General features: G+C 37.9%; 8 protein-coding genes across 12 annotated transcripts in view; 6 read left to right on the top strand and 2 right to left on the bottom strand.

The window, feature by feature from the left end:
- LOC139137285 (uncharacterized) overlaps positions 1-6112 on the top strand; it is an 8936-nt gene extending 2824 nt beyond the window's left edge. The window contains exons 2-4 of one of the 3 annotated variants that reach the window (XM_070705291.1): positions 1339-1755; positions 2058-2466; positions 5653-6112. In XM_070705291.1, coding sequence (XP_070561392.1) covers positions 1339-1755; positions 2058-2466; positions 5653-5660 — 834 coding nt within the window. In that variant the 3' untranslated portion in view covers positions 5661-6112. Of the gene's footprint in view, positions 1-1338; positions 1756-2057; positions 3049-5652 lie in introns of those variants that run through there. The other 2 variants (XM_070705289.1, XM_070705290.1) reach the window with 2 other exon arrangements.
- A 69437-nt stretch (positions 6113-75549) lies between these two features.
- Positions 75550-87456, bottom strand: LOC139137282 (zinc finger protein ZFP2-like). Of its 2 annotated transcripts, none has more exons than XM_070705285.1 (4): positions 87375-87456; positions 85451-85564; positions 84371-84428; positions 75550-81893 (listed from the first exon to the last, which is right to left on the bottom strand). In XM_070705285.1, exons 2-4 carry the CDS (start codon positions 85520-85522, stop codon positions 80353-80355), a joined length of 1671 nt encoding a protein of 556 aa, XP_070561386.1. In that variant the 5' UTR covers positions 85523-85564; positions 87375-87456; the 3' UTR covers positions 75550-80352. The 2 variants fall into 2 exon arrangements, with proteins under 2 accessions (XP_070561386.1, XP_070561387.1); XM_070705286.1 differs by lacking the exon at positions 85451-85564 and adding an exon at positions 85295-85389 and having other exon boundaries at positions 87375-87447.
- Positions 87457-87676: 220 nt separating this feature from the next.
- LOC139137283 (triadin-like) lies at positions 87677-92024 on the top strand. Its single transcript, XM_070705287.1, has 3 exons — positions 87677-87814; positions 89222-89291; positions 90363-92024. Exons 2-3 carry the CDS (start codon positions 89247-89249, stop codon positions 91431-91433), a joined length of 1116 nt encoding a protein of 371 aa, XP_070561388.1. The 5' UTR covers positions 87677-87814; positions 89222-89246; the 3' UTR covers positions 91434-92024.
- LOC139137284 (uncharacterized) lies at positions 91404-99729 on the top strand. Its single transcript, XM_070705288.1, has 5 exons — positions 91404-92254; positions 94794-94953; positions 96497-96630; positions 98294-98429; positions 99514-99729. The coding sequence occupies exons 1-5, from the start codon at positions 92038-92040 to the stop codon at positions 99644-99646; spliced, it is 780 nt and encodes a 259-aa protein (XP_070561389.1). The 5' UTR covers positions 91404-92037; the 3' UTR covers positions 99647-99729.
- A 1753-nt stretch (positions 99730-101482) lies between these two features.
- LOC139136447 (uncharacterized) lies at positions 101483-101980 on the top strand. The gene has a single exon (XM_070704172.1). The coding sequence runs from the start codon at positions 101483-101485 to the stop codon at positions 101978-101980; it is 498 nt and encodes a 165-aa protein (XP_070560273.1).
- A 5134-nt stretch (positions 101981-107114) lies between these two features.
- Positions 107115-121310, top strand: LOC139137281 (neuroblastoma suppressor of tumorigenicity 1-like). Its single transcript, XM_070705283.1, has 3 exons — positions 107115-107592; positions 119391-119702; positions 120498-121310. The coding sequence occupies exons 2-3, from the start codon at positions 119394-119396 to the stop codon at positions 120615-120617; spliced, it is 429 nt and encodes a 142-aa protein (XP_070561384.1). The 5' UTR covers positions 107115-107592; positions 119391-119393; the 3' UTR covers positions 120618-121310.
- LOC139137280 (D-2-hydroxyglutarate dehydrogenase, mitochondrial-like) lies at positions 121216-131521 on the bottom strand. Its single transcript, XM_070705282.1, has 8 exons — positions 131368-131521; positions 129583-130041; positions 128654-128851; positions 127512-127705; positions 125292-125460; positions 124498-124601; positions 123052-123237; positions 121216-122349 (listed from the first exon to the last, which is right to left on the bottom strand). Exons 2-8 carry the CDS (start codon positions 129959-129961, stop codon positions 121921-121923), a joined length of 1659 nt encoding a protein of 552 aa, XP_070561383.1. The 5' UTR covers positions 129962-130041; positions 131368-131521; the 3' UTR covers positions 121216-121920.
- Positions 131522-131539: 18 nt separating this feature from the next.
- LOC139137279 (DDB1- and CUL4-associated factor 17-like) lies at positions 131540-142736 on the top strand. Of its 2 annotated transcripts, XM_070705280.1 has the most exons (14): positions 131540-131845; positions 132340-132401; positions 132590-132631; positions 132872-132968; positions 133403-133539; positions 134084-134162; positions 137455-137544; positions 137912-138019; positions 138483-138582; positions 139175-139311; positions 140161-140270; positions 140715-140895; positions 141217-141372; positions 141876-142736. In XM_070705280.1, exons 1-14 carry the CDS (start codon positions 131732-131734, stop codon positions 142170-142172), a joined length of 1710 nt encoding a protein of 569 aa, XP_070561381.1. In that variant the 5' UTR covers positions 131540-131731; the 3' UTR covers positions 142173-142736. The 2 variants fall into 2 exon arrangements, with proteins under 2 accessions (XP_070561381.1, XP_070561382.1); XM_070705281.1 differs by lacking the exon at positions 132590-132631 and having other exon boundaries at positions 131555-131845.
- Positions 142737-144179: the final 1443 nt, after the last annotated feature.

Raw genomic sequence — 144179 nt, 5'->3', positions numbered from 1 at the left:
AAAAATGACTTGATTCTGTCTTGGCATGACAGGGCATTGGTTACTGTATGGCCTACATACATAAATTCATTATATGAAAATGAACAAAACACGATACATCACGCTCATCAAACTTAGAGTATAATGTACTTTCGGTATTACCAATTTACCACAGAATTGCAATAAATTTTAGTATAACAGAAAGTCATTAAATATGCAAAAGATCTATATCTATATCTAAGGATAGAAATAAGCAATGCACTGAAGAAGTTTTATAAAATTCAACGGTATTCAGCTTTGATAAATTTTATGGCACAATTAAAGCACTTCATCAGACAAGCAAAGAAGTTAATATGCTATGCTAACAAAGTTGTAGCACAGGTAGACCTAAGTATGATCGATGACATCAGATGTTTGGTAGACATCAGTGCAGTCAGTAACGACATGTGGCGTGATTAGAGAAATTCATTAAATATCCAAATGCACTATTTATCAGAGGCTTATGCTTACAAACTTACAGCACAAGTAGACTTATGTATGATCGACATTTAGGGAGGCTGTCAAAATGAGTGCATCCAGTATATATATATATATATATATATATAGAGAGAGAGAGAGAGAGAGAGAGAGAGAGAGAGAGAGAGAGAGAGAGAGAGAGAGAGAGAGAGAGAGAGAGAGACAGACAGAGAGACAGAGACACAGACAGACAGACAGACAGACAGAGACAGAGAGAGACAGAGACAGAGAGAGACAGAGCGCGCATTTAGAGAAATTATAAAAATATGCAAATGTGCTAATAATCAGAATGCCACGCTTGTTAAATTTGCCCTATAGGTTGGCCAAAAAAGATTAATGAATGACATACGTTTAATCATACAATGCCTTCATGATTGATATTTGGCCTAATTACATAAATTGATTAAATATTCAAATGAGCTACTAATACGAAAATCAAACTTACAGCACAAGTAGAGCTAGGTATGATCGATGAATAGCAGAGGTTTGGTTACGATCAGTGCATTCAATATTGATACATGGCCTAATCAGAAAATTTATTAAATGTACAAATGAGCAGTATGTCGTGCTTATCAAACGTTCAGCTTGACCTAACCTATGTATGACCAGCTTACATCAGAAGTCTGAAGTGTTGAAATTCAGAGTTTTCGATTTTGAAGTATATAAAATAATTAATTATCTATGTATTTTATATCGAATGTGGTCGTCATATTTGACATATAACCAGTTGCACACATTAATTAATATTTGCCATTGACCGTTAATTATGCAGACCACACCCTGCAAAATCAAATAAGATCTTTTTCTCCTATCATATCCTTGCTTTGTGTCTTTCCTAAACAGGATGCTTGTTACGAATGGACAGAGTGGATGCACGATGAAGCGGGTGCCAATGTCGAACTGTCAGAAAAAGGAGAATTCCAACAGGTAGACCAGCTTCGAGGCCGGTACGACTTCTGTGAAGACCCGATAGACATTGAGTGCGGACTTGCCGCCCATCCGCACACCCCTTACGACCAGACAGGGCAAGTGAATCTGACGTGCAACTTGGAGAATGGTTTCATGTGCTTCCACTCCGATCAACCTGGGGACAGTAACTGCCTGAATTATGCAATCCGCGTACAGTGTCCGGTATCATGTCCGACTGACGCACCAGCTACAGTCTCTCAATGTGAGGAACCAACATGGTCAGACTCTGACGAGATCGCTGACAAAATAAACAGTCCCTATAGCAGCAGTGTAAGCGACACCGTTAAAATGGTAAACATTATTTGCATTCTGTAGCGGTATAGCAATTGTCACACTTTTTAACCCTTTTAATTTGTATGTATGTATGTATGTATGTATGTATGTATGTATGTATGTATGTATGTATGTATGTATGTATGTATGTATGTGTGTATGTATGTATGTATGAAATTATGTATGTATAATACTTTCATATTATTTTTGAGTGTCTACGTATGCTTTTATATATTTCTATTTATTATTTCACGCAAACACTAGTCAATAGCAGTAATTATTATAAGGTTTTGATTTTGCCCTATTTATTTTGTTCACAGAACTCGTGTGCAACGTTTAGCAGTGTGAGCAATTGTACAACACAAATGATGTCGATTGTTGATAAACTGGATGAAGTTTCTTTCGAGCTGCACTTTCACAGCCGTGCTCATTATGTCAGTGCTGATTACTATGCAGAGTTAGACATTCACTTAAAGAACATCCACGCTATCTCTAAAGCAGTGGTTACTACCTTAGGCGGGGCAGCGCTAATGTTACCAGTTGTTCGCAAGCAGTCTAAAAACACCATTATACAGGCATTTTTCTTTTTCATCATTTTGGTGGGAAACAACGCCATCGAGGAATTGCTGGGTACCGAGGAGAATGCCTTGGAAAAGACACGTCTTCATAATGAGGCAGCTTTAGAAACAAAACAACTTGAAAAAGAAGTAGCTCTATGGATTCCGCCAGGTAATTGCTCTAATGTAACAGTCAGCATTCTTTGTGAGAAATACAGAGAAATAATCTTGAACCATTCTAATATTGAGAAGAAGATTAGGAGTGAAGACTGGACTTTCAGTTGTGTTCATTTTGAGCTGTCAGAACGTATGAAAGAGAAGGCAAAGCGTCACAAAAAATATATACCTGAAAATCCTAGTGCTTGCTCCTCATTCATATGGATTATGATATGCGCAATAATTAAATATGTTTTTTGCTATGGTATACTATTGTATTGTTTACCATTACTTCCTATTTACTTTGTTTTAAGAAGTAATGATGATACCGAAAATGAGCAAATACCTGCACAGAATGATCAGAATGAAGGAGGGGGAAATGCTGTTGAGTGATAAACTAGATAGCAAGGAAGCTCATGATGACCAACAATCCCAATAAGATTCCAAGGATAGTAAAAAAGATTGAAAAGAGAAACATTTAGAAAGCCAAGAGATCGTACAGCTCTGTTTAATTTGATACAGATAATTCTAGTTAAACTTAAGGTTCCAAGACAAGTATTGAGCTCTTCCAATTAATGAACTCTCTGAAGAAAATTAAGCTCGTTACCCAAACAAAGTGTATATTTTCTGAACGTCTAGATATTGGGAAATACTGTTTTGTATTATTTGACAATTGTTTACATAAAGACCACATAGTAGTCAATTTGAATAACCTCTTTAAAGTCGTTTTTTCGTTTCCCTGCATTAACGCTGCAGTATTTCCGGCCGAAATTAGCATTATCAAAAGGTGCCATGTCAATCTTTAAAAGTGTGTCTGCCATTTTTATCGTAGGCTCTAAAACATGTTTATGACGCGACAATTATGTGACCGTTAACTGATCTCTGGTCTAACAGATTTCAAAGTATGTAATATAAAAAGTAGGCTAGATTTAAAAAATCTCAGACACCATTTGGAAGATTGACCCGACAACTTTTTTATCATGTTAATTTTGACTCGAAATACTGCAGCATTTGGCAGAGAAACAAAAAAAAATCCCCGATTTATAAGAGGTTATTCAAATTGACTGTCATTTGGTCCTTATGTTAACAACTGTCAAGTAATACAAAACACAGTTTTTGCCAATATCTTGGCTTTCAGAAAATATATACTTTGAGCGGGTTACGAGCTTAATTTTCTGAAGAGAGTTCATTAATCGGAAGGCTTCAATACTTGTCTTTGAACCCTAAAGAAGAGAAGTAGACGATTTCCTGGTGGCACGGTAGGCGTAATAAAAATAGTGTAAGTGAAACGTGCTCCAATTTAGATCACACTATAACGAAGTAGATATGACATGTTTATATTAAGTGTATTTATTCTCATATTTTTCATACTTTTTGGCATAATTTTTTGTTTTGTTAGGATATACGCTTAGGATACTTTAAGGGTATGGTCAAACTATATATAGTACTGTTATAATTAAGGACAGACTACATTTTTGAGAAATCAGAGATTTAGCTTTCAGAGATATTATGGAGATGCAAATTTTTTGAGAAATTTTTTTCCTTACTTTTGATTACCAGTGGTCTTACATTTTTCAGGAGAAATATGTAGCTTGTTAGGCCTGCCCACATTAAGCTAGGTCACACGAGCATAAGAATGGAATATTTCAGTATCGTTTACCAATGTTTGCTCAATATTCTTAAAAAACATTTTCTCTTCAACAATGTGTCCCACGGTAGTCAAATCTTGCTCATAAGTTTAAAGTGATGACCTCATTCGGTTAAATTCAAATTATGTCAAATTTTCTTATGCAATTCATTAAGTCTATAATTTTCTCAGTTTTTGTCAAAACATCATTTCCAATGATACCATTTGAGTTACTCCTTACAAAATTCAATATTTAGCTTATCAGAGATACCCTCATTATTATTCATTATTCCTTATCTTAGTATTTTGTATTAGAAATGTGAAATTTGTGAATTTTCTCAATGCAAAGATCCATAATTATCCTGTTATATTCAATAATATACCGTAGTTTTACATATTTTCAATCTGGAGTAATAGATTTCCTAACTGTATGCATTGTGGTTTTTTGCTGAATTCATTGATAAAATGAAAATAATCTGAACTTATCTTTACCTTTGAAATCGTACTTTACATAAAAAAGAAGAGTGTACAATATTAATAATTTAGTGAATACAATGAAAGGTGCATTGCAAAGCATATCAATTTTGCTGTAGCATATTTTCCAACTCGCCAACAAATTTTAGCATAGAAATATTTTTACAAGATGGCAAAAGTTGGTTCTCACTACTGGGAAATATGCTCATAAGATCATCACAACTTGTAAAGACAACGTTCATCCTTTATTGCACTATTATATAAAGCTCTCTTTCTGTATGACAGAGTCGATGATCTAGAATGGTACACAGAGGCTTATTAACCTTCATCAAAATGTCTGTATAACCTTATATAGTAGGTTACATATCAGAATTGTAATGTTATGTAGTTTGTTTCTTTGTATTTTAATATTACAGATAAAAAATTATCAACTGTGTCATGATAATAGTTTGCAGTGGTCATAAGACCAAACTATTTTTGCTTATTTTGTGTGAAATTCAAAATGGCCGCCATCCCCTATGTTATCCTTAGGGAAAACTTTATTTACTGATTACCTTCAAAATGAGTCCCATTGGCCAAAAGAATATTGTAAATTTTTAGAATCCGATTATCTGTCTCTGCATTCTACCTTAAAATCAGTATCGTATATGCAGACTGTACTGATGGTGTATCTCGAGAGTTGATTACGACGACAACCTGGTGATGAGTTTGGAATTCGCTGTATCAACCAAACTGTCAAGTTTGGTGGTGTATTTTAATGATTTGGTGGTGTTTAACGGCGGCTGGCCGTAAGCTTGCCCGTTCGTGTTGAGAACACAATAAACCTGTGGAAATATTCAGACATCCTTGAAAACGTAATGCTTCCATCGGCGTTGACACTTGTTGATTTTTCCCCAAAGATTTATTCTCGGGTCAAAGTTTTTGTGTCTTTTGTGTTTTATTTCACGCAAATTTACTGAATATATGCGATTTTATCTTAAAAACCATTCACACCGAATGTTATTTCATGGTTTCAAAACATTTTCATGGCTGAAACGAGGTGCGCAAATACTTTTTGGCGGATAATATATATATATATATTATTCCTTTTTCTCTCCACAGATTTCTGAAGGGCTGAACATAATTAATAACCGATTATAGCTCGCGGAATTCACCTCCAGGGAGCGTAACAACACATTGAACGATGCTTTTTCAGGCAAAACAACTGGTCAGGAAAATTTGATATACGAGCATAGAATTGACAAACCTTTGATGTCAATCATATCAAATTAATTTACTTTAATCTGATCATGTCATTACCCCTACACAATTTGCAATTCATAAAAGTCCAACAAAGCAACTCATCTAGAATCATTCATGTCACAACACAATACCAAGTTTACACTTCACAAGTTTTAATTTCTCTAACTTTATTGTTGTTGTGTAAATCCCCGAGTTTGTTCTGTCTATGTCATTGTATAGTGTTACTTGAAAAATATTGTTTGTTCATTTTAAAACTAATTTGTCTTGCTTCATTTACTCTTATAAAAGAGTGATTGGTATCCTTGTGTCATGTAATCATTGTCAATAAAAATATTTTGGTCTTCCATTGGGCCCATGTAACTTCACTGATCCCATGCTTGTCTTTATATCATACGTCTACAAATCCTTTTCTTTTGGTAAATGTTTATTGTGACAAATTAACTGTTTTACTTTGATTATAGATGCCCCGCACAGTACAATAAATTACCCACAATTCTCTTTGATTTGTATCCTTGAAGGTTACTTTTCTTATACCTTTTTCAGTTCTGTATGCAAGCAATAATGTGCAGCATCAGAATAATTGATAAATAATATCAAGTAAAAGTACGGCTATAAATTTCAGTGAAAGTTTCCAAATTACCATTGAACAACCATGGAAGTCACATTCTGTAGGTACTACAAATGCCATACTTTTAGGCAGCAAGTTATGACGAACTGAAGGGATGATTCTCTGAGAAAACTTAGAATGCAAATTTCTTTTGTAATTTCTATTGGAAAAAATCAATATCCCTTTGTTTCAAAAAACAGGTGCAACTAGTCTCCCTACATTCCATCACATTATTCTGTATGGCTGAAGACACAATCAATGGAAAACTTTACAAAAATGCTATCTCCTCTCTCAATCGTGCATAACTTTCCAAATCATTTAAAGAGAGAATTGAGAAGAATGGTGTCCTTAAAAGTACGGTTTTTACACCTAGTCTATGAATTTGTCTACACATGGGAGACCTGGTAGACCTTTCTGGCAAATCTCTGAGGATACAAATCATAATGAATTTTGGGAAATCTACAGTACTGTGCCCCGGCTCAATGATTGGAAACAAATGAATATATTAGAAACGTCATATGACGTTGATATGACGCGCTCTGACGTCTCATGTTGTCTGGGCAAAGTTAGTCTCTTTAATGATGGGTTGTTTACTTTGAACCACATTCTGGCACATTTGAAGTAAAATCGGAGTCAAATAAAATAAGATAGAATCCCATTCACACAAGTTAAGCAAATGCACTGGACTCCGATTCACGTATGATTTCTTCGACTTAAAAGTGCCTTCATTTAAATCGAATGCAGCATGCAGTGGAACCAATTCAAAACTGGTTCGGCCCTTCCAAGTCCGCCCCCCCCCCCACACACACACACACACGGACTGTGCCCCGACACTAATGCGTTCATGAGTTTCAAGCAAGACGAAAGCAGTTTAGTTCAAATGAGTTGAGCTTTCAAGGTAATCTAGGGAGTCCGATTCAAATGAGAGGCAACACTAAGCAAAATGTATAGAGGCACTTCTTGATTCCGGAAAAAGTTACAGATACGAGGGTTGGATGTAAAGTTTTGAGTCCAACTATGAAGTCCTACTGGAATGAGTTTCTATGTTATTTATTTTTCAAGATAGTCCCCCTTGCGGTAAACACACGTCTGCCAGCGGTGCTGAAGCGCTCGAATCCCTGCTTTGTAGAAGGTTTCATCTTGGTCGTAAAAAAGTCCTAAACGGCGGATGTGACGTCATCATCATCGTCAAAATGCTTTCCAGCTAACTGTTACTCCATGTTAGGTAAGAGATGAAAGTCTGAGGATGCTAGGTCAGGAGAGTATGGTGGGTGTGGAATAAGTTTGAAGCCGCAGTCATGCACTGTTGCCATGGCAATGACTGAGCAATGTATTGGTGGAACAAGACACCTTTTTTCTCGACTTCCCTGTTGTTTTTTAGCCTCACGTAAGTCTTGTATCAGCAGTTAAATACACGGCGAACGGAAAATATACCAATCAGTCATCTAAAGAGTTGAAATAAATAAATACATAAATGCAAACCAAGCTTCATTGATCTGGCATCGCTCCTCCATAGTTAGGCTCAAAACTTTTCATTTGTTTGGACATGAAGACTTTTTTTTATTTGTTTAGTCCATTATCGGGTGCAAACCCATGAGGTATCCATAAACCCACTACCCCAATGGAGCACTGAGGAGTAAAGTGCCTCGCTCAAGGGCACAACACCGACCTAGAGTCTCGAAATCACCGTCCTCCAACAGTGAATCCGCTACTCTGGATCTACAGGGACTTGAACCGGGTCTCGAAGTCACCATCCTCCAATAGTGAGTCCGTTCCCCTAACCACTGGTCCACGGTGCCGCCACTTGACATTCGTATCAAATTACGATATGACAAGATTAGGTGCAAAATGCGATAACTTGGACATGAAGACTTGACATTCTTACATGTAGAATGACAGAATTTGACCGTAAGAATATTCAATGCGAAATTACATTTGATCATGCGCAATGAAGACGCGCGACACAACATGCAGACATGCCGTTATGCGATGCAGAATGCGGACATGGCATTGTGCCATGCAGAATGCGGACATGAGGTTATGCGATGCAGGATGAGGAGTCGAAGCTTTGATTTAGGCTACCTTTTCCAGTAAACTAGGGAGTCACCTTATATTTAAAGTGCCGTAGTGTATTTGGAAACATGGCCTCGAATGAGAGTAACCCGGTACTAATAGCTGCAGTACTGCAGCTCGAGGTTTTGGCTGGGTATTTGGGTCAGACGGCAAAACCAGAGCTACAGGTCTTACCGTACAGAAAGTGCACATGGTGGCAGAACGGGATTCTGTTCGGGCGTTCGAGAAGGTTATTCGGCAAATCTGGCCTTCCTTTAAATTTCCTTGCCGGTTTACCATTTGGCATCTACCCGATGCCTTGCTATTCAGCCTAATTACTACTGTTTAAATGTTTGATTTAACTTTCCAAACTTCAAGCAAAAAAAACCCCGATAAAACACAATTCCGCACCTTAATGGCGTTACACGAGGCAACTCGTTGAGCAACCCGATGAACAACTCGAATTGCTCGCCGCGTTGCCTCGTTTGTATGATAGGTCACGGATAGGTGTTGAATGCGTATATTTTGGTGTCAATGTCTTTTATCTCCAACTCAACAATGTCGGCACCAATATTTTTTGTGTATATTGTCTAACTCTTGTAATGCAGTTTTTTAAGCAGTGTAAGCCCGCTGTCTTTTGACAATATTGTAAGAGGGGGATAATGTAATAAACGTGGTGAGTTTTTCGTGGGTACACAGTACCCTCATGGGGTTGACGACCACCGCGCATACCGCACATATTCTCTGATGTGTACATTTCTCGAAGTTAAGTATAGTTATACCACTCTCCGCCTCGTGGCCATTGTTCTAACCATGCTCTCTAATTTCCATAACCGAATATTTTATTATATACCACCTGGCTTTCTTTTGTTTAAAAGTGTCCGATTTACTATATACCACCTGGCTTTCTTTTGTTTAAAAAGTGTCCGATTTACAAGTTCTTTTGTTTAAAAGTGTCCGATTTACTAGTAAATCGGACAGTTCTTTTGTTAAAAACTGTCCGATTTACTAGTAAATCGGACACTTTTAAACAAAAGAACTTGTAAAATGGACACTTTTTAAACAAAAGAAAGTCACGTGGCGACGAGTAAAAAAACCCAAATGCGAGACATTATACCAGAAGAAATTTATTTCACCATTAAGTACAGAGTAAAGACACTTTAAAAGAATCGCTGAATTAATTTTGCACGTCTGTACATCTCAAAATCAATTACAGGTCACCGTGAAATAACGGCATTGATTGCAAATATCACTTCAGTGTTAAGGTTATTGTTATCACGGTCATTCGAAAGCTGAAATTTAAGACTTCAAAGTCAGTTATCAACACTGAATGTAGAGGTTTCAGTCGCCTTTGGTAAAGTTAAATCTAGCTACAGGCAAACACACACGCAGTACCACAGTCATTGTGGATCTACACGTATTTTTTTTGTACTTGCAGTTTCTGTTGCGCCTTTCTCTGACGTGGCTGTGTAGCTTGGTCTTCCGATTGTGGCCGTTAGCACTGGCGTGACAGGGGGACTTTTCTTTTCCATCTTTGGCTTTGGTAGTTGAAGTGCACCGGATACAGCTTTCATTTGTACTTCATCCGCCATATCGATATACGTAGAGCGACTCGGCAATTGCGTGTATGCTGCTCAAAGTTTTCGACCCAAATGAGCAAAGCGTGGCTCTAACGTCGATCCGCAAACACCTTTTCACTTCATTCAACTAACCAATCAATCAAACTTAATTCATACAATTCAAATCAAACCAGGTGCTCAACCACGTCATCGCACTACAATAGCAACACATGTCAACTTTGTTTTATCCTATCATGGGTTATTTTTTTATACTTTCGTTCAACAAGGTGTCAAAACGCGTCAATGTTTTCCTGCCAAAGTTTCAACTTGCACTGCACTAAAATTACAAATAAAACTTTCGGCGTGCAAACAAGGCTCTAAAACTCGGCAAATTCGTGGTATAACACGGTCAGCGAACTTGTAGTCGGCGGTTTACGGAATTTAACGGTACAGTTTTTACTGGCAAACTGTACCGTTAAATTCCGTAAACCGCCTCCTACTCGTCCGCTTACCTATAGGTACCTTTAACCTCTGCTCATGCTCAGAACAGTGATTCTGTTTACGCTCAAGGGTCGTAGCTTGTTAGTACAAGTAGTTCACAAAACTCGAACAGGAACGATACTTGCCATAAACTGCCAAAATTCCCCAATCAATCAATAACTTAAAAGGTGACTCAATCTATAAATAAATCTCAACAATATCGACCTCATATTAATTCTACTTCTTTCAAAAATCGGCGAATTTCCTACTGTTATGTTACTTCCCACATCAAGCAAAGTACATATGGATATATTATCAAACATATGTAATGTACAGATATAGCTTGTTTTGTTAGGGGAAATCGTCAATAATTTGCCTGATAGACTCTGTATTATAAATTTTATTATTATAAATTGATATTTTGGAGTGAAGAACTATATCAGCCACATCGCTTGCCTTCTTATTGTTGCACAAATTATGGTGACCTCAAATTATTAAATATCATGTCCCTCCCAAAACGCCAGCCCTCCCCTCCGTAATTTGTCGCTAACTTACATAACAATTAAACCCATCGTTATGTAAATTAGCTGACAATGTTTCAGTAATTCCTGGGGTAGAATACTGCTGTGGTTTGGGAGGGTCAAGTTTTAGAATGTGTGACAAGGGGGGGGGTCACATTTTAGACAGAAGGATAGGGGAGGGTCACACTTTACAGTACAGTTGTACTCGGAATTCCCCTGGCTCACACCCTGTAATTACTAAAGCCTCCCTAATACGAAGGAACGAGAACGTGCAAAAGTGTGACGTCTCACAAACATGGCGTCGACTGTAGTGAGAAACCAGCTCTCGGCACACAAAAACCCGTTAAACAGTAGTAATTCGGCTAAATAGCGGGACATCAGGTAGATGCCAAATGGTATTAACCGGCAAGGAAATTTAAAGGAAGGCCAGATTCTCCATATAACCTTCTGAAACGCCCGAACGGAATCCCGTCCGCCCACCATGTGCACTTTCTGTACCGTACGGTTAGACCACGGAAACTCTGTCGTTCTGAAGTGATAATCTGAATAAACTATGAAAATTCGAGCTTTGATGTTAACAGATAATTGTGTAAGACAATTTATGACAGAATGCCGTTCAGATTGAAATGCCGAATTAGCTACATCAACAGATCAAGGGATCGTGGCTACATGAACGTCACAAGCGACCACATCGACCGCATTCTTTCGATGCTAAACGACGAGGCGGAACGACGCATGATACGTGCACGTACGCTCGCGCGACATGTCTTTTGTCGTTTCACATAACGATATATATATTTACATAAGGGTGTGCAATCATTTCTTGACATTTCCGTCACGAAAACGACGTATGAAATTTGAAATGGCATCGTAGCACACATCAAGTTATGAAAATGATAGACATGTAGTAGATATTCGAAATATGACCGAGAATAAATGCATCGCTAATCCTGACTATGTGCGTTACAAATTGCCGTTATCCGGTAGCGACTTTGGATGTTCGAACGTCGCAAAATACGCTAATATAGCAAATGCCGTTCTGTGGTTTCGTTATGCGCAGAAGAAAGGACATATTGTTCTGAAGTTTTATTTCACTTTGTAGTAAAAATCTTCCAATATAATATTCCAAAGAATAACATTGTTAAGTTTTTTTTCAAGTTTTAGTGAAAGCCTTTCAATAGAACCCTAAATATTTTTTCAACTGTGCATTTATTATGTACTCTGTTTTGACTGTACTGAACGTGAACAAGCCTGGCAGGTCAGGGGTTACTGTACTTTTCACATTTTTTTTTCTTTGTTTTCATTCTATATTTTACGTTCTATCGTCAGTGAGTTACATTGCAAATATATAAAAAAACCGTCTTCCTTTTGCGGTCTTTTTAGAGGGTAACAGTATCTGCTCCCCCGTCCCCTTTTTTGTAACTCACATCGTCAGATTCCATGTTCACATGAGTACACCCTTCTATACTTTAATATTTCTGAGGCCAGGACAACAGACGTCAGTTCAGAGGCGCTCTTGAGCACATTCCATTCCAGCCACCGTGCTCATGTACACGACAGCGTAGTACCATCGTCATTCTCCGCCGCACTTCCAACTCTGCCGTGCTGCGGTAGAGAATGGCCGTGTGTGAGAAAGAATAATCGATTGGATGAACCAGAGGAATTCGACTGTTTCTTTTACCTTTTGTATTAATGATACCTCATTTCTGTCGAGGCTATTATTTTTTAAAATCACGATGTAGGCTCTCCAGCGGCAACTAAAACAAAAATACGACAACGCGTTTATATCAACAGCATGATTATTTTACGTTTATACGTAAGATAAGATGGGCACGAAATTAGCGGTAGTCCCGCGTCCACAGACTACCAGCTTTTCTCTTGGGCTACCAAAATCCATGAAATGGTAGCCCACGCGGACTACCAAAGCCCGGGACCTGAAATTCAGTCAGTAGTTGGCATGCCCATCACGTTGGGACGAGCTAAACGCACTCAAACCTAGCTGAACTCAGAAAGGCCGTACTATGACTTTGTTATGCAAATTTCGAAGACAACCCGTCTTGCTGTGGAACATTGAAACAAAGTTTCAATATTTGAACTGACGTACTTGAATGACAGGAACAGGAAATGATGGTCAATGAAAACGCATTGTCGTTGCATTTTGATCAAAATGTACGAATCACAATTACACGGAATGCCTCCTGCCAACAGAATGGCCATAGTCTATTTTTAGCCCTGCTACAGTATGTCACAGTGCCGAGAAGGTCGTGTTGTTGTCATGACGACTATCAAAATTTACATACAACTCTAAGAGTGAAACGGTTTTTCAATAGGTCACCAAACTTTTGAGTATCACTATCTTCCATTATACCTGTATCCTTGAGTATAAAGGTGTGCAAGTACACAGTAAGTGAGGCTACCCACAATTCCCCTTGATTTGTTCACTCAGACATTTTTTGCTAAAGGCTTTTTCAATTTTATCAGTTTCTTACCAATTTTTAAATTACAATTTAATTTCAGGATTATTTGTTAAAACTATGTTCCAAAATTATTGATTATGTTTAAATTTCAAGAGTAAATTGAATGAGAAGTCGATGGTTGGAGGTGCTAAAAATTTCACATTTGTTAAGATAAAGTTATCAGCAACTGAGATGGTCTCATCATACCACCTGTCAGACATGCAAATTTCCTTTGTTACGAACATTAAAAAAAATCAATACCCTTTCTCTTGCCAACACAGATGCAACTTATTCCCTTAGTTTCCTTGAAAATATTGTGTATGGCTGTCAAAAATCTATGTTGACAAAATTACAAAATTGCTATCTCCTCCGCGGAAAAAGGGTTGATCTTCTCATTATTCACAGTGAGAAATCAGAAAATTATGATTATCAAAACTATGTTGCCAGAATTTTGAAATATGGACCGAGTTGTTCTCTGTACAGAAGAAATTTGCTTCAGTTTAGTGAGTGACCTCCGTGTGTACAGATCATGGAGAATTGTGGGTAGCCTCACTTACTGTGAAGTATTCACATAACAGTCTGAACGCTAGGGGTGCAATTTGCATATGCAAATACCATTTCCTTTCGAACGGCACTCAGCAACTCAGGCTACACTGTGACCGTTGGCTGGCTAACACAGTTTTTCAGTCGCTCCCAAATCCTCATTTTTCGCCGATAATTATCATTGGAGACCAACTTAATCTCTTCAATTGGATTTTCTGAGAAGGTAAGTGACTTTTCGGGGCTCTGTTTGAAAAATTAAAGTGAATTTTGCGATTTCAGCGATTTTTCATAGTACGATGTTATATGTCGAGCGCGGACTTGTGTTGCTGTACCAACTACGGTAGCATGAAATTAAGGCCCAAAATCAAGCATAGTTCGTGGAATTATACTATAAATTAGCTTTTTACCGCAGAATTTTGTCTGTTCATGCCAGGAATTTGATGTTGGGCGGCAAAGTTCGCCGCTGTGTTTTGCCGCTAAAATCCAATATGGCGCCAAATCAACATTTATACTGTACGTTTACACGTACACTGTGTACTCGCATACGCTCATAGTGAAATAAATCCCCAAATGTGCGTATTTTTAGGTCAAATGTTACTTTTTGGGGGGAAACTATCATCAAGTGACACTTTTAGGTTGTAATACGTAAAATTCGTGTCACAGTTGTTTTTAATTATTTTCCTCTTTTTTTTTTCAGGGTCATCACAGTCCGAGGATGGCTTCGAAGCTTCCAGCCGGGGCTTCCCATAGAAAAACTCGTGCATGTGACCTCATGGTTGTTCACTTTTAACTTTTTTGACGTAATTTTCGTGTCTGATTTGTCTCAGTTTGTTGAAGTCAAGTCTCTGAGGCTAAAGTATTGATCAAACTTTAGGTTTATTTAGAATAAAGCTGTTGTCTTTGCAGTATATTGAATTCAGCACTTATTAATTTTCTTTTTAATTTAACCAACACAAAACCAACCGACACGTTCCAATATTTATTGAGAAATTCGTGTCACCCGAGCGGCACTTTCAAAGGCTTCATTAAAGGTGAACTTCTCCGATATGCTTGCACATGCAACAACGACATGGACTTCATTGAAAAGGTCAACTTTCTCACACGCAAACTTCAACAACAAGATTATAGAAAAAAAAGATATATCTCGTATAAAGAAAGATGTTAATCTCACCAACCATCGACGATACCTCACCGATAAAGATAAGAGGAATATGACATAAGAACAAAACTGGTTTACACAACGACCTTCAGTCCATTCATCAAAACCAGGCAAATCAAACAATGTCTAACAAAAAATTGGAAAATAATAGAAGCCGATCAAACACTGATCAAAGTTTTTCCAGAAAAACCTATCATAGCATACAAAAGGAATAAAAACTTAAGAGACATCCTCGTTCAGGCACAAATCAAGCACAAGGATAAAATAAACACGACGACGGTCTGACCAACAAAACACTCAAAGTTCAGACCACAACATATCCATACTAGCATCTCTAGTTGATGAACAATCGCTACTATCAAATTAACATGTGGGATAAATAGCTCCAACACATAACCGGTTCTTTCCCGGGGACCCAGATCACATGACCAGGGTCAAAGCACTATCGATTCACCGGTGTCTCGCCATGTTTCTCCATATCATTAAACCACATTGATCGAATCAATATACCGCATCACTATCAAAGGTAGAAAACGATGTGTAAATGTGCTCTCATTTTCCTATATATAGAAACAGACTTCAAGATACATAAAACAATTTATAAATTCTAAAATTCTGAGAAAAAAATATACTAAAGAACTGTAGTTGTAGTTAACATAAAATTATTCTCGTTTGTAGAGGCCATCTAATCTGTGGTGAATGTATAATGCCCACTGTAACAAGTACTAGAAAACGGCATTCATAGGTGAAATTTTTAGACGAAGTTTCGCCAAGGGTCTATTGAAAAGTGTACCATTTCCAGTAAAATAGCTCTGTGAAGTTAAAAATTGGTATACACAATCAATTGTTACTGAAAAAGACACTGCTGAAATTTGATCGGTGTTCAAGACCCGGAAGACCATTTACTGGCCCCGTTTCTCCTTCATAGTCAGACCCAAATCGTGTTATGCAACAGAAACTACTCAGTATACACATCGACAATCTTTTGAAGGTAGGTTTATTTTTACATGACAAACTGTTTATATCAGAAACAAATTCCTAAAAAACACATATTACCTATAACATTCACTCAGGTCCGCGGTATAGCGTGAATGTAGGCATGTTTAGGCGACCCATGCTTGTGTGACCCCTGCGTACTACTGCGACCTTTGTTTTGAAATGAAAACGAGGCTATTTTTTGAGGGCGCTGTTCAAATTACACCCCCAGCATTCATTGGCAGAATCTTAAAAAAACTTTTCTTGTCTAGTTAACGAAAAAAAAGATGTACCCTTGAACTAAAATATACATAGGCTACTAGCCATTGTTACAGGGCTATCAACTTCAGCAAATGGTAGCCCAAGTAGACTACCAGGGGGGAAAAGTTAATTTCGAGCCCGGCAACAGAATGCCCAGGCAAAACCTCGAGCTACAGTACAGCAAAGTTATGGGCTACTCTCATTCGAGGCCATGTTTCACCAGGGCATTGTAGATATAAGGTGACTCCCTAGTTTACTGGAAAAGGTAGCCTAATTCAAAGCTTCGACTCCTCATCCTGCATCGCATAACCTCATGTCCGTATTCTGCATGGCACAATGCCATGTCCGCATTCAGCATCGCATAATGGCATGTCTGCATGTTGTATCGCGCGTCTTCATTGCGCATGATCAAATGTAATTTCGCATTGAATATTCTTATGGTCAAATTCTGTCATTCTTCATGTAAGAATGTCAAGTCTTCATGTCCAAATGATCGCATTTTGCATCTCGTCATGTCATGCTGTAATTACGATAGGCATGTCGTAATTACAAATGGCATAGCTTAATTTTGGAAGGGATTCAACGCCATGTCCTGTTTTTATCCCAACGCACCAGGCTTGTCAGAGCGCAGCCTGAGAAGATACTGCTCTAAGCATGGTAATTGTTGTGCATCTGGCCCTGAACTCACGGAGGTCTCTTCCTACCTCTAAGCTGTACTTGATTTTCATGTTTCCAATGCAGTACGCAAACTTGGTCAAGCTAATGGAAAAAAAAACAATGCATGGATACTAAAGATTTCAAAGAAGTGAGGTCAAGGTCAACACCACAATAAAAAATAAACAAATTAAACTTCCTGTTCTACACCAAAATTCGATATTCGATTTATTCCAAGAATATTGGAAAGCGATGGTCTTTGCATCTCCTCACTTGTTTCATGGGAACAATATATATTGTGCTTGATTTCAAGCCAATACGCGTTTAGTTCTCTGATATCATCATCAAATATACACTGGCCGCATAAAGCACGGCGTTACATGTAATATCCAAAGTTGGATATGCCGACCCTAAGAAAACGAAAGCCAAGGGAAGAAATTTGACGATATTTCAGTATCGCTTCTTCGATTTGGACATGAAAATTCCGTTGGCCGGAAAATGCCACGGATTAATAGCCTACAGCCAGTCTAGTATCAGTCGAGACTTGCTTGATCGGTTTCCGTCATTTGTTACTGTGCGATCCGGTTTTAAGGTTAGTGTTACGTAGTGTGCACCGTTCTTATTTAATAAGCTTACAACTCAGTTCTGCAGATAGCGCCAAAAACTTTCAGCAGTACTATTTGGGGGTTGGGGACGAATTAAGCCGGTAGCAGCACTGAGATAACTACTTTTAAACAAAAACCCCGAATATAAATGCAACAACTATCAACTTTCGATGGATTTTTGTAGGCAAGATAACGAAAACTCAAAAAGTATATGCGCATTAAATCCCAGTGTTTGTCGATCACACGGGCCAATCGCTAAGAAAAGTCTGTTCTAAATAGTTCCAGTCGCTACCCGCCAGATTCAAACAATACTGTGATATTTCAACAAATTTGTTTGCTATTTACATCTAGCTGAAAACGGAAACCTTCATAAAACTGGCTAATCCAGTTCAAACTTGCTGAGATCGATGTTTCAATCGACACTTTCAAAAGGACGATTTCCAGAAACGGTCTGGCGGGCTTGGCACCTCACTAACGGGAATATTCACTACGCACTTATAGGCGAGCGGCAGACACACCCATTTTTCACACTTAATGTACCCACCTTACATACGGCCACATCATACATCATTTGAAAGCTTATTATCTCTACTTCAAGAAAATTGACGATGTGGAGCTGCCAAGTAGGGCCATAACCCCCTAATTTGCATAATTCATATGGGTACCCAATTTGCATAAATGTGATATAAAATTAGGAAATTCATTGTTAACTACTCTAAACATACTTTTAAACTATTAAGTGATATATCAAATGAAAGGTATTTGCATGTAGAATACAAAATTGATATCCAAAAAGATATTTAAAATGGTTTTACTGAAATATTTTCATATTAATACTGAAAAAAATATTTAACCCTTTTGAATAACAATATCTTAAATATTTGAACACATTCAGCCACATCATACAGCCACATTATACATCATTTGAAAGCTTACTATCTCTACTTGAAGAAAATAGACAACATTTAGTTGTCAAGTACGGCCGTAACCCCTAATTTGCATAAGTCCCACGGGTACCCAATTTGCATAAATGCGATTAATATTAGATATTTATTATTCACTACTCGAAAAATACTTTAAACTATCGAGTGATATATCAAATGAAAGGTATTTGCATGTAGAATACTAAAAAGACATCCAAAAATATATTTAAATTCATTTTACTGAAATATTGTCATATTTATATTGAAAAGATATTTTCCCCTTTTCAATAACAATATTTAAAAAAAATTAATACAAAAAGCCAAATCTTACAGCATCATCATACGTCATTTAAAAGCTTACTATCTCTACTTCAAGAAAATTGACAATGTGGAGCTGTCAGGTACGGACGTGGCCCTTAATTTGCATAATTTACATGGGTACCCTATTTGCATAAATGCGATATAAAATTAGAAATTTATTAACTACTATAAACATACTTTAAACTATCGAGTGATATATCAAATGAAAGGTATTTGCACGGAGAATACAAAATGGATATCCAAAGAGATATTAAAATGATTTTACTAAAATATTTCGTACTAATGTAGAACAATATACTTTCCCCTTTTTAATAACGATATTATAATAATTTTAACACATAGAACCGCATCACACAACCACATCAAACGTTATTTGAAAGCCTATTATCTCTGCCTCATGAAAAAAGACGATATGCAGCTGACAAATAGGGCTGTAATGATTAATTTGCATAATGCAAACGGGTACCTAATTTTCATGAATACAATATAAAATTACAAAAATCAATTGTAAAGTACTCTAAACTTACTTTTCAACTATCAAGTGATACATCAAATGATAGGTATTTGCATGTAGAATAGAATCAAGAACTCCAAACGTGTATTCAAAATATTCTTTTGAATATTTTCAATTAAATCGTAAACGTTTTGACTAGTTTAATGCTAAAGTTTTGGGGATAAATATCTGAATTTGTTTTGCAATTGATTTTTTGTTTATTAAGGATACGAAAACTGGAACATTTTCCTGTCTAATTCCCATATAGCTGAACAACAAGAATACATAAAACCAATTGGAACTATTTTGGGATAATTGGGTCTTCATATTTTGCAAATTTTCTAAAGCGTGTTTTGTGCTCTATAGTTGAGTGTTGAAATATAACAAGTTACTCTTAAAAACATTACAAGTAAAAAGAAAAGCAGATGAGCTTAAATTTGCAAATTAAACCGACATTACTTCACCATCCAATTATCCCAAATTAGTTCCAATCTTGTTATAAATAGCTGTGTGTTGAATGACCCTTTTGTATTATTGATGTCATTTTTGTTTCAATTCTCTAGAAATCTTGTTTGATGGAGACATCATTGGTTACTACATCTGTGTTACATCTGTATTTTCAGTTCAGTTATGTGGAATATGTAGACGGAAGGCACCATATTTCATTTATCGTATTTATTGTCATATAATGAAGGAAAAGCAACTCAACACACCGTTCATATCTTCGTTGTTTGCATTTTGTGTATGATATTGTGCATATTGTCAGTGTATATTATGTTTGGCTGTTTTATATAAAGTGTTAATTAGCCATGGCGATTATTCTAGTTAAGAGTAAAACACTAGCACCACTTACAAGTTGGTACCTTATGCTAAAAATACAAGTGAACAAAATGACGCCCACGAGGAAAGTTCGTGGGCCGCCCAATTATAAGTGGATGATGCAGTCCAACCTTTCACAGATCAAAATTCATTACTATTTTCTCAAACAAATCGTGAAGAAATAAACAACATACATCAAAGATACGACTGATTTTACACGTAAAATTGAGACAATAAAAGTTCCGGCCAATGCGACATTGGTAACACTAGACATTGTTTCAATGTACACTAATACAACGCACAATGAACCAATGGAATCAGTCGACAGAGCATTAAATCAGGAAAGATCGTCAAATGATTGCATAATCAAACAAGCAACAACAAAGTACATGATAGCTATGCTGAAAATAATCTTGAAAAACAACACTTTCAAGTCAACAGTGAATTTTACCGTCATGTATTTGGGTGCGGTACGAGATCTCCAGTTTTACCAGAAATTCCCGACATTACATTTCACAAGACAAAATGAGAATAATTCAGCAACACACTGAACAAATATCGCTCTGACTGAGATTCAGAAACGATGTATGATTCTCATTGGAACTCAACACGAGCTTAATGAATTCATATCAAACATGAAAAAATGCATCATACTTTCAAATTTTCGAAAGCTCTTCTCAAGAAATCATATCGTTAGACCTCATTATCTATAAAGGTCATCGGTGGAACAAAGAGAACATTCTCACTGCAATACACACACAAAACCAACAGATACATTGCGGTTCATGAAACCAAACGGCAACATTCAAGGGCCTTGTTAAACGCGAAACATTACGATACATTAGGACAATCATGCAACAACAAGGCAATAGAGAATACAAGATATTTCGAGATAAAAGTAATGAAATGCGACCAAACGATTCTAAATCTTGTTAAATTATTACTTACTCTGGACAATCGGATGACATTTAAATGTTGTTCAATTTTCATTAAATTAATTTCAAATGTCCTTGGAATCGTAAATAGTAAAAGGGAACCAAAACATTTTCAGGTCCCCTATATGCTGATCAAAATCTCCAAGTACCCCTCTACAATCTCCCAAAATTTTCGATTCCAACCCGAATTCCTCTGCCTCTCACCGTTATTTGTGAGCGTAGCCTAATCACATACATAAGAAACGGTAATATAAGCGTTACGATGATGCCAAACTTCACTAAACCTACAACAGTCCGATCTCCGATTCAAATGAGCTTACACAAATACAGCCTGAACGAACAGTAGACATCCTAGCTTCCGTACTTGAACAAACTGAACTTTCAGTGGAACAACTCGATTGGTAACAGCTACAATCATTCAATCAGTGCACATGTTTCACCAAAGAAAATGAAGGACTGATGAAGACAACTCAGTACTCTCGAAAGGTAGCATCAAAGGATATCGCAGTGTTACATTAGTCATGCTATCCCATAGGGCAGAACACGTAGATTAGGGTTGCGTCTCGCCATGGCAAATCAACACTATACATAAAACGGCCAAACATAACATAGTATACACTTACAATATACACATGTACCGTACACAAAATTCAAACAACTAAGATATGAACGATTTGCGGAGCTGCTTTCTCTTATTACATGTCACCAATTGTGTCTGCTGTCGAATTAATCTTCCCTGCACAGACCTTTGTTCCTGCCAAGGCAGCGATATACTGTGGCAACCCTTTTACCCTTTTACTCATGGCAATGCTGGTGAAGAAGAGGATGATGAATTCCTACAATTACTAGATTTACTGGAAATGACATGAATGATTTGGATCATAAATCATGCCATTACTTTGACTGTAGCTTACTCTGACACATTGTTTCAGCTACAAAGCTACATTTCAACAACTACAATAGTGTCTTTCGTGTGGATCTTTTGTTGCAGTGATACTTAAATTAATTTTTTAAATACCATTATTAAAAAGAGGAAATATTTATTTCGACAGAAATATGAAAATATTTCCGTAAATTAATTTAAATATCACTTTTGATATAAAGTTGTGTTTTACATGCAAATACCATCACCACAGACCGTATATCACTCGATAGTGTAAAAGTGTGTTTAGAATAGTTAACAATGAATTTTCTAATTTCATATCTCATTTCTGCAAATTGCTTACCAGTGTAATTTATGGACATAAAGGGGTACGGCCTTCCTTGATAGCTCCACATTGTCAATTTTCTTCAAGTAGAGATAATAAGCTTTCAAATGACTTATGATGTGGCTGTATGATAGGACTCTATGTGTTAACATTTTTAAAATATTGTTATTCTAAAGGGGAAAATATTTTTTCCATATAAATATGAATATATTTCAGTGAAATCCATTTCAATATCTCAATGAATATTCATTTTGTATTCTACATGTAACTACCTTTCATTTGATATATCACTCGATAGTTTAAACGTATGTTTAGAAAAGTTAACTATAAATTATAATACTATATCGCATTTATGCAAATTGGGTATGCGTGTTTATTATGCAAATTAGGGGGTTATGGCCCGATTTGGTAGCTCCAAATTGTCAATTTTCGTGAAGTATAGATAATAAGCTTTCAAATGACGTATGGTGTGGCTGTGTGTTGTTGCTGTATGTGTTCAAATTTTTAAAATATTGTTATTCAATACGGGAAAATATTGTTTTCCATATAAACATGAAAATATTTCAGTATAATCAATTTCAATATCTCTTTGAATATCCATTTTGTATTTTACATGGAAAGACCTTTCATATGATATATCACTCGATAGTTTAAAGGTATCGTTAGAGAAGTTAACAATAAATTTCAAATATTATATCGCATTTATGCAAATTGGGTACCCTTGTTAATTATGCAAATTAGGAGGTTATGGCCCTACTTGGCAGCTCCACATCGTCAATTTTCTTAAAGTAGAGATAATAAGCTTTCAAATGATGTATGATGTGGCCGTATGTAAGGTGGGTACATTAAACTCCTAAAATAAGGCCCTTTTTGTGGATTCGCCGCTCGCCTATTACGAGTTACTTTGGCTTGCTTTCATCTGTCAGCTTTATTTTGCTGACAAGTTATGCTGAGATTATGATTGGTTCAATTGAAAGTGATGTGACAGCACTAAAACTGCTTCTGATACTTGATTGCATTATTGTAAAATTTATCAATAATTCATGGGATATTTTGACAGATCAAGATCACCATAACATCAGCAGACACATTAGCTGTGGAAACGTAGCTATCCGTGGCGTGGTAGCATGCATCTATGCGGGTCATCATAAGGCGTGGCGGGATTAACCTGTTGATTACCCGCATAGACGCACGTTACCCCGCCAAAGATAGCTGCGTTTCCACAGCTACAGACACATTGGCAGCACTGTGCTCTTTAGCACAGACAAGGAGTCTTTTAAAATGTGTATTTTGGGGTCCGCGGCCTTTGGGGTCATTTCTTTGAGAGCACTGAGCAAGTACACGTTGGGTTTTATGGTCTATAGAGAAATGTCTTGAAAAAGATCAGTCGCAAAATGCGACTCACTTGAATCCTTCAGTCGCGATCTCATAAAATTTGGTCCCCTATGCGACTAAAATGGTCGCAACTTTGAGCCTTAGACCGCTGTACGAACCAATGATGTACAAAAATAGACATCCATGTACGAACAGTCACAGTCTTTCTCGGCAGTGAAATTTATATAATTATCTGACAATATTTTACACAAGAAGTTGCCTGTGCATTTCAATATGTCCATTGGGAAGCTTCTACATTCGATGGTGATAACTTGTCACGCCGTGACATGTCGCAGTTACGAACTTTACCATCTTTCGATACGAAAAACGCAATATATTATCAACTTGTTCAAGTTGTTTTTTTAGTCTGATATTGAATATGGCAGGAAAAAGCTAAATATTAGAGTGACGACAGAGACCATACCCGATACGGGAACTTGACACGAACGTTGCATTGAGCAGTGACCTGAAACCGTTAGATAAATGTCGTCAAAATAAAACAAGGATATGCCAGAGAGAGAGAGAGAGAGAGAGAGAGAGAGAGAGAGAGAGAGAGAGAGAGAGAGAGAGAGAGAGAGATTTACGATGTGGGAACTCAGTCTTTAGGGTATGGCTATATCAACTTACGCGTCGTCCATCGAGAGGCCAATGGCGAGAAGTCACAGACCGCTCCGTCTGTAATTACGGTCACTTTGATTTTGACATGATACCCATGGGAGTGCAATTTTTCTAGTTTTTTTGTAACATACAGCATAGAACTGCTGATCGGCGAATTTGTCGGCCTTTCAATATATCACCGTCAATGATTTGAGCAGTCGCCACATAACAAACATGTCTCGCGCGAATTTCATTGTTAATTTCCAATTCGACGTTATCAAATCTTATTTTTTTGTGGTCTAATTAATTGGTTGGTACTAACAACCAAATCTCAATTCTTTCGAAGTGTTGTGAAGACAGTCGAATGAATTTTGGACTCTGTACGTCTCCTTTCCCGGTTATTACATGCCTCGATGTGAGCATAGGGGGTTGTAGAAATATCCGTCCCCAGGGGAAGGGGAAGGGGTAGGGGTGTCTTGGTCTTACACAGGTTTCTTCTTGATATAGTTTATTTTTTTAAATACGTTTGACTATGATATGTATTGCCAATAAACATTTATACTGACAACCTTTGATGTCTGTTATGTTAGCACTGGTTTTGTAACTTTTTTGCTCCGTCCGCGTTCTCTGTGTCACGTTTTGTCCTTTGACAATCTTACGCGAAGTTTTGTCACTGTGCTATTGCTGCGCCTATTACCTGATGCGTTTGATTGCCTAATGCGCCAAAGCAAGCAAGGGTAAATTACTAATCTGTGGACGCTGTCACCAGATTATCATAGGATTAACTTTGGCAAAGTCAACAACGAACGCACCAGCAAGGTTTGTCAAAGTTAATCCGGTGATAATCTGGTGACAGCGTCCACAGATTAGTAATTTACCTTTGCTTGCTTTGGCGCATTACGCAATCAAACGCATCAGATAATAGACGCAGCACAGTGACAAAACTTCGCGTAAGATTGTCAAAGGACAAATACGTTACACAGCGAACGCGGACGGAGAAAAACGTTACAAAACCAGTGCTAACATAAGACCAAGACATCAAAGGTTGTCAGTATAAATGTTTATTGGCAATACATATCATAGTCAAACGTATTAAAATAAAATAAACTATATCAAGAAGAACCTGTGCTGAGACCAAGACACCCCTACCCCTTCCCCTTACCCTGGGGACGGACATTTCTACAACCCCCTATGATGTGAGTTGCAAATCAGGGCATTGATTTGAATAGGAACATCCGGGGAGTTAACGGTCCGGTGAACGATGTATTGACCAGTTTCTATGGTTACCCGGTCCAGTGAAGCTCTTCGACGTTTTCGACGTCAAAGTAGACGGTTAAAGCTAGATTTAAACTATCCATGCGTGCACTTCTATTTTGATTTCCATTAAAATTTGTTTGATGCTGGTCTATAATGATAAAATTGTTTGAAACTGTCCTGCACGTAACTAAATGTCATATAGCATTAACTGTAAGGATGCATGTAATAAAAATATTATTGCCTGAATACATGGGTTTATGTACCCTCGCAGCAGGAGACAATTTGCCCTCCTGGCGTCGGGCAGATTGTCACCTACTCTCGGGCACATAAACCCATGTATTCAGGCAATAATATATAATATTCCTGAACCAGATTTTCCATCTCTCTCAGTCTTAAGGAATCGGTAAAATGTGACATTGCTTTGCTTGGTATTGCTTTGTAACTGGATACAAAATAATTGCGCATGACAACAGTTCAACCCTGTGGATTAAAAATTGTCACGGCCGAATGTTACTCAAAGGCGAAAAAGAAATCGAGTAATCATACAGGCAAACACGCACCGAGCATTACATCACAGTCCCTGTATCCCGTGGATAGAGGGACTGTGATCATATGCATTGTTTATTCAACTGATACTTTGTACATGCAATCGATATGCAAATACGGACAGACTTTGCATTTACGTGGACGTGATGACTACGGCGCGCCAATGTTCCAAAAATATTTATCGTCTAAGTAGAAATAACTGACAAATTTTCTTCTAAAAAAAAGTCTTAAACGTGTATGAATAATAAAGAAAAAAGTTCTTTCGTCCATATCATTGCATTTTATTAATGTACCTTTTCATAAAATAGCATTCATTTGAAAATACTGTCATAATATTTGAATGTGTCTGTAGAGATAAAGATGACGTGCAACCGTCTTTCTTGATTGAAATAAAAATTCGATGGAATTACGGAAGAAAATAACGAGAAAAGTATTATTGCAAAAAGGGCAGAATATTATGTAATGCTTAATTGTAAAATATTCTTTAAACCGTAATGAGAAGATAAACTTTTCAAAAATTTTGGAAATACCACACTCCCATACTTATTGACGTACACATACACGTGTATTTGAAATAACGGTGCAATGAATGCTGATTATAAGGGAAAAAAAGAAAAAAATCAAGCACACACACAAAAAATATTGAAATGATTAAAAACAAAACCACAAATAGTACTTGCACTACTACCAAAAAACAAAACGAACCACCATCAGGTCTGACTAAAAAAGAAAGAGAATCACAATTGAAAAGTCGACCGAGATCGCGCCGGCGTTGAGGCTGTAAAGAAACCAAAACGAGGTCAGCTTGGGAAAAAAACCAAAGCGAGGTTACAAAAAAAAAAGAGGTTACCAAAAAAAAAAAAAAAAAAACTCAGTAGAAAAAAAAAGAGGCCCGTTCGAGAAAAGAAACAGAGTGGACACCCCGCAGAAAAAGCCCAACATGAAAATTGAATAATTGTCAACGTCATGATTGTTACAGTTTAATGCCAGAGGGTTTTGGATATCACACTCGATGTTGGACAAGATATTTGGGGTATTTCAGCGATAACTCTCAGCTTCTAGTCTTCAATATCATCTCATGGACGTCCAAGTTACCGACACGTCCCATTCTATATTAAACAGTTACCAGTTTTGGTTAAAAGTGGACAAAACACTCGTGGTGGTTCGTCGGCTGCCAGCGGTCCTCCCTTCTCGGCTGCCAGCGGTCCCCTCGCTCCAATGTACACTCGAGATGGTAAGCCAGCGCCGGCGGTCCCGTCGCTAGTACAGTAGGCCTACACGCAGGCAACCAGCGATCCCCTCGCTGTAAAGTGTAGGGCCGCCTCTCCCAAACCATAGACAGTCTGTGCCCAAACCCCAACAAAACGATGGCTAGCCGCTAGCCCACGGTTACATGTGGTTCGATACACAGCGGCCGCCCAGTGGGTATGCATAGTGAAATTGCATACAACGCAGAGCGCAGCGGCCTAGTTCTGCATGGCCGGGCTTTGTGTTACCGGCGTGACACGGCCTCCCGTATAACGCCGGTAACACACAGCCCTGCCATGCAGAGCTAGCAGCGGCCGCTATATATCGAACCACACACGTATCCCGTGGGTTTAGCCTCTAAACGGAGTGTGGCAAAGGCAAAAATACTCGGGCTGAAACACTCCGTTTAAATTCGAGGCAACGTTTTCACTAGTACATGTAGAACGCGAACGCGCCCGACTTGACAAACACTGATCAAGCAGCCGCTATTTCTCTGTATACTGTAGCTCTGGGTGGCAGGGCTAGGCGTTACCGGCGTTATACGGCCAGGCCGTATAACGCCGGTAACTCACAGCCCTGCCACCCAGAGCTATGTATAGGCTACTGCACAAATATTGTAGCTCCACATATTGGACTGTGTGGATATAAAGATTTCTGCAATTGGGATCGACATGTCGTGTATGTGCCGGCCTCGCCCTGCGAGTATAATAATGAGAGTGTCTAGCGTTTCGAAAGCCGGACACTCTCGCCATACTCGTAGTCGTTAAAGGCTTGTACAGTTGCGTTGCTCGTCTTGTCGAACACAGAAAACGATGGACGTTCTCTCAACACGCGGTAGATTTCTTCAAAAGTATCAATTTATCATGATTTGGGTGATCTTTCAGGATAGACGAGGAATTACCAAACAACGAGGTGGTTTATTATTATGGTATTTGAACGCGATGTATCGAACCACACGTATAAAACTGTGTAGAAATGTAGGCCAAACGGCGATGACAGTGCGGCTCGGTGGAAGGCCTGCAGTGGGCTCCCATGCCATACCGCGCCTAAGGCATCGATATGTTCGCAGTGTTGCTATAAGGGTCATGGGTTGTACGTCTCGCCCGTGATCTGACCTGTGGACTGCCTGAAATTGTCTCAGTTAACTTGACTCTCTGGAACTATTCACTGTTAACTTGGACGTTCTTTAGGTGATATTGCCCACTTCATTTCATCAAGTATGGTTTCAAGTAGAGCAGGGCCCAGCCAAACAGAGCTAGGTTTCAAGATGTCACGTTATCACTGAAATGCTCAATTAATATTTCGTCAAACATTGGAGTATGTGGTGATCGGATTCCCCGCTGTTGGGGATTCATCGATCGAAGGAAACGTGAACCATGAGTTTTTTGAATAAAATAATTGTAATTTCGGGCTTGTCGTTTTTTTTCTGTGGCGAGTGCTCGGTTTTTTTTTTTTTCGGTTTTTTTTTTCTTTTTTTTTCTTTTTTTTCTTTTTGCTGTGGCGAGTCCTCATTTGTTTTTTCTTTCCACAGGCCCACGCGTTTTTTTGTATTTTGTTCATGGCGTTTTTTATTTTTTTCGTTTTTATTTTATTTTATTTTATTTTTTGTAGATGAGATCCACTTTTGTCTAGAGCCATCACTGCCGAATTTTTTCTCCGATTTTCTCTCTTTACTGTCAAAGCGGCTGGTGATTCATATTATATTTTGATTATCTATAATACGTTTATTATGAGACGTAGTGCTTTTTAATTTTCTTAAGTACATAAATAATTTTATGTATGCATGACTTTTTTGTCTGATTCTTTTATAATGATTTTCTGTATGTAGTTCACATTTTTATTTTTTGTACTATTTTTTCCGAGTGGTAATAGTGATTTTTAGTGATTTTCTTGTGAATTTGTGGACGTACCACTGTAAAACATATTTTTTGGGGGTAAAATCAGCACTCATTGCACCTTTTACGCGAACTATCATACGTGTATGTATGTCGATAAGTATGGATGTTTGACTTTTTCAAATTGTTGAAAATTGTTTATTTCCTAATTACGCTTAAAAGATTTTTTCTCAAGTTAAAATGAAGTATTAAATGACATTTCTGTCTTTTTTTTTAAATTATACTTTTCTTACTTATTTCCTTCCTAATGAGACCGCATTGACAGTTTATTTTTGCACTGAATCGATAAATATTTTTGAAACATTTGGCGCGCCGTAGAATGGACAATGCCATATATCCATCGTGACATGGTCGTACAGGGAAAAAATTAAAACATGTGCGTTGTCCGACAAAAAAACGGAACATTTTTTCAGTTTACATGTATTTTCGACTCGAGTTCATTCGCTATATATATCACAGACATCATACGCAAGATTCAGTGACATGAACGCCTGAAACATGGCAAAATTATGGGTTCTGTGACCAAACACGGCACGTCCAATCAGTAGCATAGCTTTTTGACGTTTGTATAGTTTTATGATAATCCGACTTTTGTAGGGGTATTTCCTGTTTAAATATCTGACACTCGTAGCGTGGTTTCTGTATGTGAGATTTTCAGTACTAAGTCATTTTTATAGTCTTAAATTATAGAAGCCACATCCTGCACACAGAATGATTGGTATAAATTTCAAACGGAACTTTTATGAATGATTTATTTCAAATCTAATATGTGATTCTTACAAATTTCTTTAAACATGGTGAGGATTTTAGCTGACACTGCGCATGCTTGCTTTCTTTGTGATGTCATCGAAAACATGCAGCAAACTATGGTAATGGGTTAATGATTACAATTCTCACAAACGGTACAGTTTGATTTACTATATCAATTGGAAATTGATTTAACGGAAGCCATTTGGACTCTGGCATTGCAAGTGAATCGTACATAACTTCATGGTAAGTAAATTAAACTGATTTTTCTGAAGATGTTGGCTTGCTGTTAGACAAAGAGGTTTCTCCAAAGTTAGTGCACGTAGGTTATGTCAGCCAACTGAACAACGATCCTTTTGCATAAGTGGAAGCAGACATCCAATATGTTACAATAGCTATTTTGGATAAAGGCGTCATATTTTGTTATTTAAATCCCTAATGCATGATGGATGACATCGATATCATAAATGCAAAGGCATGTTTTAAAATTAGCCTTTTTTGTTGGAGTCATACTGAGAATCGGACAAACTTTCTAGATGCTCAACAACATTTTGAAGTTTTATCAGGAATATTAAAATATCCTGGCATTTGTTTTTCGGAAATAAGTTTTTAAAGACGCAGAAACAAAACACATACTTAGGTTCATGAGACTGTTTATATCAATTTACGTGCAATAAACTTATTGTAATCCTTCCTTGCTTTAACTTCTTAAACCGGCTAGTACATGATTCAGATTTTCCATTTTCTTTCATTTTGTTATAAAGTCAGGAAGTATTTGACGCTGTCAGTGAACAAAAGAAATGCAAGTTCGTAGAATCTCCCTGTGATACTCTGGTCGATGAGTGACATTCATTAATGCAAGGTTCAGGTGATACTATAACAATATATTTGTCCACACAAGTGTTGTTTGGCGTTACACTTAGGGAAAAATTGACATTTCACGCAATGAGGCATTACCTATCGTACTGCCATAAAATTCGAACATGTGACTGCGGGAAAACATCATTACATGGACAACAGAACATGATCTATCATGCTATCTGAAAAAAAAACCTAACACTTTAAGCAATCTAGTTTCGTCAATTCACTGTAATGTAAAAATTACGGAACATGTTGATTAAATTTTAGTGCGCATGTGCAAATACTTCATTTGCACTCAAACTTACCTCAGCATCATAAGTGGCGCCATTTTGATTTGTATGACGTCATTTAAATTTATTTCATTGTTCTCTATTCTCGCTGGATTCCCTTTCGATAGCTAAATAGAAAGGGCCAGGCATAGAACTGGTTTGCATGAATAATGGTTTATTCGGACCTCAGTCTTATGAGTTCAATAATATCGTAGATAAAACTGTTAATATATTATAAAGGTTACCCCACGTATTACCTCTTATTGTACTATTAGTTAATGAATGATATGGTGAGCCATTGTTTTGGGAGCATTGTTTCGATAGTTACTGCATGTAGGTTATGTCCGTCAATTGCGCTAACATTCCAATTGCATGAGTTTAAGCAGACTTCCATACGATAAAATCGTTATTTTTGAAAAGTGGCAAATTTTGTTACTTTAAATCTCTGACGGATGACATCGATATCATAAATTGAAAAGCACGTTTAAAAACAAGATGTATTTGTCCGAGTCATCCTGAGTATCAGACAGATTTTCTAGATGCTTAACATCATTTTCAAGCTTCACCAGGAATATTAAGGGTCTAGTTAAACACTCATGCTGAATATTGACAGAAATACCTTTGGTGGTCTGTAGAAAAGTTATATTTATTTCTGTTATCATTTAGCGCGCGATTATTAAATATGGCAAAGGGAAAATGCAATGTGGGTGTGTCCCCCAACTCTGTCCAGTCGACTTTTTTCGCCTTTCCGATGTTTGCCTGACGCCATATCTTATAACGGGAAGTATTTTACACCTTCGTAAGCTCCCCAGGGGGAGTAACCTCTGGTTTCCACTTATGTAATTAGTATCGTACAGAGAGTTCACGTTAACGCTCGCCACACTCGCAAAAAGCGATAAAAACTTGAATGTGGCAAAAATTGTATTAAAACGATTCCCCACGCGAGCGAATTATAATTTTGACGTGAAATTTCGGTTTCGCCAGCCAAAGCTACAAGTTTTGCCGATTGATTTACATGATCAACACTTCCGGTTGTTGACCGGTGTATGCATTGTGTATACCACACTGCGGCTGTCGTGTATCGAATCACAAGTGACCGTGGTGGTGACGCATTGTATATCCACGGATACTAGGAGGCGCCATGAGCACGATCTTCCCGGGGTACAAGTCCACAATGGATTCACTCTTTTGGTCAAGCAATATTCTCCAACGGACGTAACGCTAGCAGGAGAGTCTGCTGGTGTACGGCAACCGAAAAGTCTCATGATATCATTTTTGAAAGCCATTTTATTTTCATTTCGAGTTTGATTTTGCTTTTGAATTTATCTCTCGAATGAAAATTGACTTTAGGCTAAGGTTAAAAGGTTGGAAGGTTGAAAAACGAAAATGAAAATCAAAACGAAAAACGATTTTGATTTGCAAATCGAAATCGAAATCAAAATGAAAATCATTTTTTAATGGAGATAAAAATTATTTCAAAATAAAAACAAAGCTGCATATACATTCATATTGAGAAAAATGGAGCAGAAAATTACTTATTATATGTGAAAATCGGCTACTTTTGGTCATGACCTCTGCAGTTTTACCGCCCGAGGTCTTACTCCTATCAAAAAGAGGACCGTATGTGCCACCTGAATGGGTCATTTTTTCACGGTCGGTTTTTTATCGGAAGAAACCAGAAGTTTTTGTCGATCATACAGCAAATGTCCCATACTATAGGAAAACATTCACATGCAACAGAATAAAAGTTAAATTCCACAAATTTGTCGAGCAAATCCCTAATGACGGGTTATATTATGGGAATATACATGGTTAGATGTTTCGACTTGGGAGGCATTCCCCCGTAGTAAAATATAAAGAGTACTCCTCCCGGGGTTTTAGCGACCTTAGGGGTCGGGAAAAAGGGTGGAAATTTTTGAAACAAACATCAAAATGAATTCAGAACAGATCAAAGTTAAAATCTGAGTAAAGATCAAAATGAAAATCAAAAAACGGAAATTATTTCAATGTTTAAACGAAAAATCCAAATTATGTTAGTCAGAACGAGCTTAACTCTTTAAATTTAGCACAAAAAGTAACGAAAACTAAATTTGAAATGAATTTCATTTTGCAACGGAAAATCAAAACTAAACAGAAAAATAAACCAAAATTTAATTGCAGGGAAAAAAACAAAATCGAAATTTAACTTGGAATGAAAATGAATTTCATTTTACAGAATAAAAAATGATTCTAACTTTAAAAAGAAAATCAAAACGTAAAGGAAATCTAAAGTCAATTTTCATTCCAGAGAAAAAAATCAAAATGAAAATCAAACTCGAAATGAAAATTAATTTCATTTTCAAGAATGAAAATGAAAAATCAAAATGTAAAGGAAATCTAAAGTCAATTTTCATTCAAGCTATACAATCAAGATCAAAATTAAAACTCGAAATTAAAATTAATTTTATTTTCAAGAATGAAAATGATTCTTACTGTTAAAAAAATCAAAATGTAGTGAAAATCTAAAGTCAATTTTCATTCGATAGATAAATTCGAAAAGAAAATCAAACTGGAAATGAAAATTAATTTAATTTTCGAAAAGGAAAATTAAAACCTAAAGGAAATCTAAAGTCAATTTTCATTCGAGAGAAAAAAATCAAAAGCAAATTTAAAACTCGAAATTTAATTAATTTAATTTTCAAGAATGAAAATTATTCCGACTTTGAAACGAAAATCAAAACCTAAAGGAAATCTCAAGTCAATTTTCATTCAATAGATAAAATCAAAAGCAAAATTGAAACTCAAAATGAAAATTAATTTCATTTTCAAGAATAAAATGATTATTACTTTAAAACGAAAATCAAAACGTAAAGGAAATCTAAAGTCAATTTTCATTCGAGAGATAAAATCAAAAGAAAAATCTAAGTCGAAATGAAAATTAATTTCATTTTTAGAATGAAAATGAAAAATCAAAATGTAATGGAAATCCAAAGTCAATTTTCATCGAGAGAAAAAATCAAAATCAAAATCAAAATCGAAATAATGAAAATAAATATTATTTTCAAGAGTGAAAATGATTCTTACTTTAAAACAAAAACCAAAATGTAAGGAAATCTGAAGTCAATTTTAATTCGAGAGATAAAATCAAAATCAAGCTCGAAATGAAAATCAAATGGCTTTCAAAAGTGATATCGTGAGCCTCCTCGATTGCCGTACTGGTGAGAAACAGCAGGCTAGCGTGCGTAGGTTGCACTGATCACAGACAGGGCTTACTTTCTTGTGTTGGTAGATACGGAGCAGAGATAAGGCGGCGTTGGATTGCTTTACGATGTAAAAGAACAGCGTTGTGACGCCAGAGCGCACCAACCAAGACCCCTCTGAGGGCGTGGCCAAAGTGCTGCAAAATGGTCCCGACAGAAACCGCACATAGAAGTATCAAGAAAATTAACACTTGCGCGTACTTTTATGTTGCAATTCTGTTGCCAATGCAACAGTATTGCCCCGGCCCTGGAAGCTATTTTGTCTGCAGAACCAGGTTGATTTCACTAGACCTTTAAAATATTCTAGCGATTTGTTTTTCGAAAATCAGTTTTTAAAGATGCAGAAACAAAACACATAGTTAGACTCATGCGACTTTGTATATCAATTTACATTTGGGTATAAGTGGCGCCATTTGTATTAGAATGACGTCATTTAAATTTATTTCAGTGTTCTCAACCTCGCTCGAATTTCTTTCGACAGCAGAATAAAAAGGGCCAGGCATAGAACTGCAATAAGTTGGTTTGCAAGAATCACGGTTTATTGGACCTCAGTGTCATAAGTTTAATAATATCTCTGACTTGGTAAATTCATTGTACTTTAAGTTAATGAGTGATATGGTGAGCCATTGTGTCGGGAGGAGTGTATCGATTGTTACCGCATGTAGGGTATGTCAGCCAATCGCGCTAACATTCCAATTGCATGACATGAATCAAACATACCATATGTTAAAATCACTGTTTTTGAAAGGTGACAATTTTGTTACTTTAAATCTCTAACGCAAGATGGATGGTATCGATATGACAAGTGCCAAGGCATGTTTAAAAACTAGCTTTATTTGTTAGAGTCATTCTGAAAATCAGAAAATCTTGTGCTTAAAGATGCAGAAAGAAAACCCATAATTAGGCTAGTGCTACTGTTTATTTCAATTTACACGCAATAAACTTCTCGTAATCTGTCCTTGCCTTAACTTCTTAAACTGGCTTGTACATGATTCAGATTATCCATTTTCTTGCACTTTGTTATAAAGTCAGCAAGTAGTTGAAGCTGTCAGTGAACAAAAGAATTGCAAGTCCGTAGAATCTCCCTGTGATACTCTGGTCGATGAGTCGCATTCAATAATACTATAATAATATATCTGTTGACACTAGCGTTGTTTGGTGGTACACTGAGGGAAACAAATTTACATAACACACAATGAGGCATTACGCATGGTACTGCCATAAAATTACAACATTTGACTGCTTGAAAAACAATATTACATGGACAACAGAACATGCTCTATTATACAATCTGAAAAAAAAACCAACCAACGCTTTAAGCATCTAGTTTTGAAAATTCACTGTAATGTAAAAATTACGGAACATGTTGATTAAATTTTAGTGCGCATGTGCGAATACTTCATTTGCACTCAAATTGACTTTGCAGATAGTAAGTGGGGAGTCCTCGAATTTGCCTCAGTATAAGTGGCGCCATTTGTATTGGTACGTCGTCATTTCAATTTATCTCAATGTTCGCTATTCTCGCTCGATTCCCTTTCGAAAGCAGAATAAAAAAAGGGTCTCGTTTAGAACTGCAATATGTTGGTTTGCAAGAATCACTGTTTATTCGGACCTCAGTGTTATGAGTTCAATAATATCGTAGATAAAACTGTTAATATTTAATTGCGAGGTAACCCTTCGTATTACCTCTTATTGTACTTTTAGTTAATGAGTGATATGGTGAGCCATTGTGCTGGGAGCATTGTTTAGATAGTTACTGCATGTCAGTTGCAGTCAATTGCGCTAACATTCCAATTGCATGATTTGAAGTAGACTTCCTATATAATAAAATCGTTATTTGTGAAAGGTGACAATGTTTGTAATTTAAGGCGATACCGAAGGATTCAAATTGCTAAGCAACGGTTGCTAAGGGTAATTTCCAAAATCAATCAAAATACAAAGTTTTCATGGTTTTCTTTGCATAATAAAGATTTACAGAACCATACGATTCCAAAAGACGCAAGTTTGTCGCGCTATTGGTCAGTGACGTCACACATATACACATTTTCACAGCTCTATTTTTAAACGTTTCAGCCCCAATTTTCCAAAATTTCAGAATGTAACACATGGGATACCTCTTTAGACCCCTAGCATGGATTAGGTTATCTGTTCAGGTACAAACGATTTTTGAACAGGAAAATATCTACTGTGTCATTTTGTAAACTTTTGAAGGGTTTTACGGCGATATCTCATAAACGGGCCGGAACTTTTAGAAACGCATGCTTATCTATATTCTCATGTATGACTTTAATAATCCTACCAAAAGTCAGCTAAATTGGTTTACAATTGAGAGAGTTGAAAGATTTTGAGTATTTTCAAAATACCAGGAGTCTAAAATCCATCGAAAACAACGGAACGGTAAGATTTTGCACGTGCAAAAGTGCGCGTTTGGAACGTTGCCAGCGATAGCAACCAACGCGCTTTGAATCCTTCGGTATCGCCTTAAATCTCTAACGTTTGACGGATGACATCGATATCATAAATTGAAAAGCACGTTTTAAAAGCTATATTTATTTTTCCGAGTAATCTTGAGAATCAGACAAATTTTCTAGATGCTTAACAACATTTTCAAGTTTCACCAGGAACATTAGAATATTCTAGCATTTTGTTATTCGAAAACCAGTGCTTAAGGTAGTACGCTACCATTCTATATAAGAGGGCGCCCTCTTTTGTCCAGAAGATGTAAATGTTCCTTTTAGACTACCTAACCTGGTAAGCGTGAATAATCATGCCAGTGAAGGCTTATAATATTTCTTACAGAAGTTTTTATGAATCAAAACAACAGAAATTATATTTTTGCACTGAAAAATCGACAGTTATTTTTATTTTGAAAGATCAGCAGAGAATAATTAACAATTGTAGCTCTGACATAATATCAGTAAGCTAGAGGGTCAAATCTCAGGTCTAACAAAATTCACCTTTTTTCGTCACTTTTTGCTGTTTAGTAAGAAAATTTGCGTGGTGACCCCAACTTTTTTTGCTTCTAAATCAAAGAACACTGTCTGTTTGAAAGATATTGCTGTACTTTTTAACATTTTGAAAAATATTTTGTGCAGCATTTACATGAAGTTCATATTTGTAAAAAAGACTAATTTTACAGTTAAATGATAAATTTAGGGTCTAATATTTAATTTTTAAGACAAGGCATCACAAACTTTAGCTGATTGTCCTAATTCAGCTGTCCTGGCAATACGAAAATGTGGTATGCACACTGGGATCTGTTAATATTTTGCGATAGAATAAAGATTCTGCTGGTAAGTGCAAATTTCGCAAAATGGGAGATTTAGTAGTTTCTGTCAATTTTGGCATGTGTTTTTTCAAAAATTTTGCATGGGTACCCCATATTTTTTTCATATCTTTGCAATGTACACATAAAGATTATTTCAGAAAAGTCAACTTCAAGAATGTCCCAACATTTTTTGGAATGGTAGCGTACCTCCTTAAAGATGCAGAAACAAAACACATAGTTAGGCTCATACGACTGTTAATATAAATTTACACGCAATCAAAATCTTGTAATCTGTCCTTGCTTTAACTATTTAAACTGGTGTGTACATTATTCATATTATTCATATTTACTTGCACGTTGTTTTAATGTCAGCAAGTATTTATGTCTCCCTGTGTTACTTCGGTTGATGAGTAGCATGCAGTGACTAATTGAAGGTTCAGGTGATACAATATGTCTGTCCACACTAGTGTCGTTTGCATGGTGGTACACTCAGCCAAACAAATTGTCATAACACAAAATGAGGCATTACGCATGGTACAGCCATACAATTCGAACATTCGATAGCTGGAAAAATCAATATTACATGGACAACAGAACATGATCTATCGTGCAATATGATAAAAAAGCAACCTGCACATCAAGCAATCGAGTTTCGAAACTCACTGTAATCTCAGTCCCTCTGTAATGTAAAGAATACGGAATCTCATGATTAACATTAAGCGCGCATGCGCGAATACTCCATAGGCACTCAAATTGATTTCGCGGATAGTAAGTGGTGAGCCTTCAAACTTGCCTAAAAAAGTGGCGCCATCGGTATTAGTATGACGTCATTTAAAATTTATCTGAATGTTCTCTATTCTCGCTCGAATTCCTTTCGACAGCAAAATAAAACCGGTCAGGCATAGAAATGCGATAGGTTGGTTTGCCAGAATCATGGCTTGTATGGACCTTAGTGTCGTGAGTTCAATAATTTCATAGATAAAACTGTTAGTATGTTATTAAGGCTACTCTACATATTCCCTCTGACTCATTGGAGTCATTGCACATTTGGTTAATTAGTAATATGGTGAGCCATCGTGTTTGGAAGATTGTTTCGATAGTGAGCGTATGTACACCCCCTGGACCAGTATCCGGTCACTTTTATAAAAAACGACACTCGCGCTTCATCGGCAACTCCGATACTAGAACAACGCCATGTTTTTTTGGCACTGGAAGTCTGAAATTACAAACAATCATAAATCAGGGTCAAACTGAAAAAGGTCAAAGTGAAAGAGATCTCCCAGCAATCGGGTGAGCTAGGCCAGTATTCGGTCATTTGGACTAGTAACCGGTAATATTGCAACACTTCCACAAGCTCTGTTATCATGCATATTTTCATAAAATATCTGGCTCCTTATTAGTAGAGATACCTTTTTCATGAAGGGAAAAGTTTAAAAAGAAATTAAAACAAAAAAGTACGCAATTTCAGGTGCCCCGGTAAATTACGAATATGAGAACTTCCAGGCAAAAAAAGGCACTGAAGTCGGGACTTTATTGCCAACAGTGCACTGCAGTGCCAACGTATAGCAAGTCTAGGTGACCGGTTTACAGGTATACAGTATCCCTCCCGACATATAGGAAAGGCGCGTAAAAGTTTGCGTCAGTTTTGAAATCTGATATATGAACCTGTTCATGATGACACGACAAGTACCAAAACAACAATTTTGGTAAAAAAACTACAAAATAGTGACGACAGGGCGATGTTGAAAGTGCAGCTCTTGCGTAGCCACCGTAACATGTGCAGTAGAGGGTAATGAACGATTGTACACACTTCTTAAATTCTGACGATTCCGCTCAAGTTCAACACGTAAGGCGCCGAATCTTCATAAGATTATCAATGAATGTATCCATCAAACACGGCAATTATTGAATATTGTGTAGGTATTGCGATAAAAAAATGAGGAACGTCTTTCCGTAAGGTGACCGGGTAATGTTATATAAATACCGAAAAGAGCCTTTATGGTGAGTCGGTGGCGTCTGTATGTCTGTATGTATGTGGGTTTTTATGTGCGGATGTATGTCCGTCACACGCAAAAGCTCCCATACCGCCAAAGCTACCATCTCAGTATTTGGTGTACAGGTAGATGCAGGGGTTGACATGTGACGTTGTTCAAATGAACACGTCAGTGTCAAAAATGTGCAAATGAGGTAAGAAAAAGGGAAATCCTGCAAATGTACAGGAGTGGTGGCATGCCAGTGACTGAAACAGGCTACGCTACTCCACTTACCTTGAGTCATTTCCTGTCATTGTTTATGACCTGTTACATATTAACAGACCTGCTCACACTAAGAGGGACTAGCTGTTTCTGCTATGCGTGTTGCTAAAGTTGACTTCCATTACCTAAAGTTTTGTCATTCTTGTTTTTCTGGTTTAAATATTTCTTGTTGTTTTTCTGGTTGTACTGTGCAGCAATCATTGTCATAACATAAACATAGAATTTTCCTGCACTGAACAGATAGAAACAACATTTATTGTTGATCTTTGGTACCCATACTGGTATGTACCAATTCTGATCAAATGTGAGCGACACAGTATAATTGCAGTATTTTTATTTTGTCGGTCTTGTAATTTTTCACTAAATTGTGTGACTTTCTGTGTAAAATCGGTTTTGTTGTTGCATGTTCTGATGTATCGTAATGTTTCACCTTTGATCAGACCTTTGAATGTTGCTGCCGGATATATGGCATGAGTTTCTTTGTAAGAACTGGAATGTATCTGTTGGTTTTGTGTGTGTCTTGGTGTCGAGAATGTTCTTTTTGTTGTATCGACGACCTTTGTAGATAGTCAGGTCTAAATATGTGATTTCTTGAGAGGAGCTTTCAAACGAAAATTTGAAAGTAGGATGCATTTTGTTGATGTTTGATATGAATTCATTGAGTTCGTGTTGTGTTCCCGTGAAAATCAGGAAAACATCATCCCTGAACCTCAGCGAGGTCGGTACTTGTTGTTTGTGTTTCTGTATTATTCTCATTTCTGTCTCGTAAAATGTAATATCTGCTATTTCCGGCGACGAGAGAGACTCCATAGAGCACCCCATATTTGCCGGTAGAATTCATCGTTGAATTCAAATGTTTTGTTTTTTAAAATTATTTCTGGCAGAGCTATCATGTATTTCGTTGGTGGCTGCTTGATGTAATTGTTTGATGATCTTTGATAACCGTACAACACCCATCCAAAATACACCCTTTTCAGAATTAGAGCGCGAAGCCACTGCAGTGAACTGCAATAAAACTGCTCACACTAATTAGTTTCAGCTGTAGCCAGCTGGCAAAGTCGACAACATTGTATGTCCCATGCAGACAGTTTGTCTGGGGAAGTTGAAATAAAAAAGATTTGTACATGGACCAGTGCATGGTAATGTTACATTGTATCTTAATCTTGAACACAGGGTGCCAATCGTAAACTCTCATTTACAACTCGAGCCTCAGACAGAGCTAGTTTTGCCTTTGTACAAGCAGACTTTTTGGTCTTTATCAAGTAGCCTTGTTCAACACCAAAGTGGCCACGGCTACAGCTGAAACTAATTAGTGTAAGCAGTTTTATTGCAGTTCACTGCAGTGGCTTCGCGCTCTAATTCTGAAAAGGGTTGTAAACTCAAAATGGATCCCACATACAACTGAGAACTCAAAACTAGAAAATTATTTGGAAGCGACAAAATTGGCTATTGTTAACACACCTATTCCCAACACAAAAAACAACATGACACATGCAGAACAAATAGCGTTGAAAACGCTATCGAAAAGCAAGAAGATAACCATCAAACCGTTTGATAAAGGACGAAGGACAGCAATTTTAAACACTGATGATTACATAAGAGAATGCAAACGTCAACTTAGCGGTCAACGATATACACAAAATTGGCAACAGATGACACGAACACTACAATAGAAGACATACACAATCTCACAAAGAAATGTAAAATGTAAAACACATTTACTATCCCATATATGAATATTTGAATCCAGTCAATAGAAAAATAAGAACACCACTTTGGTACCTTATAACGAAAATACATAAAATGCCGCCACCGGGAACTAAGCTCGTAGGACGGCCAATTATAAGTGGCTGCTCCGGTCCAACATTTCACATATCAGAATTCATTTACCACTTTCTCAAACAAATCGGCAAGAAATAACCAACATACATCAAAGATACAACAGACTTTATACGGAAAATTGAGACAATCAAAGTTCCGGCCAATGCGACACCAGTAACACTAGATGTAATTTCGATGTACACAAACACACCACATAATGAGGCAGTTGAATCAGTCGGCAGAGCATTAAATCAGGAAAGATCATCAAACAATTACATAATCACGCAGCCACCAACGAAATACATGACAGCTCTGCCAGAAATAATCGTAAAAAACAAAACATTTGAATTCAATGATGAATTCTACCGGCAAATATGGGGTGCTCTATGGGGTCTCTCTCGTCGCCGGAAATAGCAGATATTACATTTTACGAGACAGAAATGAGAATAATACAGAAACACAAACAACAAATACCGACCTCGCTGAGGTTCAGGGACGATGTTTTCCTGATTTTCATGGGAACACAACACGAACTCAATGAATTCATATCAAACATCAACAAAATGCATCCTACTTTCAAATTTTCGTTTGAAAGCTCCTCTCAAGAAATCACATATTTAGACCTGACTATCTACAAAGGTCGTCGATACAACAAAAAGAACATTCTCGACACCAAGACACACACAAAACCAACAGATACATTCCAGTTCTTACAAAGAAACTCATGCCATATATCCGGCAGCAACATTCAAAGGTCTGATCAAAGGTGAAACATTACGATACATCAGAACATGCAACAACAAAACCGATTTTACACAGAAAGTCACACAATTTAGTGAAAAATTACAAGACCGACAAAATAAAAATACTGCAATTATACTGTGTCGCTCACATTTGATCAGAATTGGTACATACCAGTATGGGTACCAAAGATCAACAATAAATGTTGTTTCTATCTGTTCAGTGCAGGAAAATTCCATGTTGATGTTATGACAATGATTTCTGCACAGTACAACCAGAAAAACAACAAGAAATATTTAAACCAGAAAAACAAGAATGACAAAAGTAAATAACGTCTGAAACTTTAGGTAATGGAAGTCAACTTTAGCAACATGCATAGCAGAAACAGCTAGTCCCTCTTAGTGTGAGCAGGTCTGTTAATATGTAACAGGTCATAAACAATGACAGGAAATGACTCAAGGTAAGTGGAGTAGCGTAGCCTGTTTCAGTCACTGGCATGCCACCACTCCTGTACATTTGCAGGATTTCCCTTTTTCTTACCTCATTTGCACATTTTTGACACTATGTGTTTATTTGAACAACGTCACATGTCAACCCCTGCATCTACCTGTACACCAAATACTGAGATGGTAGCTTTGGCGGTATGGGAGCTTTTGCGTGTGACGGACATACATCCGCACATAAATACCCACATACAGACATACAGACATACAGACGCCACCGACTCACCATAAAAGCTCTTTTTGGTATTTATATACATACAAAATATGAGCTAGAAATGAAATAGAACGCATAGTCATAGAAACAGCTCATAAAAGCAGAAAAAGACGGCTTGAACAACAAAAACAAAGAAGGAACATCACCAACAATACAATAGTTTCATAACAACATATAGTCCTTAGGCCCTACATCGAAACGACAAAAATCAAGCAAGCCCTGACAGAAAACTGGAATGTACTTGAAAAAGACGAAACACTAAAAAAACTGTTCCAAAATCAACCAATAATCGCATATAGAAGGAACAGAAATGTAGGCGATACACTTATAAGCGCCAGATTTCACAAAAGCAACAACAGCTCGTACTCAGGTTCACACGAACCTACACAAACACAAACAAGACCAAACAGTGGACATTCTAGCTTCCCTACTTGAACAACAAAAGGTAAGTGGAACAACATACTACCAAATAAAAACAATCAACCATTCAAAACGTCTCACCAATCAAGGATGAATTTTAAGCGACTGATGAAGAAAACTCTGTTTTCGAAACGTAGCGCCAAAAGATCGCAGTGTCACACTAGTCTCTCCACTCCAGTGCGGAGTAACATCAAGACACGTAGATTATGGGTACGTCTCGCCATGGCTGAGCAACATTTTACATAAAACAGCAAAACATGATATACACTTATATTATACACAATTTCATACAAAACGCAAACAACCCAAATATGAACGATGTGTGGAAATCGAGAACATCCACATGAGCAACATGTTCTGGACGAAGAATGTGACAGTGATTATTTTTAATACATGTATAAATATGAATATTATGGGACTTATGATCACTTGCCTATAATCTAGATATGGTACGTGGATTCCTAAGCCACTAAAACATGGTGGTAGACACAGACATCACCAGTCTAGGTTTAATATTTAAGTAGTTATGGCCATTTTAAGTATATGGCGGCCATCTTGGACACCATCTTGAAAATGAAATTTCCGGTGGTCAGATTTTGGTAGACTTTTACTATGTTATTAAGCACATTTGACTCTATAAATAACCGTTGAGAAACCTTTTGTTGCAATTTTTTTAGGGTAAGATCTTTTTTTCATAAATGCAGCCGACTATATACTGGCCGACTCTTCGTTACCATAAATTCATGGGCAATCGATATGTCGTCGAAAGACCAAGGGAGGTTGAGAAAAATGCCATGACTAGTAAAACAAAATGTTACACTTATTATGACCTCAGACAATTAGTGGTAGTATGACAAAGGCTGACGAACTTTTTCACAAAATTAAGTGTTGATCGCTGTCAGAGTCATAGAACTAGAGTGGCCCTCAGTCGCCTGGCTTTTCTCGGCACCAGTTACAGGCTGTCTAGGCCAACAGATTCAACCCATGATGTACACAACAGTATGGAACGCCGACACCAACGTCTGCTTGTCAATTGTAATATGTTTAGCGCAAACGTTAGTATGTTATACATATACATACATACATACATACATACATACATACATACATACATACATACATACATAACTAAATATTGAGCGGAAACATAAAGAACATTATGTCTATAAAACATTAATATGTTGTTGATAAACGTTAATATATTGAGCACGAACGTTACAGTGGCACTCCCACTCGGTAATGTCTTTTAAAACACATTTTTTCATAAAAACATGTCATCTCCCGAGCGTATTTTTCACATCCCGAAATTTTACGATCGTTTCTGATTATGACCCGAAATCCCCTGAAGGTTTGTTGTTGTGCTGATTGATGATATTCTAGGGAGCCTACAATAAGTTCGAACGACGCAATTAATTTACCTCCCACTGCGAAGACTTTATGTACAGCATTATGCCTTTACCTCAGGTAACCTTTTAAAACTTCTCCTTAGTTTTTGTCGTTTTCATTCATCTCAATCAGTTGTATTATATTTTTAACTAATACCACATACTATTAGATGTTATCAGTTTTTTACGTGTAAAATATTAGCCGCCTCTGATGACTACATTTTGTCGTCTGCCAGTGCTGAGACAGACTGCCGACCGAAACTAAGTTCCGTTTCGTAAAAATGTTTCATTTGAATATGCAAGAAAATGTATAGTTCAGATTTATATCACTGGTATCAACTCCTACCGCGTCAAGGTAGTTTTTGCCATATTCAGTTTCAAAATGTGGAAATCCTGTCAATGTCCATTGCCACTGTATTGTATTGCATTGTCGACCCCAGTTGGCTATCCGTGAAGTGCGCTCTTAGCAAGGCAAAGATGTGTTATACTTGGTTGTGCCGACTTCGATTATCCAGGGTGTTTCCCTGATATTATGCTGGGTTTTTTTAAGTCAAATGTATTTAGATAGTTTTCCTGTAGAAAGAGTTAATCTGTGTGCGACCAGAATTGAGTCACAGACCATCGATGCGTCGATTATCAATGGGTAAGAATGCTGAAGCGCTCCCGATCGTTTTCCCAGCGGCTGAACAAGTCACCTATACGAATTCTGGTGGGATCAGTAAACTTTCTTTTTTTGCCGAGTCAGTAAGAATCGGCTTCCTCCCACGGGACATGACCGATCACCGACGCGAGTGGTACTATGGCGTACAGCAGCGTCAGCGTAGACTCGTACTCCCTAGCTTAGTTGACAATGGCCCCAGTGCCGAACGTTCGAATTCGATGTTCGGAAGCTGAATTTAGGTGGGCCGCCGGAAATAAAACTTTTACTTTTTTGAGGACATGTTTTTATCGATGTCTCGCTATCCGCTCTCAGTCACCATGTCACAGTTCGACTGTTGGCTTTAAAAAAATGTATTTTAAAAATGGTACCAAGTGAGAGTGCCACTTTAATATGTATTTTACTATATAATATGTGTAAATTTTTTTTAACAAATTTGGTGCAAACGTTAATATATTGTGTATAAAGCATTAATATGTCGTTGATAATCTTTATTAATCTTAGAATATCAAATGCAAGCTGAGCTTTCTGACGTTCATGGATTCATGCATGCATGAATGTATGTATGTATGTATGTATGTATGTATGTATGTATGTATGTATGTATGTATGTATGTATGTATGTATGTATGTATGTATGTATGTATGTATGTATGTATGTATGTATGTTTGTATGTATGTATGTTTGTTTGTATGTATGTATGTATGTATGTATGTATGTATGAGTATTATCTTACATTCAAATCTCTTCCGTTTGTGCTCTAGATATCAGAAGTCACACAAAATGGATAGACTGATCTTTCTGGTGTTCATAGTAGTGGTTTCTGCTCGTCTGTTGGACTTCGAGGTTCGTACAAGTACCAATAACTAAAACCAAAAGTTGTATATACGACGACAGCAACTTTTCCAGAGTATTCGATTAATGTCGGTTAAAAATTTCGGAAAACCAAGCCTTATTAACTCCGACTAAACAAGTCATTGTAAATGATTCAGTACCCGCCCCCTGTAAGTTTGGGTATTTGATTAGCTATATATTGTCTCAGCTATATATCACAGCATCTTGTCTTTGTGCAAGGTTTAAATGACATCGGTCATGGTATGTCCGAGTTATGGCTTCAGCAGGACAAAATTCTAAACAAAATTGCCTCAAAGTGGCTATATTGAATCATATCACAGGAAACAATTGATGTGCATCTTTACTTCCTGGTACCACGCCCTTCTGCCAAATTTTATTGAAATTAATCCTAGAATTTCAAAGTATAGCTCTAAAGAGACAAATAAAAAATGACCATAAATGGCCATAATAGATCACAAACAAAACTTATGTACGGCTGTATGTCTTTGCAAAAGGGTAAACTGAAAATCAAGACCTTAAACGTCGAGACACTGTCATCTTGTTATAGAAATCTAACATGGTATTTTATTATAATTTTAACACCTTGTGAGTCAGTTTCAGTTACTGAAAGCAATACGATCCAGGCTGATACCTTATTCTCAACTGACATTCCCAAAAGTATGTAATTAAACAATGACTGTAATCTGTCTTGGCATGTCAGGGCACTGTTTAATATATTGCCCACATACAAACAAATCATTATAATATGCAAATGAGAAACGTGCGATATATCCAACTCATCAAACTTTGACTATAACTTAATTCAGGTATTACCAGTGTACCACAGAATTTTGATCAAATTTAGTATTCGGAAAGTCATTATATATGCAAAAGATCACACATAATATTCACCAAACTGTTTGGACGCAAATGTATAAGAAATTTACTTGAGAATTATTGTACAATTCATCTGCATTCAGCTTTGATGTCTTGTATGGCGCAACTGAAGCATTTCATTTAATATGCAAAGGAGGCAATATACAGATTGCTTTACTCATCAAAGGTGTGGCATAGGTAGATCAGATGTTTGGTGGACGTCAGAATATTTAATAACAGATATATGGCGCGATTAGAGAAATTCATTGAATATGCAAATGTACTATATATATGAGGCTTGCGCTAAACTTACAGCACACAAAGACCTAAGTATATCGATAAATTAGGAAGGTGTCAAAATCAGAACATTCTATATTGATACACAATGTATATAGCATAGTTAGAGGAATTATGCAAATGTGCTAATAATCAGAATGCCATGATCATCAAACTTGCAGTATAGGGTGTCCAAATTATGATTAATTAATGGCATATACACAGTCAAAATCAACGCCTTCAGGATTGACATATGGCCTAATTACAACAACTCATTAAATATTCAATGAGATACTATTTACGGCTTTGTGCTAATCATACTTAAAGGGGAAGTTCACAAAGGATGATTTTTACATATGTGGTAGCTCTGTGGTCACTTACCCTGGAAAAACAATTTTCACCATTTATAACTCGCGCGATGTTTTACAAATACCGATAAATATAGTACACGAAGTTGCCCATGTAATTTGAATCATGGGAAAAAAGCTCCGAGCTTGGAACTTGCATCAAGTGATATGGAAGGGACCATCTTCGGACGGGTATGGCCCCCACATTGTCCACTCAGAGTAACGCAGTAGTAAACAGCAACACTAAATCTGACAGTGGACAGTTTATTATAAGTGATTCATCGTTTATGCAAGGACACTCAGTATAAACAAAAGTTATGTAAATACGCACAGCCTGGTTTAAGCATGGGTGAGTGGACAATGCCATACCCATGGGAAGATGGTCCCTTCCATATCACATTATGCAAGCTCCAACCTTGGCGCTTTTTCCAATGATTCAAATTACATGGGCAACTTCCTGTACTATTTTTATCGGTTTTTGTAAAAAAATCGAGCGAGTTATTAGGCGAAATAGCTTTTCCGGGTAAGTGACAACAAAACTAGCACATATGTAAAAATCATGCTTGGTGAACTTCCCCTTTGAAGTAGAGCTTGAAGTAAGTTTGATCAATGGAAAGAGGTTTTGATCCGTTCATTCAAAATAAATACATGACTAAATATATGCATATGAGCAGTATGTCACGCTTATCAAACCTTCAGCGTTACTTGACCTATGTATGACCAATACACTACAGACGTCTAATGAAATTCAATACTTTGAATTTTTAAGTATGTCCCAATGTAAATAAAGAAATAATATGCAAATTAGCTTAATATCTGCAAGCCATGCCAACAAAACTCTAAAAATGGTACCAGATATGAACAGAAAATGCTCACGTGTTTCATACAGTTATGTGTAAATTTGAACCTTTGCCACATGTTTGCAACTTCATTGAAAGTATTATGATCAACATAATGAACAATAATCACCGCCGATTAATTCTCAAAGGTCATGAAGTATACAAATATGTAATTAGCTGAAATAAATATTAAAGTTCTTTGACTGCTGTCATTGTATCACCATTTTATATAGCAAGTGTAATTACCGTTGGCCAAGTCCTTCAAGCCATATATGCCGAGCTGTGAAAGCTCATTAGATATGCAAATTGTAAATTAGCTGACATGAAAATGTGAAATGACTTTCGATATTGTTGTAACCAGGTATAATCATCAATGTTGTCATGTTTTGCCAACTTTGATCAAGTAAATCCCAGTATATATCCCTAAAAAGCAAAGTTCATTAAATATGTAAATTAGGAATTGACTTAAGTAAAAATGCTTAATGATTGTCAATAATGTTGTATCATGGTATCTGCAATATATGTAGCAAGTTTTGTCAACTTTGGTCAAGTCAATTCAGATATATATCTCTAATTAGGAAAGTTCATTAAACATGCAAATTAGGAATTTGCTGAAGAGAAAATGTTTAATGACTTTCAATAATATTGTATACAGTGTCTGAAATGTACATAGCAAGTTACATCAATTTTGATCAAGTCAATTCAGATGAATATCCCTAAGTATGAAAATTCATTTAATATGCAAATTAGGAATTGGCTGAAGTAAAAATGTCTTTTGACTTTCAATAATGTTATATCACAGTATCTTTGATGTATATAGCAAGTTTCAATGACTAAAATCAAGTTAAATTGTGTTGCTAAGTTATCCCTATATACCAAAAATCAGACCTCTAGCTCTATTGGCTGGCTCAGAATTAGATATGTGCATAATTAATTAGGTACAGGATGTGATGTCATAAGGTCTCCCATCGTACCAAATATGAAGGGTGCAGCACTTGTGGTTACTTAGTTATGGCCATATATGTATGTTTGAGGTCAAAGGTCATCAAGGTCACATGACATTTTGTCAAAAAAATTGTATTGCTAAGTTATCCCTATATACCAAAAATCAGACCTCTAGCTCTATTGGCTGGCTCAGAATTAGATATGCGCATAATTAATGAGGTGCAGGATGTGATGTCATAAGATCTCCCATCATACCAAATATGAAGGGTGTAGCACTTGTGGTTACTTAGTTATGGCCATATATGTATATTTGAGGTCAAAGGTCATCAAGGTCACATGACATTTTGTCAAAAAAAATTGTATTGCTAAGTTTTCTCTATATACCAAAAATCAGACCTCTAGCTCTATTGGCTGGCTCAGAATTAGATATGCGCATAATTAATGAGGTGCAGGATGTGATGTCATAAGATCTCCCATCCTACCAAATATGAAGGGTGTAGCACTTGTGGTTACTTAGTTATGGCCATATATGTATATTTGAGGTCAAAGGTCATCAAGGTCACATGACATTTTGTCAAAAAAAATTGTATTGCTAAGTTTTCTCTATATACCAAAAATCAGACCTCTAGCTCTATTGGCTGGCTCAGAATTAGATATGCACATAATTAATAAGGTACAGGATGTGATGTCATAAGGTCTCCCATCATATCAAATAAGAAGGGTGTAGCACTTGTGGTTACTTAGTTATGGCCATATATGTATATTTGAGGTCAAAGGTCATCGAGATCACATGACATTTTGTCAAAAAAAATTGTATTGCTAAGTTTTCTCTATATACCAAAAATCAGACCTCTAGCTCTATTGGCTGGCTCAGAATTAGATATGCGCATAATTAATGAGGTACAGAATGTGATGTCATAAGGTCTCCCATCATACCAAATATGAAGGGTGTAGCATTTGTGGTTACTGAGTTATGGACATATACTCATATTTAAGGTCAAAGGTCATCGAGATCACATGACATTTCGTCAAAAAATTTGTATTGCTAAGTTATCCCTATATACTTATTTTCACTTTGTTTAGTGTGATTAGATATTATTTTAGCTGAAAAAAGTGTCCAGGGAAAGTAAGGAAAATCCAGTATTCAACAGTGTAACAATTGGCTGAAAATATAAAATTTCTTTCAGTCTCTCGAATCCGAAACCGAATCCGAAACCGAGTCTAATTTCAGCATCGTCTAGCCAGAGTGTAACGTGGGGATAGCGCCCTCAAACCACAGATACCGGCTTCCATAGACTACCATGTATCAGAAAAATTAAAACTGTGATAACTTCATTAATATGCAAGCCACGCCCACCAAAACCTTTTCAGTTCTAGCCATTTGAATTCTGAAGATGTCTACCAAATTTGACCGAAATACGTTCAGCCGTTTTTGAGATAATGGGGATACAGACACACGGACACACACACACACACACACACACACACACACACACACACACAGACATTGCTAAACCATATGCTCACGTGTGTGAACACGTGAGCAAAAAATCATAGAACAAATAGGGTACCTACATACCTGTATCAAATTTGGTTCAGTCATTCTTAAATGTACGCGATTTCACCGATTCATTATTTTTTGCCATTCACCGTTAATTATGCAAACCACCCCACCAAAATCAAATGAGATCTCGGTCTTTCCATTGTGGGCTATGAAGCAATATTCATGACAATCTGACAACGGTTGTAAAGTTTTAAGTAAATTGTTATAGCTTTTCTCGAAATGGCCACCTGGCTGACAGTTTTGCTCATATGACAAAATGAATCGATGTGCATGTGCATTCTATATTGTCAGTGTTGCCCTCATACCAAATTTGAAACAAATCGGTCGTGTCCGAGAAACAACTCCGTATTGACAGACATACGCACGCACGCACGCACTCTCGCAACCCAATCCATAAATCCCTCCTGTTCCTGATATCGCCCGGCGGTGGCTGGGGCTGTTCAACACAGTAAAAAAATCGACCCAACTTTCATTCTGTTTCCACGATCTGTGACTGCTGATTTCATCTGATGATTACTAACGGGTTTGAGTCATTCGATGTACATGGTCAGGACAGGGCAAGCTTAGGCCAAAAGACTGTTTCTGGTCCTTGACATTCAGCGAAAATGATGCGGATTTCTTTTTTTCTTTTTTTTTCTTTTTATTCCTAACAATGCTGGTTTTGCACTAATGATGCAACAGTTATTTGCTTTTATCACAGTGGCAGCATAATACTTTCGTTTTTTTAGCATTTTTGGTCATCAAAACAGGGATATCAAGGATAGCTGTACTGAGGTACGATGACGCGCAGGTTCTGAAATGACACGATCGGTGACCAGAAACAATTCTGTGTTTTTGGCCGTATGTAAAAGCTAGCTACACAGCATACGACGAGCATACTGCATATCATCAAAAGAACATTCATGGTAGTGTAAAGGTTAGGGGCAAGTTTTGCAGAGTGCGCGCGGCAATATCTCATAAGAATTGCAACGAAACTTTGCACGTCGTACAAACCTGATGTAGGCCGAAAAGGAACTTGAAACAGGTTGGTCTTTGTCTGAGTTGGTCTCATCCGAGTTCAACTTTGGTCAAGTTGACTGGGTGCACTGGTGATGATAATCACAGGGTCCGGTACCCCACTATTAAATCTAGTCTCCAATTGAAACAAAATACCTCATGTACAAGATAATCACCTCTTTCTGGATACGGGGGTCTGACAGTCACTGCACTATGTCGTTAATTATTTCATTATAGTCAGTATCATGCATATTATTGATTTATTGAACCACGGTTCGTCTGGTAGAATAATGTGGAAATGTTTCTTTTTTTCTCCTATCATATCCTTGCTCTATGACTTTCCTGTACAGAAGACTTGCTACGAATGGACAGATTGGATGGACGATGAGACTGGTGGCATTTTAGAACAGTCAGACATCGGAGAATTCGAACACGTAGATCAGCTTCGAGATCTGTACGACTTCTGTGAAGACCCGATAGACATTGAGTGTGGACTTGCCCCTCAACCGCACACCCCTTTCGACCAGACAGGCCAAGTTAATCTGACGTGCAACTTGGACAATGGCTTCATGTGCTTTCAATCCGATCAACTTGAAGACAGTGATTGCCTGGATTATGCAATCCGCTTACAGTGTCCGGTACCATGTCCGACTGACGCACCAACTACAGTCTCTCAATTCAATGAGCAGACAGATTCAAACTCTGACAAGATCGAAGACAAAATAAACTGTCCCCATAGCAGAGTTGTCAGCGATGCAATAAAAGTGGTAAATCATAATTTGCCTTCCATAGCCAAGTAGCAACAATCACTCTATGTATGTATGTATGTATGTATGTATGTATGTATGTATGTATGTATGTATGTATGTATGTATGTATGTATGTAGAGACAATAATGTTGCACATGACGATTTAATCCTCGAGCATTCAATAGAAAATATTTTAGATAATAGCGTGTTGTGGGTTTGCACTCTAGGCATTATGAACTTTCTTTGCTTGACTACACCTCTTAAAGATTCTAAATAATTTGTTACATTATTTTATTTACATTGTTTGCTTTCAACGACTAATTTGTCATAATTACGAAAGTTTGTTTACAGTTCTTGCTTTAACCTTAAAAGGAATCAGCTTCTTACGTGTACGACATACTGAATGTTAAAAATCTTCACTGACCCCTAACACTTGATTCTTCCTTGAAGATCCTACTCGTTGACTGCAGAGCTTCTGTTCGATTTATGAAATAGAGGAATCTTACAATGATCGGACATTGATCTCCTGCCGTAGGCCAAATGTTCAAACGATGAGCTTTTTCTATCTAACTATCTTTTTAATTTTCCTTATCTGATATCTCTAACTCACTTTTCAAAACTTCGTGTATGGCTTTGTCATAGTCTTTATAAGACCAGGTGTCTTTTTCCTTCATTCGAGGTATGTAAGGGTATCTCAAACGATAAACTAGGACCGCCAGCTGGGACTCCAAGCTGGGTCGAAATGCACTCTGAGACCGGTCCCGGTAAGCCTGCAGGACTGGTCCCAGTAGGCTCAAAATGCACTCTGGAACTGGTTCCAGTTCAACTCTAGGACTGACCCAAGAGGTTAACTACGATGTCATGGAACCATATTATAAATTGGAAAAGGAGTTTCCCACCCCATAGAGGCTTCCCAACCCACTATTAAGTTTTTGTAGTACCAGTATGCATTTGTTTCGTTCCTGGTCTGTATGCTGTTGTAAAATTGAATATGTTGTTTGTATGGGAAAGCTGAAATCCCCCCGTTTCATTCCAGGACAGTGTGGTCTCATTTCAATTCTTCGACTTGAAGTTCCCTAGAGGTATAACATGTATCATACTGAAATAGAAAATAACGGCGACAGAAGTTAACATATGCTACAGATCTACTACTGTCAATGAAGTTTTGAAGCAGTGCTCGTTGAAATTGTTGACTTGCCTGTTGTATGTACGAAACCCTTTATCTTAAAATGTTAGCACCTTATTATTCTGCTGTACATGCCTTGATTAAGATCATCCCAAAGAAAATGTCTACCGAATATCAAAGCTATCAGACAAGCAGTGTTTGAAAAACAATTTTATGGGGCAAAAATAGCCCTAAAAATACATAATTGCAGATTTCATCATAATTTTAATATCTCATATTAAGATAAACACTAGGAACCTCTACACCAAATATCAAAGCTGTCAGAAAAGTAGTTTATGAAAACCAATTTTTCCGCCAAAAATTGCACCCAAATACAAAATTGCAGATTTCATCATAATTTTGATGCACACCATATTAGGATAACCCTTGGTACCTGTATAATTAATATCAAGGCTGTCAGATAAGAACATTTTTGAGAAAACAATTTTGACCGAAAATTGCAAAAATTGCCCCAAAAATAAAAAACCGGACACCCGGTACTACCACTTATGATTGCATTTGCGGTTTAAGATGGTCCTTCATTATCTTCCAAATATTTTCTTTCTGACATTTTATACTAAAGGACATATCTGAAAAACCAACAAGGTCAGTGAAGCTACCTGTAGCATTAGAAAAGACCTTAACATCTTTAGCCATTGTTAGATAAACGCGACTTGTCAGCAGACTTTTAAAGGTTATAAACGGCAAGCGAGGGTATTTGGTTGCGGATATAAAACCTCTGGGGTGAAAATTAGCATATTTGGCGGGAAATAATCACCGAGCAAAGCGAAATGATTATTTCACCCAAATATTCTAATTATCACCCCAGAGGTCTTATATCCGCAACCAAATACCCGAGCGCACCGTTTATAACCTCATTATAATATGCTAAAGTTAAAAACAAGTGGACAATGTCGTTATTTAGGGCCGAAGTTTGAACGAGAGTTCAGGAGGGCGCAGCCTCATACAAACTCTAAAATAGAACATTTCAGAACGCGCGCGCGTGCACAGTTGAATTCATAAAATAGGGTTACACAATGCATCGATATCACGATTAGACATCGAACTTGAAGAATTTTACTTAAAAAAAAACACTTAAAAACTTTTAAAAATTATGTTGTTGTCACATAGCCTCCGCTGCTTACAGAAACTCTTCATTTGTTGGTTCGTCAAGCTGCACTAGACTAAAATTTAACAATCAAAATCAATCTGAAGCCATAGACTTGTTGGACATTATGGCGCGTTGAGCTCTCATGTTGACGTTCGAAAAAATGTTACGCGGCGCGCAGGTCTTCTTGTTGAGAATATAAAGCCCGGTTCCAGCCAATCAGATTGCCGGATTCCAGCTAAGCATATTATAATCTTCAAAGTTGATTTTTTGCTGCATCTTGATTGCTTTATTGAGGGTATCAATATTGTAGTTACCTGGACGTATTGATTAGGTCTTCTCCGATTGGCTGACTTCTTGATATTTTATTACATTATTCACTGTTGTTATGTTATATCATGAGTTAAAAAGAGTGCATTGTAGCAATTTTGTTTTTGTAAAGCGTGTTATGTCAATGCCAGGGTTAAATTTAACAGTAACTGGTTCGTCCGTTTGGCTTTCTTTCCAAACGATAATCTCTATGATGTGTCTTATTACAAGCTACTATTGAATTTTTCACTGTATATACGAAAATTATGTCTGGCACCAGTAACTATAATCTAGGTGTAAATTACGGATGAAATCTTGAGCTCGAAGATCTGCTTGATGTTAAAGTTAACAATAACTCCAAGCTCGCAAGTAACCATAATAAGGATTACATCCTTCATTATATAGCTGGAGAGTAACAGTTTGTCTTGCCTGCTGCTGCCGTTGAAGATCATAATCACTCTTTAGAATTTTTTAGTCTGGACGATGTAGACCAAAGTATAGCTGCTACAAAAGCTGCAAACGATCTCACCCCTTTGCTCTGTCATGGGATGAAACGAGTAAGAAATTTAGTCCGTATAATGTACTCTGTAACATCTTAGATGTATTGGAAAGTGTAATTGCAGGCAGAGTGACGTTACTGCCGGGGACGCCAAATCTGATTTATTTCGACAGTAATGATAACAAATATATGTTAACCGATTCTCGCCATTGGCCTATGCCTGAGAACCAATACATCATATTACTCAGTTTACCAATTCACCTAAAGATCGATCTTCGTACCACAATAATGAAATCAGATAATACACTACATAGGTGGTTAAATTCTGGGGAGAATTATTGCTCATATACCCCAAGTGGGGGATCCCATGCAAGCTTATTTTTGGACACAACTTGAAGAATAGGGGTCTGAAGAGTGTGGGGATGAGTCAGCTGTATTAAGTTTACAGACAAACCAGTAACAAATGACAGACAGTATGAAAATACTTCAGAATGATACATTGTTTATTAGGTGCATAAAATAGCTAAAAAGGATGAGTTTGATGACTTAATACTGGATATCTTCATGAAAACAGATACAAGGTCACCTTGTGTGGTTATCACAACTATCGATAAAGACTGAAAGGATTTAGACATTGTTGTCACAATAAATTAGAAAATAGTAAAACTTCATTTGTTAGAAAAGACACAAGGACACTTTGGATATCAGTGTCATTCACTTGAAACAATTTATTTTATTTGAATTAATGGTCTTCCCATCCACTTTGAGCACGGAGGATATTTCTAAATTTGTAGTAATGTGACTGCTAGTTTGAGCAAGGATGATATTTCCAAATTCTCATTCAACTTCAGTTTACTGAATTTAAGCTTTGACCTTTGAGCGAGAGTGATATTTTAAAGTCTCTAGTCAATTTCCGTTTTCTGAATTTGAGAGGATGAGATTTTTCAAACTCTCTAGTCAATGTCGAATTTAACCTTTAACCTTTGAGCAAAACTCTCGGGTCGATTTCAGTTTATTGTGTTTGACCTTTGATGTGCCCCATATCTTATTATCTTAATAGGTCTGAGCTTTCAGTCAACATTTTTATAGCGAAAAATATACCTACTCAGGTATGTTAATGCATGGGCATAGGCTTACTTATATGTAAAATCAGTTTGAACATACTTTTTAATCAGACCTGGTCAGAAAATTGTGAAAATTGCCAAAAATATGTTTCGCATTTGATTAAGTTGAAATTTATCATAATATATTACCTAAGTCAGGTTAAGTGACCAAAATCTGTTATTTTCCCGCTAAAATTGTAAATTTCAAATAACTGAACATTCCAACCGCTAAACATCAAAATATTTAAAATATTATTACCAATTAATGTAAAATGGGATAGAAACTTGTGTTAAAACTACTGGCAGATGCAAAATTATTGAATTTTGAATAACATTTCTTCACAAAACACAACAAATACAATATTTTTGACGTTTTACATGAATGTTTTGAATGTCAGAAAGAAGTATAGATAGAGTTTCATGAGTGCCATGTATTTTTGAAAGAATATGATAAATGTTGTTTCCAAAAGTGCACAGAAAATCAAGAAAATTTAACGGGTTACGGTTGGAATATTAAAATTAATAAAGACGTAAATTTTGGCGGGAAAATATCAGATTTGGTCACGTGACTCAACTCGTCAAGATTTTGGCAGACAATTTTTTAAAGAATTTAATTAACGTTAATAATTAGGCCAAATATCAATCAAATCTGGTGGTTTTTAAAGATAATTTATCATTTTCTTACTTTTTGGCTTGATGGGTACAAACACCCATGCATTAACTTACTTGAGTACAGAAGGTAGTTTTTGGGGAAGTAGGGGGTTGTAGCCACTTTAGCTCATTTTTTGGTCTATATCGGTATCCTAGTTTTCCCTACTACTAATGTACTGGTTTAAAATAATACATTTTACCAGTCTCGGACTAATTTTACTCTTTAAAATGCCCATCACCCAACCCTTCCACCCTCCCTGGTTCAACGCAACAATGTCATGAAAGTCAAAGGTCACCTTCCAATCTTTGGCGAGACTGAGACAAACACAACCAGTAGGTTTTTTTATCAATTCAGATCTGAGGAAAATGATAGTTAACAAAAGGCAGTTTTTGCCATCATTAGCTGTGATATTATGGTTTAAACGATTAAAGTAAAGGTCTTTTCAGACATTGGCTGTAACTTTTAAAACAAGTTCTCCAGGGCTTCTCAGGAGATGTATTTGGAACCATACAAAAGATATCTAATATGATAAAAATATTAAAATATTTGTTTTGACGGAGTTAGTTTCAAAATGTCGCCACTAAAACAAATATTATTTCTCAAATTTTAACACCGCCTACGAATAGTATGGTACGTCCCTAACATATAAATAAGAATGTAGAGCTAAGAATATATATTGTATTTGTATTTCAAATTTTATTTAACCTTTGCTTCGGGGTCACCATGTTTTCGAAAGTCGGAATACAGGGGTCACCCTGTGTTTGAAAGTTGGAATACAGGGGCAACCACTTTTTTATGTCCGCAAAAATTATCCATCACTTATAGGTGAACAGCATGACATCTTTTGACGCAGGACAGAAGATGTGAAATCATCAGCGAGGTGCTCATGCTTCATATTATCCCTTAAAAGTTGCGTGACTTTTACATTGTACTTTTGAACATCTATGTATGCTTTTATATGTTTCTATTTTTCATTTCACAAAACTACCAGTTGCAAAGTTTTAATTTTATTACAAGGTTTTAATTTTCTCCAATTTATTTTGTTCACAGAACTCGTGTGTAGATTTTAGCAGTATGAGCAACTGTACAACACGAATGGTGTCGATTGTTGATAAACTGGATGAAGTTTCATTCGAGCTGCACTTCCACAGCCATGCTCATTATGTCAGTGCTGATTACTATAGAGAGTTAGATTATTACCGAAGGGCCATCCATTCTGTCAATAAAGCAATGATTAATATTATAAGTGGGGCAATTTTGATAGCACCAGGTAATAAAAACACCATTCTAAAGCCATTTTTCTCTTTTGTCATTATAATTGGAAACAACTTCGTCGAGGAATTGCAGGGTACTGAGCAGAATGCCTTGAAAAAGGCATACCTTCATGATGAGGCAGCTTTAGAAACGAAACAACTTGAAAAAGAAGTAGGTTTATTGATCCCACCAGATAATTGCTCAGATGCAACAGTCAGCATGCTTCGTGCAAAGTATAAAGAAATGATCTTGAACCATTCTAATATTGAGAAGAAGATTAGGAGTGAAGGCTGGACTTTCAATTGTGTTCATTTTGAGCTGTCAGAACGTATGATTGAGAAGGCAAAGTGTCACAAAAAATATATACCTGAAAACCCTAGTGCTTGCTCCTCCACCAGAGGGATTATGATATACACAGTAGTTACATACATATTTTGGTTTGTTTTGGTGGTGGTAGTATGTTGTTTATTCCTTGTTTACTCTGTTTTAAATAAGAGCACAGAACCTCATGATCACCAAAAAAACCAACAAGAATCCCATATGACTCATAAAGGAAACATTGAGAAAGAAAGAGATTGCAGCGCTCTATCTAATGATACTGATAAATAAGAAAACTAACAAAGTAAACGGTTTCGTGATGGCACGGTAGGCATCATACAAATAATGTCAGTGGAACTGTACACCCATTTTGATCAGAGGTCCTTTTTGGTCTACTTCTGTTTTTCAATGATCTTCCACTTTGTCTTAAAATGGGAAGCTTAGATGTGTTTGCCGATGACCAAACTCTGTGTGTTTCCGGAATTGACATTGAACAAGTTGAGGAGAGGATGAATGGATATCTTATTCTACTCTCAGACTGGGTTCATAACAATGGGATAGCAATTAGGTCATTGAGGTCAATGATACTCTCATTGACCGTGTTGCTGTTCACAAATTACTTGGTATTCAAATAGACAACATTTTAAGCTTGGATGAACACATAGATAATTTTGTGCAAGAATTTGTCTGTCAGAATTAGTGTTATAAGACGAGTACACCCCTTTCCTCAAAGAAGTTCTCTTTTGTTCGTTTATAACGCTTTTTTCTTGTCTGTAATTGACGACTGTTGCATTGTTTGGGCTAGTACGTCTAAGACCAATCTCCAAAGATGACTCCAAAAGGGGCTTGATGGGTTATTCTAGGAGTTAAAATAACTTTTCCCTGTCAAACAGTTTTTGTTAGTTTCCATTGATTGCCCATTGATTTATGTATTGTATAGTTTACAGCTACAACGACTTTCAAAGCTTCAAATGACCTCGCACCAAGCTATATTAGTGAGCTATTCTGACCTCTCTGAGAAATGGATCGTTAAAATACTCGTAGCGTTAGTAATAGTAACCTTTACCCTCCAATGTTCAGGACAGGCATGGCTCAAAGATCATTTGTGCATCGAGCTGCTAAAATTTGGAATTCCATTCCCCAATGTGTCTGTTAGTGTGTTTAAATCAAAATTACATGGTTATCTTTTCATGAAATATTGTAATAAACGCTCTGACTTAGACTAGCCTGTTTTTCTCTGTCTTTGATATCTTCTGTTCAGCCATTCCATATGCTTTTGTTTATTTAACGACATGTTTGGTTTGTGTATTTTTGCCTCTTTACTCTGGAGGGCTCTGATGGAAATTACAATAACTGTATTGTAATGGGATTACCGTCATTAAATACAGTGTAATAATAGTAATAATAATAATAATAATAATAATAATAATAATAATAATAATAATAATAATAATAACGAACTAGATTTGAGAGCCCTATACAGTTGCTTTCTAAAAAAGAAAATTTCTACATTTATGCTAAAGCTTTGGTTTCTAACTGCAGTAAAAGTATTGCTAGCAAACTATTTTATACTGAATTAGCTAAACAGGTATTCTTCTTTTGAATGTTCTATAGAATGGACATTGTGTTAACTCCTAGTACGATATTGGAGAAATTGAAGAGATGTTTACTTTTCTGAAAGCTACGCTCCTCAATTATCGAAACTTCAATATCAGCCATTCCATTATTATTTCAATGAATTATGTAACTTCTTAAGGAATCTGCTGACAAATGCAGTAACTGTTTCCTTGGAATGGCAACAATTAGAATACTGTGCATAAAAAATTGTATAATGAACAATTGCAAACAAAAATATACCATGAACATCTGTACAATATTTTTTATGACTTACAGATCAACAATTAATCGGTCAAACCTGCTGAAAATATTGATCGAAGAAGTCAGGAAGTGATATGAATGTTAATTGTTAATTTTCATATTTTGAGTTCTTATTATATATTTGTTGAACATTTGCGATAATTTTTTTGAGCTAAAAGTGGTTGCACAGATCCGAAGAAACACCGAGCACGTAGATTATGTTAAGTAATGGAAAGAGATTGACAGTATTTTGTGTCAGGGAAATTTTTTGGTATAGTTAATACTCCAATGCATAATAAATTTTTCCGGACTTCTTATGCCTGAATCAAATATTTTCAATCTTGCTGCAAGTATTAATCTTTCAAACAAATGACAACTTTTGGCAGGACTTAACCAAAGTTAATGAAACTTGAGAAATATGTTTGTTAATCAAAGATGTGTCAGTACATCCCTGTCAATAAATTGTAATTTGTATATTAAATGATGTTTTATTAAAGCTTCTGTACGCATAGAATGAGGGTATCACATCTAGTTTGATGAAATTTGGCAGAAATATTACCAGTAAAAACATGTTTGTTAACTCAAAGGCATCTTGCAGATATATTTCAAGATATTATTGCGTAACATAAAACCTTTTAGAGTATGTTAGTCTTTATGTCATGTACCGACCCTTTCACCAATGCTTATCTTTATATTAAAATGTTTTAGAGATGGAAATATAGCAGATTGTGTTAAGAAAACACTTTGCAATGATCAGACAACATTTTAGAGATTTCAGAAATTTAACTTTCAAAGATCCAGCGTTTTAAAACTAATGATAAAATTTGCAGATGTAATTAAAAGTTGTTTTATTAATTTTGATCACCACCGACCTTACATCTTTCGGGTGAAATATGTAGCTTTTTAGGGATTCAAATATTAAGATATGTCAAATGAACATAAACATTGAATATTTCAATTTTCAGAAATTTTTGCAAGTTTTTGCTCAATATCCTTCAAACGTTTTCCCTTAAAGAATGTGTCCCATGGCAATCAAGGTTTGCTCGTAATTTCCAAGTGATAAAATTATTCGGTCTGATTTAAAATATGCTAAATTTGAATATACAATTATTTTAGTCTGTAATTTTGTCAATTTTTGTCAAAACATAATTCACCGATATATGTGTTAAACCTTTAAAATTCAGGTCATAAGAAAAACCCTCCATATTATTCATTATGCCTTATCTTAGTATTTTGTATTAAGAAAAGACAAATTTGTGCATTTTCTCAATGCAAAACTCGATCATTATCCTGTTATCCTGTTATATTCAATATTACATCATACCAGTATATTGATGGCACAAATACAGCCATCTGATTGGTCGAGACGCGAAAAGAACCGTGGTATATTGGCGATATACCACGGCTGGCATACGCGCGAGCTCTCAGGTTGAGCAAAAATCCGTTTTTGACAGTCCATGCAAACATTTCAATATACTGTTATAATAGCAATAAACCACACCAAGCGACGGTATAAAATCTCGTGGTATACCATTGCTGGGTGTGCTTTATTGCTTAAATATACAATATTTTTACATATTTTCAACTAGGAGTGATAGAAGTTTTTATACTTGTATTCATTTATTTGTTTGTTTTTGCTGAAAAGAATATTATATTTACCTTGTTATTGTACTTGGGCCTCAGCCCAAGTACATTTGTTTTCATTCCGTGGGAAAAAACTGTAAGGTATAACCATTTCTGGCTGAGACCAGGGAGGGCAAAATGTATCGGCTTCATCTTTCTTGGCATAATAAATGGCGTAATGATGTTAACTGAATGGAAGTGCTGCTCTCAGCCAGTCTTGAATAAGTGAGATGTGAATATAAATGCTTCTCTATCTGAGTTCTGGCCACAAAATCTTCTGAATATAATCAAAATGTGCATCGAAATGCAACAATTAATGCACCCTCCGTTCCTAGGCGATGGCACGACCCTTGCTACACCCACTGGACGAGCCAAAGTGGGAGGGGTAATTTCGGTTTGGTCGAACAGGAGGCTCGAGACCAGAATTTAACATTTAAACTTGAAACATGTTTAATCACTGACAAGATGTGGATTAGTGTTAATCAAAGAGAAAGTTTGAAAAGGAAAGGTTTTATATCCCGGACACAATGAAAAACATTACGACTGGAAACTGTACCCCCGGTTGAGAATAGTAATGCCCACAGCGATGGAGAACACTATCCTTGAGCTGAGAAAACCAGACCATCATTTCGAAATAGAGCTGCAGATTCGAGAAGCTCGTTAAAAATAGCTAGGTACACCCCGTAAGGGGTGGTTTCGCGTCTTGAGGGCAAATTTCGCCTCCTTCATTTAGAAATCGTACGTTTGTTTTTCCAGGGGAACACATCATTTGACACAAAATTTGCATGAAAAGGGGTCGCCAGTAAGCACGTGGTCAAATCTGGCATAAGAAACAATATGAAATGTTGGGTAAAGCCAGTCCAAAATAAACTGATTTGAACTTTTGTGTTTTGTAATTTATACCACTGCAGTAACATGACTTTTTTTTGACAACATCACACAATGTAATACGTTTTGAAACTGAATACTCGACGTATTCTGTGTCCCTTTGCTAAAAAATACGGTATGCCGATTACCATGTAAGGAGATGATGACGTCAAGACAGATTTGTAGTGCGTTTGGTCTTGGATGGTGCACGAAGTTTTGTCGAGGTAGCTTGTGTATTTATTTCCTAAATGGGAGATATTAGGGTCGATCTAAAAGAAGGCCGAAAAATGTTATGATACTCTAAGCGAGCTGAACTCCAATGCGAATGGTTGGATAATTTGGAGGATGTCTAGACTGATCTCGTCTCATTAAGATTATTTGGCGGTCAGTATTGAATTTCAACTGCGTCACAAGTTTGCGTCGAACGGTCAACGAACGATATTTTAGAAATCTGGAGACATGGCACATCGCAGTTTTATTTTAGTATTTTATATTTACAAAAGATGTAAGAAGCAATGATTTTGTTGAAAATTCTGAAAAAAAATATAGGAAGATTTGATCGCGAACACATTTTCACTTGGGGGTCAACTAGCCCTGCGTACGATGCTGTGTGTTCCGCTACAGCTAACCGCCCCGCTCACCACAGCCCTGCAAAGACCCGTACGTTGGGTCGGTGACTTCAAATCCATTTTGGGACTTGACGTAAAAAGCCAAATTACTGCCGAAATTCAGCGTTCTTGGGCCCAAGTCGTATCCCAGCCTACCTCAGCTACTCGATCGCTTCCAAAAATGACAGTCTTTTATTCACTTCTCGTAAATAACCGTCGATGTCGGCAACTCTCGCTGGCCCTGCGTACGATGCTGTGTGTTTGCTGTAGCACATAGCATCGTACGCAGGGCTAGGGTCAACATGGGGTCGCAGCCATGTTGCATCAAAACTTATTTCTGTCTGCACTCAAAACTCAAAAATGTCGCATATGAACCTGAAAAATCGATGTAATTTTGTTAAACTTCGGCGAAATTTCAGCCTATAGACAAAATTTCATCTAGGTAAGGTAAATTTACTGAAATTTGATCGACAAATAATCCTGAGCTCGAACGTGACAGCTCGCCTTCTCCGGGAAGTCATGCATCCGGCCAGCTGCCCATATGGCCGGGTGCATGAGATTGTTTTCAAGCGACGGCGGCAGACCGTACGGGGCTCTGGATATGAACCTACCGCCGGTGTAGCTGTAATAACTGTTGCGTTGTTTTTAATCACCACGGACGAAGTCCGAGGGGACTTATAGGTTTGGTCATGTCCGTGCGTCCGTTCACGCCTAGTACCCAACCCCATACAGATGCGGCTTATGATGAACAACGAAATAGATGCTTTGCGAAATCGCGAAATAACGAAATGACAGCATTTCCACAACCCCAAAATATTTTCTTCAATAAAATCTAATATTTAAATAATGTCCATGACCGCAGCAGTTGGTTTACTGGGTTTAATGAACGGATTAGGTATGTAATGGAATATTTTGAAGTGACTTCAATCACGGTCGAACTACAAAGTGATACATGGCGAAATCATTGGCCGCCATGAAAATATCAGTATGAACACGTACTCCCACAGTCTCTACAGTACCTGTTCAGTCAGGGCAGTTGTGAAGCTTCACAAATCTCTCTCGAAATAAAGCCATAACATTTTGGAATTGAGGTTTTTAATCTTCAAACACTAGCTGTCGAAACGCAGCTATCTGTTGGCGGGTAGCGTGCGTAGCTATGCGGTGGCAGGGTTGACCTTTGATCCGCAAAGCTCTGCATACATGGCAGGGCACAGGCGACCCAATAAGTATTACTGAGTTTTTCACACTTTTCTCTATCATTTTCTCTTCTTTCTTCATGCTCTGAATGATCGGAATAAATAATATAAATGGTTTACATAACGTAACCTGGCCTCTGTGACTATTTACTTTACACTTCATTACAAGGACGTATATCTCTCACACACACATGCTGTAATTAATTAGTCAACACAACTAATAATGTTAATCCATGGACTTATCAGACGTTGGTCAACATCGGAAAGATAGGTTTTAGTATTCCATTCCTATCTTTCGCGATGTTGATCAACCCGTAAAATCCCTGATAAGTCCACGGATTAGCATAATTAGTTGTGTTGACTAATTAATTACAGCATGTGTGTATGAGAGATATACGTCCTTGTAATGGAGTGTAAAATAAATAAAGAGTCACAGAGGCTAGGTTAGGTTATATAAACCATTTATTTTATTTATTCCGATCATTCAGAGCATGAAGAAAGAAGAGAAAATGATAGAGAAAACAGTGTGAAAAACTCAGTAATACTTATTGGGTTGCCTGTGCCCTGCCATGCATGCAGAGCTTTGCGGATCAAAGGTCAACCCTCTCGCTACCGCAAAGCTACGCACGCTCACCGCCAACAGATAGCTGCGTTTCGACAGCTAGTGTTTGAAGATTAAAAACCTCAATTTCAAAATGTTATGGCTTTATTTCGAGAGAGATTTGTGAAGCTTCACAACTGCCCTGACTACACAGGTACTGTAGTGACTGTGGGAGTACGTGTTCATACTGATATTTTCATGGCGGCCCATGATTTCGCCATGTATCACTTTGTAGTTCGACCGTGATTGAAGTCACTTCAAAATATTCCATTACATACCTAATCCGTTCATTAAACCCAGTAAACCAACTGCTGCGGTCACGGACATTATTTAAATATTAGATTTTATTGAAGAAAATATTTTGGGGTTGTGGAAATGCTGTCATTTCGTTATTTCGCGATTTCGCAAAGCATCTATTTCGTTGTTCATCATAAGCCTACAGATGCACGTCGATTTGTTTCACAATGCTTTCAAATTTACGTGTTAGAGGACTTTTAGTTTACACCTCCAATCCATAGACTCCCATGTATAAGGCAGTTCTCCATAGATTCGCATGTATGATGCCAAGAAAAATAAAAATTTAGTTTCTCATCGTATTCATATTGCCTAAAGGATGCAGTGACACAGTTTTTTTGTCCCCACGGATAAAGTCCAGGGGGCTTATAGATTGGCTCATATCCGTCCGTGAGTCCATCAGTGAGTCCATCGGTTCACGCAGATATCTCAGACATTTGACAAAATATCATGTGACCTTGGTGACCTTTGACCTCAAATATACATTATTGTCCATAACTCAGTAACCACAAGTGCTAAACCTTTCATATTTGGTATGATGGGACACCTTATGACGCCACATATTGTACCCCATTAATTATGTGCATATCTAATTATGAGCGAGCCAATAGAGCAAGAGGTCTGATTTCTGGTATATAGCGATAAGTTAACAATATAATTTGTTTGACAAAACTTCACGTGACCTCAATGACCTTTGACCTAAAATATACATATTTGTCCACAACTCAGTAACCACAAGTGCTACACCCTTCATATTTGGTATGAAAGGACACCTTATGACACCATATATTGTACCTCATTAATTATGTGCATATCTTATTTTGAGCGAGCCAATAGAGCTAGAGGTCTGATTTTTGGTATATAGGAATAACTTAGCAATACAATTATTATGACAAAATGTGACGTGACCTCAATGACCTTTGACCTCAAATATATATTTGTCCACAACTCAGTAACCACAAGTGCTACATCCTTCATATTTGGTATGATAAGACACCTTATGACACCACATATTGTACCTCATTAATTATGCGCATATATAATTTGAGCGCGCCAATAGAGCTAGAGGTCTGATTTTGGTATGTAGGAATAACTTAGCAATACAATTATTTTGACAAAATGTCACGTGACCTCGATGACCTTTGATCTCAAATATATATATTTGTCCCACAACTCAGTAACTACAAGTGCTACACCCTTCATAAATGGTATGATGGGACACCTTATGACACCACATATTGTACCTCATTAATTATGCGCATATCTAATTCTGAGCAAGCCAATAGAGCAGGATGTCTGATTTTTGGTATATAGGGATAACTATAGGGTAGAAATCTAAATATGCCCATCTAAATATTAGACATCTACCATCGAGAACAAAAGAAATTTGCTGTAATTTGAATATTTAAGGAGTTTAAGCAATTCCCGCTATAAATAAAGAACCCCTGCCTCAAACTCCACAAAAGTTGCTAGACATATTTTGCCGTTGTCATGCCATTGCTTCGTTTAATAACCAGTTAATCAAATGCCTCATTGACAGGAGGAAATTCAAGACCATATTTGAATAGTAGTATATATTGTCCTCAAAATTACTCTATCACGGCCCAAGTACTCATTGCCTTCAGCAATACTGCCTTGTATTTACCTATATTTGGTTTTGAAAAGAATGTTATATTTACCTTTGTTCTTGTATCTTAGATACAGTGTACCATGTTTACCCTCAGCTGGAAGGTTCATTTTTTGCCTGATGAAGATTATACTTTATTACTGTCTAACAGTCAGCTTTAAACAGAATCAAAAGTGCAGCCATGTTGTGAAAAGAACGATCTTATGTTCAAAGCCATGAAAAGAAAGGACAGTAGGCTTTAGTCTGTTTGTTTCAAGGAAGCCATAATAGAAAAAAGAACCCTGATTGACACTCAAGCGAAAACTATGATGAGCATTTAACTGACCAAACCAAACTGATGAGAAGAAGGGTTTTCTGCAATGTATTGTCCTAAATTCTTTTTGTGAACACGCCTCAAGTGCCTATAGGATAACAAGGGTGTATCACGGCAAAACTACAAAAAACAGCAATATAACAGTAATGTACAAGCAAGGTAAAAAGCTATGGCAATTCTCAAATAAAAAAAAACGATTGTCACAAGACTACTAATTCACGAAGATACTTTCGGTGAAAAATAGTGCGGACCTTGAAGTTTTGATACCTGCATGGATACTTGTTTGGTTTGAATTTTAATTTGAGGTATTTTTGTAAAGATATTTTTCTGCTTGAATCAAAATGCAGACTGTTGTGAATAATGGCTGAAGCATTTTGTGGTAATATGAGGAATTCTAAGGCCAATAGAAATCATAACAATGAGCCTGAATTTTATAAGGGCTCTATTTTTAGTCCCCACGGACGAAGTCCGGGGGGACTTATAGATTGGGTCATGTCCGTCTGTGCGTGCGTGCGTCCGTCTGTCCGTTCACGCAGATATCCCAGACATGCCCGGGTCAATTTCTTTCAAACTTTGCACAAGGATAGTACCCTACCCCATACAGATGCACGTCGATTTGTTTCACAATGCGATCAAATTTGGCCGTGTTAGAGGACTTTTTAGTTTACACCTCCATAGACTCCCATGTATAAGGCACTTCTCCATAGACTCCCATGTATATAAGTCAGTTCTGCATAGAATCCCATGTATAAGGTCAAGTAAAATAAAAATTTAGTTTCTCATCGTATTCACAAAAAGGATGCAGTGACACAGTTTTTAGCCCCACGGATGAAGTCCAGGGGGCTTATAGATTGGGTCATGTCCCTCCGTTCACGCAGATATCTCAGATATTTTGACAAAATGTCACGTGACCTGGGTGACCTTTGACCTCAAATATACATATTTGTCCATAACCCAGTAACCACAAGTGCTACAACCTTCATGTATAGTATGATGGGACACCTTATGACGCCACATACTGAACCTCATTAATTATGTGCATGTCTAATTCTGAGCAAGCCAATAGAGCTGAATGTCTGATTTTTGGTATATAGGGATAACTATAGGATAGAAATTTTTTGACCAAATGTCATTTGACCTCGATGTCCTTTTACCTAAAATATACGTTTATGTCAATAAATAAGTGACCACAAGTGCTATGTTCTTTATATTTAGTAGGGTGGGAGACCAAATGACAACACATGCTTTACCTCATTAATTATGCACATATCTAAATCTGGGCAAGCGAATAGAGCTAGAGGTCTGATTTTTGGCATATAGGGATTAATTAGCAATACGTGATGACCTTTGACCTTGATTATACATATATATGCATAACTCAGTTACCACAAGTTCTATACCCTCTAATTTTGATAGGATATTAGACCTTAAGATGTCACATCTTGTACCTCATTTATTATGCGCATATGTATTTCTTGGCTGGCCAATACAGCTAGAGGTCTGATCTTTTTTCCTGATTTAGAACCATAACTTAGACATGCCTCATGTGTTTCAAATTGTGAACAACGACATAGACCTATGTGCCCATAGATCTCAACATATACACTCCAGTGATACTTCTTAATGACCACATTTCCCTGCCCAATCAAGACTAATACTCCTAATATAAGTGGGGACTATGTCATTGTCAATGACTTGTCATCGCTATCTCAAAATTTCCGTGGATTTGCCTGCACGAAAAATTCACATGTCAAGTGGATTCTTGCTCCTGAATGTTTTAAAAAGGGAAAATTGAGCTCAACGCTCCTGTGTTGGCCTGTGGGAAATTGATTAGTGGTCTTGTGCCAATTAAGGTAGACCACGCCCCAGGGACATATTCGGACTCTTAAATTTCTACAATTATTTTCTGATCTACCGCTTGTTGGGGCTCCTTTTGAAGATCTTGGGGAAAGAGAATCTTTTATCGGCTTCGCTTTTCGAAAATTAAAAATTAATTTTCCCCAGAGAGTTAACACAGGAAGGTCGGCCATTTTGAATTTGAAATATCGCGAAATGTTGGGTAATTTGTTCTAGTTCCAAACTTTGCACTGTGACCTCAAATTTTGATTGTTGATTTGGTAAGAGAATGGTCGCAAATTTCATTCAGGAAAGTTTGACCAAAACTGTAAGTCTTTCACTTTCGAGAAGCTTAGCAAAGCACTAGAAAATATTTACGGGGCCTTCAACCAAACCGCTGAGTGGGTGGTTGTTAACATTGGTGACCTAGAACGTAGGGCAAGAGAAATTGTGATCTATCTTGTGAGGTCAAACAAGTGTTATGAAGGATGACTGACTGAAGTGAACACCAGGCATGTAGCAAATATGGGCTCGACTGACAATAGAAGTGACAGCAGGAAAGCTTGCAAGACTCGGAAACTATTACTCGCAGCCCGATGCAGCCTTGGGGAGTAGGGTGACGGGAACATGTAGACCATGAGCGCCCTGATGGAAGGTACGGTGACAAACAAAAGTAAACTCCCAGCCCAAGGATTAATAAGTAAATCCGAAATGTTTCTGGCCAAAGACATTAAGTACTCTTACATACTCTGTAACATGTTGGGTTTTTTCTCAAATAGTGAGTAGGGGTAGGGGCGTTTGTATTAGTGACATGAGGTTAAATTACACATATTGTCCAACAAAAATTACAGTAAACGATTCCTCCAATGCCAATGCATTTATATCGCTTTGAAAACAGAAAAAAAAACGAATAAAAATATACAGTATAAAAAAATGTACCAAGCTAAGCTCGTTTATACAAATCATTTTCTATAAATATAAATTCTCTTTCAGTAAACTCATCGGTTTCCCGCACTATCTCACGAAAAAAACTTTATCTTTTCAATATCTAGACTATAATCCAACTGAAATTCCAGGACATATTTTGAGAAAAATGTTCATAAATCATAATAACATGTACAGTACAAAAGAAATTGAAATCTCATTTCAATAGCATTACTCTGACTAAATTCGCAAATCTTCCGATCTTAAGTTTCCCATCAACATAACAAATGACTACACTGACAGTGCTGAGAAATAGGAATGCCTGTGAATTGTATCAACACTATACCATGCAAAAGTAACAAACACTTCTGTTTTCACTGCTTGAAATTGAACTCTCAATGGTTTCAGAATCTATATTTTCATTAGATTACATTACTTTCACTTTTCAGAGTTTAAATTCGTCTAATCATTTCTTGGTGATAAAATTATTCTATTGGTATGCAGACGTCTGGATTTAAATCACTTGGAGACCTGTCGACACGTTTTTTGCACCGAAAACTGTAGGTGTCGAACAGCAATGCTGAATAAATGTTCATAATGTACAAGATTACACTATGGCTTACATAATGTTTTCTGGTACTTTTGGTGCCTGTCTTTGTAGTGAGTTTCATCTACTCCCAGTATCCATTCTTAGTAACAACATTATGATATTATGCTATTGTTGAGAAGCGAATTTGAATCAGTACCGACACACAAAAAAACGCCATGTCTGCAAATAATTTAATCTTTTTTCTGTCAAAGGATACATGTCAGTGGTTGGTTTGTAACTACTCTAGCTATTTGTGGTTCTCACGGAAGTGAAACGGCATGTACTGCTGCGGTCAGTTTTTTACGACAAAAACAGGAAAGTCTGTTAATGATTCGATATCTTGGACATTTGTGAATACTATGGATAAGATGGGGCAATTGTCAATTTACGTGATACTTGACAATACGCTATGATATTTTGTGAATTAATGAATGTTATGTTTTCAGATCGATCCCCAAACACTCTTGTAAGTTTCAAGTCCCTCTAAATTGCTTCGATCCCAAACCCTTCACTTGTGAACGCAGCCTTGGAATGGGTAAAACTGACATGCTGTGACAGTTTCATCTGTTTAAATGGATAATATTATCCGATATAAAAGCCAAAGTATACATTTTTGGCTTGAAGATAGCCCATGTGACATGCAGTTTCAACGTGAACTTGTCTTGGGCACTTTCTTCTTTACATAGTTACAAACGGTAATGTTCATGATATACACCAATTTACTTTTCTTGTGTCCACAAAGGGACAATGGAACACAAAACTTCAGCTGCTTGCATTAGTAGCTTAAAATTTAGGTAGCGCCATCATTTCATTTTGTTTTCATGAAACCAGCTTTAGACTAATATGGGCCACTTTGTTATGACACTTGTACAAGAAATTTAATAGACTCGAAGATTCAGTCGAGTGTGGATCTCCGCCTACTCACAACCCATCAATACTTATGGTCGGAGGTGGCGGAGCATCCTCACAGGCCAAACACTTTCAGTCTAGAAATGTGTAAGTCAATGTAGTAATGATATCTTTGGTGCTCCTCGAAATATAGCTGCCAATGTTAACTCTCACATAAAAAAAACTTGGACCTCATATTTATGTCCAGTTAATACAATACAAAATTGCTACGATAAACCTATCGTTTGTGTAAGTTATAAAGTTCATTGTTGGGAAAGCATTTTGTCACGGAACTCTGTTAGTTCTGGTGTTCGGTGATGAGGGCGCTGTTTCACTGGCAGTTCGCATTCTGTTCGCAATATCGATGGGTCAGTGCGTGGTGAAAATATAATACCGTGCCTTCATAGTGTTGTTCAACAATACACATTTTCCTCACATATAATTTAAACATCACTAATAAAGTAATGTTCTAGAAATCTAAGCTGCATGTATTACAGCCATACTTCAGTCTTGATCAACTCCATACATGTTTGAGGGCTGAAATTCTCTCACAGAAGTGTAAGCTCTTAAACTACATAAAATCAACGTGTGGCATATTTCTGATGTAAATATGATTAAAATATGATTAAAAATATGATTAAAATACTTCTTTTTCTTATCATCATTATTCTCGTTTACTCACTGTGTACTATATAACATATTCATTCTAATGATAATATTCCCCAACAAATTTTAGGCGCGTATTTTGCTATGTATAATGAAATGGCGAAAAGGAAGTCCATAGGAAGTCAAAAATAACATAGGGTACGGGTACTCCAGAACCCCGTAACACTGGGACAAACACAACAGACCAATTCTTATTGCCCACCTATTTGGCCTTTTTCAAGCTCCCCATACAGCAGTGGAATGAAATTCCCCCGCAAGCTGAAGAGGAAATACTACCAACCCGCCAACGTTCCCCACTAAGATACAAGGAAAATATTGCCCCTCCGCAAGGAAATCATTGACGAATTCTCGAACAGATTTTTGCACGAACATCTTTCTTGGCTATCCATGCCCTGAAAGTCAATGATTTTTTTATTTCATCGCGAAAAACTCACAGAAATAATGCTATTGCAGTTAAGATAGAGCGCGCCTTGAGGACAGATTTGGACTCTCAAACTTTTACAATTCTTTTCTGACTTACCACTTCACTTTTTGTTGGTGAAAAAAAGCTTTTGTCCGGCTTAATTTTTTCCCATAGAGTTAACACAGGGATGGCAGCCATTTTGAATTTCGAATATTGGAAATTCTTGCGTTATTTGTTTCCCTAGTACCGAAATTTGCACGGTGACCCCTGATTTTAGTTCTTGATTTTGAAAGAGAAAGGTTGAAATATTCATTGAGGAAAGTTTGAGCAAAAGAAAGTTTGAGCAAAAGTTTAAGTCTTTCACTTTCGAGGCGCATACTACCTTAACAGGAAGTGAAAATATCTGGGGATCAAAATGTGTAGATTGGAAGTTGGAACAGTGAACTTTTGACGGATTCATATTACATTGTTTTGCATCAAAATTCATATTTGTACCCAGGTGTATACAGCGCCGTTTGGCCAATATACCATGATGCTTTGGTCTGCTACTTGATGTGAAAGCTCATTTGAACTCTTGGTTAACTAAGGGCCAGTTGTTGCATTTTTCGGCTAATTTTGTCTTTAACGTCAACTACAGTTTCTTGCAATTGTTCTACTCACAAAAACATGTTTATATACACAGTATTCAGCTTGTCAACTCAGCCTGTATATGTGTAGACTGTTTTTTATTGTTGACGAGTGAATTACTGTATTGTTATTGTTGGCAAATGAATTCTCGTCTGGACCTGAATACAAATGTCAACAATAACAGTGCATTTTACATGTACAGATGCCGCGTTGACAAGCTAAATAGTTACTGTTTCAACATCCTTCGAAGAGTAGAATATGAACTTGCCGTTTATACAAAAATATTGAAAAAAATCATTAAAGGTCACAGCTACTGGCCAAGAACAAAGAAGTTTTGTGTACTTGAGATTGATTTTACAATCTGATGAATATGAGTGATTGAAAAATTCATAACATAAAGTTCATTTGCACCCCCAGCTTTCCTTGGCTGTATATTCTCACATCCTCTGCAGTCTTCTATTGTGAATTTGAGCCCTGCGGAAATTTCTCTTTCAATATTTGGCTGCTTACATTTTAGTGTAATAAAATAAATCAATACTTCTTTCATGGTGAGAAACGATCTTGAACCAATTCAGAAGTTTAGATCATCTTCATTTAAGATTTCCTCTTTCATAAGACACTTGTAAAAGGGCTACAAGATCAATATATGGATATATTTTGAAACATTGAAAACAGTAAGTGGCAAAAGTAATATGGTCCACACTCACTCTTCACCATACATCATCATCTCAAGCTATGATCAAAAGCCATGGAAAACAGGTATGTATGTATGTATGTATTGAGGGATGTATGTATGAATTGAGGGATGTGTGTGTATATGTGTGTATGTATGTATGTATGTATGTATGTATGCATGCAAGTAGTATAGTGTATGTGTGTATATATGTATTGCCTTGTATGTAATGTATGTATGCATGGATGTTGTAGGTATGTATGTATGTATAAATATATATACATAAGCTTATGTATTAAGTTTATTTTGTATATAATGTATGTATGTATTCATGCAGTATATAATGTATGTATGTACGTATGTATGTATGTATGTATGTGCAATTTCAATTAGGGAGCTTGCACTGATACCAAGTGAGCAAGATGGCAAAGGATACCAGAGAAATAACAACAAAGGCAGATTGTATTTAAGTAAATAATACATGTATATCTTTATATATTACTGATGAAGGATATGACATGACAGTAAAACAAACACAGATGAGATTTCTCTAGTCTTGTCAAAATACATGTACTATTCTATCCGACAAAATGACCATAAATTATGCCACACACATCAGTCTGTTTACTTTGAACAACAGCTATCTTGTTCATAGGGATGAGCGAGGGCGCTGTCTATGACAGACTGTACAATGCTAGTGTTCTCTGACCACCCCCTGAATCTTTCAACAGGCTGGGGCAACCTTGACTTTTTATTATCAAATGGTTTGAAATTTTTACAAACTGATTGAGTTAAGGGATGGATAGGGTATCACTCACATATAATGCTCATCTGACTTTTACAAGTGCTACCCATTTTTTCGCCTCTGCATGTTTTTCACAAGACTTCAATCACTCAGTATTAACGTGTGAGACAAAAGGGGTGATGTTTCACTCTCAGTGATGTTAAAATATTTCAGAGGAATTTTCTTTTTAATTTGCAGCAAAGTAATTGCAGAAGAAATCTGACAAGGTTACACTTCCAAGTCAATTGTACATTTGAGTGGTGATGTGCTAAAAGCCTGTCATTTCTGAGTTGCAAACATGAATAATTAATGACCTCTGCATTTGCATAGAACCCATTTGGACAGATGAGTAGCCAATGGCAGATAACACAGAAAACATGAGTGAAAGATTTCTGGGAGGCTGTGTGTAGCTATTACTTATGAATAATTTCATATACTGGAATGCAGTGCTAAAATTTTTGGGGTCGGATTTCATATTGGAGCAGCTATAAATCATACAGATAAAAACACAAAGACAGCTGTTTGCGATGTATCAACTACGAAAACACCTTTTCAAGTCTACTTGAAAGTTCTGCCAATGTGACTGAGGACATGATAAGACAAGCTGGGTCACATGATATGCAAGTTATGGCGTGTAAGCCACAATTATGACCGACTGATGGTCTAACACAGAAAATGCAAGACGAAAAACCTTAAAGAATACCAATTTTTTTGCACAGAACGAGACATGGGAAGGAAAATACAGCGGCAAGGTTCATTAATCACGCAACTATTTCACAGTATACAATTAAAGGAGTTATCCTAATTTCTTTAAAAAAAAAAGAGATTTTTCCTTTGAAAAATTTAAATATGTATTTTTGTTAAATTTTAAATAAAATGTACTTTATAATTTGCCCTACGCAGGTATCAGTATGTGTGGTGAACTACAGACACGTTTTTCATGTTCAACAGAATGCATCAACCCTGACTATCAATACCTGCAAAAAATAACAAAAATATTTTCTCAGATTTCTTTCTAAACAGATACTGTGTTTTTAGGCCCTGTGCTGAGCAATACAGTTGATGGTCTTGATTACAATACAACTTAACTACAATATCTGTAACACTTGACAATGATTTTTCCCCAAGTACACATTGATGAAAAATGTAGTCCCTGTTCAAGGTTTTAAGGATACATGCCTGAGGTTTTGCTACGTGTGCATGAATTTGGAATATTCTTCCGTTATCTGCAGAATGTTACGTGATTTTCAACCACCACTGAGATCAGTCCTTTGCAGATCTAGTACGTGAGCGCATACATGTAGAACAAACAAATGAGCAGCATATGCATTACAATGGAGGTCAAAGTGCATAGTGCAAAGGTGATTTTTTTTAAATGTACTCTCTGCAATGCCTCATAGCCTGATTCCATTGGTGATTCCGTAGGAAGTTTTATCAACTTATTGCCAAAAAATGATGCAAAGGGCCAGTAGGTGTAATTTTTGATGATTACATCAATTGCAACTTCTTGTTCTCTCCCACAAAAATATGTTAAAACACCTACTCCATCAACACAGCATCCATACATGTAGAGTGCACTGTTATTGTTTACATTTGAATTGTCAACAATAACAATGCAGTTTTCACATGAATCGGCTGAGTTGACAAGCTGAATACTGTGTTCCTTGTTATCTTTCTGGGAGTAAAAGAAGAAACTGTAGTTGACATCAAAAAAAAAAAGGGTGAAAAAAAATCAAAAGTTACAGATATTGGCCCTGTATAGAGAAGCTGACAGTTGTAGATTAACATCTTGTATTCTCAAATATACAAACAGAACCTCAAACTTTGAAGTAGAAAACTTCACTCACAGGTACGCTACCAAATTCTCAAGTTTCCAGTTTTCTGAATTGCCTGCCTTGTCTTTTCAATATATCCACCGTTTTCAGAAATTTTTCCCTACCCACGTTATCTGCAGTACAGGTCTGGTTCTACTAAAATTAATCTATGTACACTACTTGCAGTTGCACATTTTTAAGCTATCCTCTGCTGTGAAATTGCATGCCATTAGTACCAAAATTCAGTTACCAACTAGCCTATAAATCCCGTCTTGAATTATTTCAACTACTTTTCTTTGAAGCACATTACATTTAAAAGCTCCCAATACAATTTTTTTCGCCCATTTTAGTAAACTGCTACTAAAAATTGCTGCCAAACTTTCACATCATTTTCTGACGGAATCCTTTCTCAAGCATAAATAACAGGCTATACTCATTCAGCACAGACTTTCTCAATTAAAGTTGACGGACTGAGTCAATGGCAAAGAAGTCGGGTGCAAGTCAAAATATATATTGCTGCAACCTTTTTCAGATACATAACAAGATTGATCCTGGTAAAGCTAACATGCTATTTGGAGTTGTTAGGATGTAATATGGCTGAACCCTCCCCGATTTCAAGATACTTTCTTCGAAAGATGGAATGTCACTGACGTCAGGAGCTGCGCTTCTCATGAGTTGAGGAACACAAAATTAAGGAATACTGGTGAGCAGGGGCCATATAGGTAACATTACATCAGATCATAAAATTTGCACAATACATGATCATTTGAAATACACGTACAGCGAAAAAAAAAATGAAAATGAGCAAAATTTACATATCAATAGGAAGATGCAGGTAGTTTTTTTAATACCAGTTTGCTAACTTTTGTAGCAAAATTATTTCATGATTAGAAGTATTGGTCTCTTCTTTGCATGGCTGAGATCATGATATGCAACCCCTACACATGGCAGAGAAAAGAGAGTGAACTCACGCAATTTACAGAGAAACTTTTTTGAGTGATGCTTGTGTGAGTTACTGAGAGGAGTGCAAACACTGGTTACATGTTGGCAGTATTCAAGGGGGTGAAAAATCAAAATGTATAGTGACTAAATATGGGACTCATATACTCACCCCTCGATGGGGAAAATTTAAGTGAGTTGAACTATATATCTCTCGTTACATATACCTAGAATATATTTTTTGCATTCAAACTATAATGAGAATACAAATAGGAAAATCTGGTTGCATTGGGATTCAGAACTTTTGCATGGCAGCAAAACACTCTGTGTTAGTTTTATGATGCGAAAAAAATTAAATTAGAACTCTGCAGGACATACTGGGAACCTGTCTAAGTACAAAAAAGCCACTTTTTATAAACGGACTGAAACTGTGGTATGATGCACTTTCATGGTTATACAGCAGTGTTTCATCCAGAGAGGGGGATGGGGGATTCCCCCTCTGTTGACATGTTGGTGTCCCCTTGTAATTTGTCAAGGGGAGGGGGCAACCAGGCCCCAATGAAATGGTGCCTGTCACATGTTAGAGATACAAGTAGAACACATGAACAAGTGAAATCCCCCCTAAATTTTCTGGTAAAGGGGGAAAATCCCCCCTGTTGATTCCATCCTGGATGAAACACTGATACAGTGATAAATACATGACAAATCCATTGCATGGAAGTTGGGAAAGTGATCTAACTGAGTGGCCTCACCCAAGGCTTGAATTTTCTCAGGACGACACATCTTGAAGGATGCATACATCATGACAGATATGAACAAAAATGTATCAACAGCAGTACAGGAAAGTGACACCACTTACTGTCGCTAGTAATAAGCTTTTTGGAAAAAAACACCTTGTCAAAGATTTGAACCACTGACACCCACTAAAACAGACTCGCATAATTATAATTACTTTCTTAAGTTTCAGATTCTATTACATTTTTAAAAAAAATTACTACCGTAAAAGAAATCACTTCTGGTTTCCACGACAGAAAAACCGTACCCAAGCAACATTGGACTTCACGTAAAAAGTGTGAATAAATAATGATGTGTTAAGAATATGAAATTTATACACAACAAATGACAACATAGTTAGGATTTAAAAAAAAGTACGGTCCATCCCTATTTGCTAGTTAAATGGTCTAAGTAGTCAATGGACTTCATGGATACAACCAAAAAATTATAGGTGAAGAAAACACCTCCTAAGGCAATGACATGTACACTAAAAAAAACGATCTCTCAGATCGCGAGTATATCTCATTAAATCTTTCGACTGAATATACACAAAGACACACACACACACGCACATTCTATATATAAATCAAATTGTAAGTCACGGATAAAATTACTTGATCGTCTACAGAAAATTGTCCGCAATGAATACAATATTTAAAAAGAGGGGAAAAAATGTGAAAAAAATGCTGTACACAAATACTAAAAACTTGATTTCGCAATAAGACAAAACATCCAACATTTGAGTTCTGGAACCGTAATTTTGTTAAGAAATCCATTTTTAAGTGTTAATGCAGATGTACTGTGAGGATTTTTTACTATTTTTTTTTCAAAATCTAGAATTCATATTTTTTTTGCTTTAATTTCCATATTATTTTTTAAAATTTTTTTGTTTGTTCACTGTTCTTTTTTATTACAACTATATGCAAGATTGGGGTTTATGCTACTGATCTGATCAGGAAAAAGCTGATGTCCTGGGTACATTGGCTGATGTTGAATTGGAGTTGGCAGCACTAGTGGCGACACTGGCGACCTCGCTGCTGCTCGTCGTCGTCGACGTCTTCATCGGGGCGTAAGTGCTCTTGCTGTCCATGTAGCCCGCGCTCATGGCCATCAGCGGCAGGTCGAGGCCTCGCGACACTTGCGGGGGCATGGGCCGCGAGAACATCATGGGCACAACTCCGCGGGGGTCATTTGGCAGACTGTGAAGGCCGACAGACGACGGACTCGTCACACCGGGCATGGGTAAGCCACCTCGCGACGGTGGCATCAGGCCGATTGCGGCCCTCATGTCCGGTAGCTGCGACATCATAGGAACATTGAGAATAGGGTGCTTGGATGATTTGGAGGTGACAAAATTACTTGACATTGTAGTAGTCACTGGGAAAATATTAGACAGGGACATATCTCCTTGCTGTTCCTGGTTTCCGGTACTGTTAGACTTAGCATTGTTTGTCTGCGACTGACTGGTGGTATTTTCATTTGAATTATTCGCATGACGCTTCTGTACGTGTCTTTCTAGATAGGCCTGCTGGGTGAACTTCTTCCCGCACACATTGCAGATAAATTCTCTCGCAAACTGTGGTTCCGTTGGATGTTTCAACATGTGCTTCATGAGATATGACTCCTGCGTGTACGACTTCCCACAAATTCCGCACGGGTACTTCTTGTCGTGTCGCGTGTTCGCATGCGACGGCACGTGCGCCTGGAGGCTGGCCATGTCGGCGTAGACGCGGTAACAGTGCGGGCACTTGAAGGGTTTGTCCTTGTTGTGCCGCCGCGAGTGCTGCTGCAGATTGGCGAGCTGGGAGAACGCTTTGCCACACCCGGGTATCGTACACTGGTACGGCTTCTCGCCGGTGTGAGTCCTTGTGTGTTGCTGCAGGTGTGACAGCTGCTTGAAGGATTTACAGCATCTTCCGCATTGATATGGCTTCTCCCCCGTGTGGACTCGCGAGTGCTGCGACAAATACGACGAGTTCGCGAATGTCTTATCACAGTGGCAACATTTGTACGGCTTGTTTTCTGCGTGGGATCTCGCGTGCCTCTGCATATCTGACTTGGTGTAATACACATGCGGGCAAATCTTACACTTATATTCCCTGTTCATCGGCACTTCCTGAGCGTTACCTACAAATACCGGCTGGGGTACTTGAATCATAGAAGTACCGGAATTCTTCGGCCTTCCTCTCTGCCGCTTGGAAATCTCTCCGGGTGAAGGTGATTGATTCCGATGGTTAGTGGCGATTTCCCCGGGGGAGTTGACTGATGCCGGCGAATCCGACTGGTTGCTGTTGAAGCTGTTATTCTGTTGGACATACCGAGACTGTTCTTGATTGGCTGACGGGTTGAGGTGATGCGTCCCTTGCTGTGAGTTGATGGGCGCCATGAGGCTGTTGTGGTTTGTGGGGTTGCCTTGGTGACACTCGTTCATTTCATGATTAATCTGAGCCATGGCATTCGGAAAGATACGATTACACTTAGAACAGGAAAAACCTAAGATCAAAAACAAACAAAAGTTAAAAATGAATATGAATGGATCATCCAGACCACACATGGTCTTTATGCCTTCCTAACGTCAAACATGTTTCAAAATTGAAAAGTACAAAGTCAAGTACTGACAAGTCTAAAGAAATTTAGGGATACCCTGTGGTTCCATTACTTAATACAACATTTCCTAAGGTAATGCACTTATATTTATTTCAGGCATAATACTAGTAACATTTGACAATATTTCCGTAATTTCTGTTCCAGAAATCTCTAAACATTCTTCTTCTTCTTTTCTCCCTTTAAGTGTATTGATATATAAAGTATAAGCCTTGCCAATAAAATACACCATGTGTAATATTCAATCTTATTCTTGACAAATACATCACAGTTAGTACTAAACTTGAAAAGGCGTATGCCTGGTGACATTAAACAGAAAGCATATTGTTTCACCGGATTCAAATTCAATGGAAAACACAATAAGCTGTACTGAGTTGTAAACTGTGAATAACATAGGTTCAAACTTCAAAGAAAAGGTGTACCAAGTCAAGAAATACATTCCTTTATCAAACTTGTCAAATATAACACAGGACATGACGAATGTAACTAGCTCTTTGAATGTCATCGACAATTTTTTCTCCTTTTAAAAATATAACCCAGCCAATATTTCTCAGATCCAGACATTTTTTCAGATTTTTCCGAAAATTTTGATTAAAAACTATAGCCCATACAAAGTGATGTCAATGTGGTCCAAAATTATCATAACATTTCACAAAAATTCATAAAAATTGGTAAAATTTGGCACTAACATTTTTGGTGGCAAAATTACAGCACTCAAAGGGTTAAGCTGTGCTGACAAAAATGAATACTGGATATTTTGATATGACTTTGGTCAGAAAACAAGGAAGAGTATTTTACACATCGAACAAATACTAGACATTTTGATATGATTTTGGTCAGAAAAAAGGAACCGTATTTTACACGTGGAATAAATATAAAATACAGCTGATGCAGTCTTTACGGCCACTATCATCAATCCCTGATCTAATGTTATTACTTGTTGACACTATCTACCATTTGGTAATTATATATTGTTAGCCTTTTGTTTTCCTTTGAGAGTTTCGTCAGATTGTTTTCAGATACAGCTGACTGGTAACGTAAGCAATTAAAACTATCACAAAGACCTGACGTATGTTTCTCAAGATTTTACTTGGCTTTTGGTGTTCCATAGCATCTTGCATACAGATTAACTAAAGGTTGAATGGGCCAATGGGACAGATATTCACACACTCAAACTTTTAAAACTTGTTGGTCTACAACATGTGAGGGCTCATTTTAAAGGGCACGGGGTAAAAAGAATTTATTTAACGTAGGTTGCGGGTAATGCGAATTTTCATACTGCGCATCGTATTTGTGTAACAGGCCCGTCTTAAGTGTGACAAATGTGGGATTATTTGTAGTATTTAAGTGAATTAAACTTTATTTAATAAAAGTTTTGAATATATCAAACTAAACAGGGATCTGTCGCTAGAGGGCGCTTAAGTGTAGCATTTTTTGTATTAAAAATGCCCATATCTTAAAAAATTGTGCGGTGACCCCCATTTTTTTCATTTGATTCGAAATATATATATTGTTGGGCTTAATTTACGGGAGTTTAAAGAAAACGTAGATTTCAGATCATGACATTTGTAATGAAAATATCAAAATTTGGCCAAACTTTCCTTTTTTTATAAAAGCACTATTCATGGAAACGTTGCTATATTTTCTGATATTTTCAAAAGTAGATCACAAAACTTATATATTACAATACAGAGACTTGTGTTGTATAAAATCTGTCAAATTGTTTTTACTATATTTCACTTTTATTATTCAATAACACTAGTTAATCGAATAATACCGGTACAACATTTTAACCAATTTCAGCTAAATGTTTCCATGGGTCAACATAAAGGGCGCCATATCTCCAAATTTTGCATGGGAACTCCATCTTTTTTTTTTATTTTTAACATTTCATCTCATCCCAGACATCTCCTGAAAGTTTCAGAAAAATCCTGATTAAAGTCACTGTTAGCCGCAACCTACCTTCATGTAAAATTTGAGAATTTTAATTTTTCCTCATAGAGTTAAAACAGAGATGGCAGCCATTTCCAATTTTGAGTATCAGTGAATACTGGGTAATTTGTTTCTTTTGAAATAAAGTTTACACCATCACCGCTGATATTTATTTTTTGATTGCGAAAGAGAATGGTTTCAAAGTTTCCTGAGCAAAAGTTTAGGTCTATCAATTCCGATGTGCATACTACATAGAAACTACAATGCTATTCACACTGGGAAGGTTAGTGTTGCTGTCTATTGATGGCATGCAGTATTTGCAGAGCTCTAAAACTTCAATGCATACTTTTAGTTATAATTATACTTTTGCCTGCTTGTCAGCAAACTCTGCAACAAATATGTTTTTGAATAATTATGATTTGCATGATACTTACTGTCTCCTACAAGTTTACGCTGCTCTCCAGGGGAATTTCTTCCATTCATACTGGGATCCTGTGGAGGGGAGAGAGAGAGAGAGAGAGAGAGAGAGAAAGAGAGAGAAAAAGAGAGAGAGAACAAGTGTTATTTCCAACTTTGCATACAGAGGGAAGTTGTGGGAAGAAAATTCCGATGACTCGCTGTGAGATCTACCACAGTAAACACTGAATCATGGATGTGAAAGTTGGCTTAGTAGAGGTGTTTCACGTTTGACCCCTTTTGGCAGTGAGAACAAGGGTAGACCATTCATCACTCTAGAGCTGTATGTGTATGCTAATTGTCTATGCATGAGTAACATCATGGAACTTGATCTTCGTTCTCCCTAGAGGCTACTTGGAATTGACACCTGCTGCATCAAACTAAGCTGAAAGCTTGCCAATGCACCGTGAACTTGCACTTTAATCATTATCTTGCAAAGTTCAAGTGTCATCATCAGGTCAAGGTGGTTACAACCGCTTTGGCATAACATGTCCCATATTGCATCGGCACAATGACTTAAGCAGTTGAAAGCCCCTGAAAATACAGATCACAATGTACTCTAAACATAATTTTTACTGACATGACTGGCTATGACATATATGACTGGTACGTAAAAATAGGTACATTTTTGGTCAATACTCCATTCTACTGAATTGGCAGATGGTAGTTGACTTTGACAGCCTCCAACTAGTTTGAGATACCATTTACCTGATAAGATATTTGAACATCTTTTACAAGACACACTGCAAAAAGAATTTCTTGCAACTGAAGTTCAAGAACCAGGAGCTGAAATTCTTCACCAGTCCTGGCAAACATTGCCAAGGATACACATTGCAATTTTTCAACCAGACTTTTACTCTATACTACCACAAACCCTGTATGTTAAATGACACATAACTTACGGATATCAGTCCTTGTAGGTAAACTGCCCAATCCTTATATTGGTTGATAAATGGCGCAAAGTCCATGGCATTTTGTGCACATATGGCTTTTCTTTCTGAAAATACACATATCAGAAAGTAGAGAAAACAGTTGACTATGTATAATGATGAATTTACCTGAAGTGTACTGGGTTGCCACCCAAACATAGGCCCACTGTGAGAGTGATCTACAACAACTGACTCTGCCATGGCGATATGAGTCACATATAGTTATTTAACTCTTGCAAAGACCTAGCAATGGAAAAAAGAGAGTTAACACATTTACTTTGGACACAGGCACTTGCTGTGTGAACATGTATTACATACAATTAGAGCTGGTCTGAGTTGATACAAACAACAAATTACCCAATACTTCTCAACTCTTGAAACTCAAAACGGCCGCTATCTCTGTGTTTACTCAATGGGGAAAATTTTTAATTGTGATTTTAATAAAAATATGCCGGTGAAAACTTTATTTACTCCATCAGCTTCAAAATGACCTCAACAAGTGGCAGACCAAAACAGTTGAGAATTCGAATAAAGTAATCCCTCGCCCTAACGACCACCAGTAGTACGAATTATCAGTTATAACCCTCGTACAATGTTTCCCCTGAGAAGGCTAGTCTGGATTTGAATTCCCTCATTAGAACGAACACCTCAGTTTAATGAATGTTTTCTCTATCCCCAAGCATGGTCGTTAGAGCAAGGGTTTACTGTATCTGTCTCCACAGAACACTGCCTTACGGGGTACCCCGGTAAATTTTACTGTGGCTCACATTTCATATCCTTCACAACCTTAGCAAAGCCTAAACAGATATACGGAGATACACCTTACAAGCTGGTCTCAACTTGAGATGTCTTTCAAGATTTACAATTGAACTAATGCTTAAAACATGAATTCATACTAAAGGAATATTACAAGTGGAATTAGATTTTGAAATGTTGGAACATAGTGGCTGGAGGGACTGTACTTGGAAATTAACATAGGTTAGACTTGATCAAGAAAGACAAATGTATGAATAAAAGTCCTGTCAGCTCGCACATTGACCAACACTGTGTCTATTCTCCTGCTTGCACTGAGCAGAAAAACTCCCTCTACTTTCTATGCCTTGCCATACAATGCTGTACATAATTTTACAGGTTAACTCATTGACACCACTGACTGAGTCTGTCTCTGGTTAAATCATTAACGCCTTGCCAAAAGTTTTGTTTTATTTTTTGTGATTCCATTTACATTGCTATCATCTACAATACTGATGCATATGTAGTCTTACTTCTATCATCTATCATATGCATGTTGACTCTACGGAAGAAATTTGGACGTGGATGGTCCATTTGTCACAACAGTAGTTACATTCTAAGTATTGTACACGGCACTGTATTTTTGTCAATCGTCAGCTTTGTCGCTGCCGTTGTTCACCGTGTCCGGTTCAACTAAATTTGTTGCAGTGATTCTCTTCATCATAGAGTCCACTAATACACCGCCACTCAGTGGCACACTATGACAACCATGTGGTGTTGATGATAGTGACATAGCATGCAATGTTGCCACCCATTATGGAACCTTTTTTCTGATTAAATCAGTGACGTGAATTCGTTCTGTTGCATTGGCAACGGCGCTGTCGGTGACGAAACCCAGGTTTCAAGCCTTTGTAATTACGATCGCTCGGTGTCTGGGGTCAACCGCCTCGTTGATGATTCGTCGCCGGTGATTTTCACAATCTATAGCGACCAAACATATCTGCCAACTTCACGAAGTAAAGATTCGCCATTCAGAAAGAAAACGAAGGATATCCTGATTTTGGGAGATCTATGTAATTGGGAGAAGCAACGTGTTATACCTGAGGTGAGGCGAAGCCCTGTTGACAAGACAGTCGATCCTGTCACTAATGTTTCGGGTTGAGTTGCCCCTGACTGAGCTGGTAATCTCGGTCTTCCGTTGTTTTGCTCTCGCCTGATGCACAATTCATGCGAAGAACTGAAAAAATTGAGCTAGCAAACAAAAATTATGCAGTACTGCTAGCATAAAACCATGCGGACAGAGAATATTTGCAGTATTTACCTTTTAAAACAGGGTACTTTTTGGCATCAATGAAAATTCAATAAAGGCAGCTTCCCAGAGTCGGCCATTTTTTAGGAAATTTCCCACAATCCATTGCAAATAAACAAAGATGATTATGAATATGAATAGAATCTCGTTTAAAATGCAGTATATTCTTTGATTTCGACGTAGTGCGTAAAATTTGATAAAATGTCGGCTTTATTTGTTAACCATTTAGGGAATGACAGTTTCGAGAGGAGGGGATCGTGTGTATGGCGTCTGTGCTGTTGAGGAGAGAAAACACTGACAAGCGAAAATTAAAGGTCACATCGACTGGGTCACGGAGGAAACACGTGTGTACGACGCCACCACCGCACCGCAGCTCAGCACAGAAGAGTATCGAGACTCCAGGAACGGTGATCATTTCTCTGGGACCGCTTTTTCGTTTATTCTATATTCAGGTAATTTCCAGAGATTTTGGTTTGAGAAGGGATTGGGGAAACGAGGCTGTGATTCGTCTTTAACTCGTAGCGCAACTGGTAGTGGTACTACCATCTGGGCTTCGACCTGAAGATTTAGCTATGCCTTGTTTCGGCCCCATGGAAAACACAGTTGACATCTCTAAAGTTCATTACCTCATGGAGGTTGGTACCTCCATGATCACCTACAATTAATTAATCACGACAAGTAGGTGACTTCTAGTTAGTGTACGGTCCCCTGATCGCTGTACAGACCTAGCTCTCACACACATGGTTTGGTTTTCACTGTTACTGTTGCCTCGCCCTCAGTTCTTCCAAAGGGACAACTCGATGTACATATGTCCACCGCCCTTTAATAGAATGTATTTGATTTGATTAACTTAAATGATCTGTAGGTAACACACGATTCTGTAACCAATTACGGTCTTAAATCATGCTTATAGACGCACGGCACTGCGATGCTGATTTGTAGGATGATTTATTCAAAGAGTAATACTGCAAAGCTCCGGGACATGACTTCCAGGTGTTTTCTTGTTAATTTACATATTTTCCCCCCTACTGAAATATACTTTTAATGTTAATTAGAACACGAGAAAAACTTGTATTTTGAAAACATCACAATGCATGATTGATATGTGCTAGGACGCATAGTGACGAACCTACACAGTATGAATCATTGATTGTGAGTAAGGGTATCTTGATTTTATTCAGAACTATTTATCAGAGTGTAACTTGCAAAGGGGTGCACTAAAATGTCCAGGATGTAGGGTGAGCATTCAGACTTATTTGTGAATGACGTGCTTAATCGTCTTTCTCTCAAGTTGTAGTTATCTCTATGGTTTGTCTATGGAGCCAGGATTAAGTAAAGGCAGACAGAAACATTGGCAAAACCCTTTACATCATCACAAATTCATTTACACTATTAGTATTAGCTGTGAATACGCAGTGATGCTGTGGCATATATATCGATCATGCTTGGGTGAGGGGTCATCACCATAGAACCGCTGCAAGCCAACCGATAGGCTTTATCAGTAAATGACTATTACACTGCCCTGTGGATTTAGCTCACAAAATATGAAGTATATTAGATTTTGAATAAATCGACCTCAACAATTTTTTTTGAGGCATCGATGGTTCCTACGACGTTTGCCCTCTCGCATACAAGACACCAAGGTCAAAAGTTCAAATTTGAGCGGAAACCATTGATTTCTCACGAAAAATTTTTTGAAAACACATGTTGTTATTGTCGGCGTTGTTAGCAGGAGCAGAGAATTAGTTGTAGATAAAAAGGGTACAGGTTGATTTATTCAAAGACTAATGTATTTCATTATTTTGCGAGCTAACTCAGTGACACGAGATTTGCTTAATCTGAATTTTTTTTCCCTTCAGGTTGTTGTGCCTTCAGCTGACAACAATGGAAAAGAAAAGCAAGACCCCAGTAAGCAGTAAAAAGATGAAGGTATACCCCACTTCTGCATATTCAGAGAAATCATGTTGTTGCATGATATAAGCCTACATATATTGATTGAAACCATGGTGTTCCATGACATTTGTCTACATATATGGATATAAATAATGTTGTTGAAATGTGGAAAATATATGCTGGCTATATCTATAGAGGGACTTTGGCTGTAACGTTTGTCAATGTTGTCCAATTTTTTTGTCTTGAAAACAACAATATTTTCTTATGTCTTCCCACAGTTTGCTGAAATACTCTGTACTAGCCTCTGTAATATAGAACCCATTGAGTGCAATATGTATTATTATTATTATTATTATTATTGATGAAATTAAACTGACAATAACATCATATGTGACGGCACATGTTTTCAGGTTGTGTTGACATGTTTGACAACAGGCACTTTGACATGAACTAGGGGAGGATGCAGAGATTGTATTTTAGGAACAGAACAAAATGAATTGAAAGGACATCAAAAGTTACGATGATGAAACTGTAGACACATTTTCTCTGATTAACCCTAGTGATAGTATTCTGCATCTGTCTTCTTTTATATCGTAACACCAATGTAATCAGTGCAACTTACGTTGCCAGTAAAATTCTTGATTCCAAATCAGATCTTTCCAATTTTAAAATGCCATGATCCTGTCACACAGGAAAAACATTGGCTAATTTGTCAAATACATGCTGACAATTGATATACCGGCAAGCAGCAAACTGATGATGACGATCTTGTTATGCAGTATGCCATGTAAGGTCCTTGACCCAAACACTTTCAATGGAAAATCTGTGAAGACTTAGGCACGCTGGTCCCATGCTTACCTGTAGTACAATTCAACACTGTCCTAGGGGATATGTTTCTTTTTATTCATCACAAAAGGCTTCCTTAGACAAGCACTCACCAACACAATTATGAAGATGAGCCCTGCTAATCATTTGTTTGAAGCTTCTTTGTGTGATTTGGTTTGGACAACACTGTGTAACTCTTCAACTGCAATGGTATATAAACATGTTTCTTACATTCTGATTTGGTATTATATCTTATTTATTATTTGGCGATGTGATATACAGAAGAGTGGATTGGTCACGCCCAAAATGGACACACCTAATGAAAATAAGGGAAAAGATACGGGGAAGAGAAGCGGGAAAAAAAGGAAACCAGCTTCTGAGGATCAGTCGGTAGAGTCACCAGTTGAAATGTTGTCCTCACAGATGCCGGAAAATGGCCAGGCAGAGTCGACTCCCAGGGTGAAAACAGACACTCCTAAGAAAACGATAAAAACACCAAAATCTGAGAAAAAGATGTTCACACCAAAAATAGCCACACCTGTTGAAAAGACAGGAAAAGATACGGGAAAGAGAAGTGGGAAAAAGAGGAAACCTGCTTCCGAGGATCAGCTGGAAGAGTCGGCAGTTGAAGTGTTGGTCTCAGAGATGCCGGAAAACAACCAGGCAGAGTCGACTCCCAAGGTGAAAACAGACACCCCTAAGAAGATGATAAAAACACCAAAATCAGGGAAAGAGATGGTCACACCAAAAATAGCCACACCTGTTGAAAAGACGGGAAAAGATACGGGAAAGAAAAGTGCGAAGAAGAAGAAACCATCTTCTGAGGATCAGTCGGAAGAGTCAGCAGTTGAAGTGTTGGTCTCACAGATGCCGGAAAACGACCAGGCAGAGTCGACTCCCAAGGTGAAAACAGACACCCCTAAGAAGACGATAAAAACACCAAAATCAGGGAAAGAGATGGTCACACCAAAAATAGCCACACCTATTGAAAAGACTGGAAAAGATACCGGAAAGAAAAGTGCGAAGAAGAAGAAACCATCTTCTGAGGATCAGTCGGAAGAGTCAGCAGTTGAAGTGTTGGTCTCACAGATGCCGGAAAACGACCAGGCAGAGTCGACTCCCAAGGTGAAAACAGACACCCCTAAGAAGACGATAAAAACACCAAAATCAGGGAAAGAGATGGTCATGCCAAAAATAGCTACACCTATTGAAAAGACGGGAAAAGATACTGGAAAGAGAAGTGCGAAGAAGAAGAAGAAAACAGCTTCTGAGGATCAGTCGGAAGAGTCGGCAGTTGAATTGTTGGTCTCACAGATGCGGAAAACGACCAGGGAGAGTCGACTGCCAAGGTGAAAACAGACACCCCTAAGAAGATGATAAAAACACCAAAATCTGAGAAAAAGATGTTCACACCAAAAATAGCCACACCTGTTGAAAAGACAGGAAAAGATACGGGAAAGAGAAGTGGGAAAAAGAGGAAACCAGCTTCCGAGGATCAGCTGGAAGAGTCGGCAGTTGAAGTGTTGGTCTCACAGATGCCGGAAAACGACCAGGCAGAGGCGACTCCCAGGGTGAAAAAAGACACTCCTAAGAAAACGATAAAAACACCAAAATCAGGGAAAAAGATGAAAAAGAGCAACATGGAAGATGTTGCAGATGACGCTATGCCAGTAGAGGGGAAGGATGCAGGCGGTGATGATGATGATGACTCCATGATCATATCATTTCCAAATATTGCCACATCAACGCCCAAAATTAAGACCCTTGACACAACAGAAGAACTGGAAGTGACAGAGATTTTCGAACAACAAACAAAACCTGGCAAGGGCCAACGCAAGAAGCGGAAATCAGTGGGGAAGAAGACGGCTGAGGAAGTCGAGCAAACCTCTGAGAGCATCGAGAAGGAAAATATCCAAGACCCCACACCTGCCTCTGGTAAGAAACCGAAAAGCAAAAAATGACAACATTGACTGTCGAAGAGGGCTCTGAGGAAATAAAGAAGTCGGCAGAGCAAGATTCAGAACTCAGTGCTGTGAAGCCAGAGAAAACTGTTGAGAAGATAGAGAAAGAAATGAAAGAGGTTATCAAAGACGAAGGAAAATCTAGAAAAAGATCAGCTGAGGAAAGTGATGACATGCCAGAGGATGAAAGCGATAGCAAAAAACAAAAATTGGGTGAGTGTGACAATTAATCTATTTAACCCTTTGAGGATAAAAGTCAATTTTTGTTGCCTTTATAAAATTATACCCTTGTCATTTTTTTCAGATTTTTGCCATAATTTTGGTAAAAAAACTGTAGCCAATGAAATGTGACATCCATTTGGTCCAAAATTATCAAAAAAATTACAGAAAAATTCATAAAAATTTGGAAAATGTTGCACTAAAATTTTGGTGGGAAAAATTACAGCACTCAAAGGGTTAATCAATGTGTGCAATATTTTCTGCTATCAGAAAGATTTTGAAAAGTGTTATAGAATGTGTAAACCATGTGTTTATGTTCATCAATCTGGCCAATGATATCTGAGTGTCTCCTGTAAAAGACCTTTGCCAAAATATTGAAACACCATTCTTTCATGGCACACCTCATCCAATTCTGTTCTGTGTTGCCCTTCCTTCATGTGAATTGAGAACAGCAGAGGTGTGTAATGTTTGCCACAGGTCTTGTCTTGGTCACAGGTGTTGATGATCTAGCAGGCTACATGTGCCATAGCTTGCTGAGCCCGACAACTCAGCATGCTGCAACATACTCTGCACCACAGCAGTGACACAAGTTCAGGTGTTATCTAAGTAACTTTCTAACTTTATTTCTTGCAAATCTTGATCACAGCAAAAACTATTGAAGCTGGGCTGTGTATGTACTGGTATACAGAGCTGTATTCGACAGGGGTAAAGTGGGACCCAGAAAACATTTAGAGATGCTTAATATATATATATATATATATATATATATATATATATATATATATATATATATATATATATATATATATATATATATATATATATATACACACACACACACACACACATACACACACACACACCCCAGAAAACATTTAGAGATGCCTAAATATATTATATATATATATATATATATATATATATATATATACACACACACACACACACACACACACACACACACACACCCACCCCCCAATGTTTTGAATCACACTTGACTTGATAAGGCATGTCTTTGTGCAGTCGCGACGCAGCTCCGTGAGAACAATAGAATCCATTTGCCGTTCGTGGGGGGTCTGCATACATTAAATTCAAATATATGGCGGCCATTTTCGCACTCAACATGTCCTCGTTTGTCGTGGAATTTTCACCTTAAATGGTTTCATTTCGCGTTCAAATCAACACAGTCCGAAATAAGAACATTATAAATAACTTCATTGGTCAAATCAATGGTTACCTCATCAAGAACCCCTGAAATCGGCAGGCATGGGAGACAACCCGCGATCGTATCGATGCGATATAATCTATTCATCGACCGTAAAAAGCAGCAAAACGTTTGTGTCCAGAGTCGAAAATGCACTGAACCCATAACAGATTATGTTTTGACCAAATAATCCACTTCCTTACCGCATTCTTTTTCTAGGACGGCTATGCCAATTCGTCAAAACAGTTCCCGCACTCAGTTCACCTACCGATGCAGCCAAGAAGCGCCCTCAATGGTCACAAGATCAAATCTTACCTTACTTCGGATTTGTGCTGAACAAACTCAGATGAAGGTCGCACACTATTTTTGAAATCGTGCTGCTTTATGATATGCTTTATGATCTGAATCTAACAATTACAAGATTTTTTCACCTTTGTGGCTCATAAAAAAGACAATATTAAGCATGGACGTGGCAACACAGCTGATCACGGCGGATACTACCACATGTCACCGTACAGGCAGAGTTTTACTGCAAAATTTTACAAGTCTTAATGGATGTACCGGTTCCATATTCCACAATTTCGTAGCACAAGGTTGATAAAAGACATTTCTGTTAATGGTTAGGTAAATCGCTGTCTAGGACGGTTTTGCCAATTTCGAAAAGAATCGGTAGGTAGCTGGAAATCAACGTATTACATTCGTAGACATATAAAATAGGTCGATGTCGTATGTACAAATATCATGCAATCGTCCACACAAAGGCAACGTCTTCCTTTAACACATACTGCCTGAATTATACAGACAGATTAACAGATGTTCCAGAATTCCAACGATTCCTAACTCATACCACTTATATGATCGTACAGCTCAATCCGCCATGAGCAATCCTGGCAACCTGCGCAGAAAAAGTGCGCAGTTCAAATTAACCGCCAAATCGCGGAGCTGCGTCGCGACTGGTGGTGATAAAGATTAAACACTGTGCATAAATTTGGATTGGGAAATGTTAATATAAAAATGTACACTGTGCTGTCAGGTTGGATAAAGTGTCATATCATTGCATGTATCTTATAAAAGCTTTATTATGACAGCTCAAGTGATCAACTTACTTTAGAATTTGCTGTTACCCTAGTGATTCGCAAAATCTGCATTGATTGAATTGATTTCCGTATCAGTGCTTTTGCATGATTTGCATAGACAAGATGTAATGTGTTGCTTCATTCACACACGTACTTGTCAACATTTGTGAGGAAGTGATCATATTTATAAGGACATTGTCCTTTGAATTTCAAGAAAAATAAATCTGGTTCTTTGTATGGTATTGCATTGCAGATAAGTACCAGGTATATTGTGGTAATATACCCAAGGGCACCGACAAGGAAATGTTGTACTTTTTCATCGGCGAGAACAACGTCTTTCCAGAAATCAGAATGGTGAAAATGCAGACGCAGAAAGGAAGAGGCAAAGCAAGGAAAAGGCATACAAGGGTGCAGTATGTATCTTCATCGTGATAAAACAAAAACTTGAATCTTTTTTTTTTTACGAAGTTGCACTTTTATGAAAGTCTCATTTGACAACTCCAAAATATGAGAAATTCTTGAAATTCAAAGTAACTTCACAAAACTTCTGTAATGTTGATACTTGAAAAATTATTGTCTATGTTCCGACTGTTGATGGGCATTGAGCTTACTGTTTAACCCTTTCACCATCATGGTTTGGCCCAAACCCATTGTTATTAATGGTTAGTTTGGACCTGATTACAGGGAAATGGGGTGGACAGGTGAAAACAAATGAAACTTTTGGAAGATCGTTTTATGTACAAGCTCATCATCCGCCTTTGAACTAACTCAGTGTTAGCAGTTGTGAAATGTCAATGCCTTGGAGAAAAGTGGTTAAATTTGTTGTGTGTAGAACCTTGACATTGAACGCTGTACTCATAACATGATTTCTGCCTACTGTTTTCAGTGAAACCTGTCTAAACCGAACCCTGTCTAAACTGGAAACCTGTCTAAACTGAACCTTTTCCCAGACCCATTCCAATAGAACTCTATGTTAAAAGGACCTCTATAAACCAAACACCTCTCCAAACCAAACAATTTTCTCAGTCCCCAGAGGGTTCGGTTTAGACAGGTTTTACTGTACAGTGTACTTCAATCTGTGTCTTGGTATGCACAAAGTCTACTTTGCAAGCAGTAGTCCCATTTCTATTGAAGGGACAGTAGCTGAAACCATTCATAATTTCTTTCATAATTTTTATCAATGGCACGTTCTTGTTTTACTCCCTGATGAGCGTTGAAACACCAACAGTTTTGTTTGTCAACATAGCTTCTTCCCTTGTAGAATGTTCTGTTATTGTTTACCTTTGAATTCTGGTCCCAATAGATTTCAAATGTAAACAATAACAATGCAGTCTACACATGTACAGGCTGAGTTGACAAGCTGAATACTGTGTATCTCAGCATGCTTTGGGGAGCAGGACAGAAACTGTAGTTGATATCAAAAATCAAAGATAGTGCAAACAACCCATTGTCAAATGGATCTAGTCAAACCATTGTGGTGAAAGGATTATAACAATGCTACCAAAATTTGTGATCAAACTATAGCCAATTCTGTGAGATGTGTCCTTAAATCATGCCACAAAAAATTTATCCCTGGATATGCACACACCACATAACACCCCCCCCCCCCCGCCCCACCCAAGTTGCTGACCCCCTCCTAGTAAATTGCTAATATATGGTTTTCCACCATCGATTTTTATGTGAAGATCTTCTAAGAGAGCACTTGACAGGTGTACGAGGACTAAATACACTTATCATTATCAATATTCACTCGAGTTTCAGTTATCTCCAACTCTCCCCTCTGAAATATTTTTTCTAACGCAACATCACCCACAAACAACAGAAGAAGTGAGCTAAGCTTGGATTGGTGTTCAAGATCACTTAGAAACCACACGGAATGTGCATTTTCAAATTTCTCAAGAAGACCAAACATTCAATTCGGTTCTGTAATTTCTTCTCTTTCCCAACCCATCTCAGCCATGCCATTCTGACCTGCAAGACATTGGAGGATGCAGAGAAAGTGGTCAGCCTCAATGGTATCAGCATGCCTGCACCGTTAGGAAGGGGGGAGTCCAGACTGGCAATCCATCACATTCGACAGGATGAAACAGGTAAAGACAGCAGTAACGTTGAAAGGCCCAGTATATTTTCACACTTCTGTGTTACGTCTAACTCAAACAATCACTTCTCAACTCGCATATAAAACTCATTGAGTCTGGGAGCATTGTGCTCGCACACTGAGGATGATACGCATGTTGTCATTGCACACTCTTGCATAACATCGGTGTTCATGACTAGCCTGAATGGTATATTTTCCACAGTATACGTTACACAAAGCATTCCAGATGGCTTAAAATTCCACACGGTACACTTAACATTTTGAGTGCCATAGTTAAGTTTTGTCACTTTTATGAAATATAACAAACAGTTTTATTCAGATTTCCCCCATAATTTTGATATCAGACCCAGCCAATAAAAAGTTAAGCTCATTAGGTCCTAAATTGGTATCAAAAAATGTGCTGAAAAATTCCTATAAAATTTGAAGCCTGAAGCACTAAAATTTTGGCAGGAAAAGTTGGAGCACTCAAAGTATTAGCCCTACAGCATTGTTCAGTCAAGAAACACTCCAGAGGGAAGAAACTCATTATTGTTACAAGTTTTTTACAGTTAAAACCTTACAGTATGATGACTGTGACACAAGCTCCCTGGCAAAGCAGCAAAGAATACTGCTGTTTTTGATATTTCTTCCTAGTTAATCATCAGTTTCATGTTGAAGAAATGTACTGCATTGTGCAAATGTTGAAACTCATAGTCTGGGTGTATGACATATACTATGAGCGCCATCAGTGATGACATTGCATGAAACTTGTGCACACTAAAACTCTTCAGGATTTCATATAATACCACTTGGCAGTCTCAAAGAGAAATTTGATAAGTTCAACTAATTTGCAGGGACTGGTAAAGTTATATCTGTGTGATAGAATGTCATTTTTTTACAGCAACATAAGGAGTCTGATACTAAGGCTGTTCTCTACTTGATTGGTTGTTTGGAAATAATTCAATAATGACAATGGGTTAAGTTCCACCCAATTGGCCAGAAGCCTCTGGTACACATCACAATAGCTGGAAACAGTACAGATTTGTACACTGTAGTGTAGTGGATGAAATAAAAGCTTCACAATGGGATGATCTTCCATGACCATCATACGCACAAGCCATTTAGAACCAAAATACTCCCCACCCCACCCTCGCTACCCCACCCTATCAATGTAATGATATTTATTTTATTATTTATTTATTTATTTTTATTTATTTATTTATTTATTAAGATTCGTCCAATATAAATGGTAAAAAAGGGTCTACATAGGATTGGGTGACCAAAACGGGTTCAAATCACACATACAAAGTCAGTCCACAATAACATACCACAAAACGAGCAAATGAAAGAAGCTGACATAAAATATACAATAATTAGGGTCAAAAGAAAACAATGAAAACAGTTTATGAAGTCTACATTTACTACAAAAGCAGTAGATTGTCCATGTACAAGTGTTTTGAAGATCAAATGAAGTGTGAAATTTGTTACAGTACCATTTTTTTATTGCTCAGTTAAATGCAAACGTTGATTTGGTGATCTGTTATGCCCCGGGTAAATTTTTGGCTATGCGATTAAAAACAGTCTGTTTTTATGACCCACAATATGATACCATTCCGTTGATGTATTCAAACTGGTGAGAATATCTCTTTCAGTGCAATGTGTTTCTTCGTTTGCAGATGCTTGTAAACTGTACCTGGGTAACCTATCCGAAGACACAGACGAGGATGATTTGAAGGTGTTCTTCAAAGATCACAACCTTCGACCTTACAGGATCATCGTAATTAGGAGAAAGAGACAGATGATAAGCAAAGGGTAACCGATATAAGCTTCCATTATTTCAAATAAATTGTGCGATTGCAATATTGCCAGTTGTTGACCCATTGCTAGTTACTGTTTTGTTGTTCAAAAAGGACCAGAGTAAGAAGATTCTCAGACTGAAAGATCCGTCACTTGAGGGCGCTTTGAATGCTCACACAAGGGCGTAACCGGAGTAGCAACCCGAGTCACCAAAATTGCAATCGAACGAATCAGCGTAGCCACTCTGATGATGCAAATTATGTCATTTGACCTTTCAACCTAACTTGGCTTCTCCTACGTCGAGAACTGGGTTGGTAGAATGACAACTCGGCAAAATGGCCGCCAAACAGATGAAGTAAATAAATATATTTTACGCATTTACGTTAGTTTGAGCAAATAAAAGTAAAAATAAATATTATTAGCTGTAGTTATTGCATTAAGTTGTTTGCAGTTTCCCGTAATTTATATAGTGAAAGGTACCTTTCTATGCTTATAAAATGCATATCATTTACGTGTGTAGCTGGGGATATAACCAATGTGCAAAACGTTAGTACAATCACAATCCCTCTACAATGACATCAGAGTTTTCAAAATGTTGCTCTGATGAATGCAAAATAAGAAACAGAATTGACTTGCTGATAAAATAATCAATTAAAACTATGGCAGTTTTTTATCCGAAGTCAAAAAATATACAAGGGTCTACATCTTCGTCAAAATCTTCAAAATAATTACCCAAACTGAAAATTTTTCCGACTCTGTTGCCATGTTTGTGTACGAGGGTTGCTCGGGTTTGTTGTTCTTTTCGAATCTCCCGGGTTACAGTTCTGCATATGCTAAATAGTGTCCTATGATGTCAACATTAACTACCCAGGTTGCTACTGGGGTCAGAATCGAACTCAGCCCTTGGGGAGCATATAGAGTGCCCCCAAGTGACGGATCTTTCAGTCTAGTAGAATTTTTATTTGGCGTCCACTCTGAAGTTCAAAAGGTAAGAGAACTTGACCATGGCAGCAATGTTCTTCTTCAGAGTGAATCAGAGAAGGGAAATTGCCATCACAATATTTTGAAATCGTTCTTCTTCTCTCTGGCTTCATTTCAGGTATGGATTTGTATGGTTCGACACTACATCAGATGCTGATAAGGCTTTGCAATTGAACGGTGCCAGCGTCCAAGATCAAGAGATTTGTATTGAACACCTCAAGAAAACGGAAAAAGTAGATGAAGAAGAGTAGACCTTTTAATGTCCTTTTTATGTCAGGAATTTTCTGTCAGCTTTTATTTCTTTTAGAAATAAATAGACATTTCTTAACCAATAGTTGATGTTTCTTTTGTTTTTCCTCATCATAAAATTCAGTGGGAGTTTCGTTGTTGTAATAAAGAACATGATTTCAAAAAGATTTTACCGATTTTGTAATAATCAGCTAACGAATTCTGAACAACAAGTAAAAGTATTCATCGACTTGTACAGGACAGCAGGGTCTGCTGTAAGCTTGGCTAATCTGGGAAGGTTGTCAGGTAAAAAGATACTGCCATACCAGGTACAGCGCCACCAATGGAAGAAGGAAGATTTTTCATCCACCGATAGAGGCGCTCTCACGTTGAAAGCAGCTTGAAAGGCGATGTGTGCAACCTGGAAGAAGAGGTTAAATCCTTTTACTCCTTGTTGTGCAATTAATTGTAGCAGGCTTCAGCTCTTTTATTTTAGGCATAATTTCATGATCATAATCTGAAGTTTGAAATGAGAAACATGACTTTATCGTTCAATGGTCGCATTACATCCGGAAATTCGGATAAGTGAATAAAAAGAAATGCACATATTTTAAAGAAATAGAGCGACAACGCTCAGTTTTTGAAAATTGTGCGTTGACTATTTATATGAAGTTCAAACTTATTCGTAAAATGAAATTTGTAAAGGTTTTGGTAGATTCATTCATTCTTTATTAACACGTAATAATTCCCTGAGGAATTAAAAAAGGTTACAGATCAAAACATACAACAAAAAAAAAAAAGGAAATGTTACTTGAAAAAGAAGAAAAAAAAAGAGAAAAATCAAGTTAGGGGGGTTTCTGTCTTGTCAAAAGACCAATTTTTATGTACTGTGCAAGTTTGATTGTGCATATATTGTTGCTCATAATTTCTATGAATTTTGTATCATCATCTAATGAGGAGAAACTCAGAATATTACAGCGCTTGTCATTTTAGTGTGGAGTTTCAGGGTTTGGCACACACGGATTTTTTGTTTGGCACAGCCAAGGTTTACAGTTCGACACAAAGAAATACCAGACGGAAATGCAACATTTTATCCAAGACAGACGACACGTTTTCGTTTCTGTCTTCGTCTGAGAATGCCGCACAGTGCAGTGTTGTTGCATGCAAATTTAAGCGAGCTGTATTAACGGTCACAACTGTCGGTCTGAACAGAAAAAGACCCACGTTTGATCGTTGTATCTTCGTATAGCTATCGCCTTGGAGTAATCTATCGAAATAATGCAAAATACACGGGGAAGAACCTACACCCGTGGAAAGGCAACCAGCAGTGATCTCCGGCAATTGGTAGTTCACGAAATAGAGGAGATAGGTGGTGATAAGGCGACTGGCTTTGTACCTCGTGGATCATATGTACAAACAGCGAAGAAATTTCGTTTGGCAGCAACGACCGTAAAGAAGATTTGGGTAACTTTTTGCAAGACCAGTTCAGTAATTCCCCCTAGAAACTATCGCCGTGGTCGACAAAGAGTGTTACTGGACGTTGAAGTTGAGTTCATAGAAGCCATCAAATCTGAGAAGCCCTCGGTTACAACGAAGGAATTGAAAGCACGCCTTGAGCAGCACTCATTATCCAGAGTAAGTTTGTCAACGATCAACCGTACAGTGCGAAAGCGACTCACCGGTGGTAGCTGGACATTGAAAGTAATGAATCGTCTAGCCGTAGAGAGATTTTCCCCCGAAAACATGGTTTACACCCAGACGTTCATCGATATGCTGCATCAGTGTGACCCCCATCGCCTAAAATTTATGGATGAGTCTGGTGTTTAAGTCAAGAGACGTAGCAAATCGCACCCGTGGCCATGCTCTCATTGGAGAGCGATGTGTGGAAATTATTAGGTATCATCAGAGCCAAATGTTACGTTGAATTACTGATGGGTATCAACGGTGTTATGCACGCGTCTACTATAGACGGCGCATCAAACTCTACCATTATCCTTGAATTCATTGGTGAATGTGTTGACACAGTAACCCGTCACGGCGAGTCCGCCCTCCAAGCTGGTGACATACTGGTAATCGACAATGCACCGATCCACCACAGTCAAGACGCCCAATTTTTAGCTCGATGGCTAGCTGCTCAGGACATCGATTGCGTCTTTACACCGAAGTATTCACCTGATATGAACCCCGCTGAGAACTGTTTCAGTAAAATTAAAAAACTTTTACCTCAGCCATACTACACAAACTTGATCCACCGAAACCTACATGTTGCTATTCACGATGCTGTAGCCGAGATAACAGGGGGTGATACTCGTGGATATTTCAGACAACTCGGTTATCTAAACAGGAATAGACTCTGACACTTTTAGCGGCAAAAACCGGACAGTGAGCAAGTCGCCACTGAACATTTTCTGAATTTGTTGCGTGGTTTTTTCTAATTCGATGCATTCAACTTCTAATTATTTTCCTACAGGAATATCCTATGGAATACAGCTCTTTTTGTGATTTCCTGTTTTCGACAATGTAGAAATCAGCGTAAAACTTTCGCCTTTACCGTTACGTATAGCCAACCGTAACACGGATATTTTGAACAAAAACATCTGATTCAGTAGCAGTACTCTACTTTATATTTTACCAGTTTTCTATCCGTGATAACGTCTCTACTACCCCAAACATGAAACTTTCAATTTCTCTTTCCGAAGAGATATATGTGATTATTGTGCCACATGTTCAAGATGTTTTGTTGGGACAAATAAAATGACACATTCGATGGCGAAAATTGCGTATTATTCTCTGTTAACGAAAAGTACACACATCTATCACAGATAACTGCCAGATTTATTTAAACTTCAAAAGCAAACTCTTAACAATGAAAACTTTTATGTAACATACTGTCACTGCATCCGAAGTTTATACGTAATGAGACCAAACTTCTGCAAATTTTGAGAAAGAAAAACAACTCGGCATGAACCTTAGTTGAAGCAAGGGAATACTAAAACATTCTGAATAACATTCATCATACAATTTTTCCTTTTACTGACTGTAGGGCAACTAAGCTGATGGGCCCTGTTTCAGTCTTCACGAATAAAGGAACATACTGCTATATCCTCTGACACTGTGTGAAACGTGGAAAAACGAGGATTGACTAGTAATAATAACACTTCAAAATACGTCGAAAATATACTTGCACTTGCAGCTCACGCGAATTCCGCAACATAAAATTGAGCCATATGATAACAGTCAAAAACGTTCACTTATATCGCAACTGTTTACAAAATGTGTTTTATCTCATGTATAAACTTATGTGATGCATGGGAAACTGCAAGTTTTCGTATTTGAAGTTATGAAGTGGTCGTAACGGGTTGATCGTCCACGGTATCTCTTGCAGTAAAGGTTGGTTGTATATGTTATTTGGTTGGCTGAAAATATATGGAAATTGGTGGGGCACATAAGGATAATAAAATGAATCTGGGGTAAGTACTGCAGTTGTGACTGACTGGTACATGGAACTGATGTAGCCGTGGGGAAGGAATATGACGGTGTATATTGGTAAGGTGTCATACTACTATAAGTTATTAGTCGATCAGCGGCTTGATTCCATGTTTGCGAATCGGTCACACAAACACTGGCCGAGGCACTTGTTACTACAACTGTCGGCACGTTGGTGACAACTCATCTGTTGCTGTGACTGCCTCATGGCCTTTGGGTTCTAGTGCTACGGTTTGACAGTCATCCCTGTCGGTTGTAGTATTGGGAAATCTTATGCCCTTGCTTTTTAGTGTTTCCTTCACAGTATCTTTTCTCTGGGCTCGCCCAGTGCTTCTGTCAAAGCGACTCAAAATGCGCTGGAAGTGCTCGGCTTCCTCAGCTAAATTTTCCTGGCACTTTCCCGCGATAGTGATTCTTCAGGATGCAGATATCACAGTTGAGAACTTGTTTTCTTGGTCGGGGGCCGATGGATGTCTCACACAGGTATTTTCTTTGTTGCTGTTGATGAGAGCTGCCTCAACTCGACGCTCAAATGTATTATGAAGTTTATCCTGCAGTTGAATTTTATCTTTTAGTTCATTCTGCTTCTTTTGTAATTCTTTCTTTGTAATATCGCGTTTTCTACTGATCTCAGCAACCGTATCCTTTCATCCTTATGTTTCGATAGATCTCCACAAACTGCAGCTGATATACACTGACCATTTGGGCAATTACTCCGGATATGGCCTTCCCTTAGATGACACTTGCTGCACTTGTTTCCGCTTCCGAAGTCGGTGGCTGGCGCGTACTTTTTATTCATGCGAAGAAGACTTGTATCTATCAATTTCATTTCTTCTTCCAGATCCAAAACCTCCTCCTTCATTTCGTCTATTTCACTCTGCAAAGGTGTTTTGAATTCATAGTCGGCGAATCGTAAATTATCCGCATGCACATACTCATCTTCACGGTCCGTGACTGAGTCTGAAGACTCGCCAAACTTCAAGCGTTTTGCATTGTTAGATCGCAACGTACGCTGGGGTGTATTAAAGTCAGACAAAGATTTGTCCGTCTGAGGTTGACCAACGATCTCGATTGCACCACTTGCCGGCGAATAACCCTCGACCACTGTTATCTTGATCCTACGATACTCTACATCTGCGATGAAACTGGCACAGCGTTTTAGATCAACTATGTCCATCTCACTTGTTTTTGACAGAGTGATTGCAACACCCTCTTCGTTCTCATACTGAATTTGATACTCACACGAACTGAGTGACGGAATATTTGACCGAACTTGGCTGTCGAGGTCGTGGTACGAGTCCAAAAGGGTTGTGTAAAATTGTCTGCGTTTTCCCCTGTATTGGACTTGGACTTGGTATAAAAGACTCATGCTTGTTTATGGCAATGAGTTAATCTGTGCCTGCCTATCTGCGCCGCTGCTCTCAGAGAGCAAAGTTGGCGGGAACAAGTTTACATGTTCAAGTTTTGATGAACACTGAATACACAGGTGGTTTCCGTAATGGAAGTCAAACGGGCTACACTGGGTGAGTGTTCATTTATTTCTCATTATCTTGAAGCTACCCTTCAGGGTACCATACAAATAAATGTTTAGTCATTTTCATAACCAATAGCTTCAATTTTTGCATTTATTTTAATATTCCCGGTAAAAAATCGCCCTTTAGTGCAAATCACATCCCTTGATGTTAAATGGAATAGTCTTCCGGTGTGTTTGACCGAGACTGCTAAGCTTTGAACCAATCATACGCCTGTATCGGGAAAGATTACTGTCATGTCACTCTTAGGTAAAAGTTCTGCTACAGTGTTATAGCTCCGTAACATTCTGCATGATAAGAGAAAGTGCGGCAATCGACATATCCTTTGATGTTGTGTGTCGGAGTACAACAACGTATACGTTACAGTCAAGAAACCCGTGTGTGCCAACCCTGAAACTCCACACTAAAATGACAAGCGCTGTAGATGAGATATGATAGAATAGACACTCTCTGTCTTTTTGGTGTAATTTACAGTACATAATAAAGTGTCAATGGTAAGGATTGCTACGGTTGAGGACGACAATTATCAATATTGCGAAGCCTATAGGCAATCGCGCATGAGGAAAATATGGATAAACCTGAAGATTTTGCACAAGAGCAGCGTACCTCTTGACCGATGCTGGCGCGTTTGTACAATCGGAGATACAAGATCTTTGAACAAGCATCTCCGCGGAAGGTAAACTTGCTCATGTCAAATTGTTTAGTTGTCAAACTCGTGTAGCACCGCGAATTTACAAGTGAGAACGAATCTGAGTCACGTGGACTGCGAAGTGAAGTTTTTGGAAAGGATTAACAAACTTGTGAGATTTACAGGAAAAGTCTCCATAAATAAGACTTCGGCAAGAAATATTATGCCAGTATTCATGTAAATTATATTAGGTTAAACAAACAACACATTTACAACCAGCTATAGTTTAAGTCGATCATGGATAACTTCGTGAATCGTTCATCGCGCTCGCGTTATTCGGACACGACAAGTGATAGCTCGCACAAAAAGTGCAAACATTGAACAAGGCCAGGACAAGTTTTATTAGTATGCCCATGTCTCAAATCCTTGATGGGAGCGTATTTGGCATGCTTTACCTCAATTTTACGGTAAATTGTTGAAAAATGATGAACAGTACCACGATTTGTACAGCGTCCAGTTGGTTCCAATGATGACCAAGTCAATTCAGTCGCACTGTAGAAACACGCTGCCTTTAGGGCTTGAATATCCAAAGTTCCATCAAGTTACTTGTTGCTATCCAGTACGAGGGAATTAAAACATCTGTGAACGTATACGATCGAGAAAAAAAAACGGGGAACACTCAACCATCAATACTTTGCTATCCCTGTAACTATAAAAGCGGAAACCAAAGTAGGTTAGGGCATCGCTAGGAAAACTGCCTGCTTTAACAACATAGTATGCATTCGGAAAGATGACAAAAAAAAACATGAAAAACGCAGCAAGGGAAACTCTGTCATTTTCTTTCTGTGTGTATCCCGCTTATCATATTGCAGGTTTTCGCGTTCTGTACGTAATGCATCCATCATTTAGTTACTTTAATAGATTCAAACTGTTAGACTGTACACCGCCCTCCCGGAATGACATCAACGCACTTGGGTTTTACGGTATTCTTTCTTTCGGTGAATGTTTGTGCAACAATCTCAGACGCAGTCTCTCGGTTTCATTTTGTGAAAACTGACGCTTCCCTGACAGCGACTGTTCCCTGACGCTTGTCAGGTATGGAAATCAGTCGCAGCAGATAATAAATACACATTCATCTACAGCAAATATGGTAAGGTGAAGATGCGTCACCGTGTACGTGTTTCATCAAAACTTATAATTGTAGTTTGTTAACTTTTGATCTTGTACGGTAATACCTTTAATTAATTCATTGCGATATGCTTATCTTCCAAATTGTGCTACTTTCTAATGTTGGTCAATAATGTTTATATATTTTAATTGATTTATCGATTAATTAATTAATTTGCCTACATTTAATTATCCGTATTTGCTACGGGGGACCAGCTCAAGAATTAGCATTATTTGTTGTTGTTTTCACATTAGATTGATGTTCACCATGAGAAAAGATTTACGATATTTTTTACCCTGTGATGTGTATCAAGACTACGCCATAGGTTGGCCTTTACGTGAATCCAATCTAATAATGCTTCAACGATGTAACTTCAAGCACATTCCAAAAATCACATTATCGAGATATTAACATATTATAGCACAGGTAGACCCTGTGTAAAGAGCCTAACAACCGTACCACGGACCACTTAGAATGTTTCAGGAAAAGGGATAATTTTTCACTGGAAAAAAGGGAATTAAAACTACGCATAATGTCAAAGATGGTGACCCTGTATTCTGATGATGATTTTTTTCCCGCCATTCTTTGACTTCGAAACGTCCCCCTGAAAGGAATGGAACGTCCCAGACAAGGCGTCTTCTGCCTGCAATTATTGGGGGACATCAGGCTAGCTAAGTGTATGCAAATTAGCCATAGTGGGTTGTGCGGCGGTTGTTTAGAGCTTTTGCATTATTGGAATTCAACAATACCCCCACTGAATAATTCGTCCCATTAAGCGTGTTAAATGAATGCAAGTATTTTTTTCACTCTCTCCCTCTCTGTGCCTGTTATTCGCCAGCATGCTGCTCTGATAAACAGCGTACTGACAACAACTGTTGAATTTCGGTCTGCCATCTTCTCTATCGAGTTCCAAGCCGATGCCCGATCGCTGACGTTCCACTAAGATTTTTTAACGACAGACACGGCCGTGAACGGGACACCGACGTGCTCCATCGACACTTCCTTTCGTCAATTCATTGAAACAGGAACTAGCTGAGACGCTGCTTGAAAGATTTGAAAGGACCTGCCTAGCTTCTTGGAGCCAACGCACAACGAGGCGCCAATTATCTCTTTTTTAAGAAAAAAAAAGACAGCTCGTCAGATCGCCAGAACAAGGTGAGAAAGAGTTCTGTAATAGATTTAGATTGAGCTAGTTGTTCATTAGGGCGCTGCGGGAAAAAAGGACAAGTTTTTTCAACGTTGCGTCCACTTTACCGAGCGCAGTTATTTCACTGTGCGATCACACTCAATTTTCCAATTACGATGTTGTAAGTTGGCCGCTGGCTCCGTGTGACAATGTTTGATGCCTGTGTTGTATATGTGTGTGTTCTGTGTCAACCGAAGGAAGTTTTAGTGGATCTGACTCGTGGGTCGCCCACTTAGCTGCCAGGGTGGCTGTTCTGAGTGAAAACAGATTCGGGAACGCAACGCTGTTGTAAACCAATAACAAAACCAAGCCATACGTGGGTTTCCAATGAAGTTAGGACGATGTGCTGTTTTTTCGGTAAACACGTTTAGGGACTCGCAGTGCTCGGTCCACTTTACTAAAGTAAATCTTTACTATTTTGTTTTTCTACTCATCCATGTAGATTAATGTCCACATCACCAGTAGCAGTACTAGATTTACTCCCTTTTATTCGGCAGTCGTGTAACCGAACATTGTGCGTCGCGTCACCCTGCCTAACATACACAAAGCGAGTGTTCAAAACCACTTGAAACGCGTTCTTTAATTCGTTCACTCATGGAGCTAGAAACGGAGCTCCATGGTTCACTTCAGCCAGTAAAACCCCATGAATAATTTATTTGCCTCCATGAGAATCTTCATCGCTGTGGGAAACAGAGTTTTCCATTTCAATCGACGCTGTGCTGGACGGAAAATTCCCATGCTTTTGGTTAATTGACCAATTTACCAGAGACATTACGTATGCTGGATAATTTAGATCGTGTTTCAGGTATACTATGTGTGTGTCTGCACGCAATCAACTTGTTGTGAACAATACAATTCGTAACTCGTTACCCAATCAATCTAGCCGTCGCTAATTTACGATATTACCACATCATAATTGTGTGCGAAATCAACAACAGTTTTATCTATGCCCCCTCTGGCTGCGCGGAGGGCTAATAGCAAAAGGCGCGAAGAGCTCTTTTCCAGCGAATTCAAAGGTTTGAGTAGCTCGAGGTTTTTCCTGGGTATGTGGGTCGGACGGTAAAAACCACAGCATTGCACGTAAGCACTGCTGCTAGGGTTTGATGTGCTCTTTAGATCACAACCTCTCCATCATAAACTTAGATATACCAACGTAAGCTATTTTGAGACAAACCAGGGCTAAATTAGATGTCACTTCGTCTTTCACGGATGCGCGGTAGCTGACTGAATAACAATTCCTTTCTTCCGGAGCACCCTGCAGTTATTTCGTAACTGGGTGACCAACCAGAGGAACGATATTACACTCTACGCGAGATGTCTTCATACAGAAAATTTGCGCAGGATTTTGTACACGCCACAAATCACCGTTTTGTAAAATCGTAAACACGCCTCGAGGGTTGAGTCTATCAAACTAGGGTAGCAGTAAGTCCGAGCAGTACAGCGACTCCCTTCGTTCTTACCTCTAAGCTGGAGATTTGTTTTTATCATAATTAGCGACTGAAAACAGGCAGCCTGTCAGCGGAAATCAGCGTTAAAATAACCTGCCCGGTGGCTGCTTTGCGTCAAGACAGAATTAGTATCGCCGCTCTTCAAACAAATAAAGACGAGAATAAAGTTTTAACTCGGTATCGAATCACGGCCGTTGTAAAGACGAGCATGCGCATTTCAAGAACGACAACATACAACGTACGTTCGCACAGTGCAAATAATTCTTTTTCCAACTGTCTGCTCTTCCCGGAGGGATTTTCGGGGAAAGTTACGTTCCATTCGGCGTAAACACTCTTCCCATTGACAATACCACACTTTGCCAGGCTCTGTTATATCCGATACTGCTTGTAAACCAGTGACATTGGCGATAACCTATACGGATATATATTTGCCTTCTGTTGTTATGACAGGGGACGTTTTACCAGTTTATTACACGCCGTAACAGAACACGTGGAAGCCACCCGTTCTTCAACGGAAAAGGTCGCCCTTGTTTATCGCTCGTTCCATCCGTAATTTCATCGCAAGGTCTAAGGGATTGACCATTAGATCTTGGGAGGGGTGGTCAAAAACAGTAAAAAAAAATCAAAACAGAAAATCAGGAAAACTAATCTTCATACTAGTTTGCAAAATAAAAAAATAAAATGAGACGCAAAAAAATGATAAATCTGACAGTTTAATTGGAAAAAAATTAGCACATCATGACTCACTTTAAAAAAAATATTTACAATCTGATTGTGACCACCCTCACCTGCCAAGATTTAATGTTCCGTCCCTTACCACGGTCCTCCACGGAGGGACCGTGGTCAAACTAGATAGTGCCAGCATATTGGAAGCACAAGGAGATCAACTAAATTTGGAAAGGAGCAATCCGATACATTCAATCAAAAGGAATGTAGACTAAATGTGTATATGATCTGTCATGTTATTGGCAATGTAGTCTGGAACTTGCAGAACATGCTTACATTATACATGTACCGCAATGTGTAGTGTTCATAACATACATGAACAAGTCGTCTTCGATCAGGGATCACTTGACAGAATGACAGCATAGTTCATTTCATCACTTCTTCATATGGTCCCACCGACATCATCATCATCTCCACATATCATCGTCGTCGTCATCACCATCGTCGTCGTCGTTGTCGTCATCAGTCTGACAGTAGACGAAGTAATAATTGTCATATAGTCGTCACATCATCATCATCATCATCATCATCATCATCATCATCATATTCATCATCATCATCATCATCATCATCATCATCATCATCATCATCATCATCATCATCATCATCATGTTTCATTGTTGCTAGATCGAGTTGCCTCAGCAATTTATCAGTAAAAGCGACTGTTGTAAGAGGCCCGTCTCAATTATCCGACGTTTAGCAACAAAACATGACAAGCGGCCAGAGTTCAACCCTTATCCCGCAAAATTTATATATTTCACAATCAGGTCAAGATTGCTAATAACTAGCGAAGCACGTCTCATATGGTGCATTTTAACCGAAGTTGAACATTTTAAGGCCCCTGAAAACATAGATACACTGCACACGTGATTTTGACGGACCATAGAAGCTACTGTAAAAGACAAAGCTATTAAAATTGATGAAAATACGTACAGTTTTGGCTCAATGTCACTTTTTACTGACCAATAGGGAAGTGATACTGTCTGGCAGGAAAAGGGTTAAAAGTCTTGAGTCTGGATGCTGATAATGAAAAGAGTGCAAAGTTTCCCTGTCCCTAATACTCTCTCAGTAGTTTCACTATACTCTTGTTGCGTCATCGCAGAGATCGTATTTAGGGACGAAAATCCGAGACCGCCGAGCCGTAATAATTGGAAACCAAAACCGGAACAATGATTTGTTTTCTCCGAGGGTTACCCAATCAGATCCATTAAACGTTTTTAACTTTAAGGTAGAATGCGCCTCGGGGACAGATATTCAGACTCTGAAACTTTTACAATACCTTCATGGCCTACTACTAGTAGACGTCCATTTTGAAGCTGAAGTAAATGAAGTTTTTTCTTACTTATTTTTGTAAAATTCACATAAACGTTAACATAATGGCAACCATGTTGAATTTCAAGTATCGGTTAATATTGGTAATTCATTCTCTTGATTTCTAAGAGGTATTGTTGAAAGTGTCCTTACAGAGAGTTGGCGTTGTACCCTAAACGTTTTAAAGCGAACGCAGCTGTATGATGTTATCCCCTTTATTAATTATCGAACAGGGAACTGAGAATTCCAACGATGTGTACTGTCAGACAAAAATAAAAGACGATCCAGCGGTTGCCGGGCAAAGCGATTCGACTCGCTCAATTAATAGGTAAAACGCACTGTCGGTGCAAAAAAGACATATAATCAATATCGTACCGGGGAGGTTGTATAGAACGTCCACCACACTCTCAAGCAATGACAATGCGGAGGAATTAATGTGATTTAAAGGCTTGCCCAAAATGGTCTCTGTTCACAAAGCACACAGGACCATTCAAATCAAGCATGACATATTCGGCAGCACACAACCGTAACTCGGAGTCTGTGAGCGTGAATGGGAAGGCTATTATCTTGTAAGCTACTCCACTCAACGTTTGAACAAATAAGGAGGGATTTCCATTAGCGTTCTTTTGACGTGATGGGAGTGACACATGGTGAAGACTATACAGTCAATAGAGTGAGGCCCAGACTTTTGTATCTGGTATACCATGGAGGTTAATTTCCTTTATTACCTACATGAGTATACTAAGCCTCTTATGCATCAAAGTTCCTTATGAGAGAGAGAGAGAGAGAGAGAGAGAGAGAGAGAGAGAGAGAGAGAGAGAGAGAGATGATACTAAGGGACAGAGAGAAGGGATGGCACTGGTAGCCGCAACTACATCAGATGCATGCAGACAGCAACAAACATTTCGATTACGATACCGGTCGACTATCTCACGGTGAAAGGATATTGGCACAAGGCAAACAACGGTTGTCTACACTTAGATGCAAACAGGATAAAGACATATTAAATAGATAGATCATAGAAAGGAATAAAGATTGATAAATAGATCTACAAAGTATGCAGAGGCCTACATACGTACGTATACATACATACATACATACATACATACATACATACATACATACATACATACATACATAGCTTCCTACCAACATTCATACATATATGCCCCCTCCCTCCCCTCTATTCATACATCCAGCCAGCCATAAGTATCTCAGTATACATGCAGTGCTGCATGGGTAGAGTTGACTTTTCAGATCCTCAGATTCAGATCCTCAGATCTCAGACTTCAGATCCTATAACTTCAGATGCAGATTCGAATTTACAAGCCTTTTACAGTATCCGTATTAACAGTATGATTGCAATATTTAAATAATAATTTGAATATGACATGTATAAGGCAGTTATGAATTAAAACAAAAAAAGTCTACATAAACGTTTTCGCTCAACAAGTTTCAACGAACACGGGTCTACAATTACAGATTAGCTAACTTGCTTCTTCCGACCCCTGACTTAGGCCGGGGTCACTGACCTCCAACATGAATTAGTTATATTCCCTCGCCATAAATATTACGAACGATGGTAAAATACGGACTGTCGATAGCCAGCATTTACATGATCGTCGCGGTCTTGATCGTTCGATCGCGCGCGGGTGTGTTTATCTCTGAGTCATTCCACAGTAAAGTGCAACCACTTTGTGACAATAAGGTCAAAAATTAAATTTATTAATCTGAATCTAAAAGTTGAGTGGGTGGACAGTACTACAGGTGTGTCATCTAAAAATATTTTTTTTAAGATAAATAATTTCTTTGTTTAAGAAGGAGGGCAAATTGTCACGGCAACAGTAACGCGTGTAACATGGACAGACATGACATTGTATTGTATTTGATCACATGTATGCCATTATGATCCCTGTGCCAAGTTTGAAAGAAACACATTAGTCTACAAGACCTAGTAACACACTTCAGAAGATATTTCAATCTTAAATATTATCAGAAGAGGAGGATATCTGATGCAATGTTATGGCAACTGGCAACGTATGTAACATGGACAGACACTGGATTGGCTTTATACACAAATTGTGTGTGTTCCAATATGAATAAATGTACTTGATTGATTTATATATGTATATGTCATGACGAAGTTAAATACCTCAGAATTATGAAGTGAATTGTTTTAAATTGTCTCTGTGGATAACCATGTAGACAACAGAGGGAAGACCCCTGTATTGTCTATGGGATAACGTATGTAACATTGGACAGACATCATCAGTTCTGTCCAATTTGTTCATAAACGATATGGGCATCTGAGGTGCATCAATAGTTGTAAAGAAAGCTTTCAGTAACTTTCTGATACAGATAGAATTGTCACACTAAAAAACAAATTAACATTATTCTATCCAGTATTTAATTAAACTACAATTACTTCCACGCGTGTAACACTGGTAACGCGTGTAACAAAGAGGACAGACATCCTGCCATTCAGGTGCTCTCAGTAATGGTGGCCATTGGTTTATATTCAATTGCGCCATAAAACATGAAATTTAGGGCACCCTAAAATGACAACATTTCGGCAATATATACCAAAAGAATTTTTTTTAAATCTTGATTTTGGAAATGAGTTAACGCGTGTAACATGTGGACAGACGCCTTCCAGAAATATTTTTAACTGCAAGAGAACCCAAGCTTCAATAAAGACAGAATAAAGAATGTTACATATTGGAAAATTTCATCGTTAGTCAAATGTATGAGTGGTTTGTTGCAGCTTACAGCCTTCACTATATTTATTGTTCTCATATTATCAATTCGCATAGAGTTGGACAGACATAGTTACACGCGTTAGCAATATTTGGGGCATAATATTTGGCCCTTTCCCTAGTGTTTTTTTTCCAAGAATAAATTTAGTTCGTAATTGCTTATAATACATTACTACTTTGCATTTGAAATCAATTCAAATAGTATCAATATTGTAAATATCCCTTCCTAATGTAACAGGGGTACAAAATGTCACAAAATGGTGAGCAAATAGAGGCCATATTTACAAAGATAAAAATCTATAATTTTTGTTGAGCTGGACATACAGCTTTAATATTATTTTTTATATATGTTCATATGTAGTACTTACTAAAAATAATATCATTCTGTGTGAATGCTGTTATCATTGAAAAAGCTAGAGCTCCAAAATTGGGAATGTCAAATGTTGCGCTTTACTGTGGAAAGACTCATCTATGAGGGAACGGTCACGTGATGACATAACAAGTGGAATCATTGCGCACCCTGTCTTCGACAGATGACGTTCTGATTCTGAGATCGAAGTTTTTAAGTTCAAGATTCAAAATAGAAATAAATAATTTCTAAAGCCTTTTCAAATGTAAATTATATTTTATTTATCAGTATATTTCATTAAACTTTGAAAATTGTGAAATTTAATTATGAATCTGCGTCTGAAGTTATAGGACTGAGGTCTGAGATCTGAGGATCTGAATCTGATGATCTGAGGATCTGAATCTGAGGATCTGAAAAGTCAACTCTACCGTGCTGCATGTGGTACGTTTCCTGTGGACAGTGTGACATTGACAAAGTATAGAGATACTCTTGGAGACGAAGTATAGAGATACCCTCGGAGATATATGGAAGTACTGAGATAATCAACGAGAAAACCTGACAGATGTACATGTGGTCTCCGTCCTCTCTGACGAAGCTTAGTAAAATTATAAGACATTTCTATTTTTTTTAGTTTTCTTTTTGTCTTTTTACTGCTTTCCTCTTTTTGGACAAAGACCTCACCGCTTCCTCCAGAAGTAGTAAGGAAGACATCACTCAAAGCAATTACAGTTTAATACAAGGTCGGTCAAACAGCTTTAATTGCGCAGGTTATAATAAACCCGACAAATTTGCATTCCGCAGAATGTGAAGGATCGACCAAGGAACACAAGATACTGTTTTTCCTCTTTGTTGAACTCCAGCATGAAACAAGGGAAGGCCCTTTTACATACTTGAGTTGTTACTCATTCGATAACAAACACGTGTTCCGAACGGAACCATTTACATTCTGCCGCGATTTGAAATCAGAAACCGCAGCGTGGCTTTTTAATGTAGGATATATGTAGAAGCGACCAGTAAAATTTTGTCTACTTGCTAGCTACTTGCTACTCTTACGTATTGAACCACAGCAAAAATCGAGAAAACTTCTTTGAAGGTCTGTCGCGTTTTCAATAATGTGAAAACCACGAACCAGCCTTTCTACGGTTGTTGTCATGTGTACACTAAAAGTGGTGCATGGCTTCAATCGCAGCAGCACCAGACTCTGAAAGGGACTGGTCGGTGTACACACTGACCATGTTCATACGTAATTTTATACTGTAAAACAAGAATATTTTCGTATTTTCTCTCCGTTTTCTTTGCATTTTCCCTGCCTTGTGTTGAAATACAAAGTAGTTGCCTCGGAAACGAGCATTGGGATGTCACATAGCGCTGCTTTTGTTAACAAGGGACTTGTCGTCTGTATCCATACTAAAGTCAGTGTCAGAAGTCGTGTTGTGGTTAACCATATAGACAGTAGAGACGAGTCTCGCTTATACTACCATGGTTTATCATAACACGTATATCACGAAATATTTTCATAACTTTAAAATGGTATGAGAGAAAGTACTCGTAACTTTATTGTTAGGTAATATGCGCCTCGAAAGTGAAAGACTTAAACTTTGCTCAAACTTTCCTGAATGAAACTTTCCACCATTCTCTTACCAAAGCAAGAATAAAAATCAGGGGTCACCGCGCAAACTTTGGTACTAGAGAGACAAGCTACCTAAAATTCCCGATATTTGAAATTCTAAATGGCCACCATCCCTTTGTTAATCTATGGGGACAAATAAAATATTAAATTTTCGAAAAACTAAGACAGTGAAAACTTTCCTTTTATCAAGAGCTTTACAATGAACTCCCACAAGTGGGTCAGAAGAGAATTGATAAAGTTGGAAAGCCCGAATTTCTGTCCCCGAGGCGCGTTCTACCTGACAGTGGTTCTGCCCGCGGACAGGACAGGTCGACTTCCCAAGACGAATGTGGTCACGTAATTGACGCTCCGAGGTGGTTTCTGTTGTTTATTTCATCTTGAAATTGGCTAAACCAAGCAAGAAACCTTATCAGTTGAAAAGAGAAATTCATTTATGGTAGAACCCTCTTGCGAGATCGTTAATTGATTTCTCCCCTCGTAGCAAAAGATATCATGTCTAGGTAGGTGTCCTTGTCAACGAGTCAACAGTAAAAACTTAAATGTGCGTTACTCAATTTAGCACCATCTGGTCAATAAATGTACAATTTCATCTGTTTAAAAAATTTAAACAGTGCCGATATCCTAGACGAAGATCACAAACAAATCGCTGAACTCAAAAAGTTGTAGTTTGACGAAGCCATCTGCATATCTCAACTTTTATCTATTGCTGTCATCGTACAGCTGTAGCTCACGTTTGTAGCTCTGCGTGGCAGGGCTGTATGTTACCTGGCTATAGTCCGCTACATAGCCGCTAACACACAGCCCTGCCACGCACAGCTAGCATGTTTCGAAGGACGTGAAATTTGTACTCTGTGCAGTACTATTCACAGTTTTGTTGCATCAAAGCCGCGAATCATGAGATAATGCTTCAATACTTCAATACTAGTGCGGAATTTTTCTGAACATATGATTTGGCCGTATATTTTACGTCTTGAAGTGTTTGTAGATATGTTTATCGTCAACTGTTTACTGCTATTTACCCATTTGTCACAAATGCACAATTCTCAAATTCTAATTCAACCACAAATATGTCGTATAGTTAACGTTTCATTGCGCAATCATATAGATCTCTAACTTTTCATTTTGTTAATGATATGTAATAATCTCTACCTGTCACTAATGTACCTATCTTTTATTATCGAACCAAGGACAAGAGGTAGTTCTGGATGCGAAACAACAGACATATTCTGGTCATTAAACGACTTTATTTCCCCATATCGCGGTTTTCTAGAATATGTTTATGCTGTCCTCAGGGTCGAACCACTGTAAAAAGCAGACATGTTATCGTACTCTTCTGCACCATGATAGGGCTACACCGTTATTCAATTACATTTATAAGCTTAACCCTTTCTTCAGCATGACCACAAGACCTTGATAACTGTCCATTGTTTTAAAATAATGGGTAGACGTACACGTATCGGAAAATTGGGGTGAAATGATTAATGGCTGTGCAGTTCACAAATTCAATATCACACACATGCAGGATTGTGTGGTATACGTAGATGCGTAAACACAAGTGAAGAGTGTCCATCGAGAAGGGTTTTTGTGGATCGTGGAAGGATAAACATGCGTGGATGTCTGTATTAACACAGCGGACGTTGAGTGCCTCCTGCAAGCTCGGCGTCCAAATATCAACACACACTCCTGACCTCCGAACGATTTCTATTAAATGTCGTTTGGAAATCTACTTTTTTAGCCTACTTTTTAAAAGCTGCACGGAGTAACCCGACTCCGGAGCATATGTTCTTTTTGCGTACGGAATACGGATGTGGTTTGTCTCCGTGAGTCAGTACCAACCTATGTACAATCACTTTGTGTCGCCTTGTGTTTGGCGCGGAAGCATTTTTTTTTTTGGAGTATCCCTGCTAAATCACCAACCGACCTGCTCGTGACTAGTACAGAATTTTGCGAGAAATTCGAGAGAAACGGACATGCTTTTTTTCTGAGAAATTTGAATTTGTCTCACACTTACCCTGCGAGGATATTGTTTTCTTGCATCATCGGCAAGAAATTGGTTTTCTCGCTCTGTAGCTATGATACTTGCAAGTAATTGTCTCTCGCTGTTAACTGGGAATAAAGAGGGAACAAAGCAATCATGAATTTTCTCGCCGATTGACTGTGAGAAAACATTTTCTTGCAGGTATAAACGAGAAAAGTAACTTCTCGGCGAATGATTGCGATCATACACTATTCTCGGAGATCAAGTGCGAGAAAAATGAATCCTCGCACATTGTGAGAGTGTGTTGAGCTGTTTCCTCTCAAAATACTTTACTAGTGATAACGTCTCGGTAGAAACTTTTTCTTAATAAAAACTTGATAAGTCCTATATTTCTGATTTGAAAGTGAGAACTGCGAAAATACAGGCAAATATTTATCGTACGCCTCGTCTTTCCAGTGCTGTAGTGTATATACGCCTGAACACGGTCCTGTCCCGAAGATTTATCGCTTGCTGTTGCTTTTGAGTTCAACAAGTTCACTGTCCAGCTGTAACCGTTTCTGTCAAGGTACTTTTCATGGAGGCAAACGACAAGACGAGCTGGCCTGCATCATATTAAAATTCCGGTACCCTTCGGAGTGAGACGTTCGTTGGATAATCAACACAACAACACATTCGTGTATTTACATCGGTGAAAGTTGCGATGAATCTGAAACGTGTAAGCGTTCCTCCAAGTGAGTTTTTGTCGACATGACCTACATGTTAAGCCATGTATGTGGCTGCGCGAGAAAACAGATGCTTGACCACGGTAGCTATAGTACACAGCATACGACCTTCCACTCGTCTGCATCGCTGTCCTTGCTGTCTCTCTCATTTTCTGTCCAGTTTGTTTGCCAGTATGTTTGTCTCTCTGTCTGTTGGTCTGCCGTGTCTTTCGTTATCTTTTCTGTCTCAGACTGCGTGCGGGTGCGGGTGGACTTTTCCTCAAGATCAAACTGTTCTCTCTCTCTCTCTCTCTCTCTCTCTCTCTCTCTCTCTCTCTCTCTCTCTCTCTCTCTCTCTCTCTCTCTCCATTTTCATGATCATTGTAAGGTTTTCAACCAAAATACTCGCTATTCACTCGCCGAGGTTGTATATTAGGCACGTCCTTCATTTTGTCACAACATGTGTTGTTCAAAAGAAAACCAAAAGCATACAAGTGTGACATTTAAAACTTTTGCCGCCTCAAGCCTTTGTCACTTTATTATATGCCAGAAACTTTTCATTTGTCTTTTAATGAAGCGAAAATTTCGTTATTTCACTTAACCGAACAAGTCCCCATGTATGCGAGTAGTAAATGTGCAATCTTTCACTTTTCCCAGAGTACCGTGAGCATAACCAGAACTCACCCACGCGTGACATGCTCTCGCATCATCGCCTCCGTCATTTTGAAATGTGACCCCGTGACCTTTCAAGTAGGCATTTGAAATGCTATCTTTATCAAGAAGCACGCATTCCTACGTCCAGTACTTCTCCAAGTTGTAAATAATAACCTTATCACTCTATTTCACTCTGTTCTCTTCCTGTCCATAGAGAATGATGATACACCCTCTCGTCTGCATCGTCATCCCGCTGGTCACCATGGCGACCCTCACCATGGCAACAAACAAGGTGCACCACGTGGACACGCTGGCGCTGTTCCCGGAGAAGGCGGCGTGGTGCGAGGCGCAGGACATCCGTCAGATTGTCGGCCACGAGGGATGCAATCCGAAGACAATCGACAACAAAGTGTGCGTTGGACAGTGCTTCAGTTACAGGATACCGCGAACAGTGCCACCAACGCCCAACAAGGAGGACCTCCACTACTGTGATTGCTGCAAGCCATCGGTGGTCACGTGGCAAAAGGTACGTTTCCTCACACGAGGGAGCATGTGCTATTTTGGTGACGTCTTCGACGAGAAGTTGAATTTTATCTTTATTCCTTTGCGGCAGAGCAGAAATAAATTTGGCTCCTCCATGGAAAGTTATATTTCGAGCAAAGTAAAGTAATTATTGCATTCAAAACCGATGTTGTCCCGTAAGAAAAGACGAAGACTGCACTCCACCTTCGCAAACTTTGTGTTCGTCTTATTATGCTGTATCTACTCCCTTTGAATTAAGTTGTGAACTATGGGCCACGAAATCCTTGAAATTTATGTGCCATGATATTGCACGTCATAAACACAAAAAACAACAAACGTATCTTTGAGCAAAGTTGAAATGTGTCGATGTGCATATTGTTAAAAAATAGCTGAAGTTGTGATTATCGCGGACGCCCTATGTTCCCGAACGCAGGTCTAATCGTGTTGAACTGTACTGAGGAAATGCTTTAGATGCCGTCGACCACACAAAGTGACACGTTGAAACTAATATATACGTCAACTTGATGAGCAGGTACCCATACCTTCAATCGGTGCCATGCTTTGAAAATAAGAAAATGTGAGTTATACAACGTGAAAAAAATCATTTGAGAGTTTAGTTTGCATTGCATACGCGCAAGGGAGCGGGGGCAGCTATATCTTTAAATTGAACTTGAAGGACTGCCTCAGGGTTTATGAGGTCGATGTAATTTTAGCGGAGGAATAGTGTCCCTGTCGAATGTTTATTCATTTTTCGAAACAGCCATTAACGGTTTCCCAACTCCCCCTCTCCTGTGTACAGATAACCCTGGATTGTTACCTGGAAGACATGGAGATGGTGGACAAAATGGTGGAAATGGTGCAGGAATGTGGCTGCAAGAATTGCCATGACGACCACGCGTCTAAACCGATAGAACTGTGAACCTCGAGATAATTGCAGTAAGCAGCAGAGAAACGAGGAGGCAACAAATTATTCGTGATAAATAATACTGTAAAAAGGAAAGACTTTAACCAATGTTAGATTTAGATTCAGTATGGCCGAGAATATTGAACTTTGATTAAGTAGCTGTATAAGCAAGTGAAGACATAACGATATCCGTACATAAATTACTATTATTATACATGTGCTGCTACCGCGTATGTTTAGCCACAGTCCCTCTGTCGCGTGATGGAGGGACCGTGGTTTAGCCAAAAATAATTGCAGGGAGACATTACCGGTAGATATAGAAGTGCAGTACATGTTTATATAGAATTTCAATTCTTTTAAAGCTTTATTTTCTATCTCGTTGTACAAAATTTCTACTTTTCCTCGATTCGATGACATTTTGAACAAATTTTTCACTCTTCATTTTCTAATAAGGATAAACGTTTCTCAAGCCAGAAAACCGATCGTGGTTAAAATTTAGCTGTTCATGGGAAAGACGAAATGATCAAGATTTTGATTATCGGCACTAGAGGGCGCTATAAACAAAATCACCACTTGTATTCGCGATGATGCAAAAACAAGGTCACACTCATCATTTTATATATTAAAAATCATTTTAATCGCTTTTTTTCTATTTTTCTGTATCTATTACAAATATTAATGTAAATAAAAGAGTATAAACCCTGTGAATTTGCTAGTCATTTGTTCAATCACACTTAAGCTTGTGATATTCAAGCAGTTTTCATGTATTGTACCCAACCCATAGTTGTACCATACCCTTAATTATGCTGACGTTGCAAAACCTTAGTTCAGCCCAAAATCAATTGATTTAGTAAATTTACAATATGTAAATATACACAAACTTTGCTAATGTACCATTGCTTTTCACTCAGCCAGTCATATGTCAAGAAATTTCTCAACATTTTTTGTTCCAATTTAATTGTATGCATGTGTTGAGCATTGCATGCCGTCCAGTCTCTCCAACGTGATTTTAAGTGACTAGGATATAAATCTGTATCTTTTAAAATATAATTCAATCCAATGATGTCATAAATGACCTTCATTTTTAAAAAAAAGAGACTTCTATAGGAGTACAGATTCCCGGGTACTGATCAATGGATTTTCCTCATAAAAAATGATTTATTGTGAGCAAATCTTTGGATATGATTTCAGCCTACAATTAGTTAAGTTTTTTGGAAGCTAATATTCTCCAAGGAAAAATATTTTCATTCATTTCCAACATGGTAGGATGTAAAGCAAAGATGATGCTGTTTTTTTCCACGGCTGTCTTAATTTGGAATCACATGTCTGAATCTGGGAGTGTCTTGTAAGGATTTAAAATCCCCTTCGGATCCATCATCTTCTTCATCTGTAACATCAACTTGACGGCCGCGTCCGACTTGCTGTAGTGGATGTAATTCCTCTTCTTGAACCCCAGTCCGTGCTCTGCACTGATACTCCCATGGTGCTTTGAGACCCACTCATACACGTACGGCTCAATCTTGGCCAGCAGTTCGGAACTATGGGACGGGGAGGTCATGTTGAGGTGAAGGTTGCCATCGGCAAGGTGGCCATACCCGACCACGTTTTTGACATCGTCACCGAGGTGTGTTTGCATGGCTTCGACAAGGCTGTATATTTTGTCAGTTGGCAGGGACACATCATACTTATATACTGTCCCATCATGCATCAGTGCCTCGGCAATGCTCTCTCGTAGGCTCCATATTGTCTGCAGACAGAAATAATCACAAAAATCTCGTAAAACTCTGCAAGAACAACTTCTGTTGCAATAAAATGGAGTTCTAGTTTATAATTGCTATTTTCTACAGTAGGCCATAGTCTTGTGCCTTGAAGTATATCACTTGTTCAATTTGATAACAAAACTTTGATTGACATTATTATTTCTCAATTTTTCTCCCTGATAAAGTCATAGCAGATGGCAGACGAAAAGTCCTCGGATATCTATTACGTCCTAATGATATTATTGACTACTATTAGATTTCATACTCATGTGTGATGTGAAATTGATTTTAGAAACCAGAAACTATTGAAAGGATAACAGAAAGTCAACTGTGAAAGCTTCAGAAGACGTACTTTCATAATCAAATATTATTGCTACTTGCGATGGGAACTTTGTTGAAAAAATGGCCGCCAGAGAAGCTGACCAATCAGGGGAGACTTTTCAAGATCAATACACATCAGTTTGAACATTTTGTAGATATACAACTATGTAATTGGTTTATTGATGACTTTGTTCACATCCTGACTGTGCAGATTTAATCACACTGGGTTATGTTACCTTGGTTACATAGTAACCTAGGCAACAACAGAAAATGATTGTTGGTGTGTAGGTCTTCTTATTATGGGCAGTGTTGCGTTGTTACAATGGCCCATAGTCAAGATGCTTTAATACTTTGGCAGTGCATTTTACCTTGATCTTGGTGATGTCTGTTGCCACGGTGCCATCAACAACACTCTCTGTTGCCATGGTAGTCTCCAGAAATGCATTCAGCTTTTCTTCATCGTGAGTAGCATTTGAACCGGACGTCTCCACGAGGACGTAGAAGGGATAGTCAGCCGACAGAGGGTTGGTCATCTTCAGGTAATTTTTCAACATCTGCAAATAATGGAGGACAGCAGGTAGGTCAATGTCAAGGGTGTAACCATGGTAGGTATTTTTCTATGTTATAGAAATCATTGGGGTAACATACATGATTAAGGCAGAATGCAACTCAGGGACTTATATTCTGAATCTGAGACTTTAACAATTCTCTTCTGATCTACCACTTACAAGGGTTCATTTTAAAGCTCTGGAGTAAGAAAAATTTTCACCGTCTTCGTTTTTCTATATTCGAAAATTTTATTTTTCTCCATAGAGTTCACACAGGGATGGCGGCCATTTTTCATTGCAAAGATCTGCAGATGTTAGGTTATCTGTTCTCTAGGACCCAACTTTGCATTGTGACCCCTGAGTTTTATTGTTGATTTAGTAAGAGAATGGTCAAAAGTTTCATCGAGGAAAGTTTGTGCAAAAGTTTAAGTTTTTCACTTTCGAGGCGCATACTACCTTAAGTCAAATTTTCATAATAGATACATGTAGGTAAATTACAAACAATTTGGCACTTGGTTATTTGTTCAGTCTAAGTGTACATCACCTTACATTTGAATAACCTACTTTCAAGTTTCATTTCAGAAGCTCCCACTTTCTCCAAGACAGAATAAATGTGTGCATAGCCAAGAATGTACATTTTTATTGAACTAGTCTGGCATGTTTTTGCCATATCAGCTTTGCTATTCTACATGTGCTGTTAGTGTAACAGATTACAAACAGCCTTTGTGTCTGCCTTATAACCTTGTGCGCTGGCAAGTTCAAAGTATCTTACAATACAGCCTACCGACGAATTTGGTCTATCTGCTTTGGGATTTTGTTATGGGATCATTGCTCCCCACACCAAACGTGAGATTACCGGTATATTCAGTGTTTTTTGCAAAGGTTCTGGAATATAGGTAAATGATTTGGGAATCCCTGTAACATTGCTGCTGTCCCCTGATCTGATTGCATTGATATACCAAGGGGAACCCCGGTAAAAGGACTGGGGAACCCTGGTAACATTTACCAGGCTTCCGATTGCAACAAAAACGCTGATATTCATCAGATTTGGTTTAAACTTTTTGTACTTATAGCTTGTGTTTGCTTGAAAAATCATTCATGGCCTCAAACATAGGTCATGAAAAATATCTTACAGGTATAACTTCAATTGCAAATAACTCAGTTTTCCTGACGGAGGTACTGCATACTAGTCATGTTCTATATCTATGTCAAGATCTTGAAATGAGACTTTACAAGAACACAGACGCCAAAATGAGTGACACTGACCATCATACAGGTGTTGTCAAGGAATTCAAAGGCTGAGAGAACTTCCTCCAACATCTCCTTGGCATTCCTGAATGTTGCCAGTACATCATCAAAGGAGTTACAACCTGAAACAGTGAGATATAGGAAGATCACTAAGGTCTCTGTCAAGTGTACACTGCAGTCCCTGCTTGGTTGCTCACAAAAGATTGTTGGAACACATTGAGCATCCACCTATTTGCTTTATAATCCTGGTGTCATGATTTTCGCTGTGCTGGTATGTGAGCGAACGAGAGAACATTTGATCAGCTAACTGCAGAATAGCAATGTAATGCTTGTACTAGAGTATATGATGCATTGTGGGAACAGGTTCAGAACATTCAAACTTGTAAAATGCTTTCCTGATCCAAAGACGCATTCTGAAACCTGTGAAGTAAACGGTTTGTTCACTATCTTGTTATCATTACATTTGTGAATTTAGAGTTACTTTATAAAGTCAATCCGAAAATGGAAACCATTTTGAATTTCAAATACCATTAAAGTTGAGTGAAGGTGATTCTCTAATTCAAGATTTTTTGCAGTGACCCCATTTTTATTTATTTATTTTATGAAAAAGAATGGCGTAATATTTCATTTAGCAAAATTTAAGCAAAACTTTAAAACTTTCTATTTTGAGGCATGTATTACTATAAAAAAATTGTGCGAATTGATGTGAATTTGTCAGTCTGTAGAGTGACCTGTCTGCACAATATGTATATCTTGTAAAAAGCAAAATATTTTGGAAGTTATAAACATGATGAGCTCTGTTGTCTACTTACCGAGGAATGCAACATTGACTGACTTTGGTCTTCTAGGACACAGAATAGACACCGCAGTGACCATACCCAGGGTTCCCTCAGCGCCAATAAACAACTGTTTTAAGTCGTACCCGGTGTTGTCTTTACGAATCGGTGATAGACAATCAACAACAGTGCCATCGGCCAAAACCTTGTGGAAAATAAACAAAATAGTCGACATAGCATTTGCAAATTATGTGTTGTGATTTTTTTTCCTCTGTTACAGCAGTGATTTTGAAATTTGAGTTTTGTGTTTGCTTACAAATTGAAAGCTACTGGACAGGTAAGTACAGTGGAATTTGATTGAGTGTCCGGTTTGCCTTGCAGAGCTCGACGAGTCTACATGTTGCTTATCATTAGAAAAGTAAACATTTGCAACAAATTCAGTCTTCGTCTTTGGTTGGTGTTAGATTACAGCGCGCGGTAAACCTTTCCCATACACTGTCTCGTCACGATCACTGCAGTCGTTTCAGCATGTCACTCACAACAAGCTTAACACTGCACTACATGCACATCACCAGTTTTCTTTCAGGTGTTTACTTTTAAATTGGGAACTTTATGAAGAAACAAGTAAATTCTTTTAAAAAAAACTTTTCTTCTCCTCTCGATGTCAGCAATCACGACAACAGTTCCTTCAGCATGCAGTCTGTAGCATTGCCAGTGCAGTCTACTCTATCAACAAGTTTGACACGATACAACACTGAATATTGTCAACCAGAAAATGCTAAACACTCCTGCATGAAACTTTAATCCCGCTTTCTCTTTTGTCTCAGCTAAATGAAACTTTCTCAATTGACACTTCTCTGAGCTACAAAATAGACTTGAAGAAAAGTGTTGATTTTGCACATGCAAGTGCAATTCAATCAACACGGTACATTTTGTGCCATTGAATAACACACCCAGTGTTTCTGAAATAATTCACTGTATTTTGGCACTTAATTTCCCGGACGGCATCATACATGGCAACGGGTTTAATAGCATGGAGGGGACAGTGATATCTCTCTGCCTTCAAAATATTCTTTACCTTGCTGAAGAAATACAATGTTCTACTATAATAAAACGCGTAGAGTCAGTCTGGTTGATGTTGAGGACTTTCCTCGAGATATAGGCCTAGATACGACACTCGAAAAATATGCCAGAGAGTTTTGTCTGAGTTGTATTTCCCAAATCAAAGTACACAAATAGCTGAAAGAAAACTTTGATGATGTGCTATAGCTATAGTGCGGTGTCAAGCTTGTTGTGCATGAGTGGCATGCTGAAACGACTGTCATGATTGTAGACTAGACAGTGTATGGGAAACGTTCGCCGCGCGCGCTGTATAATCTAACATCAAAGACTCAATTTGTTGCAAATGTTTACTTTTCTAATGATAAGCAACATGTAGACTTGTCGAGCTCTGCAAGGCAAAACGGACACTCGATCAAATTCCACTGTAGCTCGTAATCAGACTTCTTCAAAACAATTTTCTTTTTTTATGGCATAGAATGCGCCTCTTGGACAGATATTCAAACCCTTAAACTTTAACAATATTATTTTATCCCTCATAGAGTTAACAAAGGGATGGCAGCCATTTTGAATTTCAAATATGAGAAAATATTGGGTAATAATTTGTTTCTCTAGTACCAAAATTTGCACGGTGACCCCCAATTGCTATTCTTGATTTTAAAAGAGAAATGGTTGAAAGTTTGCTTGAGGAAAGGGAGTACTGGTAACAATCTCAAAGTTAGCAAGTCATCTCTGTTGTTTGTTTATTATCATTTGGGCTCCTGCACTGGAGAGTTAAAAAGAGGCATCCCTTAAATTACTTATCTCACTATTTTCACTGATTGATAAATTCACTGTCACACTCTGATATGGCAAATACCAGTAACCAAGAAGTTACTATTTGAACCAGCAAATCATTTCAATCGTATTAATAACACAAAACTGATTGACTTTTGATACCACACCCTTTGCCAAATACCAAAGGAAGATGTTTTGTATGCACATTGTCTTGATTGATCGCCCAAAGACTAGTCTTAAACCCTTTCACCCCCCATTCCCAGTAGCCATTGAGAACAAGGGGTTTATACCAAACTGTGGTGGTAAAAGGGTTAAACTACTGATAAAAGATACATGGATGTACTGGTACATGTAGACATGGTGCTGGGGTGGATACAAGAATGGAATATTTCAAAGACATTTTAACTGATGTATACTCACTGCTTCCAATCCCAGCACACTACCATGCAGTGAACCATATCTCACTAATCTGATGCCGCCGGCATTGGTCGAGACGTTCCCTCCGATATGACAGCTTCCCTTAGCTCCCAGGTCAAGGGGCATCATGAATCCCCGATCCTCTGCGTACTGATCCAGGTTTTCCAAGACGCAACCGGCTTGGCAGGTCAACACACCTGGAAGTCAAAATTTCCACATTTTTGAAAGGGACGTACTGCTCGTCACTGGAGTTTGCAAATTGTATAAGTTTGGCCACAGTTTTATACAAAAGTTATGCACTTCAAATTCATTTCAGAGTCTACCATGCCATCCCTGGTTTTTTGAAGCTCAAGTAACTGTATCTCTGGAAAACTTTGTCAGTATTTCCATTCTGTGTGTAAACTAGTTTCTCAATCTACTCCCTACAGCAGTTTGAAATACCCAGTATTTGGTCTGTCAACATGACATGTCAGTGTATGACGTGCATTTTCACGCAAGTCTCAACCTGATTTTGATTATCAAATGCTACAGTAATAATGCAGGACACATTTACACAGTCAATGTTGACCAGCTGAGTACTGGGTATTTCAAGACACTATGGTCGGAATCCTGTAGCTCACACATGAAAACAACACGTCATTGTCAATGACACAGTCCCTACTGATTATTTGCTTGTATCAAGCATAGTTGATGATCTATGGTCACATATAAAGAGAACATAGCTTATGCCAGCAGGTCTATGCAGATACCGTATTGCCAAACATTTAAATCAACTTTCATAGGTCATTCAGATCGCTCATTTCAGCTATTGTGAAACAAATCAATATACAAAATATGTGATTGTGCATTACACATGTGTGAAATTTGAATTAGATCAGTTGAAGTATGTCTGTGAAATGGCTTTGAATATAAAGAATTTCATAAAGACATAAAGTCTAGATATAAGTCCCCCTCCTCCATCCTTTCATCCAGATGGACAAATAAAAGAGCACAGACCAAAACTGATGACAAAAGAGGGTGGTGGGGTCAGGGATGAAGCTCTTCATCTGCCATGAGCATTTTAGTCACCAAACTACAATATTTCTTTCATTTTTGTAAATTCAGATTTTCATTTTTTTCTAACCACTTTCCAATTTATTTTTTACCTGATAGTTCATCCAGGCTGATGATGTTATTCATCAGGGCAGTTGATATGATGATTTCATCAAAGACAGGAACACTGCCCCCAACCAGCCCAGTGTTTCCTCCCTGAGGTACAACGGCCAGATTTCGGTCATTACAGTATGACAAAATCTTGGACACTTCCTCCGTGGTCTTGGGTTTCAGCAACAGTTTGCTGGACCCTGTGGAGAAAAGAAATAACATGATTTATCTTTCTCTGACTGCCAGTGTGTTGTCTGTCTTTGCCTGTCTCTCTCGATATCTCTCTACATGCAACCACGGTTCCTCAATCACCAGAGGGACTGTGATGGAACCAAATATTTCGGCTTGAAGTTATACAGCTCCATGAAAAACACTGGTATCCAAAGAAACAAAAACAAAGCAAATAAGAAAAATTTTCATGGGAATATCTATCTATCTATCTATCTATCTATCTATCTATCTATCTATCTATCTATCTGTCTATCTATATATATATATATATATATATTATAATATATATATATATATAACGTATTGTGTGCATGTTTCCCACTACAGTGTCATTGATAATTACCATAATATCAAAAAAAAAATATATCTATTAGAAGATTTGATGAAATCTGACATAAAAGTTAGTGTAACTAATGCTCATGAGAGATTGGCATGGCATGCTGAAGACTAAGATAGTGGTTACACCAATTCAATTATAATTGATTTTTGCCATAAATTTAATGGCAGACTAATGTACAATCCAATGGTTCTCTTTGCAATTGCCTTTATGGGTAAACAGCAATAGGGAAACTCTGTCCTGGTTTATCCCACTGTTGACATTAGAAAGATTGAAACGTCACATGACAATGTTGGTATGGGCGTGAGGCAGTGTGAGGGGACTGTAGAGATGAGAAAGTGACTAACAAACAAACAAACAAACCTCTGCACATTCTCAACCAGTCTCTGTTATTGCCAGCAAGGTCATCTTCATCAGTGATCACTCTGGAGGGCATCATGTCTTGGAAGAATTTGACGTCGGCATCGGTCAATTCACTGTAATTTCCTCTCTCCACTCCGTATCTCACTGCCGTCAACTCTACATCCGACAAGCTCTGATTTGACGTTTGTAGACTTCTGTGTGGGAGGACATTTGGCAAAGTTGGAAGAGCAAGCCCCGTGTTACTGTGGCTTGCAAGTGCTCTGTGCCATCCATAGCGTCCCTGTCTGAGTTTTGTCGTTGTGGAAAGTTTTCGTACTTGAGTGAATTTATGACATAGTCTGAAGCAATCAGTGACTTGTCGTGTCCTTGAGAAAATCATTTCTACACAGAAGTTGGTCTACAGTCTCTTAATGGAGTCTTCACATGTACAGCATGAATTTCTCCCCTCTTCACACAGATCTGAAAAAAATAAATATCGATAATCCTACTATATTATTATTTAATATTATATGAAAACAGACAATTAAGGCATGTTAAGACTTTACACTGTCGGTAAAAGTTTGTACTGTGTAGTTGTTCAAACTCTCAACAGTACACTTATATGTTGGTTCAGAGTGGAGAATTAATTTTTGTTTGCTTTGATCCGTAGCAATTAGTGGCAAACATTGTGAGAATTATAATTGATTTTAAAGACGGCATTATGTTTTAAAATCATTTCATTTTCAATAGAATGTATTAGGTCAGCAGACACACATATCTTTTTTTAAGCCAAAGCACTGACTCATCACCTGAAATACAAATTGTTCGCTTTATAAACCATGAACAATATTGCATCTACAGCTACAGCCATCACATATGCACAAATGAACACACACAACGACGTGTTTGTGCACGCTAAGAATTCTTGACCCTTTGGCCTCCAGTACAATGGTACATGTGATTTTAGGTCAGTGACAGACAAATGAGCTACTCAGAGCTGTTTCCTGTAACACAATAAGACATAGTTTTGGAACTCAATTCTACCATGTTGCAGTGGAAATTGCCTTGAACAACCATTTTGCAGTTGGGAAAGAATACATTACCTATCGCACTTGCCCGTACATCTTTTCAACATATACAACACAAGATGAAAAAATATTCATAATTGATATGACAAATCACTCAGTCCAAAACGATGGCATGAAAATGGTTTGCCTTTCAAAATATGGAAATCCTTTGATATGACAACAGAGGAACCCTAACACAGTCGTCATAAAAAACACTTTTGGTACTGTGAAACTTTCTTTGACAAGAATTGATCTTTTTGCGAGGCGCAGTGTACGTGTGTACACTTTTGTAAGAAAACGGTAACATGACATTTTGACCCTGATAATTCCATCCAGAAGCTGTACTCTGGCCAACGGCCTGACGTCTTAATGACAATTGCTTTTTTGACGGTGATAAACATGACTTGCAAGACTTGACAATTAAGGTTTGGTTTCAAATGACTCCCTCAAACTGCGGAGTTAAAAGTTTCTAACGAGGCTACCACATGCAATTGTAACACTGCACCGTAAACTGCAGTACAATAGCTCGGGGTTTTGCCTGAAATCCTGGTCGGTTATGAAATGGAAGTAAACCCTCCATGTTGTGGCTATGTCAGACCATGGAGGTAGGAGGAGCCTACCTCGTCAGACTATCGCAAATGTCACGCGTGATATATTCATCGCACGGCTGCACAGAGCTTGTCAGAAAACGATGGAAAACTCTGCAGATGATCATTGAATTACTAAAATATAAACATACCGTGTAGCTAATGAAACCTCTACCATCAGCTTTCTTCAGAATTAATCAAGGGTTGGTCTTGCTCAGGGTCACTGGTGGCACATAGAGAGAGACAACTTTGGTCAGGACGTGACTCACAGGGATTCCCTCCGACGGTCGACCACAGACCACAGTTCTGTTTTACTTCCGGGTCAAAAGGGTTTCCCAGGAACAGACACGGCCATGTGTACGACGGATCACTCAACTAAACAAACCTGAAATATGCTGGATGCAGTCAGGTTTACACATAGAGGGCGAAAATGTACCAGAAATGCTTGATTATTAATAGACGATGAGTGTAACTTGAACGTGACCTGGTTTTTGCTTTCCTTAACAACCGGCCAAAATGAAACGCTCTGCCAGTAAAAACGTCGTTTTCGATATACGAGCTAAGGAACTGAGCAGTAATGGTAACTTGTACCGGCGAAATATGAAAATAGTGCGCAAGCTAATTTGTCAGGTCAGTGAAGCACATGAGAACGATTATCTGAGAGAGAGAGAGAGAGAGAGAGAGAGAGAGAGAGAGAGAGAGAGAGATCAGATGATCATCAGTATCATCACTAGGTCCTAGATCATTTTCTTAAGTCTCCTTTTCTTTCTGCCCCCCCCCCTTTTTTTCTTTGTTGACTATCACTTCCGCTTACCTTTTAAGAAAGCATCCTCCAATTTCAATTTACACTTACAGATATCTCACCAATGCCATGAAGAAAATTTCAATCTAATGCATCTCTTTTGCTCTTTGTCTCGATATTTCCACAGTACAACTGAAACCATTGTGACAAGTATTGAAAGGTATATTGAGGTATTACTAATATGACAGCATCCTTTATTCTGTTCACTCCCCGTTCTTCCCTGTAAGACGCAGGTTCACAGGCACCCTTGATAACAACAGTGTTTTTAGGCCAAAGCATTGCGAAAACCATCCTGCTCTCATAAAACCTCACTCCATTGCAGGACACAGCAAGGTACAAATTGGCATGGGAGAAGCATTCCAAGTCACCCATCGCTTTTGAAGGGTAAGTTGAAATAGAGCCAGCAAATATGAAAAAGGCAAGGAAAGGCAATTCAGATGAATTCTATTGGTGGCAATGAACACATAAAGTAGAAGAACTTGATGTATCACTTTTATATTATTTTATTTTGTATGATTATAAATGCATTAAAATGACTCACTTTGATATTATTTTCTCATTTTATTTAACAGCAATAAATTGTATTTTGATAACTACAGAACTTGTTTCACATGGTAAGCAAATTTTAATGTCTTTAACAATTTAAAACAAAAGTTGTTTTATCGAAATCCCATGAACATGGCTGTATTTGCAGTGTGCAATGTATAAAGTGCAGAACCAACCTAGGTATCAGCAGATTTAGCAGGGATGAGGCGGAACAGATGCATCATGGGAATTTTTCATAATGCTAAAGTGCAATCAGGAAGTGGTATAATCATTGTACACTGTCATTCATACTTGGACTGTTTTTCCAGCTATGGAATAAATGGTCTACCACAGCCTCTCTACAAACTGCCTGTGTGTGCGCCCTCACAGAAACTAGAAGATGCATTGATGTGCAGCATTGAACTGGTAAGTGGTTACACAAAAAAACAAACAAACAGACAATGAGTGTAGTTATTGTTACTTTATGGCTGTGTTCTTACAGATCTAGGTATTGGCTTACTAAGCTTAAGCCCCTATCTCACCAATGGTTTGATCCAAATACACTGATCTCAATAGTGAGGCCGGACCTGTGTATAAAGAAATGGGGCCAGAAAGCAATGACATAATTGGTTATGTTGATACCATTACATGCTAATGAGTTAACAACCTGTCAATCAAATTGGAAACCATAGCAACATACTTCTTGACAAAACTCATTCATTAATGATATTTGAAACATAAAATTCCAGGAGGTATACATTTTGTTGTGCATATCAAAAACACAACTAACAAGCACATGTGTTCCTTGTGCCAAATGTTTCATCCAATGTAAAGTGCTTTGTTTTGATTGGTCACTCCAGGATAAGTTGATACTGGAACACAAAGGATGGAGACCGGCATTGTTAGCTCTGGCAGCTGATAACAGACTTGTCAGATATGACCTCCAGACAGGAGAAGTACTCCAAGACATCTTCCTGTCATCAAGATATAAGTTTAGGTGAGTGATGTGACTTGTGAATTCTGATTGGATGGTTATGACCTGTGACATATGCAAATTACAAGAAGTGCAGTAGTGTTCATTGAGTATGGAAAAAAGTTAATGTGTTAAAACAGTACTATTAAAGCACTTTATGCACACACTAATTTGATATGGATTTCGCAAGTCAATCTGGTAGAGTCTTTTCATGTCAAAAGCTACATGAAGAAAAACTCTTTCCAAAATGTTACAAGTTTCCTCTTCCTATTAAAAGATATAATTCCAAAAATAGGTTGAGGTAAAGTGTATAATTACTGTAACAAGCAGTTATTTTGAGAGCAAGACAAGTAGTCATTTAAGGCAAAATTACCAAGCTACTCATTGGATGATGGTCTGGTCATTTGATACATCCAGATATGTAGAATATGTAAGATACTGTTGGATTTTTGCTGCAAGAGGCATTCACCAACACTAGTGATGAAGGAACATATACAATACATTCATCACATATTCATAACTATAATTAATCTAACCAAGATTCTCTCAAACATTTCACATCTTCCAGGCATCTCAGCTGGGAGACAGACCCCTGCACGATTCTTCTGAGGTCTATCCATACAAAACACACTGCCATGGCCAGAGCTGTAAGTTATTGAATTCTTTTTTTCTCTAGATTAATTCATCTGTCACGGTCAGGCCATGTCGGTTCTGACCTGTAAGGCATGACATATTCCATGCATAATAGAATTGACTATTTGAAGATCCCTAAAACACACATAAACCTTGTTTTCACTAGTTTACCTTGCCAAGACATACATAAGCATCCAAATTATTACTGACATGATCTGATCGTGATAGTAAATATCAAAATAGAGCATCATGGTGATTATCTAGGAACATTGATTTTGAATTGGTTGACCTGAACTAAGTTTTTGATCTCGTCATTCACTGTTCATTTCACTTGTCATTTTCAGCAATGATAATTTTTTCCCGCATAATTATCACCATGAAGTTTGTATCATTTGCCTTCCGTCACAATAACCAAAAGCCCAGAAGCCAGAGCTTAATTTACAAAGTTAAGCGATATTTTGTGAGACAAAGATGTGGCATGACCCTATTTTCCTTTGAAAATTTTTGAAAGAACAAAACGATGGACAGATAGGCAGATGCATGAGTACTACATAATCTACACATGATATATTACATGTACATAGCCTGAAGTTTGAATCAAACTTTAGCAGTGGAAGTTTAAAGGGCCAATACCTCTAACTTTTGATTAATTTTTAACTATTTTTGTTTTGTATGTCAACAGAAAGTTTTTGTTTAACTCCCCCAAGCAAGTTGAATTTAGCTTGCTAACACAGCATGAATACATGTCAAGTGCATTGTTTTTGTTTATAAGTGAATTCTAGTGTGGACTGCACATGACAGCTTTTTCCCATACAAATTTCTGCGAGAGCTTTTGCCAGCTTAATGAGTTGGTGGGTGTGTGTGTCAATATGTACGCACTGATAACAATGAATTTTAAATTTGACGCCTAAACCAAGCATGGCCAGTGATTGGAGAGAAACGCCGTTCCACTTATCAGGAACACCCCCCATAAAGTGTAACATTTTGTTTATCAGGTCCTAAAAGCTATTTTAGTACAACTTCAGACGTGAGCCGAGCAAAATCACCTAAGTTTTCCAGACAAAGCATAAAGACAATTTTCACTGGCGCTTGTCGCATGACTATAGTTTCTCAAAGAGTCAAGATTTCAAAACTTTAGTACTTGATGCTGACCGAATATGACTAGAAAGTATATTCATCTGTGCAGTCATAGCTCTCGTTTTCCCGGACGAATATGGATTGCAACGGGAAAACCCCAAGTCATGCAACGGAAAAAGACTTTTTCCGTAGCAACGTACGAGAGCTATGGCTGCTGCTACAGCGACATACGAGAAAGAACGATCATCATAATTTGAGTCTTGTTGGTTGAGTTTTAAGAGAAACTTCGTCTCTTGAACGGAGAGATCTGAATTCTGGTTTATGAAATCGAAAACTTAAGTGTATACACAGTCCATCATAACAGACTGGTTTCTAACAGTGTAATACTGTCAGTAAAATTGTCTCGGGTTTATTGGAAGAGAATGGGGAAAAATTGAGACATGATTCTTGAAGTTGACTGGCAAAGTTAGCAGTGAGTTGAGCTTTCTGTTTGTCTGTGATTTGATATAGTGAATAAGTCAGCATATCAAAATTATACTACAATATATCGAAATTGGACCGTATATATATCCCACATGGCTACACTAGGCTTACATTATATAAAAGATAAAAACAGTTGACCGCCGGCTCAGTACAAAGCTGGGATAGAGGTACGAGCCCGGGTACGGGCAGAACGAATCCTTGTCCAGGGAACGCTAGCGCTTACAAAAGCCGAAGTTGGTCAGTTTTATTTTAGTGTTATGTCCCCCCGGGGGTGGCAGTCCCCGGGTTGGTGGGTACCCACGCTTGTTACCCAAGTTTGAAAAGTACCCCCTTTCCTAAAATATTTCTGAGAAAATCACCCCCTATTTGTGGCAAATCTGGGAGAAATTAGCTGTAAAAAACACACCCTTATTTTCGAAATCTAGGAGGTTAGTATGTTGACTTCCAGGGTTGACCCTGGAGGTTGACTTTGTATACATGTACATACATCACAAATGTTTGTCCTCACATGATTTTAGTCACATTCATACACAATCATCTTCCTTATCCGTTTGGATCTGGAGTTCTCTGCTGGCTCCTGTGTGACAATACACCTCCCATCATCTACTCTCCCTCGTGTTTCTAGGATTCTTTGCTTATTCTTCACATTTTCAGTCTTTTTTCTGGAAAGGACTACCCCTAATCTCGGAGGTTACTCTGAAAAAGTACCCCTTTTTCTCGATTTCACGGACTCAGAATCTCTGAGATGACTGAAGAAAAACACCCCCTTTTCCGTGAATTTGGTAACGCGCATGGGTACCCACCAATCCGGGGACTGCCACCACCGGGTATGTCCCCTTGGCCGAAATTTTCTGCACCTGTGAATGCCGGACCCTGGTCCATAACAGAGCAGAAAACATCAAAACAGTTTTGTATATAGTCATTCAAGTCACTTGAACTGGACCATTGATTCATGTCATACCGTCATATCGATCGACACAATAGCAAGCGTAGCACTCGTCGCTGACGTGTAATGCATACCATTCAATGTCAGCTTAGACGCACGGACATTCGCGAGCGCATTTATGTATGGCCGTGGTTTGAGGGACTGTGGGGCTTAAATACTCGAAATTATCGTGTGTCGCAACGCATTTCTTTTCATTTTCGACCAAAAATGGTGACTTTGATATTCTACAACATAGCATGGACTTTTAATAGTTTGACAGTATCCGTTTCAATTCAATGGACAATAGACACATCGTTTGGTGTCGCCGTTCTCAACTATCGAAAAATCCAATCCTTGTGGACTGACCAGGTGGGAGTGCAGAGAAATACTTAGAAGAGCCAAGTGTAGAATTTGGGACTTAGAGGAGATAATTTGTTTGCGTTCCTGCCAGCCTTATCCGAAGCAGTCTTTGTAGTTTTATCGCCCTCGTTCACGCTGAATATTCATGGACGTGGGCACTATCCGGTTCTCGGGGCCTGAACCGGATAGTGCCCACGTCAAAATTTGTATGGCCAAAAGCTGGAATGCAGTTCACCTGTCAACAACAACAACAATGCAGTCTACACATGTACAGTCTGAGTTGACAAGCTGAATACTGTGCAACATGCGTTGACGAGCAGAACAAGATCTAAAATCTAGTGGACATATGGCAGCCAAAAAAAAATTGTTAAAGAATTGAAAGTACCAGCTACTGGACCTTCAACACTTGTTTTTCGTGAAATGATTCATTTGTCAGTTGTTTATTTTCTCCAACTATGTAGGCAGGGATATCTCAACCCTTGCTGATGGTGCTGGCCGTGTTTTCTGTCTTCCCTCTGGAGTTTGTTGGAATGCTGGAAATTGACAAGAATGTGAGTGAAACCTATGCTTCATTTCTCATACATAGATGTAACATATCACCCTTGTAATATGTCAGCATTTTATCAATTCAAATATGTACAGCAGGGTCAGAATATTACTTGCGACGCAAGTAATTGGTAGTATCAACCAATCAAATCGTGCAATTGCAAATTTCAGTAGACGAAACTGACAAGTAATCCATCGGAACAAATTTTTCATCCATGGCCATCATTTTCATCAATTATCTTGCTCCTACTAAGATATATAACATCTCATAGATTTTTAAGTCTAAGAAGAAAGAAAAGGAAATTTTAAGGAAAATAATCTTGTTTCATTTCGTCTTGATCATATCATTTCAATTTGTATCTTCTCTGTCAGATTTTCGGTAAAGATGTCAGTGATGCGGCAATTGCTCAGAGTACGTTGGTGATCACCCATCAGAATGGAATGGTCAAACTTTACAGCTTTCAGAATATTCTAGAAGAGGTAAAGACAGTTTTAACCCCCCCCCCCTCGCCCCCCCCTAAATGTCTATTGTCCAACTGTAACTTATAGTACTGTAGAATGCTTCGGCCTCATTTGACTCTGATTTGTGTCCTTAGAACTGTGCTCTAAATGCTTATTATGGTGTAGCTGTAATATTGACCTAATTTCCCTGAAGGTATGGAGGTATCAGCAGCATACTACATCCAAGGGGAACTTTACAATATTGCGTGTGCAAATAGAAGAAAGACAACCAATAAGTGAAACGATGAACTTGGAGAAGGTTTTTAATGCATGCTATTTATTAATTGTCTAGCATCCAAGATTTCACTTTACCATGACTGTGATGGTAAAGTGAATTTCACTATTCGACAAAGTTGATAACCTTGTAGTGTAAGCTTGAGGAGGGGTTGGAAGAATACCTAGGGCAGAGCTGGAAGTAAACAGTGCCTGTTTTATCCCACAGCATACACATCTACATGCAAGGCTGGGTAAGCAGTGTGAGGGACTGCAAGGCATTGTGGGATCACCTCCCTTAGGTGTTCCGTGCAGCATCAAACTCAGGGGTAAGAGAGTTCAGCCCAGTGACACTAGACTTAAAGATCCGTCACATGAGGGCGCTGTGTATACTAGAGAGGGCCCTCAAGCAAGGGATCTTTCAGTCTGCTCTGTGTCTATCTAGCATATATTAATTTATGCATAACTTGTCACAAACCTAAACCTGAGTGTACATGTATTTCATCAAGCAGAGAAAGAGTTGGAAAGCTACTTGTTGTCATTGCTGTCTTGTAAACTTAAGATGATAGATACTGCTGCTGATCAGAAAATGACTAAGTTTGTATTTGCATGAATGCTGTTTTCTTTTTCTTTAGAAGTTTTTTCATGAAGTTAATTCAAAAGTTTGGGAAATACAAATTTTGATTTGATGGCAGTTAGCATCTTTGCACAAAATTTCAGGGAAATGGCCATTATAAACTGCCATCTCTTCACATTTTGACATACCAACTTATCAGAGCTGGCAATTGTGGCTTGAATATTGCGAGTGTAGATCCTTACAGTTGCCTGTTGATTCTGTCCACATGGCACAGCAAAAAATATTATCTTCATTTCTTATAAATGGTGACCGATGGTGTGTGCTGTATTTAACTTTTTTTTCAGCATGTCCACCAGCTTTGTTCCAAGTTCAGTGCCACTCATTACAAATTGGTGGGTTTCCATGGCATTACATCATCAGTCCATACAAACAAAGAGACAGGGGTAGTTTCCTTGTCCATTGCTATGCAACAGAAAAACAGGTCAGTCATCTTATATGTAGGTTTCTGACATAAAGGGTAAAAAAAATTTTGCAGTGAATTCTGATGTATTAAATAGTGTAGATTGATTGTTATATGGCAATAAGTCGTGTTCTCCCCAGAGCAATTAAAGCATAGTGGCTACTACTCATAATTTTGGTGAAACAGTAGAAATTGATTTACAAATCAATGAATTATATTTCTGTGCAAATTAGTTGCCATGCTATCAGCAATTCCTGGGGACAACACTGATAAGTTCTTTTTTACTGGTATAATCAAAGCTTCTATTCATCGTTTGACTAATATTTCACTCTTTTTTACACAATTTTGCACAATTAACAATGTTTTTTTTGTGTAAACTAGCATGAAGGTAATTGCATTCAGCATAGTGTCTAGCATCTCAAACAATGAACTAACTCACCTTGAGTAGTTCTTAAACCACGACATGTTTTCCGTTATATTTTTCTTTCATTTATTGTATTTTTACTTCAGATTGTCTTACTTCAGCTTTTCTTTCTGCTCATTGTCGAGTGAGTGTGTAGTGGGGGACTGACTTTTTATACGTGATTTGCACCTACTTCAGTGACCCAATCCTCTTTAGACTTTTTAATGTTGACTTCAAATCTTGATAAATAGTTAAATAAATAAATAAATAATTAAAATGCACCATAACAAATTATCCTGAACAAAGCGGTTGCTGAAGCAGAGATAGGCAATGTGTGGAGCTAGATTTTTTTGTAGGAATCACTTGCAACTTTGATAAAAAATAATAACTTTCATGTTCTGGCCTGCTGCTGAATATGTCATTTGCTGGTCACGTAACAACAAACTATTTTACTTTTGTCCTGCAAGGCAATAAATGGTGTCCTTGACTTTGACAGTCTCAGCGTTGAACCTGACAAGTGCCTATTTCATCCCGACGACTCAGGCAGAATTCTTCACAGAGGACCCAACTCACTCAGGTACCCAGATCTATTGCAAGCGCTAATGTACCGGTATATCTACCATCATCATTGTATTAACTTCTTTACATCACGCTTTCAAGACTGATCTGTTCAGCCCCTAGCTTAATTTCTCAACTATTGCACAGCATCTAGAGTTTGTGGAAATACAAATACCTTACATGTCAAGGATCAGACCAAAAGCAGCAAGAACAAATACAGTTGCAGAGGAGACACAACTTGTCTTAATTTCTGTAGGCAGCCAACATTGCTCAGTGTCATGTGATGCTATATTTAGTAACAACTGTGCGATTATGATCAAAGGTGTTCTTTTCCAAGCAGAGCGGCTGCTTGAGTTGTAAGTCCTGATGTACCCTATAAAGTCCTATCTTTTGTAGCTTCTTCCAAAATAATTTGTAATTTGATCTCCAAGGCCACTTAGAGTTACACTTTCATCTTTTTAAGGATTCTGCGAACTGAAGCACGTGGGAATGGAGAAACAGAGGTACAACAGTGTTTTGAAATCAAGTCGTCATGGAGACCAACTCCGACAGAAAATGGCGCCATCGATGGGATGACACTGACATCATCAGGAAGACTTGTCAAGAAAAGGATTTATGATGTCAGCGTTGATCCTGAATATGAGGTAAATGATTCAGAAATGATGGATCATTGAAAGCAGAAATGATTGATATACATTCTTTGTTGCCATTTAACAGTTTTATTTGTTTCAACAAACACAAACAGAGCATCCTTTATTATCAATCGAGAAATTACTGAATTTTCCACCTTGGGTTGACAGTTTTGCTGGTGGTCAGAATTGTCCCTCAGGCTGTCTGAAGCTGTACATTTTCGCAACTGTAACCCGATATCTAAAATGTTAGTCCAGATTGAAAATCTGTTGAACTTCAATCCCAAGTTGTGTATCTTGGGGAATTTCAACCATATTCATGTCTCTACACTGCAGACAATCCAGAGTGTTGACTATGAGAATGACCTTGACATCATAGGAGTGACAGCGCTGAACTTTGACGATGAAACTATCAGGGGATATGTGTGTTTCTATGACAACATGACAGGTCAACACCTCAAGGAGATTCCATTGGAGGAGCCATGGGAGGAGGTAAATAAAATATTTGTTCAAATTTCTCTTATTCCGAATCTTTGTTCCAATTTCTTCTGATTCCAATTTTGTTGTGCATCTTGTATAATTTCATCTGGCATTGTTGAGCAATAAAGTTATGTTATCTCAATATGGATGCCTAAGAGTCTGTCTAGGAGTCTCTCAAAATGTCATGTAGTTTTCTATGTGTCTGTGTAAGAGCGCCCTCAAGCGACATACCTTTTTGTCTACTTAAGAATGGCACACATAAATTATTTGCATTGTTTATACATGTGTATAATGCTTTTCTTACCAAATTCCTCCATAAGAAAATGACTACCTAATTGAAGAAAAATCTATACCAATCTTTCACTGTGAGTGATTAAGTCATTACCTTTATGTATGCAGAGGTTGTAGATATTTTACCATAGACATAGCAGTACTCCATACTTGTAAGTTTTTAAGCTTCACTACAATTTTGTGATTTATAAACTTTTCCCCTTTCCCATTATAATCCATTGCAGAATTGTGACCACACAGTGTGTATAGACCTGGATATTATCATCCACATCGTCAAATATCCCTCCAGGAAGTTTGTGTGTTATCTGTACAGATTGGACAGGACAGTGCCCGAAGAGGGGTGGGAGAAAGAGGCTTGTGTAAAGTCGGAACAGAGGGGGAGGAGGAGAACATTGAGAAGGAACACTGGGGAATCGGTGAGGGTGCACAGGGAGGAGGATGATGAGGAAGAGGAGTGGGGTGCAAGGAGGGGGAGCTCCAGTCGGAGGAGGAGAAGGCTTTCTAGAAACAATACCAGGTAGAAGGAAGTAGTGAAAACCTGTAGAATCAAGCTTCTTGGATAGAAAGTGATGTCATAGTTTCTCATGAATATGCAAATTGGCTTGCATTCGAGAAAAGGGAGCACTTTATCATATATGTTACTTCATTTCAAAGGATGTATTCAGAACAAGTCAGGCGAAGGAATTATGACGTGGGACAAAGATTCCTCTTTGGCAAAAGAATTGTCACGATAATGCGTATCCACATTTACTGAAAATTTTGTTGACAGGTGCTGACATTCTAGTATGTTTACTGTGCATATTTTCAATAGGAAAGAAGGCAGAAAATAAGGGATAAAAAAACCAACAACCATGTGTTCAATTAACTCGAAAGCTATACATATCATGATGATCAGCCATATTAGTATTGAAACATTTTTCAACCTCAAAGACTGAAATAATATTTCAGCATTTTCGCTTGAAATGCATCCAGTCTCAAATATGATGGTACATTTCATCTCTAAATCTTGTAAAGATGACTAGATGTTTGAAGTAATATGTTATTATTTGTGGAAAAAATTCCTTAATAAAAAAGTACCGAAAACACTTTTGCCTGCACTGAGAAGTTTAAAAAACGTGTCAAAAATGTCAAATGTCAAAAATGCATAAATTCATGGAGTTTGGAACTTCATAAATTTTACCAACTGCTACCTCATTTTGTCGTCATTAACATCTACAAATTTACCACATATATGAGATTTTGAAAATCTACTATTTTTTGAATCCCAGCGCCCATAGGAACCTTTGTTTGTCACAAGAGGCGTTTACCGAAAGTGCCTTGCTTTTGTGACACTGAGGGCGCTATCTGCAATAACGTCCACTGCGGTCATGCATTCTGAGATCGTTGCTCAGTCGTGTCTCTCCGTACTGGTCTGGTTGAGTGGCTGGACTTGACCCACACAGCAGCACGAAGACGGACATGATACATAGGAACTGATCATGGCTTACAAGAAAAATTGAAATTTCGAAGTGAGGAGTAAGGGTAATACATACTACCTGGTTGTTCATGACTGCTTAAATTTGTTCAGAGATGCTTTAACATGCTGGTCTATTCCACTTGAACTTCAAAATGGGGGAGTTGAATTACTGCTGAACTCATTCAGCTCGTTCGGAACAATCTCCTTTACCAGTATACAATACAAACCCTTGCTATAATTTTTTAGGTATTGTCATCAATTGCTCACGATTCCCCTCGCACAAATCTTCGCCCCGATAAGGAATTCGTACCAAACTTTATCTCTGTTGTGCAGTGGTTACCCGGGGTATATAGAGGGCCGGTGAAGAGAAAAGCGATTAAAAGGATTAATTTTTATCTCAGACATGATATACGTACTGCCACAGGAGTGACGCGGGAAATACTGTAGTTATGATTAAAAATGAATTGCTACCGTAATTCTGTTCTTGTTGTTTGTTCATTTATACCAACACAGTAAATTGAGTTCTTTAATGGTGCATGAAATCTGGGGGAAATGGGAAAAACCTAACGTCTTTGAAGAATAAAAGTACAGTTCAAGTTCAAGGGACGGCACCCAGCATGGTCCCATATACAGTAAATTCAGATGAAAATGTTTCGTGACTGGGCGTTACGCGCTCTTGTAGGATGACACAGACAGTATCGCATATTTTGTGATGTCCAAAATAAAATTAATTTTCATGAGATAACCATCAATGATCCCAGATGTTAAAGATTTTTTACGGAAATTTGCCACCGCAATGACAATAAAGGTATCGTTTTGACCAGCCGCTGAAGTCAGCAAACTCGACTTGAGTGCTTTGAACTGTATCCAAGGATACCACAATACTGACACACTTCGACAGATAATTTATTGGTAAATTTTGACACAGCATTTGCGCCCCATATACAATATGCAGAAAACATCAGCCCTCTTCCCAGATAGTGATTCGGTTGCTGGAATGCCTTTTCATTAAAACACTGTAGCATATGTGACCTACAAAAACGAATTCCCGCGTTGACGAAACAGCGCATGA

Source organism: Ptychodera flava, chromosome 7, assembly GCF_041260155.1.
Source record: "Ptychodera flava strain L36383 chromosome 7, AS_Pfla_20210202, whole genome shotgun sequence".
NCBI classification, from domain to species: Eukaryota; Metazoa; Hemichordata; class Enteropneusta; family Ptychoderidae; genus Ptychodera; species Ptychodera flava.
This window is presented reverse-complemented; position numbering and strand designations above follow the sequence as displayed.

Excerpts from the sequence above, each read along its gene's own strand:
- LOC139137282 (XM_070705285.1), bottom strand. The coding sequence starts at position 85,522 with ATGGCAGAGTCAGTTGTTGTAGATCACTCTCACAGTGGGCCTATGTTT. Across the intron at positions 84,429-85,450 it reads GGCAACCCAGTACACTTCAG|GATCCCAGTATGAATGGAAG; the intron begins GTAAATTCATCA and ends TCCCCTCCACAG. Across the intron at positions 81,894-84,370 it reads GCGTAAACTTGTAGGAGACA|GTTTTTCCTGTTCTAAGTGT; the intron begins GTAAGTATCATG and ends TTTTGATCTTAG.
- LOC139137283 (XM_070705287.1), top strand. The coding sequence starts at position 89,247 with ATGGAAAAGAAAAGCAAGACCCCAGTAAGCAGTAAAAAGATGAAG. Across the intron at positions 89,292-90,362 it reads TAAGCAGTAAAAAGATGAAG|AAGAGTGGATTGGTCACGCC; the intron begins GTATACCCCACT and ends TGTGATATACAG.
- LOC139137284 (XM_070705288.1), top strand. The coding sequence starts at position 92,038 with ATGACAACATTGACTGTCGAAGAGGGCTCTGAGGAAATAAAGAAGTCG. Across the intron at positions 92,255-94,793 it reads TAGCAAAAAACAAAAATTGG|ATAAGTACCAGGTATATTGT; the intron begins GTGAGTGTGACA and ends ATTGCATTGCAG. Across the intron at positions 98,430-99,513 it reads AGACAGATGATAAGCAAAGG|GTATGGATTTGTATGGTTCG; the intron begins GTAACCGATATA and ends GCTTCATTTCAG.
- LOC139136447 (XM_070704172.1), top strand. The coding sequence starts at position 101,483 with ATGCTCTCATTGGAGAGCGATGTGTGGAAATTATTAGGTATCATCAGA.
- LOC139137281 (XM_070705283.1), top strand. The coding sequence starts at position 119,394 with ATGATGATACACCCTCTCGTCTGCATCGTCATCCCGCTGGTCACCATG. Across the intron at positions 119,703-120,497 it reads CGGTGGTCACGTGGCAAAAG|ATAACCCTGGATTGTTACCT; the intron begins GTACGTTTCCTC and ends TCCTGTGTACAG.
- LOC139137280 (XM_070705282.1), bottom strand. The coding sequence starts at position 129,961 with ATGATTTTCTCAAGGACACGACAAGTCACTGATTGCTTCAGACTATGT. Across the intron at positions 127,706-128,653 it reads CAGCCTGGATGAACTATCAG|GTGTGTTGACCTGCCAAGCC; the intron begins GTAAAAAATAAA and ends TTTGACTTCCAG. Across the intron at positions 125,461-127,511 it reads GTGTGCTGGGATTGGAAGCA|GTTTTGGCCGATGGCACTGT; the intron begins GTGAGTATACAT and ends ATTTTCCACAAG.
- LOC139137279 (XM_070705280.1), top strand. The coding sequence starts at position 131,732 with ATGAAACGCTCTGCCAGTAAAAACGTCGTTTTCGATATACGAGCTAAG. Across the intron at positions 138,583-139,174 it reads GTGCAGCATCAAACTCAGGG|CATGTCCACCAGCTTTGTTC; the intron begins GTAAGAGAGTTC and ends CTTTTTTTTCAG. Across the intron at positions 140,896-141,216 it reads GCGTTGATCCTGAATATGAG|ACAATCCAGAGTGTTGACTA; the intron begins GTAAATGATTCA and ends TCTACACTGCAG.